The following is a 144,179-nucleotide window of genomic DNA, read 5'->3' as shown; positions in this document are numbered from 1 at the left end:
ATTGCTTGTTTTCTTTTAAGGAAGTGTTTAATCATACTCTGCTACCACCCTTTGTCTGCAGAGGTACAATCTGAGGGGAAAAAATGCTTCCATTTGAATTTGCTGAATGTGTAAATTGCCTTAATGTCTCCCTGAATGAACAGGCCTTGCAACAGCAGTCAGGTTTCATCACTGGATTTCAATTAAATTCCTTGGTTCCTTATTCCTCCCCCAGCCTGAGATGGTAAATTGAGATCCTTTCTCTCAGATCATAATGTTTTCTGTTGCATAAACCCTTAAGCTATTACACTGCATCTTGTCTCCATTTTACACACCATTAAATACCATGATTTCTTTCTTCCTTCCTTCCTTTCTTTTTTTACAACAGTATTGGTAACCCTATAATTGATAGCTCCCAATGAAAAGCCCCATATCAAATTTCCTTATTGCTTTACAATCAACCACATCAAAATAACCTTTTCAATTTGCCAAAGGTGCATCTGTTTGGCCAAGGCATATTGTTTTGAATGAAATCTCAGCTGATCGTTTGATCCCCTGTAAATCTCGGTCTTTCAAGTTCAGTGCAGAAGCATGCCCTATTGTTTAACTTTTCTGTGTATTTAAAGCTTTTGTTTCATTTGCACAGGCAGGCATTCATCCTCTTGGCCATTAATTTTTCTACCCATTTAATCTATCGTCTTTGCTAAATTGTTGTCTATGTTTTTAGTCAAATGTGACTTCCCTCCCCCCAAAAGACCTCAAGAAACAGTAACTGCTTAAGAAATTCATAGTAATCTTACATGCCTTTAGTCTAAATTATACTTAAGTTGAATCTGCAGTTAATATTGCTTCTAATGATGCCCGTTTCCTAAATTCTTGTGAAGACCCTTCTCTATGCTTCAACAGTGAAAGAGGACAGAGTATGAGTCAGGCCAAACTTAAAGCCTAGAGCTCCCTGATTTAACATGCTAGGCTGGTACCTTTTTTACTGGACTTTTGTGGATTTAAAGGCACTTCCAGAAATTTCTGGAATTTCTTTTGTAAGTTATTTTCTTGCTTTTCTGGTTACCTTCTTTTAGGAATTGTTTTTGTCTTGTTTTTGTTTTTCTTTTAAATTATTTTAATTTTATAGTAATAGTAATAATAATAATATACTAGTTTAGGCTTTCATGGCTGGCATCACTGAAGCAGTGATGAGTTTTCGGGCTGAATGGCTATGGTCTAGTTGCTGCTGAGCGGTGCACCACAAAGCAAATGCCAGCCACGGCTGCTGGTTAAATCAGAACAAAACAAAATTAGAGCACGGCCAATCAGCCCAAAAACTCATCACTGTTTCAATAATAATAGTAATAATATTAATAAGAATAGGTGAATAAGAATGCCGAATCCAGTCTAAACATCTGGTTGACTGTGTGATCAACCATCGTCATCATCATCATCATCATCATACTGATATGCCACACTTCTTAAAGTGTACCCCCCACCGCCATATACACACATTATAGGTTTATCTGGTGAAGGCCCAGTGGGGACTAGAAAGGCAATATGGTTTGTAACCAATGAGTCTTTTCTGACCTCAGGTAACCCTGTTCCTGTCTTCTCCTATTGACGCTTTTGAGCTGTGTTCATTTTGGGAGCTTGCTGGGCTTATTACGGTTAAAGACTTAATCAGTGGGTCAACACATTTCCATTCTTACTGAACATTGTTATATGACCCTTGCCAAGCAGTCCAGGATGTTTAACATGTTTAACTTTTGAATCACTGGTTCACTTGTTTACACATCCTAAGATAACATCTTCATGGTTCAGAAAACCTGAAAAATAGAATGAAGAAAAGTAAAAGACCTAGATTTCCTGGATATAGATTTTTTTAATGTAACAATACCAAAATTAAACAAAATACATATGCAAATATCAGTATACGTGTGAAAAGGCACCCAGTGTGTCAGTTCCACAACTCTTGAATATATTTGTGTGCTTGTTTAAATGTGTGTTCTTCAAGTTAATATCTGGATACCCAACTATGATTGAACATATGTCAATGTAAAATATTTGATATGATGAAATATCCGTGAAATTTAAGTTACACTTCCCTCTGAAGGGATAACCAGCTTACATTATCTTTATCTGAAGAATTATGGGATCCAAAGAATTCCTGAAGGTTGATTTAGGTGCCACCTGATTCCAGAATGACTCTGGGCAGCAATTAATTAAATTAAATTAAATTAAATTACTTCCCCTCCTTCCTTTCTGTTTATTTCTTGCCCTCCTTTTCCATTTCTTCTTTCTCTGGAGATGACAAGACATCCACTTTTTCTCCATGGTCCATCCTTCCCCCTTCTGACTCAAACTGGAGGGAAGGGAGATGTTTGTCTCCCTCCCCCTCTCCTTCTATCTACATTTCTTCCTTGTCTGATAATGCAGCACTGTATCTCCCTCCTGCCTTATGTAATCCTCTCCCACCCGCAAGCCAGTACTGCAGAAACATTATTATGCATCCAGTCCACCTTGGGTTGATGAGGGTACCTCAAATGGAACTTTTTTCCAGTTAAGAATCTTTATTGTGAACAAGAATGAAGCCAAACAGAACAATCGGTGACCACTGCTTGACTGAGCCTCTAAGTGCTCCATATACCGACAGTGTTTCAAATATTTAGCTTTTTTTCTTGCCCTTCCCACAATTTAATGGACTCATTGCATAGTGCTTGGTGACTTTGAAGCTGAGCAGTTGCTAAAGTTGACGTAACTGCCCCTTGGCCCAAGAACTTCTCACAGAGGCTCCTATTCACTTTGATTCCTACAGTTCCAGACCAATGTCCAGAGCATTATCTCATATGATTTTTATGGGGTGGGGGGGGGGAAGTAATTCAGTCTCTGTACCAGATAAAGTTGCATGCCCTCTATATTCTTTTTCATGGCAAATTAAAATTACTATCATTAAATATATTATTACACAGGTATCTTGTAATACTATTATTTTAATACTGTAAATTCCATTTCCATGTATTTATTTTCATAAATTGGTGGTGCTTCCTGAGGTTTTTGCAAATGTTATTGCCTTCACATGGACTGCACTAACAGTCAAGGCAGTAAAGGTGCAGTAATGAAATCTGTAGAATAAACTAAAGAAATATAATCAGAAGAAGAAAGTTTACTCAGTTATATATCCCAGCATAGATTTCTGACACAGGACCATGCACTTGGATAGCCATCTAATCCACTTCATGCACAGCTGCTTCCCTATGGTCAGTTCACACAATCCAGACAAGTGTGTGTCAGAACCTGGGAGGTCATTCCTTAATAACTGCAGCAAATTGCATCCGAAGGTTCAAGTAAGGCAGCAAGAATTGCCGAGGGCCCTTAATCAATCTGATCAGAGAAAACTGGTATGCAAAATAGCTATCCCTTTAACAATAGGAATGATAAATGACAAAGCTTCTATTTTTTTCCACTGTGCATCTGCGGTCCATTGTCGAGCAAGGGGGACACTACATGAACACTGCAACTCGTACAGAAATAACTGCATCAATTTCACTTGTGTTTTTGTCATTTGTAATACTTCTCTCCAGATACTTTTCAGTAAGATGCTGTTTGAAGCCTTTTCCAAAGATGTTTCTCCTGGTTATATGTTTTCCTGCTGAAAATTCCTATAGTGACATAAAATATTGTTAATTTTAGTTTAATAGATTTTACTTGAAGCCAGACTCTTATCAGACTATAGACATTTTATTGAGTCATTGGTGTTATAGCTGATTCACAACAGATTAATAACTTGGGGGAAAAGCTAAGAGGTACAAATAATTCTGTTATGGAAATAATCTGTTTCTTTCTATAAAGTGAGCTCAAGAATTTCTGATAAGCAACCAAGAAAAGCAATGGGGGCTGCTCCTTAGCTTTGACCTACATAGCTATTGATAACTAGGGAACGAATATATCTAAAACAAGATAAGCTATTTAAACTTTAATTGAGTCCCATCTTCTTACACCAACCACTCTCTTGTTCTCTCTCATGCACATACAAACATTCCCTCCTCTTCTTCCACTAGAAACATCAAAGAGATGAAAAGAAAAGAAAAAAGAGGGAGATGAAATTAGAGGAGGGAGGAGCTGAATTGAATCTTCAGGCTAACTACCAAAGACATCACACTTTTCAGCAGCTATTATCATGCCCTAACAGAAACCAGGAAAGCTAGATTCTCACAAAGTCTCATTAGCTAGGTGCTTTACAAGGAAAAAAAATGGGTTGAATTACAGAATGTTGGAAACTGGATAGACGTATACTTTAGCCTCCCTTTTATCAGCAAGTGTGTTCAGACAGGTCCTCCTTGATGTCTGTGATCCAGTTTCTATCTCTTCATTGATTGAAAGGGGAGCTGGCTGTCCATTTATGAGATATAAAAGTAATTTCCATCTGTTCTTGTTTTGCAAACATCCATTTTCATTCCCAGGCTCAGAGAATCCCATTACAACTATGTCTGAAGCTATTTGCATCTCTTGTCATTCTTTTGTTTTCAACAGTTTCTTCTATTCTTATCTGAAAATGTAAGATAGCCAATCCCCAATTTACAGGTAATTTGGGGGGAAAATACCCTAATGCATTGTGTGGGTGTGCATTTTAAAATAGATAAATTTAGGGAAAACATAATTTTCTCACAGTTCAAAATAAATCTCCCTAGCATGTGACTTGCCATGCTTAAGCTGCCTGATGCTTACATAGATATGCCTACATACTATATCAGTGTATGCACATGTGTATGTGTAGTAGAAACATGGTGTATATAATAGTCTATTTGAAAATTTATCCTAGAAATAATCTGGAACAGTTAATTTCTGAAAAATGACATTTTTAGTTGATACTAAAAGGATAATTTAGTTGATACTAAAAATTCAAGATTTGAAAAAGATATCCTTGTGCTTGCATGAATACATTTATAATACAATTTTATCAAGTTACTGTAGAGTTTTGCATATTGAAAATTGTCTTTCAAAATTCTCCAGTTTTATGGGCAGAGAAATTTGGTAGATTATTATGTGTATAATTTTTCAGCACCAGTGAATGGAAAGGAATTACAGGGTTAGACTTTGTCTAGTCTTACCATCTTTTTATGGCACTATAGTCAAAAAGACAGTCATTGAAAGCCCACCAGTCAGCATCCAAAAGACATGATCATCCTCTATTCTCTGTTCCCAGCATCTGGTGCAGAGAAAGTTCTATTTTAATATCTCAAGGGTGAATTTTCAGATTGCAAAACTGGATGATTCTAAAATTAACTGGATTCCCATCCTAAAGTTCATTCATGTACTAAACATTCATTCAGTAACAAAGCCACACTGCTGACCCCTACCTTACACATAGCACAGCTAGGTTAGCTTTGCCTCCAAAGTCTGCATGTTGAGCAAGAACAATTGAGGGAGATCCTAACCACATGGAATCTCAGTCCTAACCCTTTTGCAGGATCGCTTCACCCACTATGCCTCTTTTGACATCTGCTCTCAACATGTGAGAAGTTGGGAGAGGAGGAGTGTCTGGGGTGGAGTCATTATTGCAGTTCTGCTTTTCTACATGTAAGTGCACTATATGTGTAACATGTGAATAGCACTTTAGAAATCTCAGTTTATGCTATTGTAACTGTTTGGCCCATTAAGATTATTACTATGATTGTGCATTTACTACCCTCATATATTAAGCATTAATAACTAATTAATGAATTCTGACTGAATATGCTTTTATCACAGAAAGAAGGTACAGGACAATGTCTAGTTTCAGTAAATTAACATGATTTATGCTTCATTTCAAAGCTGATCAAAGTCTAGTAGAATGTCAACAGGACCTCACATGAGCAAGTTTTGCTTTTGGGTGAAACTCAGACTACCTTTTATTTTTTCTAATGTTTGCTTATCCTAACTTTTGTTTATATGAAAACATACAACTGCTATTCTATTAGCCTAACTGGAAATGACTGTATCACAGACCACAGGAACAAATATTCCTTATACACAGGGATAGTTCTATCACTGATTTCCAAAACCCTTGCAATTAACAAAACCAAAACTTGCTTTTTGTTTCCCCATTAAAACATGCATTTGGACCATGACTTAAAATCCACCTAGTCTAACTATTTCCTCAGTTCAGGCAGTCCAGAATTACAGCAACATTTATGGCTATCCAATTGTTGCTTGAAGACTATACACAAGAGGCAGCCCACCTCTTTGAGCCAGGATCCGCAGTAGCATGGGGCCAGCATTATGGTCCATACTCCTGGAGAGCCTGACACAACTAAACCAGACTTCCCATCATCTATCATCTATCATCTATCATCTATCATCTATCATCTATCATCTATCATCTATCATCTATCATCTATCATCTATCATCTATCATCTATCATCTATCATCTATCATCTATCATCTATCATGAAAGCACAAATTTAGACAGATGTATCCACTGCTGTCAACAACTTTATTTGGAATATTTTGGGCTTCCACATGTGATTGATGCACTGAGTGACAATGAAGAGATGACACAACAGCCTTCCTTAACATGTGTGGACCTTTTTTCCTGTTAACTATTCCATCCATACCATAATTATTCCATGTAGTTGCCACCTGGATGATGGACTTGGTTTGGTCTATCACTGTGTTCCCATATATTTGAAATATTCACCTCAATAAAATGGAAGTTAGTTAACAGCATTCTCGTATTAAGTGCCTTCTGGACTTGGAAAAGAAGAAAAGAAAGAAAACAGGTAAAGTAGTGATACCTGGTTGATCCTAATTATGTGGACAACTACCACCCAGTTTCCAATTTTCTATTTCAAAGGAAGTTTGTTGAGAAAAGCAAGAACTGCAAAGGATTCTGGAGTCCTTTCGGTCAGGGTTCAGACATGATTCTGGGATAGAAACTACACCGATTGCCCTCATTGGTTCCCTTCTGGACTGCCTGAAAGGGCTGAGAGAAGGAGGCACCATCTTATGGTGGTTCTGTTTCTACCACAGTCAGCAGTTCCAGTCTCTGTGTATGGGAGTTGCAGTTGAGCCCTAGGGCACATTGATACAGGGTGCTACAGAGCTGAACCCTTTCCCCTATTCTATTTAACACCTACGTGATGCAGTGGTTTGTAGTACAGTATGTTGATGATACACAGTTATACATCTCCATGTGAAACCACTCAGGAGTCTTGATCTGGTGTCTGAAGGTTGTAAGGGTCTGGACGTAGAAAAACAGGCTAAGACTTAACCCTAGCAGGATGGAGTATTTGTTGGTTCTGTAGTTCCTCATGAGGTTATGCTGTTGCAGAATGAGCTGCTCTGCAACTTGGGGGTCCTCCTGGATGCTCTGCTCTTTCTGCAGCAGAAGATGGAAGCTATGACCAGGAAGGCTTTAGCCAGCTTCATCTAATAAACTAATTGTGACCATTTTTGGAGCAGAAAACTAACAACAGCCACTTATACCCTTGCCACCTCACAGTTGGACTACTTTAATGTACTCTACATGGGACTGCCTTTGAAGGCCCCCTGGAAGCTCTAATTTATTTATTTATTTATTTATTTATTTATTTATTTATTTATTTATTTATTTATTTATTTATAGTAAATTTATATCACTGCCCATCTCCCCCAATGGGGGACTCTGGGCAGTTTACAATAAATAGCATTAAAAACATAGCCACATAAAAATTACATTAAAATATACATAAAAACAAATGTAAAATCCAAGTGGAGATGGAACACAATCACTAAGAGGTGCTATGGCTCCAGCCATCCCCAGGTGCAGCTATCACTTTCCTGCTCCCAAGCAAGGTGGGAGAACCAGATCTTAAGTTTCTTCCAGAAGTCCAAGAGCGAGGAAACCTGTCTCAACTCCAGGGGCAAGATGTTCCAAAGGGCGGGCACCACTGCAGAGAAGGCTCGCCTCCTGGACCCCGCTAGATGAAATTCCTTTGTTGATGGGGTCCATAGCATGCCATCCCTGCCTGACCGGGTGGGACAGGTCGATGTTATGGGGACAAGATGGTCCCTCAGGTACCCTGGTCCCATGCCATGTAGGGCTTTAAAGGTGATAACCAACACCTTGAATTGGACCTGGAAGCAAACTGGTACCCAATGCAGCTTGCATAACAGTGGTGTCACATGGGCTGATTTTACAGCCCCAATAACTGTCCATGCAGCTGCGTTCTGGATCAGCTGAAGCTTCCGAATACTTTTCAAGGGTAGCCCCATGTAGAGCGCATTGCAGTAGTCTGTACAGGAGATGACAAGGGCATGAGTGACTGTTCAGAGGGCATCTCGATCCAGGAATGGGCGTAGCTGGTGCACCACCCGAAGATGTGCAAAGGCCCTCCTGGCCGTGACTGCCACCTGCTCTTCAAGCAGGAGTCGCGAGTCCAGGAGGACCCCCAGGTTCCGCACTGGTTCCGAATGGGGCAGTGCCACCCCATCCAGAACCAAAGATGACAACTTCCTGGAACCCAAGGGGCCATCAATCCACAGCCACTCTGTCTTACCAGGGTTCAGTTGAAGCCTGTTGTTCCCCATCCAGGCCCCCACAACCCCCAGGCACCTGGAAAGGGTGGAGACCACATCACTTACTTCACCCGGGATGGAGATATATAACTGGGTATCATCAGCATATTGATGATACCTCATTCCATGGTGACGGATGATCTCACCCAGTGGTTTCATGTAGATGTTAAATAGGAGAGGAGAGAGTACCAAACCCTGTGGCACCCCACAATGGAGGGGTCGAGGGCCAGATCTCTCCTCTCCTATCACCACCAGTTGGGAATGGCCCTGGAGGAAGGAGGTGAACCAGTGCAAAACTACACTGCCCACCCCTAACCCCCTGAGCCACCCCAGAAGGATACCATGGTCGATGGTACCAAAAGCCGCTGAGAGGTCCAAGAGAGCCAGGATGGATGCACTCCCTCCATCCCGCTCCCGCCAGAGATCATCCATAAGTGCGACCAATGCAGTCTCCGTCCCATATCCTGGCCTGAAACCTGAATTGGTGCTAAATGCAGCGACCTGCATGCTAAATGGAACCACCTTGTATGGCTATATAACACAAGTACAGTAGGAGTTGCATTGGCTGCCAGTCTGCTTCTGGGTGTACTTCAAGGTGCTAGTCATGACCTTTAAAGCCCTCCATGCCTTGGGGCCTGGTTACTTGAGGAACTACTTAATCTAAATAGAACCCACCTGCCAAAGATATCCCTGCAAATAATTTTTGCTGAGAATGTTCATGTATGTAGTAAGAGAGAACTCAGAGATGGGCATTTTCTGTGGAGTCTGCTCTTGTAGAACAGGGTATAAGAACTGATATTTAGGGAAATGTTAAAAATCTGGATCTTCCAAAGAATTTTGGACTGTGGAGTAAGGACTGGTTATATCTGAGGTGAGTGCTGACACTCTTAATAAGATATACAGTTATGGATATGTAACAAAGAAGTAGAATTTGTGTTACTGAGATTGATTTTTCCATGATAATTTATAGTTGTATTTAACATAAATTTATATTTTGTACTGTTGATGTTCTTGATGTTTTGCTATAAAACATTCATACTGGCTGAAGTGGCATAAATGCACTTTAACTAATTAACTATGCTAAGTTATAAAAATACTTACATAGTCTTGAAGCATCACTCTAGTTTGGAATTGGAGTTTGTTAGAAAAAAAATCCACATTTTATTTAAAAAGTATAAAAAAAAATAAACCTGGGAGAAAATATCAGAAACAGCAATATAGAAAGTTCTGAATAGTCATCAAGTGAATATTTCTTCAGGTTAACCATTAAATTGGTGATATTTTAGCTAATATCTGCACACGAAGGCAAAAGGATATTATATCCTATTATAATCTTGTTTGATTATGAGAATATTCAAGTAAAGCAAAGAAATGTTCTGGGGTAACGTTAGCACTGATGCCAAGATTTCCTAGATATACTGTATGAATGCTCCTCAGCCAAAGAAAACAGATTAAGTATTAGAGGATATATTGTACACTAGGATCCATTAGTGCCAGGGGAATCTTGGCCTAGCCAGAGGGCACTGTCCAGAATGCAGAGAATGGAAGTGTGTAACTGTCTTCAACAGAGAAGACTTAAGATAAGAGCTATCATTGACTGACTGACTGACTGACTGACTGACTGACTGACTGACTGACTGACTCATTCATTCATTCATTCATTCATTCATTCATTCATTCATTCATTCATTCATTGCTAGAAGGCAGCAGAAGAAAAGAAGTATGCAGGATTTGAAGTAGGACTGTGTATAAATACTGTACCATTTCCGCTGCCTGTTCAGAGGCCGTCAACTGTCTGTTGTAGCTGCCATTACAGTATTACAATAGTGATGTAGTTCCAAGCCATGTTTCTCCAAATTTCTGAGAAATTACAGTCTAGTTTGTGCCTGTATCAGGGAAGCTTGATACCAAATCCTAGATTCAAGCCAGCCATCACTTTGTCCCTTTCTCCATAAACGTTCTGTTTCCTGTTCCTAGAACTTTTTAGGACTTAACTTTTTCCATCCCTTGTTTCAGTCCCTATAACAACATGCAAACATGCTACTGGGAGAATGTAATGAATGCCTATTCTAAAACACTCCCAGACTCATGAGCAGGAATGCAAAGATATCTGATTTATTAAAGAATAGTATGAAGGATCACAGAGAAAGCTGAGAATGATAAAAGCACGCCAAATGCAAACTAAAAACCCTTGGTAGAAATGAGATCCCTCCCCCCATAGAATCTTCCCAGGCTCACAATCCCAGGTGCTCCTAACGGCTCCTGATGGTCCGTGGGAAAAGTCCTTGAGCAGAGCACATAACCCAAACACATTCCATTGAAATGAACATAGATACAGAGCTTGGTACAAGGTTTCACAGCAGCTCCCTCCCAAACAGAAACGCGCATCAGCGCCATGGCATGTGAAATGTTATGATGTACAGTGCACATTGAAACAGTGAACATGACAGAGAAGCACCTAGTTGGGATATGCCAACATGCTATCATTTCACTTTAATAGCAGGGTGTTTTAAATGTAACAAAGAAATGTTGGTTTAGGTGGTCAGGAAGCCTCTGTAAGATTCAATACTTCTTTAAAACACTTTTTATGATCAATCTTCCTTCCCATTATTTCCCATTGTACAGCCAACTTAAAAAACAAACAAACAAACAAACAAACAAACAGGGACACATGTACTAAAAACATGGATTGGTGGGGCACCTAGCAATTTAATTCTATTTCTTTCTGAATTGAGTGAAAGGGGGAGGTGATGTTGTCCTTCCAGAAGGGAGGATCACTGACTGAATCCTGTTCTTTGCACTCTGTTGGTCGGCTGGGAAAACAGGGATCAGCTCACGGTGCTCCTTGCATGTTTTGATATTAACAGCTATGTGGACAGTTCCAGGTCCATGTCAGACTGGTTTGTAAGGAATTGGGGAATGGAGATTCTAGCAATGTGGAAGTACTTTTAACATGTGACTTTTGAAGCTATCAAGTATCAAGAAGATCAAAACCACATTCTGGCTATACCAACTTTCTTCTTGCATGTGAGAAATGTTTTTCAGATCTAGAGGTTATAAAGCTATTTCACAGATCTAATTATACTACATTTGTTACATTGATCATAAATGATTATTTTGAATGCTAATGTAAGGTGGGATCAACTACATCAAAGAGGGAGGGAGGGAGGGAGGGAGGAAGGGACTTTTTATTGAATAAATTAAAATATAATAAATATGCCACCTCCGGTTGATAATTTTCCTCTTTTCCTGACTTCTGTTCTCATCACTCACAAACAGATCTGGGTTGAAAAAATCCAGATAATGATGAAATGGCAGCAATGAAATGATCCAAGAAACATATTTTGCAGCCCAGATCTGGTAGTGCACTAGCAAAGCCTCTTTTACTGGCCAGAGCAAGGAGGGCTCATCTGCATCCTAGCAAATATTGTCATAATTTTTCAACACAAATATCCTGTTGAAAAATTTTCCAGCCTTATGCTTTCCAACTTTCCCCCTGCAATGTACCATTAGGCAGAATTACTGTTTTAAGGTTTCAGTAGGAGATGAGCAAGGAGATGGAAGAAGACTCAAAACAAGCTTCAAAGTTTTATGCAACAACATACTGTATGTACAATATTTTTTGGGGAAAAAAAGCATTGCATTTTATCATTGTTCTAGTCATGTTTTCCAGTAACTTACTTCTGTGTTTCCTTGTGGTCTGAAACCCTGTCATCCATTTCCCTAGAGGCCTGGAGGAAGGTCTAGAAAAATATTTACTTTACAAAATAATAATTAAGGCTCAAATATTGAATAGTGAACAACGTCTTCTTGCTGTTCAGCAGCTGCCAGTGAATAAAGGACAGTAGGATGGTTCCTTCTGTCAAACATGTGTTAGGATTCCAAATTGCTGGTTAGGGTGACAGCTGGCATGCTATGTGTACCTTCAATAATTTTTTCTAATTTTGTATGCTATTCTACAGCTTGAAAAACTCATCCAGGCAGAATAAGACCTAATTGTGCTTAGAATGAAGCTGAAAGAAAATATATTGCCCACAGATCTCATTGCTAAGCAAATAAAGAACCCGATAAATTTGGAGAAGAAAATCAACGATGTAATAATATCCTAAGAATATTTACTTTGTAGTAGCACCCATTGTACCCACTGGAACTTACTTTTATATAAATAGGATTTCAGTCTTAATGTTACTATGTTGAACTAATAGTGGGGACAATGTGAACATTGATTTTATAAATGGTACCTCTTATTTCTTGGAAGTTGCTATTGGGGTACTGACGTAACCTGAGAATGTGTTGTTTATCCATGCTAAGCTATTACTCAACACTCCCACTTAGACTGAAAGATGCAGAGATAATGAACCATGGATTTTCTTAAGCTAGACTTACCTTATTGGTATCATCATAAAGTGTGGACTTTACGCAAAATTTCCTGAGAGGCCCAAATATTGTTTTCCATTTGTAATTCTTCTGTGCTTTGCTGCTGGATTTTCCTTCTTTCTTTTCACAGAGCATACTTAAGGAAGGAAAGACTGACAACTTTTACCATCCTATATTGCATAAAATCTTTTGAAGTATGCCAGAAATAGTCCATTTGGAAGCACCCAAAGATTGTACTGGATTCATCCTGAAATATTTTAATACTACTATTTTACAGAAAAAGCCAGTGAGGCATTCCTGAAAATGATAGATTTGGTCCTCATGACAACTGCCTTAGGAATATCTATCTGTATTACTACAATTGCTATCTGTGTGAGGCTGCCTTCAAAGAGTGTATGGAAATATGAATTTGTCTGAAACACTACACTGAGAGTATTGATCAGGCGGGTTATGAGGAACAAGTGGGTGCCATTTTACAACAGTTTAATTGGCTGTTTTATGATTATATTCCTGTTTTTCTCAAAACTGATTCATATATTTACAACCTTTCATTTTCTTGAATAATCTTGGGCATTGTTTGTAGGGCAGGTGGAATACAAATACAAATACAATTTCTGTATACAAATACAACAGAGGCCTAAAGTAGGCCTGCACATTGCTAACTTTTAGGGCCACTCCAGCCTTTGTCTAGCAGGCTGGAAGCCACGGTTCTAAAATGGACATAGCAGGGACCTGTTTTGGGGTGGGTGGGTCAGGGGGTTTAAGGGAGAAAATAGGCATCTTAAGACTCTGCACAGTTTAAGACACTCCTGATGTCTCATCAGCTCCCCTCAAATTTCTCAAAATGCAAATGGGAGGATACAAGTCTCAAGAGGCTGCATAAGGGGCTCCAGCTAACACTATCCTTTCCCTGAAATATTAATATTTCATCTTCAGTGACAACTAACTAAACTGTACATTTCCTGACAAAAGTGGTAAAGTGAAATTAGTTGACCCCTTGGTTTTACATACATGTATCACTACAACTCTACAGAGTGATTTGTGGGTCCTGTACCCTGTAATTTCTGTGTCTTATTCTAATGTATGTTTGCTGATGTATTTTAAATTATCTTTAATTTGTTTAATGACCCTAAATGTAGAGGATGTGCTCCATTTTACTTCTCACTATTAGGTGCAGATGGCCTGTTAGGTGCTTAAATATTCCCTTTTGGGAATATATTTGTGCATGTTCTAAAACTGAGCACAATAAGAAAAACAGTCTCTACTACTACATTGGAAAATAAGCACTATCAGTCCACAGCGTGTGGTCCTTTTTTAGAAACGCCAGGAAACTCAAGAGTATAGAGATGGAGTGACCTTGCTGTGGAACAGCCTAGACTGAACCCTTGAATCATTGTTCAGCTACTTCAAATGAAGGATGAAAAAGAACCATCAATACTTGCTTCACTGTGACACTGTCTCCAAGAAATGGTGAACATTCTCTTGGAACACTTTTGCTCAAATAAATAAAAGTGAATAAAATCCAGAACAATAAGAATCAAAACAAGTTTTGCTGTGAATGGGATGGCTTGGATCCTGTGCAGAATGCTACCTAGATTCATTACTCCCACTCCTCTTCAGGAAGTCAAAACTCTAGGACATCCCCATACATCATGTCATAATCTTTTAATCTGACACTTGTATTTTAAGAAGGAAGTGCTGTGGCTTCTTGCTGACGCACTCAGCCTTGTTAACTTGGCACTGTGAGTGCATCTCTGTCAAGCTGCAGAAAGGAATGACCACTCCTCAAATATATGAGGTGAATATGAGGATCCTGTTCAAACTAGAATGTACAAGGTTTGCCAGTTTGTGTGTATGTGTGTGTGTGTGCAAAATCTGCTAGGTCAGGAATGAAGAGTAGCTGGGAGTTTCTCTTGACTTCTAGATCACACAAGGAATGGTAAAATTTCCTTCCTAGTTTTCACTGAACACATGAGGATTTTCATGTAAGAAAATGCTATGAATGTGGTTGAATCTTAATCTGTCCTAACTGCTTTTGATTACAGTTTCTCAAGATTTAGGTTGCTTCAGTACTGAGGAATGCATTCATGTTCTCCTTTCTTAGACCATGATTTCTTTTATTATTTCATAGAGATCAGACATTTTAGGAAACTAGCCATGAAGGGGCTGAATGTTACACTGAATTAGTTATGTTTAATCTACATTTAATCTACATGCCTTTCTACCTGAATAGCAAGCTACCAAGAGCTTCATTACTTTATTCAATATAAACCACTGTTTGTGGCAGAAGAAAATAGTGTCACTGACTATAGGACTTCAGTATCATCTAGAATAAAAGCTCTTTTTAATATGGTGGTGCTGCTGGTGTGTAGTAAACTCCTGGTATTGGTTTGTAGCCAAGGCAGGTAATTTTGACAGCACTTTAAGAGAAAATAAAAACAAAAATTAGAAGCAGCAGAAATGGAACTGTGCATCTGGAATTATATGTGTCTTTGTTGTTTTGATTTGATTTTGCTTAAGAAATAGCTAGCACTTCGAGAATGTAAGGAGGGACTTCGGGATGAACACATTAGATCTTAATTGGGTTATCCTTAGAAAAGGCTTCTCAGATTTAAATTTAGATTAATCAGTTTAGGCTCCAACAGCTTAATCAATTGTTAGTGATCCAGGTTAAATGACCTGGATTACCTTGTAGGCTGTCAGTTTCATAGCTCACTACTGTTCCATTGAAAGTTCACAGACAATAGCATTTTCTTCTATTGTTTATTACTGAAAGATCTAGTATTCCTAAACCAATGTCTTGTCATAATCAAAGATTGACCAAGGACAATGAACCAGATTGTGGGACAAAGAACATTTCAATTTCATGTGAAATTTGACCAGGCTGTATGATGGATCCATCACCTTTTCTGCCAATACCTACCTTTCCCTAAGAGGTGTAGTCCAGGAGAAAACTGGAGTGTATGTGTGGTGCTGGGCTCAGCTGTCCTCACAGAGGTCACAGATATTATAGATGCTATTTCAAGAGCTACCTCTCAGGCATGATGCAACATAGAGGAGGAAAAAAAAATTAAACTGCAGTTGATCTAACCTGAGTGGAGAAAAAAACAGAACCCAAGACTGTTAATTATAAATTGCCACTGTTCCTGTGATTTAACCATGGGATCTTCTGTAATTTGTTAGGATTACTTCATGAGTCATTTTATTGCTAAACAAACTTCTTAGATTTTCTTATGCATCCTCATAGCTCAGTACTATACTATGCTATCCCACAGTACAGAGAGGAAATGAGGTTCCTCAATCCTATTTTTGTGCTTCCCTGAATTCATTCATCCATAACTGAAAATTGGTGGCATAGTTTCTTCCACTTTGATGCAGGAAACATGTAAGACTACAATATAAGCCTTAATATGGGTTTTGCTCACAGGAGACTGGAATGTAAGGTGGGCAGTCAAATGACACCTGGAATTACAGGTAAGCATGGCCTGGGAGAACAAAACAAAGCAGGACACAGGCTGATAGAATTTTGCCAAGACAACTCAATGTGCATAACAAACACTCTCTTCCGCAACCTAAGAGACGGCTTTATACATGGACGTCACCAGATGGACAACACCGAAATCAGATTGACTACATCCTTTGCAGCCAAAGGTGGCGGACATCTATACAGTCAGTAAAAACAAGACCTGGAGCTGACTGTAGTTCAGATCACGAACTTCTTCTTGCACAATTTAGGATCAGACTAAAGAGATTAGGGAAGACCCACAGATCAGCTAGATATGAGCTCACTAATATTCCTAAGGAATATGCAGTGGAGGTGAAGAATAGATTTAAGGGACTGGACTTAGTAGATAGGGTCCCAGAAGAACTATGGACAGAAGTTTGCAACATTGTTCAGCAGGCAGCAACAAAATACATCCCAAAGAAAGAGAAAACCAAGAAGGCAAAATGGCTGTCTGCTGAGACACTAGAAGTAGCCCAAGAAAGAAGGAAAGCAAAAGGCAACAGTGATAGGGGGAGATATGCTCAATTAAATGCAAAATTCCAGAGGTTAGCCAGAAGAGAGAAGGAATTATTTTTAAACAAGCAATGCGCGCAAGTGGAAGAAGACAATAGAATAGGAAGGACAAGAGACCTCTTCCAGAAAATTAGAAACATTGGAGGTAAATTCCAGGCAAAAATGGGTATGATCAAAAACAAAGATGGCAAGGACCTAACAGAAGAAGAAGAGATCAAGAAAAGGTGGCAAGAATATACGGAAGACCTGTATAGGAAGGATAACAATATCGGGGATAGCTTTGACGGTGTGGTCAGTGAGCTAGAGCCAGACATCCTGAAGAGTGAAGTTGAGTGGGCCTTAAGAAGTATTGCTAATAACAAGGCAGCAGGAGACGATGGCATCCCAGCTGAACTGTTCAAAATCTTGCAAGATGATGCTGTCAAGGTAATGCATGCTATATGCCAGCAAATTTGGAAAACACAAGAATGGCCATCAGACTGCAAAAAATCAACTTATATCCCCATACCAAAAAAGGGAAACACCAAAGAATGTTCAAACTATCGAACAGTGGCACTCATTTCACATGCCAGTAAGGTAATGCTCAAGATCCTGCAAGGTAGACTTCAGCAATTCATGGAGCGAGAATTGCCAGATGTACAAGCTGGCTTTAGAAAAGGCAGAGGAACTAGGACCAAATTGCCAATATCTGCTGGATAATGGAAAAAGCCAGGGGGTTTCAGAAAAAGATCTATTTCTGTTTTATTGACTATTCTAAAGCCTTTGACTATGTGGACCATAACAAATTGTGGCAAGTTCTTAGTGGTATGGGGATACCAAGTCATCTTGTATGCCTCCTGAAGAATCTGTATAACGACCAAGTAGCAACAGTAAGAACAGACCACGGAACAACGGACTGGTTTAAGATTGGGAAAGGAACACGTCAGGGCTGTATCCTCTCACCCTACCTATTCAACTTGTATGCAGAACACACCATGCAACATGCTGGGCTTGAGGAATCCAAGGCTGGAGTTAAAATCGCTGGAAGAAACATTAACCATCTCAGATATGCAGATGATACCACTTTGATGGCTGAAAGCGAAGAGGAACTGAGGAGCCTTATGATGAAGGTGAAAGAAGAAAGTGCAAAAGCTGGCTTGCAGCTAAACCTCAAACAAACCAAGATTATGGCAACCAGCTTGATTGATAACTGGCAAATAGAGGGAGAAAACGTAGAAGCAGTGAAAGACTTTGTATTTCTAGGTGCGAAGATTACTGCAGATGCTGACTGCAGTCAGGAAATCAGAAGACGCTTAATCCTTGGGAGAAGAGCAATGACCAATCTCGATAAAATAGTTAAGAGCAGAGACATCACACTGACAACAAAGGTCCGCATAGTTAAAGCAATGGTGTTCCCTGTAGTAACATATGGCTGCGAGAGCTGGACCATAAGGAAGGCTGAGAGAAGGAAGATCGATGCTTTTGAACTATGGTGTTGGAGGAAAATTCTGAGAGTGCCTTGGACTGCAAGAAGATCAAACCAGTCCATCCTCCAGGAAATAAAGCCAGACTGCTCACTTGAGGGAATGATATTAAAGGCAAACTGAAATCCTTTGGCCACATAATGAGAAGACAAGACACCCTGGAGAAGATGCTGATGCTAGGGAGAGTGGAAGGCAAAAGAAATTGGGGCCGACCAAGGGCAAGGTGGATGGATGATATTCTAGAGGTGATGGACTCGTCCCTGGGGGAGCTGGGGGTGTTGACAACCGACAGGAAGCTCTGGCGTGGGCTGGTCCATGAAGTCACGAAGAGTCGGAAGCGACTAAACGAATAAACAACAACAATGGGTTTAGCATTCTGAAACACCCACCCACCCACAGCTTCCCTCTCTGCAAAGCAAGGGAAAACCAGAAAACCTGATTGTGCTCACTTACTTGATATAACTGTGTGCATGATATAACTCATCGCTCCATCCAGGTGATGCTTTCCCTCCCAAAAGATGTCAATTCCCATCCCATGAAATGTGGGATGTTGTAGAGAGTGTTTCTTAGAATCTCAATGATTTCATATGGAGATAATGTGTTCTCTGTAATTGAGATCTTGGATTGGGAAATACATAGTCATTCAAAATGGAATTATTTCTCCTATTAATATGTTGGGATGCGAATGCTGATTTTTACTTTGCTGATCTTCCTGCTATCGAATGGCTTTTCAGTACCAAGACTCACAGTGGAAATTCATACAATCTGAAGCATCATCTTCTATCAAACTTGGATGGATTGCATTTAAAATATGATTGCATCATAAAAGTGTTTCACTTTCAGGCAATATCTTCTTGTAATATGCCTCTGTTGGAGGTCAGGTTATTAACTATGGTTGCATTGCCCTCTAGTGTCAGTTCAGCATGAGATGAAAACATTAAGGAAAAAGCTATTTAGTATTTCACCTCTCATGCCTTGTGATGCAGGAATGGCACTGGCCAGGTGCTTTATCAATTCAATGAACTGTCCATATTCAGGTTTAAGTATTATTTCTCCAAATCGTATTTCAATTTATTCTGCTTTATATTTGTTTGCAAGTTTAAAAACTCAGAAACAGAGATTTTGTACTTCTTTCAAGAAATGAAATACCTTTTATTTTTTTTAACTAGACACATAACATATTCTAGAGGTGATGGACTCATCCCTGAGGGAGCTGGGGGTGTTGACGACCGACAGGAAGCTCTGGCGTGGGCTGGTCCATGAAGTCACGAAGAGTCGGAAGCGACTAAATGAATAAACAACAAAGACACATAACTTGTTTGTGGGTTTTACAGGGTTTGTTTGCTTGTTTTTTGGCTTGGGCTGTTTTTTCAATTCCTGTGATAAGGGTTTGTGCTAGAATACTCTATGTTTACAATATAAAAGTTGTACAATGTATGAATTAATCTTCTTAATAGTAAAAGAGATATGCAAGTTCAATGCAGAAATACTCAACTAGTAAAAAATAATCCTTCATATTCTTTTTCCTGCCCAAACTTAACTTGTTACCAGTGTAACACAGAAAATTGTCTTGTGCTGAGTCAAACCATTAGTCCATCCAGCTTACTGTTAGAAAAGACACAGATGGAATATTTTCCAGCCCTATCTATTAAAGAAAATTAAATATAAAGAAGATCAAACTAATGACAATAGGTAGAACAACCAACCTTAGAACTGACAATGAAGATATTGAAATGGTGGATAACTTCTGCCTTTTAGGATTAACCATCAATGGTAAAGGAACAGGCAGTCAAGAAATGCACCGCAGACTTGCACTTAGTAGAGCAGCCAGGAAGGCCTTGGAAAAGATATCCAAATGCCGTGATGTGTCTTTACCTACAAAGTTCAGAATCATGCAACCCATGGTATTCCCTGTGGCACTCTATGGAAGTGAAAGTTGGACTTTAAAGAAGCAGGATAGTAAGAGCATTGATGCCTTTGAACTTTGGTGTTGGAGAAGACTCCTGAGAATACCATGGACAGACAAACTGATGGATCATCAAACAAACAAACTATTGCAATGGGCTCTACATGGGGCTACCCTAGAAGAGTATCCGGAAGCTACAAATGGTTCAAAATGCAGCTGCACAAGCACTTTTGGGTGCCCCTAGGGTGACATATATAACACCTTTGCTGTGGGAGCTGCATTGGGTGCCAGTTTGCTTCTGGATCCAATTCAAGGTGTTAGTTCTTACCTTTAATAACCTGAGGGACTGCCTCATCCCAATTATGTTGACTTGTCTCACCTGGTCAGGCAGAGAGGGCATGTTACGGGTCCTGCCACTGAAAGAATGTCATCTGGTGGAAGAAGGCCTTCCCTACTGTTGTCCCCACCCTATGGAATACTCTTCCCCTAGAGGTGAGGCAAGACCCCACTCTCCTGGCCTTCTGGAAAGTAGTAAAGACCTGGCTCTGCCATCTTGCATGGGGAGTGGTTGACACCCTAAAGATGCTCCCCAGAAATTAAATCAAGAACTTTTTACCAGCCATCTTTTGGAACATATTATTTATTAAGAAGACAGTTTTTACTGTACTGTTTTACTGTTTTATTGTATTTTAATTAATGTTTTATTCCTATTTTATGTAAACCACTCAGAGTCGCGCTCTGAATGAGATGGGTGGGGAAATATATGTATGTATGTATGTATGTATGTATGTATGTATGTATGTATATAATTTATTCCTCGCCCATCTCACTCAGAGTTCTCACTCAAGACACAAATGACCAGGGCTCAAATTATCCTACTTCAGACACATTATGCCAAGACTTAGCTCTCTGGAAAAGGCTCTAATGCTGGAATAGGTGGAAGAAAAGAGAAGAAAAGTTTGCTTTCTTCTCTTTCCTCATTTTTACCAGGCTCCTTCCACATTCATCCTTAACAAGCTTTTTAAGTTCATTCCATAATTCCTCTGGTTCTCTATTAATGAAGTCCAGGATTTCAAAGTGATTCCTAATGTTCTCCTTGAAAATGGGTATAAGTTCAAGATCATATCATGGAAACTGACTGGGTTTCTTCTTCCTCTTTAGCTTAACTTGGGGCTAGCACATTAGCAGTTCGTGATCTGTTCCAGAGTCAGCGCTTGGCCATGTCCTTGATGCTATAATTGAGCTCCTCTACCTCCTTTTAACAATAATATAGTCAATTTGATTTCTATATACTCCATCAGGTGATGTCCATGTATAGAGGTGTCATTTTGGTTGTTTGAAGACAGTATTAGCTATGAAGAAATCATTGGAGTGGCAGAAATTGATAAGCTGGTCTCTTGTTTCATTTTGGTTTCCTAAGCTATACAATCCAACTACATTTCCCTCTTTTATGTTTCCAACTTTGGCATTTCAGTCTCCAATCACAAGCAGCACATCTTGCTTGCATGTTCTGTTGATTTCAAATTGAACTTGATCATAGAAGTAATCAACTTCCTCTTCTTTTGCATCGGTGGCTGAAGCATAAACTTGAATGATCGTTTAAAGGTTGTCCATGAACTCTAATTGATATTATTTCATCACTGATTGCATTGTAGCCAAGTGCTGTTCTTGCTATACCCTTCCTAATAATAAAAGTAACACCATTTCTTGTTTTCCATGTCCTGAGTAATAAGCGGTGTGATCTTCTGACTGAATGTGTCCCATTCCAGTCCATCTCAATTCGCTGATGTCTAGTATGTCTATTTGTAGTTGTTTCATTTCATCTTTCACTGTATTGAGCTTTCCTGTGTTCATGCTTTTTACATTCCATGTCCCTACTGTAATTCTATCTTTGCAGCTTCGGATTAGCTTTTCCTGCATGTCTAGATGTCTCAAAGGCTTTAATCCAGCCACATCATGAACACCATTAGTACTCTGAAAGATCCTCAGCTCTCCCTTAATAGCATGTTGAGTGCCAGTGACCTGAGGGGCCCATCATCTGGACTATATCGTCAATCATTTTATATTTTCTATCCGTGTGGTTTTCTTGGTAAAAATACAGGAGTGATTTGCCTTTGCCTTCTCCCACAGTATGAATTGATGCCTTTGCCATTGACACTGAAGTGATCATCTGCCTCTGGCATATTCCTGTATTGCTGCTGCCCAATATAGATGCCTGCTTGCTTTAGCTGGGCAGCTAGGATGACCTTCACGCCTTGGGTGACCCTGCTGGGAATATATACCTTTGGAATACACTCCCCATGTTTGCTCATCCCTCCCAGGAACACCCTCCCCACTGCCATAATGAGGCAGCACAGCAGGATTTCTGGGGGCATGATTTCTGCATTAAGCAATGCAAAATAGAATTATTAGTGGAATTACATTGTCTTGTGTAGAGCTATGCTAGTTTAAGTTTTACAAACCCTATAATCGCTGGAGAAAACTGATGTGAAGAAATGTGCTATTTGGCTATTTAAAGTGTGTTGATAAGTGACACACTTTAAATAGCCAAATGGCACATTTCTTTATATTAAATGAGATACTGATTTGGTACAAGATATAAGCCACACATACAAGAAGCACAACCCCTGCAAAATGCTATAATTTTTTTAATCGTTTAGTTGTTATTAAGAAACAAATAAAAAGTATAAAAGGTGAAATTTTCCCTCAACCTGGCATTAGTTGACAGACAGTACAGCACTTATTCAGAAGAAAATATCCCTGAAAACCTATTTTCCAGAAACAAATAAATAGTAATTGTATGTTCAAAAATAATTCACTATTTTAGAACAGAAATTCTAAGTTATATTACTGTTATTTATTACTTTGGCTTACAAAAATTCTTCATATACCTTTTGATCTGTATATACATATATAAGTCCATTCATTCTGTAAACAGTTACAAAAATAATCCAGATCCTTATACAATTACTCTGCTGATGGTATCATGTAAACAGTCTTCTTCAGCAGCAGCCACACTTCGCAAGTCCTCTCTTTCCTTGCTGCAATAGTAATAAATCTACAAAGAATCTCACCTCATTATAGCCTCTCTTCCCTACTCATATTTGGAAGGAGTAGAAAGAATGAAGTTTATAGAAGAAGGAATTTGGAAGCAGAGCAAGAAAAAAGTATGTCAGGGAGCTGAGAGCTATGCTTGCCATTTTAGCAAATACCAACCGATATTCTTGTCAAATGCAGCAGAGATTAACTGGATCAGAATCCTACTCAAAGCTTCTAGTTCTCCTCTGGCTTCTGCCAACCAGTGGTAAAAACTCCACCAGTTTTAATTAAAATGGTACTACCTGTCACTTAATGCGGGGATTGTCCCTCCTCAAGAGAAGATCCCAAGCCAAACCAATCCATCCTTTTGATTTTTTCACCCCAACTCCAATTATTGACACCAAGCCCTCTCCCTCTCCATCCCCAAATCTTTTTCAACTCAATCATATAGTCTCAGTCAAGCCCACACTCAAGAAAAAGTCAGGACATTTCAAAATGCTTGGCATGCAAAAGAGAAAATCTTTTCTTGAAGAGTAGATAGAGGAAATATTGGGTTGCATGTTGCTTGAGCATAAGATTTTCATTTATTCAATTCTGGGTCACGTTATGAAAATGTCTAGGCTGGTCCTGATTGTCCCTTTCATTGCTGCTGCTGCTGCTGTTCTTGCTGCTGCTGCTGCTCTGGGGCGAAGGTGGACACCTCTTGCTGTTGTTCCTGCTGAGCTGGTGTGGGAGTGGTCAGAGTGCTGCAATGACTGTCGACACACTCACACTCATCAACATGGATGTAAGAATAATCCATGGTTGAGCCATCGGAGCAAATCAGGGTCACTTGCTTCTTCCTGACCTTTCGCTCTTGACAACACTTGCATGTATGATCCATTTTATTTGCTTTATACGAATACCTGGATGGTAAAAGCAAATTGAAGCTGAGATAAGCTGCTACAGGATTAAGTCTACCCCTCGCCAAGCATTACTTGGTTCTAGCAGAACTTCATCTTTTCAACGCCATCTTCATGGCTTTGGGCAGTCAAAACATTATAACCTATCTCTAGCAATATAATGCAGTGTTTCTCAACCTTGGCAACTTTAAGATGTGTGGGCTTCAACCCCATGGCTGGCTAGGGAATTCTGGGAGTTGAAGTCCACACATCTTAAAGTTGCCAAGGTTGAGAAACACTGATATAATACCTTCAGGGCTGGAACCAGTTTCGGGGTCCATCAGGCATTCTAGTGTTGATGGGCCAGCACAGCTTTTTCCTTCTCTTCCCTCCTTGTTCGTTGTGGCTACTCTCTCCTCTCACCCACCTGCTTCCCTGCTTGCTTGCCTGCTTGCTTCTACCTTCTCCTCCTCTTTTGACGTCTGCCAGACATCTCTTCTCCTGCTTCTTGATCATTTGCCAAATTGTTCCTCAAGGAACGGGAGCTAGGCCTGCACACTGATCCATCTAAAATGACCTTAAATAGGATTTCATCTTCATCTGGAATAATTTCAGATGGTAGGCAATGGGCCAACAATGGAACTGAGTCTTAGCTCAACTTCCATTTAAAAAGTTGGTAGATGAAAATAAAATGGCATCTGGACTACTTAGCAGACATCCTAAGAATCTGACCTTGGATAAATTCTTTGTATTCATATCTCATGGCATTTGAAGGCTTTCTAAATTTTGTGCATAGAGTTGTTTCACATTGAGCTACCAAGATGCAATAATCTTCCTGGTTACTTACTTTGAAATACTGCCACAGCTGCCTTCACAGTATGTTGAATTGATAGGCGAAGAAGCTTCACAGCCATTGTGTTTTATTGTTTTGGTGAAAACTTTTGGTGCACAGGGTACTGTTACTGGGAGTGGAAGAAAAGAGAAACAGTAAAAAAAAAATAAATCAGGACTCCGTTATCACAAACATTGTAAAACAAAAAAGAAAGTGTACAAGTGTAACGTGTGCATGTAAGATGGTATCTAGTGTATGCTTTGGATGTGATGAATGGATAAAGACCACGTCCATTATTTCTGTACAGAATTGTGGGGCTACAAATCCAGCAACTTTCCCATCAGCTATGCTGTTTGGGCTTGAATGGAATTGGAGTCCAATACTGTCGGAAAGGCTACGAATTCCTCTCTCTTCCCATGTTAGATTATCCTCTGATGCAGCTGATATTTCAAGCATGTTCAGGAAGCCAGATGGATATTTGGCTTCTATTTTCAAGCCTTGCCTTACCAAACTTTAGGAAATCTGTGCTAAACATGTAATGAACATGAACACGTAAAAAGGCAAAAATTGGCTTTATGGCCAGTGAGAATCTGAATTTTTTGACTTATGCTAATATAGTTGGCATGTCTCACCATCCAGTTTGCACATCCTGCAACAGCCATCCTCAGTTAATATCACATCCTCCTATAAAAAGAAAATAGTTCAGAAATTAATTTATGACACTAAAACAATCACTTTCTCCCTGTATGAGTATCATTTGTTTATCCTGCTGAAAGATCCACACTAGGATTAGAACTTCCCAGAAGAATACAAAAAAAAAAAAAAAAAACCAAAACAACAATATTTAGATCTTTAGTACAGCCAACTTGGGCCATAAACCTATATGCCAGGAGTGGGAAACTAAATCTATCTCTCTTTTATTTAGTCTGTTTTTTTTTGTTTTTCGTTTTAGTCCTTAGACACTGCTGACTACTATTTCACAAAATTCAAAGTGTGCCATCTCATCAATGTTGAGGCTGGAAAAAATTGCAGTGGGAGTATAAATCCCAAACAGGGTTGACTTAGTCTAAAAAAATTAACTGTGCAAATTCTTCCCAGCAAAAACCAGTGAGAGAAAATCTCAATCCCAGTCAAGTGTGAGAAACAACCTTAGTCAATGTACATTGTTTTCCCAACCACAGAATCCCCTGCTATTCACTTTTACAAGGAAATGTGTATCACTGAGCTCAGTAGGATTTAGTTTGGAATAGACAAAGACAGGATTGCACAGTTCAATTGTAAACCTTCCATAATAAAGTCAGTTCCAATTTATTATACTTTTGATAAGCTGCACTTTCACTGCATAGCATCAAATACTGTATACTGAAACAAAGACAGTTGGGTCAATGAAACTTACAGGTTGGCATTTAGCTGGATCAAATGGAGGGCAGGATTTCTTGATAGTGACAGTAATATATTGGTTCTCAATAAGATCACATTCATAGGAAGTACAGTTGTTTCCTGGTGGGTACCAGCTTTCTCCTGGCTGAAAATAGCCACAGTTGTAGTCATTTATTCATTTTAGAAGATAAGATAAAATAGTTCAGGAGCATAAACTTCTCAATTTCCCAGAGAACAGAGCTGGGGAGTGGGGCGGGAGGTGCCCTGCAGTTAAGTTAGAGGTGTCCTTAAAGCACAAAACAATAGAAGTGAAAATTTTGGAGAGTTGGGGGATACAGCAACTGGATAAATCCTAGCATTCCTCAACTATGCCGGATGTGGTTTGTTAGATTGGTGCTTATGGAAGTTTGATGGTGCCAGTTGGCTTGGCATGCCCACCAACAATGGGAGCTTGGCCTGGCGTCGAGATACGGCTGCTCCTCCAGGGAATCTTGGAAAAAGGATGTCCCCTGTCATGAACTCAGTATGAATGAAGGTGAAAAAGCGGAATTTCAGATTTCCTAATTTGATAGATTAGGAATCTATCCTAATAGGAATAGATCTATCCTAACTGCCCAGGGTCCCTCCTTGTGGGGGAGATGGGCAGTGATATAAATGTGACAAATAAATACTTAAATAAAATAGGAAGAAAATATTTTCTTCCCTGAAACTGTTTAGTTTCACAGTTTTAATACACTTGTTTGCCTCCATTCATACCGAAGTATATTCATCAATCTATAATAGAATATATTTTTTACTTTTGCCATCAGCAGCATACCATCTAACACAGAAATTGTATGAATTTGGTACTGAAAACTGTATCCTTTTTGCTGATTCCTGGTCTCCAGGTAGCTCCAATGTAGAATACTTCCACGCTCTCACACAAATGCACTTTCATTCTCCATTCAATCGATTAAGTCTCTTGACAATTATTTTATTTATTTATTAGATTTATGTCCCACCTTTTAAAATTGAAACTTGATCCCTGGGTCGGATGGACTGAGAGAACGTGACTGACCCTGGCTATTGTTGTTGTTATTACTAGCAGCATTTGTGGGGCACTTTAATGGCAATTCAACTGTCACTGCTTCCATGAGTACAGAATGATGGGTTTTAGTAAGAGGTAGAGGGTTTATGGTATGGCATCTCCAAGCAGAACTAAATTTTTATGGGGCATCTATATAATATCTAACAACTTTTTTTCTGCAATGGAACGGACCACAGCACATATTTTGTCTGCAGAAGTTCCAAGTTAAATTCCTGGCATCTCTCAAGTGCTGCAGGATAGAGAAGGACCATCATCTGAAGCCTCAAAGAACTTCTATTATCTACAGATTATTGTGGACAACTTGATCAGTGAGTCTGCCAGAGAGCCAGTGTGGTCTAGTGGTTAAGGTTCTGGGCTAGAAACTAGGAGTCTGTGAGTTCTAGTCCCTCCTTAGGCATGAAAGCTGGCTGGGTGACAATCCTTGACAGCAAATAGTATGTGGCCTATCCTCATACTGTTTTCCTGAATGAGATTACTATTTCTTCTAATGTATCATATAGTTAATTAGATCTTGATATATACCCTTAATCTTGTAACAAATAAGCTAAGAACTTATTCTTTTTTATAACTCAGTAGTTTTTCTTCATCAAGTTGGATAACACGGTATTTTCTCCTGCATTGCACTATTTACTTTTCTTAGATTGAAAAACTATACTTTTTTGGCAAAGAGTTTTGAAGTTGTTTCTGCTCATTATTAAGGCTGAGAGCCAGTTTGGTCTAGTGGTTAAGGTTCTGGGCTAGAACCCAGGAGACTGTGAGTTCTAGTCCCACCTTAGGCATGGAAGCTGGCTGGGTGACTTTGGGCCAGTCACCTTCTCTCAGCCCAACTTGGTGCAATGTAGACTAGCCTCCTCGTGGTGCACCCTGGGCAATGTGACTTGTCACAGCTAAATAGTCTACACATCTCTCTGCTGGACCTCACAAGGATTTCCCAGCAAGAAAAAGCAGCATGAACACCAAACTGCTATGCCATACAATTAAAAAAAAAAAAAGTGAGTCTGCCAAGGCATTTTTCTCCATTCTCTATTTTAATTTATACATCACCATGATTTTCTTAAACAGACAAATAAACTAGTGGTCAGTCTCAGAGGGCAATAATAAAAATACATGGGATGCAGTTGAGATCAGGTTAGCTAAAATGGATCGTGATCATTCAAGCAGAATTATTATTTACTGTTTAAATTAAAATCCCTGCCTTCTTTTTACCAGTTGAGATACATGAGTAGGATTGAACATGAATTTGATGTACAATGGAGTTAGCAAAATGTTAAGTTACCTTGATCACTTGGTTAGGATAGGAGTCCACTGTCAGAACACAAGCTACTGGAGTGCAATGACCACAACATTGTCCATGTATTTCCTTGTACTCTTGACCCTGTAGTTCAGAAAATATGGGAAGAAATTCATAAACCAAAGATCCTTTTTTATAAGGTGGTGAGTGGATAGATAGATTCAGAGAGATTCAAAGCCATGATTTTTTTTTAAAAAAGAACAATGTGACTTACCATTGGGCATCTTTTGTCACATGCTTGAGACACACACTCCACCTTGTTTTCTGGATCTTCTGTTTCAGAGCATCTGCATGATTCACATAATCCTCCTGGCATGACCGCCCCAGGCTGAAGAAAGACAAAAGAGTAACAGTAATAAATCACTCTAACCTGATTTAATACCTTGGAAATACTGTACATGCTTTGATAGTGGAAGAGATGTTTACATTAGAGCGGAAATCCAAATTACAGTAACCAAACACACCATGAAGGGAGTTGTCTTGACCGTAAGAAAAAAATCAGTACCTTTATTTGTACCAGGCAACCTATTTGTGATATGCTCTTCAGAAAGAACCATGCTTGATACCTGTGTTTTGGTCTTTAAGATGCCAGGTGAAGATTTTTTCATTGGTCTGGCATTAAGAAAAAGTCAACTCACTATCTGGCTTCTATTTTAATTGTGGTCTTGTGATTTTGTGTGCTCTGTGTATAAGTGCTTTTATTCTCACTCTTGGCACTGCTGATGATTTCATTTTGGTTTATGTTGTAGTTTATTGATCACCGTTGATTGCATGATGTTTTAAATTCCATGGTATTCCTACAAGGAAACTACATGTGTTGAACGGGATAGAATAAATGGAGTAAATAAAGATAAGGTTGAGAATGGATACAAATAACAGCAGGATTTTATATTTTTAAAAGGGAGGATTTCATCATTGTCATTCCTGGAAGTCTTTACTGAGCTAGAGAGGCAGGGATGACCTGCTGTAGGAAATGAACTATTAACATTGGTCTTGTATTAGTTGTTTCAGTGGTGCTATTCTTCATTTTAGACTTTGTATTTCTAGGTGCGAAGATTACTGCAGATGCTGACTGCAGTCAGGAAATCAGAAGACGCTTAATCCTTGGGAGAAGAGCAATGACCAATCTCGATAAAATAGTTAAGAGCAGAGACATCACACTGACAACAAAGGTCTGCATAGTTAAAGCAATGGTGTTCCCCATAGTAACATATGGCTGCGAGAGCTGGACCATAAGGAAGGCTGAGAGAAGGAAGACAGATGCTTTTGAACTGTGGTGTTGGAGGAAAATTCTGAGAGTGCCTTGGACTGCAAGAAGATCAAACCAGTCCATCCTCCAGGAAATCAAGCCAGAGTTTTCACTTGAGGGAATGATATTAAAGGCCAAACTGAAATACTTTGGCCACATAATGAGAAGACAGGACACCCTGGAGAAGATGCTGATGCTAGGAAGAGTGGAGGGCAAAAGGAAGAGGGGCCGACCAAGGGCAAGATGGATGGATGATATTCTAGAGGTGACGGACTCGTCCCTGGGGGAGCTGGGGGTGTTGACGACCAACAGGAAGCTCTGGCGTGGGCTGGTCCATGAAGTCACGAAGAGTCGGAAGTGACTAAATGAATAAACAACAAATTCTTCATTTTAATGAAAACTACTTACATTGTAGAAGCTCCCATTGACAACACAGCCTGGTAGTTTCACTGTGGGACACAAAGATATATTATAATTAATCTTCATATTTGCTCTCAACAGATCAAATCAACTGAGAAGGAAAATGACAATGAAAATGGAAGGAATTTGCTCTTTAAAAGTTGTTTTTAAGGTTTTAAGGGTGTGTAGTGTAACAGAAACTGTGTATTTAGCACACAGTACTGTATAGGATGCTTGGGGAATTTAGTCTTTGTGTATTCTAAAACATTTGGGTCTGACCCAATGTATACCTCAAACACTAGTCTTTCCTGGTGAGCAACATATACGTTGGACTACAACATTGAGTATTTCCAGCAAGTATGGCTTAAACAATTTTACACAGTCTTTTTCAGGCCACTGCCTGGGATTGGAACCTACCTATGTGCATCTTTCCTACTGTTACATAACAATATGCAGCAGGACCAAAAGACAATGAAAATGAATGTTTCATTTAGAAGTACACATTTTAAGAACAGCTATGTCTATGATGTAAATTTTAATACTTTGAATTACAAATATTCATGTTGATAAAATGTTTAAAAATTGAGATTAAGGCAGATATGGGATAGAACAGATTTACAGATTGGATTTACTTTCATCCATACATGTTCCATACAAATAGCATCCTTGCAGAAACATTCAGTAACTTTGCTAGGATCACCTCCAGTAAGGTCAATCAACTTACCTGGGCCTTCTAACAGTCCTCACATTATTTAAGCATGGAAGAAAAAACCAGTCCCTTTAAAACTGTATGTTGTTAATTGGCTAGCAGCAGAAATGACATATATAAGGAATTAAGGATGCAAGTGTAGCACAAGTATCACTTTACATCAGGAAGTACATAAAGCCTACCTCCAGCTGAAGAGATCTCCTCTGAAATGGCTTTCCATGAGAGAGGATGAATATGCTTTCTGAGTATTTGTAGGCATTGGAATGTGAGATAGGGGAGGATTTTACAACAATGCAGTTTTTAACAATGACTCAGTTCTTACCACAAGTGATGTTAATGCAGCAGCCTCCTGGCAGGTTTTCCTTCTTTAATTCATATCCTAGTGGACAGGTTTCAATAGACTTGGGACAGTGAGAGGTGTTGCACACTACAGAATGAAAAATAAAAAAGGGGTAAGAGCAATGAGTGAATTAAATTCAATATATTTTAATATTTATTAGCATACTTTATCTTTCTGTTATTTTTATCACAGAGCAACTCAAAGAGTAGATTAAACTAAGTTATAGTGAATCCAGTAAATTGCATATTTAAGTATAAATTTGACCACTGGTCTTTATAATCCCGGGTCCTATGGTTTAACTTCATTTTCACCAAAACAGAGTTGGCAGGGAGTTTCTCAACAGTCCAGTTATATCCTATAAGTGTAAGCTTTTGATCTCGTAGAGAGCAGGAGGTACATCTACATTTGTACAATGGGCAGATTAACTTCTATCCTAGATGATTTACAACACTGAGCCTTGGCTAAACTGAAGCATCCACTGTATCCCAAAATGAAAACTGGAATGTTAACTTAGGCCATTTACAATACAGTATTTGTGAGAATTACACCTACCACAATGTTTCTGAGGACAGCACTTTTCTTCAGGGGTGAATATTGTGATGGGTTCAAACCCTTCAAAAGAACATTCCAGAGGAGTAGGTTCTGTAGGACATGGTTCTTTTGTACATTGTACTACAAGAGAGTGTTCCTCACAAGTACATTTCTGGCAATTGCTAATCCACGTTTCTCCAGGCTGCAAAAAGAGATATTTAAAAAAATTATATACACTATAGATTTCTTTTACATAAAAAGCTATGCCTAAGCAATTCCACTGCACTATAGCAGCTGCCATGCATTGTTGATTGGGAGAAGTCGATTTGGTCCACACATGGGGGAAGAAAGTTGTGCAAACAAAGGTGTGCACACTTAGTACAGTGGGTTTTCCTGCTGCTGGCTGACACTGAGACAATGGATGTAACTTTTTCTGTTGTCTCATTAAAACCCTCCAAATGATGAAAAAGTCTTAAAAAATGTTTAATTTCCATGAAGCTCCTATTACCCTCAGAAGTTCACCCATCTATAGTTTATGAAACAATAAAAGCTTTAATACTTGCCGCTTTGGGTAACCCATCTGGTCCAGTACAACCTGGAAAAAATGTATATATACAAATGGATATTTTGCACCAAAGAACATCGGTGTTCTTTATTTGATTTATAATATTTTACTATATTTTACAATAGTGACTGTGGGCAGCTTACAACATTTAAAAACAACACAAAACATTATATAAAACCCAGCAATACATGCGGCAGCTGCAGAACTAAACCAGTCTAGGTGAAACAATAAGCACATCACGGCTTCTCACTAACACTCCAACCTCCATGCCTGGGAACATATCCATGTCTTAAGGGCCTTCCAAAAGGCCAGCAGGGTCAGGTCCACTCTGATCTTTGGGGAATAGTGTTCCATGTGGCAGGAGCAGCAACTGAAAAGGCCCACTTCCTGGGTCCCACAAGCTGACATTCTCTAACTGGCGGGACCTACAGCATGCCTCTCCTGCTAGATTTAATGGGAGGGATTTTACTTATTTTACTTATTTAGAAAGCAAGAAGCTGCTGACTGCAGAGGCCTATGGAATCTAGCGTAATTTCTTCTGTCTCCTGGATCAAAAATTAACAGGAAGATGCTAGGAATGTTAGGCAACCTGAACTTCAGATATTACAAGGAAAGTTGTGGCTGTACTTTGTAGATTTCATGGATAAATAATAATAGAAGTTCTTCATTCTACAAGGATGCTAATCTATTGCCAATTGACACTTGTAGAGGGATTATCATACAAAGAAAACTTTTTAGAATGCATTTGTGGAGGAAAAGATTCTCTGTTGAACAAAACCTTATCTGTGTGAAAGAACACCCTATTTTAATACATCTCGTATATTAATACAAGTGACCTTAATTATCCAGGATCTTGTTATTCAATTTGGTGTACTGCAGTTGGTAGATATAGACCAGATCTCCTTATCTATGGTAAAGTGTTTCACATATCCATATTTTTGGGTGCATGGTTTTGATCCATCCATCCATTTATTATTTAAGTGATAATCTCCTTTTAATGAATAATTTCTGATCTTCCTTCCTGGAAACTACTGAAATCGTACCTAGCTGACCTGTCTCTCTAGCAGTCCCTTTGCATTGTGGTAGCCACCCCTTATCTTAAATAAGAATACTTACCACAATCAGAGACACAGATATCCTTGTAGGTATTGAAGAGTTTGGTTCCATTTTTACAGAAGCAACCTTCTGTTATTCCAGTCTCCTGAGGGGCACTTCAATGAAAAAAGAAGCACAAATTAGAGTAATAGTTGTACCCCTGAACATCCATGCTGTGTGCGCAACCTAATAAGGACTAAGGGAGGAATCAGATGTATAATGTCAATGTCTCTTGAGAAATCTAATAAAAAAGTCAAGCACCAAATTACTTGCATTATGATGAATCCCATCATAATATTCTGAATTACTTGATTAATCCTTGTGGTGATTTAGTTCTCTGATTCTATTTATGGTGATGTTTTAGGTTCATATGTTTGTGAAACCAGTGAGTGTCCAATGGGAATGCAGTGGGACATAAATGTAATAAACAAACAAACAAACAAATAAATCCCCTTATTTCTTATTTGGTTGCCGCATCAACATATCCATCTTTCCTTGAAATGGCTCAAGTGGATGTAAGTGTTACTAGTGATCAAGTTTTATCCTCCTTGTGTGAGAGAACTAGGCATAATGAAAGAGGAGGTCCAAGTCCATGAGGTCCAAGTCCATGGCCACAGAGTAATTTTTAACACAGGATAGATTTATGAAACCATGATTGAAATAAATCCATAGCCCTATTCTTGCATCCACAGAAGAATAAGTTTTTCCTGACGAAGTGGAAAGGAGAATTCTTATTCTCTGCACATACTCTCAGACTTTAGTCCAGAGGGTACCCCAACTCTTTGGAACAGATTTTGGGGGCAAATATGATTATGCAGATGGAGGAAAGGAATATAACTTATTATAATAGCATTAAGCATCATAAATCATGAAGTGAGAAGGGGCTATTCAAGCCCCAAAATCAAACTCTGAAGGGGAAGATCCAAGTATGGAGAAAATTATTTCTTGCGAGCTGGAAAATTTGTTTCTATTAATGCAGCCTAAAATTCTATTGCTTTTTAAAAGTCACATCATACAGACAGTCTTCACTTAATTACTATAATAGGGACAGGAAAATTGGTTGTTAAGTGGTGTGGTCATTAAGTGATACACCACGTGACTGGACCTGATTTTACTACCATTTTTAAGACAGTTCTTAAGTGAATCCAGCTTCCCCAAAGGACATTTTTTGCCAGAAACCAGCAAAAATGGTTGCAAATTGTGATCACATGACTACAGGATGCTGCAACTGGTCATAAATGCAAACCGGCTGCCAAGCGCCCAAACTGCGATCACGTGATTGTAGAGGTGGTGCTATGGTTAGTAACAGTCGTAAGTGTGAGTATAGGTCATAAAGCCCTTTTTCTGAGGCTGTTGTAACTTCAGACTGTCATTAAATGAACGGTTGTTAAGCAAGGACTGCCTCTTACTGCTAAGTCATAGTCACTTTGTGATCAATTACAATTCCCTTTTCATCCATGCGTTTCCAAGCTGGATAACCCTTTTATATTTCTGGGCATATGCTTTTTTCTTCCTAGGTGATGAATTTTGCATTTGTCCCTATACAATTCCATTCTTTTATTTTTACCCACTTCTCTAATCTCTTGATATTATTTTGAATTTTGCCAGTTTTGTGTCATTTGAAAATCTGATAACAATTTCTTCTGTCTCTTCAGCTAAGTCATTAATGGAAACATTGAAAGGTACTGGCATCCTGCCTGATACTTTCTACTTTGATGAGGAACTACTGATGAGCTCAAAGTGCACTGAAAGAGAGCTAACTGTGGATCCACCTAATGACATGACATCTTGCCCATATTTAACTAGCTGGCTAATCAGAATGTCATATGTTGCTTTGTCAAACGATATACTGAAATAAAGATTCCCACAGTGAACAACGGAAGTTACCTAATTTTAAAAAATGGATTAGTCTGGCAAGACTTATTCTCAACCAAATCCATGCTAACTTCTAGTAATGATTGCTTTGTTTTCAAGGTGTTTGGCCATGCTCTAGAATTTTCCAATATCATTGTCAGATGGAGTAATCTGTAGTTTTCCTGCTCCCCTTCTGAGAATAAGGACATTTGCCCCACTCTAGTAACCTGGTACTTCATATGGTCTTCAGGATTTCTCATGGATAATTAGAAGTTCAGACCATTGGGGTTTTTTTTTATTAAATCATATGGCATAGCAGTTCAGTGTTCATGCTGCTTTTTCTTGCTGGGAAATCCTTGTGAGGTCCAGCAGCCAGATGTGTAGACTATTTAACCGTGACAAGTCACGTTGCCCAGGGTGCACCACGAGGATGCTAGTTTACATTGTACTGAGCTGGGCTGAGAGAGAGTGACTGGCCCAAGGTCACCCAGCCAGCTTTCATGCCTAAGGTGGGACTAGAATTCACAGACTCCTGGTTTCTAGCCTAGAACCTTAACCACTAGACCAAACTGGCTCTCAGGCCATTGGTAATTTCTAGCATTTAATAATCCTATTATGAAATTTGAATGTGTACAATATCAGGAGGATATTTCGTTTCTATTAAGTTTGATCTGAAATCTAGTTCATTCAAGCAGCTCCTTACAATTGCCTAAATCTAAGCCCAAATACTTCGTCCACCACCACTTTTCTTTCTATTACCCTTTTCTGCTTTTGGTTATTCTTTTGCGATTTTCACTGATGAGCTGCTTCTTTTCTCTTCCTTTTCTTTTGAATATAATAAAACTTTGTTCCACTTATGTATTTTAAATGCAAATTCAGCATGTTATTCATTTCATCATGACAATTGTAATCGTTCAAGGCTCTTTTGATTTTTACTTACCTGTTATCACATGTGGGAGGACTGATGGGGCCACATGGATCATATACTTTATCTGTAGGACAGCTAAATGCTATAAATGAGAAGAAAAATAAGCTCATCATTATATAGAAATGTATTTTCCATACATTTGGCATTTGGAAAAAGTTTCAGTACAATTTTTTTCTCATGATTTTTCCATCCCATTATCTAATTTACACACATCGAAAAAAGAAGAAAAAAAAAACCACCACAGCAACTACAACAACAACTACATGAATAGAAATAAGCAATGATTCCAGCCACATGCATGGAATATTTAATTGGTAAATGAATCAGAAGTCCTCTCTCTCTGGGTATCACTTTTTTGAGTGCCACACAAAGCTCTCATTGACGGTATACTTGAAAAGCTAGAAATAAGGAAGTGAGGAAGGAATTATCATATCACTGGTAAACACAATAGGACTGATTGACATTCCAGGACTTACGGCATGCATCATTGGTCTTCTCTCGCCAATCAATACAAACACCTTTAGAGGCACAGAGAGAAGCATATATCTCTAATCCTGAACATTGCGTGGAGATATTTTTCATATGGCAAGCATCAAAAAGACAGCCTCGGAAGTAGGGATCTGGGGGTATGATCTTATGGCACTCAGAGAAGATTCTGCAAAAATACAAGAGGTGCTTAGTGTAGAATAGATATTTCTGAATAAGTACACATTGCTTTACTCATTTAGTTGGAGCTTCCTTTAGAACATGGGACTATTTTAAATGGAAAATGAAAGGGAATGATTAAAAAAAAAGGCAGAACCTGGAATTTCTGGTCCAAAGAACCTCCCACAAGTGATAATACTGGCTGTGAATTAGAAGTTTTCCAGGTATAAAATCTTTCCAATATCTATTATAAAAGGACAGTTTTCTGGAGGAAAGACCTGTGAACTTTCAGTGATTGTACAAATGTACATTAAACCAACAGAATGGAAAGCATTTAAAGGAAATTAACTATAATGTGGTTATAACTTATATTACATTTTTGAGACACACTTTTTAGTAACCACAGAAATGTTATAATGTGGGAGATACAGTTTGAGAAAGATTGCCTTATTACATCTTATTTACCACTAGAAGCATTAAATGTAAAGCTAGGCAGCAAGGAACTTCCCTCTAGTTCTCTTTGTGGCTGGTCTGATTTCCCTGATTGAAAGAGGGATACTCTTAGAACTGCCCCTTCAGCCCACTTCCTGCTGTTCCCAGTTATAACTTCCTGCTCCTTCTTCTTCGCCCTCCCCCACAAGAGGACAGGAAACTAAAATGTGCTGGCTTTCCTTCTTAGGATAATATTGTCATATAAAGTTTACATGTCCTTTTGGATTTTGAACATCTTTTTCTAGATCCTCGACATGGGCTTGGTTCCACTAACATTTGCATCCGAAGTGGGAACTTGGTGGACTTGAAGGATTCTAACCAGGGTAACCTCAAAAAATTTTCTACAATAACATTAGAAAATAGATTTTTCTGATAGATATAAGACTGGGTTATCCTCCCTTCTAGTTTTCTACTTCTGGGTTTCATATGTGGATCTAAACTGGCCTAGCTGGAGAGATATGCCTGCATTTCCATGCCAGGCTTGCTAAGTGAAATGTGAGAATGTTTAGAATACAACCCAAACTGCCTATTATAGAACTGTTCACTATACAGTTTGTATAGACCAGTTTCTCAAACTTGGCAACTTCAAGCTGTGTGGACTTCAACATGGCTGATTGGGGAATTCTGGGAGCTGAAGTCCACACAGCTTGAAGTTGCCAAGGTTCGGAAACACTGGTATAAACTAACAGCCTTAGATTCTATTGCAGCCTTTCTCAACCTTTTTACCCTGGAAGAGTCCTTGAAATAATTTTCAGGTCTCAGGGCCCCGCTGCATAAACATTATAGCTACAGCTAGCTATTTTTTGGCACATGAGTATATGCATATGCATATGTATTCACAATCTCTCACAGAATTTCTCTCATGGAATCTTAGTTGAAAAAGGCTGCTCTGTTGTGAGGCCCATCAAACAAGACTTATTACTGCAGAAAACTAAACTTTGGCACAATTTTCTATTATACCTCATACTAAAGTCTCTAGATTAAGGTAATGCATTTAGTTGAGAGAGAGAGGGAGGGAGGGGGAGAGAGAGAGAGAGAGAGAGAATTTTCTGTTCATCAGAGGATACTGGTCAGAATCCATAAATGGGATTCTTTGAGTCAAAACAATTTTTCTTAGGATCGGGATTTGTCCCTGCCACTGGAGCTTCTAGCAAGCCTTCAAAATCTACAGGAAGATTCCTCAACACTTTGTAGCAGATTTGAAGATGTGCAAAAGACTGCATAGGTAAGAGGGATAATGGGATTCCTGTTGCTTGAGCAAAAAATCTTATTTAATCCACCATTATGATTACATTCACTGGGTAGCAAAAATGAAATATAAAATAGTTTCTATCTTACTCATTCAAAATAAGGGAACAGAGAGGAGCTGGGCTACATGTTCCAGGTGGAGAAGTTGTAGTTACTGTTGGTGCAGATGGTGTTGGTCCAAAGCAATAATCTTTTTTAGGATCAGGCACTTTCCAATGGGGAGCCATGTGGGAGCAATCCGTTACTTCACCATTTGGTAAGCGACATTCATCTGTTCTATTGTTAGTGCAAGTACCTGAGGAAAATAACATGAAATCATATAAAACACAAATGATTTTTGACCCAAGGCCAACCAAAGAGAACAGATTGCTAGTACCAAACACCCTCCAAAGGTGAACCACCAGGTTGGCAAAGGCTAATGCAGGCATTGGCACTGATTTCATTTCATACACAGAAATTTCTCTTGAGTCTGAGGTCCTGCAATGGTGGCAATATAACAAAACTCTACTGCTGCTCAGGTGGGCATAGCAAACAGTACACTGTAATACTCACTGTGTTTACAGCCACATGTTTTAGTGATCATAGAACTGTAGCTGTTGTTGCTATAGTTGCTGCAATGTGAGTTTGTTTTCAGTCCAATTTGTTTGCAAACATGGGCAACTTCAAACTGTCCTTTGCTCCTATACATCTTTCTTGTTAAATATATAGTAATTTCCTTCTCACCCCTATGGATGGCATGTGACTTTCTCAACCTCAGGTCCTCTACCAGAGACCTGGGAATTTGAGGGTTCTACGCAGTATCTTAGCTGTTCCTGGCACTGCACTCTCCTGGACAGAGAGCTCTGATGTTGTTCCTGGGATCTGTTGGAGCCACTCTCCCAGCTTAGGAGTCACAGCCCCAAGTGCTCCTTCCACCAGTGGGACCACTTTGGCCTTCACTTTCCATGTCCTCTCTAGTTCTTCCTTCAGGCCCTGGTACTTCTCCAGTTTCTCATACTCCTTCTTCCTGACGTTGCTGTCACTTGGCACCGCTACATCTTTCACCACCGCTGTCTTCTGTCCTTGTCTACTACAGCAGCTCATCTTTGGATGGCATCTTACAGATGTAATCCTGGATGCTCTAGGTTTTGGCCAGGACAGTGGCTTTGACACTCACCAAACACTGCCTGTCCTCTTTCTGGCTGGTGTACAGTCTCTGGGTGTTGGACTTGGGGTAGAAACCTCCATACATTGCAAGGAGCTTCCAGGTCTTCACGTTGGCAGCCTCCATGTCCTCCTTTGGCCAGCTCACTATACCGGTAGGGTATCTGATGACTGGCAGGGAGTATGAGTTGATGGCATGGATCTTGTTCTTCCCACTGAGCTGGCTCTTCAGGACCTGTCTTATCTTTTGGTGGTACTTGGATATTGCTGTCTTCCTTGCCTCCTCACTGTGGTTCCCATGTGACTGTGGGATACCAAGGTACTTGTAGCTGGTCTGTATGTCTGCTATGTGGCCTGCTGGTAGTTCCACCCCATCAGTCTTAACTACCTTCCCTCTCTTTACTACCATCTGGCCACACTTTTCCAGTCCAAATGACATCCCAATGTCCTCACTGTAGATCCGTGTCAGGTGGATCAGCGAGTCAATTTCTTGTTCACTCTTAGCATACAGCTTGAAGTCATTCATGTAGAGGAGGTGGCTGATGGTAGTTCCACTCTTGAACTTGTATCTGTATACAGTCCTTGTGATTATCTGGCTGAGGGGGTTCAAGCCTATGCAGAACAGCAGTGGGGACAGTGCATCACCTTAGTATATGCTGCACTTGATGGCTACTTGTGTGAGCTGTCTTGAGTTGACTTCCAGTGCTGTCTTCCACAGTCCCACTGAGTTCTTGAGGAAGATCCTTAGTGTTCTGTTGACTTTGTATCCACTAGGCATTCACAGATCCATGTGTATGGCATGAAGTTGTAGACTTTCCTGTAGTCAATCCAGGCTGTGCTCAGATTGGTCTGTCTAGACCTTGGGTCTCATGCGATCGCTCTATCTATGAACAACTGTTGTTTTGAGCCTCTGGTGTTATTCCCAATGCCCTTCTGAGTTGTGCTCATGAACTGGCCCATATGGTCCTTCAGCATGGAGACTATTATGCCTGATAGGACTTTCCATGTTGTGGGGAGGCAGGTTATATAGTTGGATGGTGCTGTTCCCTTGTGTGCATCTTTCATGATCAGCACTGTCCTTCCTTGTATTAGCCAGTCTGAGGGGGAGCCTGCTGCTAGGAGCTGGTTCATCTGTACTACTAGGCATTCATGCACTGCTGTTAGTTTCTTTAGCCAGCAGGTGTGGATCATGTGATGATGACTAGTTCCTGTTCTGTGAGATCGTTGTGGTCTGCTCTCAGGTCCTACAGCCATTTTGCACTGGTGTTATGTGTCTTGTCTTTCTCTCATATGTTCTTCCAGTACTGTTCAGTTTCTGCTGTTGGTGGCTCTGTTGTTACTGTCTTATTGCACTGCAATTGAGCGTACATGTTGGATGGTTCTTTGGAGACAGGGCATTTATCTTCTTGGCCTCTGCTTCTCTAGTTCATCTCCTTAGCCTGGTAGCCAGTTCTGTGAGCCTTTGTTTAGCAGTCTCTAGGGCTTCAGATGGAGTCGGGCCCTTGTATTTTTTCAGTAGCCAAGTCTTATCCTTAATCTCCACATCCTTCTGTAGTTCCACCAGCTGGCTAACTTTTCTCTGAGTTGCCTTGATCTTAGCCTCCAACCTCATTTTGCGGGGGCGGGGGGGTGTACTGCTGTTATTCTTGACCGTGTAGCCAAGCATCTCCAGGATTACGGTGGTTGTAGCGTATACTAATTAATTGGTTTGAATTATGGTGGCAGTAGGGATTGTTGTGAGGGCTCTATTGGAATATTCTAGCATACTATCTGATGGTACTTCTCCACTGAGCCCTGGTAATCAGTTTCAAGGGTTGACTGTAGCTAGTTTATCCATGATCTGATGCCTCATATCAGCTGCTGTGCTCTGTAATGGAGGCGGTGGCAGTGAAGTTCCAGCTTCAGGTGTTGGCTGGACCTCCAGTTGTTCTTCCAGATCTTCCTGAGTCCGGGATGCGATGTGTAGTTGGTCTATCTCAAATTGTGAGAGTAGTTTCCTTTTCACTATGTTGAAGCATTCGGTAACTAGCTATTTCACAATTCATGTGGATGTAGGTCTTTTGTCCATCCATAGTTCCCTCATACATTCTATATCCCCTCTCATTAGGTCTACTGTTGTAGTAGCATTCCATCAATTCCAGGTTCTCTTGTCTCATCCATGTATGGTTTGTTCCAGTATTCCACTTATTGTCAGATTGTCCTGGTTCCCCAACTTCTGGTGCAGACCTTGTTAATCTGGGCAACATCCAAGCTGGCATGACTCTTTTAGTTCATGTTACTCTCATATCTGAGGTAGGCAGGTGAAGCATTGGGGGGCTTTGTCCAAGGACTCCTACTGGTAAGGTAGGTACCAGTCAGGATTCGAACCCTGGTCTCCTGTATTAAATGGCAGTGCTCTAACCACTATGCTATCCATAGCTATAACCAGTTTGGTCTAGTGATTAAGGCAACGAACTAGCAACCAGGAGTCTGTGAGTTCCAGTCCCGCCTTTGGCATGAAAGCTGGCTGGGTGACCTTGGGCCAGTCACTTTCTCTCAGCCCAACTCTCTCAAACTCCCAGGCCTCTGGTAGAGGACCTGAGGTTGAGGAAGACACATACCACCCATAGGGGTGAGAAAATCCTTTTTTATATATATAGAGTAAGATGTTTAGGAACAAAGGATAGCTTGAAGTTGCCCATGTTTGCAGACAAACTGGACTGAAAACAAACTCACATTGTGTATATATACAGTATTCCACCAATATATTCTATCTATCATCTATCTATCTATCTATCTATCTATCTATCTATCTATCTATCTATCTATCTAGTCCACCAATCCCTTAAGAAAAGCAGATATCAAGAATCCAATGTTTTATAGCTCCTTACTCAGTTTCATAATGCTATTGGAACACTCTCCATCTTCAATAAATAGCATGCACTTCCTTCTGCCAACAGACCACAAGTCAAAAAGTGATGGTACCAAAACTTTGAAACACACTATACTTAGCAGCAAGTAGAAGCTGTTCTGCAGTTGTTTGCAAAAGCTGACATAAAAGCAGTTGGGGAAAAACAGAGTTTTTACAGAAAATAGTATCAGGAAGACAGCTCGCTGTTTGCATCGTGTGTTAGTGAGGCAGCTATTGCCTAGTTATGCTATGACGCCTTGTAGATCTGCTTTCAGAGCCCCTAGACTATATTACTGAATATTCCTGGAAAAAAATATCACTTATTTTGAGATAAATGCTGTAGCTTTCCATTTTTATTTGCATCAGTAATTAGGAGATCTAATATCCAGGCTGAATGAAAGATAAGTGACATTTTGGGAAGACAGTCAAGTGTATATGAGAGAAGCAGGTATTTTTCTAACAGAAAATATAAAAAGTACTGTTTCAGCTCAGCTTTAAATGCATAAGTGGTTGCAGATGTGTCATGGGACAACAGGAGCTTTGATGGGATTAAAACAGTTTTCTTACCACATTGTCCTTCGGTATTGTTGCTAAACTTGCTGTATGGAATCTTTACTGAGAGCATTAAACCACTGAAGGTGATAATAGCTCCAATGTCAGGAATTTCAACCACCATATTAATGCCAATTGTGTAGATATAAATACCGTCTTTCTGGAAACCTGCCTTGACAACTTTCCCGTTGAAATAGATCTGCATAGAAGAAAGATTTTGCACCAGAGAGCAGTTTTGTATCAGAGTCAGTTTTGATCACACGTACTTTTAAAAAAGTAATGTATCTGCGTGTTTAAAATAATTATCTACATATTTTGCATAGATTTGCATAATCTATTTAATATGTGTCTTATTCATTTCTCAGCAAATTAAAATTACATGATCTGAATATGCATGAAACCTTGCAGAATCCTATGGAGGATGTTCCCCTCTTCTGAGGTGGCTTTCCAAGGGTTGCAAGATACACATTTGCTAGGAAAAGCCACATGGATCTAGTCATGCTTGTGACATATACTGAGAGGTGCTTCAGGGTATTCACTAAAGCAGACTCCCTTTTTTCAGGGGTCACTGTGAACCTGAACAAATGGTACAGCTGCTTTAAGAGTCTGATTAACCTTACTTAATCATTTATTTAAAGTAGCTACATCTTTTTTCAGGCTCACACAGAGGGGCTGCTTTAATGAATAGCAGAAAGGGTCTGTGCTTGTATGAGGTCCAGAGTATCTTTTCTGAATCATTTTCAAAGCATACATAGCACCAATAACTAAAGCTTAAGTTTTTCATCACACACTGATTGTCTTTTATCTGCATCTTTGTACCGCTAAGCAAATCAAACCAAGTGAGTAGTACATAATTCTTAGATTTTTATAATATGCCATAGTTATTTTGTACAAGAATGCTTTGTGCTCTTTTATGCAAAACTAACTTCACATGGCTATCTTTTTAAAATAAAACTAGTAGTTAGGCATTCAATTTAAGAAATATTGATACTTTTACCTTCTTGCTATGTTTTTTGACATTATTATATAGACTTAAGATGAACCCATCTATGCATGTTTACAATTTGGTGTCTCAGCCATTATGTAAATTCTGAAATGCTGGGATGTGTCTCCTCCTCCTTCCCCCTCCCCCTCTTCCTCCTCCTTGGCAGAGGTCTTGCATCATGTTTCCTTTTATTTTTTAAAGTAACCGTATTAGGTTCTTCAGTGTTCTATAAATTGGTTTCAGTCTAAACTCCATTGCAGATTAAGGCTGGCTTTTCTACCCTTCCTTTCTCTGCCAGATCCCAGTCATCTCCCTAGATGGTCCCTTGAAAGTAGGAAGTAGGAAGATTCTGCTAAGTGATGTGGCCTGTGACCTGAGTTGCACCATAATGACATGACACATGTCTTGTCATCACTTGTCCTCTCCATAATCACCCAAGACTGTCTCTACCCAATTTTCTGAAAATTTAGGTTCTGTCCATCTCCATTCAGATCTCCAGATACAACATACTGTATATTTAACTTCTTTAATTTATGGCTAATGGCCTAAACAAATCTCACTATTTTCTACATATTAATATATGAGAATATGATAGCTCCTTATTCAGAATAAATCCTTTTGAACTCAAAGGGCTTATTTCTGATAAACAAGCCTAGGACTGCATGATAAGAGAGGTACTTGAAATATTTTACATTGGGCTATTTATGGCATTATGTGGGAATATTTCCATTTGCACAGGAGAAGTTCTCATTCCTCTGTAACATCTCACACATGTCCCAGATTTGTTCTAGAGAATTAAAGAATTTTGAGATATGAATGGAGGTTACATACAAGGAAGGGGGAGTGTTCTGCTGGTGAATGGCACTGGATCTCACTTTCAAATTTTACCTTGTTAGCTTCTATTCCATTAAAGCGTTGGTGAGTTAACACTATGTCTGAAGAATTGTAGTGTATAATAATAGACTGGGGACAGGAAAGTTGATCTTCTGAATCACAGTAGTAATTATCAATAAGGACTTTAAAGTTATCATATTTCGGTATAATTTGTTGCACCAGTACGTAAGTGCAATTGTCCAAGAAAGTGTAGTAGATTCCATCAAATGTGATAAAGTGAAGGTCACCCCAGAGACTACAAATACCTGATAAATTAGGAAAAAAAAGGTGACAGTTAGGACTATAAAAAAACACTGAACCCAGAGATTAATAATATCAGTGAAATAACTCATATACTATGAAAAGTTGACCAAACTACATTATTAACACAAAACCATTCAGAAATACAATTTAACTTACATTCACATTCATAATGATAACAACAACCATCCTCTGAGAAGACTTTTATCGGTGGATAGCCGTTTTCACACACAATGTTCTGTACTGGTGGACACTGCACTTTACTTATCACAATGTTGTTGTTTCCTAAACAAGTTGCTTTGGTGCAGTTTGCTATCCATGTCTCACCCTCCTGTGGGGGGGAAAAAAACTTGTTTACAGTTTGACCCAACAAAGCTCTGTGTGTATATGCATATAGTCCATCCATTAAATTACGTTTCATGAATAATAAGGTGGAAAGAGACAATTTCTGCCCTACCTAACTGAGATTTGACTTTTTGGTCTCTACATTTTGTAATTTAATTCATAAATATCTTGATATCAAGATCCTTCCTTTCCTTTCTTTAAACAAAGTTGTCTGAAGGAGACACTACTTAGAAAAGTATTTACCCCAGCTGATGAAACTGTCTTTAAGTAACTAGCAGGTATAGACAATTTGACAATGATGTACAAAGTTTATTTATAATATCTTTCTCTCCATACTACTTCCCATTAAACTTCAGTTCTGCATCAGTTCAAAGCATTATTTGCAGCTCTCTTGAGTTGCATAACCTTTCTGTTCTTAAATGGAATGTCTGGAATTTGACATTTGTTTATGAAGTTTTACCTCAGCATCCAAAATTCAGATCTTTTAAAACATTCCTATCTCCTGAACAGGTTGATAACCATGAAATAAGAACCAAGTTCACAGGTCAATATAAACCCCAAAGGAGGACAAACCTGATTTTAAGATGATCCCATCCCAAAAGGAAGGGTAGACAAGAAGAAAAAAGAAACATAGATAAAAATCCTACACGATGCTCATCTTCCCTACTTTGTCAATTTTGGGTTGCCAATTCTAGCCTGGAGATAGAATTGCCAAGTAGGCATATATGTGTATGAATGCATATATGTGTGCATATATGCCTGTCAAACTCCCCCCTTCCCAAAAGGGGGAGATAGTGCCAGGATTTTTTTTTAAAAAAATGAAGTAATAAATATAATTTAAAAGTTATTGCCTGTAAAATAAGATATTGTGTATGTGTGCCTTCAAGTCAGTCTTGACTCTTCGTGACTGCCTAGGCCACTCCCTGCAGTTTTCTTGGCAAGATTTTCAGAAGTAGTTTGCCATTTCCTCCTTCCTAGGGCTGAGAGAGAGTGACTGGCCCAAGGTCACCCAGCTGGGTTTGTGTCAACAGGAACAGTTTGATCCTGTTGGGCCCGAGGAAGTGGACAGGATCCTCTGGACTGTAAACACCACCACTTGCCAATTAGATCCATGCCCCTCCTGGCTGGTGAAAGCAGCTCGGGAGGGGACATGTGGTTGGGTCCAGGCGATGGTAAATGCATCCTTGAGAGAGAGGGTATTTCTGGTAGCCTTCAAGGAGGCGGTGCACCCCCTCCTCAAGAAACCATCTCTGGACCCCAGCATACTGGACAATTTTTGCCCAGTCTCCCACCTCCCCTTTTTGGGGAAAGTAGTTGAGAAAGTGGTGGCGTTGCAGCTCCAGAGGATCCTGGATGAAACAGATTATCTAGACCCCTTTCAGTCAGGTTTCAGACCTGGTTATGGGATGGAAATGGAATTGGTCGCACTTATGGATGATCTCTGGCAGGAGCGGGATGGAGGCAGTGCATCCATCCTGGCTCTTCTTGACCTCTCAGCAGCTTTCAATACCATCGACCATGGTATCCTTTTGGGTCGGCTCAGGGAGTTGGGGGTGGGCGGCATAGTCCTGCACTGGTTCGCCTCCTTCCTCCAGGGCCAGTCCCAGTCAGTGTTGATAGGAGAGGAGAGGTCGGCCCCACAGCCACTTCTTTGTGGGGTGCCGCAGGGATCAGTACTCTCCCCTCTCCTTTTTAACATCTACATGAAACCGCTGGGCGAGATCATTTGTCACCATGGGATGAGGTATCATCAGTATGCCGATGATACTCAATTGTATATCTCCATCCCGGGCAAAGTAAGTGACACCGTGACCACCCTTTCCGAGTGTCTGGGGACTGCGGGGGCCTGGATGGAGAACAACAGCATTGACTGAACCCTAGTAAGACAGAGTGGCTGTGGATTAATGGCACCTCGTGTGCCAGGAACTTGTCATCTTTAGTGCTGGATGGGGTCGCACTGCCCCAGACAGATCCAGTGTGTAACTTGGGGGTCCTCTTGGACTCACAACTCCTGCTCAAAGAGCAGGTGGCAGTTGTGGCCAGGAGGGCCTTTGCACAACTTTGTGTTGTGCGCCAGTTACACCCTTTCCTGGACCGAGAGGCCCTCCGAACAGTCACTCATGCCCTGGTCATCCCCCATATAGATTACTGTAATGCGCTCTACATGGGGCTACCCTTGAAGAATATCTGGAAGCTACAGCTGGTCCAGAATGCGGCCGCGCAGACAATCTTGGGTGCTCCAAGATTTGCACACATAACACTTTTGTTGTATGAGCTCCACTGGGTCCCAGTTTGCTTCCGGGTCCAATTCAAGGTGTTGGTTATCACCTTTAAAGCCCTACATGGCATGGGACCAGGATATCTGAGGGACCGTCTCATCCCTATTACATCGACCCGCCCCACCCAGTCATGCAGGGCGGGCATGTTATGGACCCCATCTATAAAAGAATTCAATCTAGCAGGGTCTCGGAAGCGTGCCTTCTCTGCTGTAGCTCCCGCCCTTTGGAACATCCTTCCCCCAGAGGTGAGACAAGCCCCCTCACTCCTGGACTTCCAAAAAAGATTAAAGACCTGGTTTTGTAGGCAGGCTTGGAATGGGAGGGCAAATAATTACACCTGGGGATGGCTAGCACCATGAAGTGATTCGGAGGGACCTACCACACTGAAGGACTGATTAAGATCTCTTCGCCATGTAGATTTTATTATATTTATATTTTTATTGTATTTTGTAATCGTAATGGTTTTATATTTTAATTTTGTTTTATTGTAAGCCGCCCAGAGTCCCCCCGTAGGGGAGAGATGGGCGGTGAATAAATTTATAAAATAAATAAATAACTGAACAGGTTGTTCTGTGGATGGGGGAAAAAGCAGAATGGGAGAGGAAATGGGAAAAGAGAAATGCTAAGTACGTTTTGAGTCAGTGTCCTATTTCTTCAGCTTTACATTTCCTTCATCCCATTTCACCTTTTTCCCCCTACTTATATACGTGTAAGTGTGCACTTTACCCTAACATTCCCGTTTCTGCATGTAATTTTCATGAAACACATATTATGCAAGCAACTGTACTATGCATTTTGCTGTACAAGATTTTCTAATATCAGCAAACTGGTATACTCTTCTCTTTAATATCCACTTTTTTTTAGTTGGGATATCACTTGGATTCTGTTCAGAGATTGCAATTTGAATCAGTTCATGTTTGTTTCATGTTCCTGATACTTCCTTGCCTTTATAGCATTGTAGGACTCAGACTTAGGGCTGATCCCTGAAGAAAAAGGGTGATTCGCCAAGAAGCTCAGGTTAGTGCCATGTGTCACATAAATCTCAGTAATCACATTTGGAATGGAGAAAGGTTAAGATCTCCTTCCCTGACTAAAAGAACCCAAAATATATTGGAAAATACATCATACTGAAAACATTATTATCGCCAGGAAAAAAAAATCGTACCTTCCGGGGCGGTATAGCATCAGGACAGCCTGGCAGTGGAGTAGTACCAGTTGTAGTGGTAGTAGGAATGGTGGTGAATACTGTGGGAGTTGAGGTGGGTTGCGGTGTTGTTGATCTGCATGGCCCTTTGTATCTTTCAATGGAGCATGTTCTACCACAAATGGCAAAATAAAGGCAACCGTCACCGTCTGTTTCCCTATAAATAATTTCACCTACCAAAAAACCCATATAAACAGGATTAAAGAAAGATATCAAATAAGTGCATACATAGCAGAAAACAATGTTAGAAATAATCCGCCAAACAAACCCAACAAAGAGATAGAAATAAGGAAATTTCAAAAATTATCAGTCGAAAGAAACCCAACAAAAAAACATTAAAAACAAAAATACATACGTAACAAGCCAATGTATTTAAAAATTAAATCATAATAATATAAAATAACACAATGAACAAATTACAGAAAAAAATATAATAAACACCTACCAGGTTTATATATATTCTCTCCAATCTGGCAGAAACAATGACTTGTGCTGCTTCCGAAGGAAGTTGGAGTTGGAACTTCTGTAGTTATCACAACAGGGGTACTTTTTTTGGTGGTGCCACTCGTAGTGGCTGTGGTTACCACAGGAGTAGTAGGGGTGGTAATTGTTGTGATGGGTGTGGTTACGCATTCTGGGTTTTCTTCGCAGCATAGAACCCTAATCCTATAATTATAACACATCTTAATTTTCCCAATTTGGTCCTTATTCCGGCAAACCAGTCCGAGAGTGACGTCACACTGAAGGACTTGACCAACCTGCTCAATGCTTAGGTCTGGGTGGTTTTCAGCCTGACATTGTATGTTCTCAGGCTTTGGACAGAATTTGCCTCCTGCGGCTCGAATATTGCTGTATGTTTCAAGGTCCCCTCCTTCGGGTCCAGAAGTGGGAAAGTCAACATCAAACCAACGTGACCAGTGGCAGGTGACCGGTGCACAGGTGGTCCCTGGTGGGGTGGTCGTAGTGAGGGTTGTCGTTGGAGTGGGCAAGTGTGTAGTGGTGGGCAAAGCAGCTGTGGTTGTTACGGGAGTGGTGGGGGTGATGACCGTCGTCGTGCTTGCGGGTGTTGTTTCTTTGGTGGTGGTCCTTGTGGTTGTTGAGGTTATCCCTGTTGATGTGGGTTGGGGAACGGTCGTGGTTAGCACTTCGGCTGGCTTGCTAACAAAGGGCGTTGTGGTTGAAACCGGCAAAGTTGATCGAGTGGTGGTAGTTGGCATGGGTGTGGTTACGCATTCTGGGTTTTCTTCGCAGCATAGAACCCTAATCCTATAATTATAACACATCTTAATTTTCCCAGTTTGGTCCTTATTCCGGCAAACCAGTCCGAGAGTGACGTCACACTGAAGGACTTGACCAACCTGCTCAATGCTTAGGTCTGGGTGGTTTTCAGCCTGACATTGTATGTTCTCAGGCTTTGGACAGAATTTGCCTCCTGCGGCTCGAATATTGCTGTATGTTTCAAGGTCCCCTCCTTCGGGTCCAGAAGTGGGAAAGTCAACATCAAACCAACGTGACCAGTGGCAGGTGACCGGTGCACAGGTGGTCCCTGGTGGGGTGGTCATAGTGAGGGTTGTCATTGGAGTGGGCAAGTGTGTAGTGGTGGGCAAAGCAGCTGTGGTTGTTACGGGAGTGGTGGGGGTGATGACCGTCGTCGTGCTTGCGGGTGTTGTTTCTTTGGTGGTGGTCCTTGTGGTTGTTGAGGTTATCCCTGTTGATGTGGGTTGGGGAACGGTCGTGGTTAGCACTTCGGCTGGCTTGCTAACAAAGGGCGTTGTGGTTGAAACCGGCAAAGTTGATCGAGTGGTGGTAGTTGGCATGGGTGTGGTTACGCATTCTGGGTTTTCTTCGCAGCATAGAACCCTAATCCTATAATTATAACACATCTTAATTTTCCCAGTTTGGTCCTTATTCCGGCAAACCAGTCCGAGAGTGACGTCACACTGAAGGACTTGACCAACCTGCTCAATGCTTAGGTCTGGGTGGTTTTCAGCCTGACATTGTATGTTCTCAGGCTTTGGACAGAATTTGCCTCCTGCGGCTCGAATATTGCTGTATGTTTCAAGGTCCCCTCCTTCGGGTCCAGAAGTGGGAAAGTCAACATCAAACCAACGTGACCAGTGGCAGGTGACCGGTGCACAGGTGGTCCCTGGTGGGGTGGTCGTAGTGAGGGTTGTCGTTGGAGTGGGCAAGTGTGTAGTGGTGGGCAAAGCAGCTGTGGTTGTTACGGGAGTGGTGGGGGTGATGACCGTCGTCGTGCTTGCGGGTGTTGTTTCTTTGGTGGTGGTCCTTGTGGTTGTTGAGGTTATCCCTGTTGATGTGGGTTGGGGAACGGTCGTGGTTAGCACTTCGGCTGGCTTGCTAACAAAGGGCGTTGTGGTTGAAACCGGCAAAGTTGATCGAGTGGTGGTAGTTGGCATGGGTGTGGTTACGCATTCTGGGTTTTCTTCGCAGCATAGAACCCTAATCCTATAATTATAACACATCTTAATTTTCCCAGTTTGGTCCTTATTCCGGCAAACCAGTCCGAGAGTGACGTCACACTGAAGGACTTGACCAACCTGCTCAATGCTTAGGTCTGGGTGGTTTTCAGCCTGACATTGTATGTTCTCAGGCTTTGGACAGAATTTGCCTCCTGTGGCTCGAATATTGCTGTATGTTTCAAAGTCCCCTCCTTCGGGTCCAGAAGTGGGAAAGTCAACATCAAACCAACGTGACCAGTGGCAGGTGACCGGTGCACAGGTGGTCCCTGGTGGGGTGGTCATAGTGAGGGTTGTCATTGGAGTGGGCAAGTGTGTAGTGGTGGGCAAAGCAGCTGTGGTTGTTACGGGAGTGGTGGGGGTGATGACCGTCGTCGTGCTTGCGGGTGTTGTTTCTTTGGTGGTGGTCCTTGTGGTTGTTGAGGTTATCCCTGTTGATGTGGGTTGGAGAACGGTCGTGGTTAGCACTTCAGCTGGCTTGCTAACAAAGGGCGTTGTGGTTGAAACCGGCAAAGTTGATCGAGTGGTGGTAGTTGGCATGGGTGTGGTTACGCATTCTGGGTTTTCTTCGCAGCATAGAACCCTAATCCTATAATTATAACACATCTTAATTTTCCCAGTTTGGTCCTTATTCCGGCAAACGAGTCCGAGAGTGACGTCACACTGAAGGACTTGACCAACCTGCTCAATGCTTAGGTCTGGGTGGTTTTCAGCCTGACATTGTATGTTCTCAGGCTTTGGACAGAATTTGCCTCCTGCGGCTCGAATATTGCTGTATGTTTCAAGGTCCCCTCCTTCGGGTCCAGAAGTGGGAAAGTCAACATCAAACCAACGTGACCAGTGGCAGGTGACCGGTGCACAGGTGGTCCCTGGTGGGGTGGTCGTAGTGAGGGTTGTCGTTGGAGTGGGCAAGTGTGTAGTGGTGGGCAAAGCAGCTGTGGTTGTTACGGGAGTGGTGGGGGTGATGACCGTCGTCGTGCTTGCGGGTGTTGTTTCTTTGGTGGTGGTCCTTGTGGTTGTTGAGGTTATCCCTGTTGATGTGGGTTGGGGAACGGTCGTGGTTAGCACTTCGGCTGGCTTGCTAACAAAGGGCGTTGTGGTTGAAACCGGCAAAGTTGATCGAGTGGTGGTAGTTGGCATGGGTGTGGTTACGCATTCTGGGTTTTCTTCGCAGCATAGAACCCTAATCCTATAATTATAACACATCTTAATTTTCCCAGTTTGGTCCTTATTCCGGCAAACCAGTCCGAGAGTGACGTCACACTGAAGGACTTGACCAACCTGCTCAATGCTTAGGTCTGGGTGGTTTTCAGCCTGACATTGTATGTTCTCAGGCTTTGGACAGAATTTGCCTCCTGCGGCTCGAATATTGCTGTATGTTTCAAGGTCCCCTCCTTCGGGTCCAGAAGTGGGAAAGTCAACATCAAACCAACGTGACCAGTGGCAGGTGACCGGTGCACAGGTGGTCCCTGGTGGGGTGGTCGTAGTGAGGGTTGTCGTTGGAGTGGGCAAGTGTGTAGTGGTGGGCAAAGCAGCTGTGGTTGTTACGGGAGTGGTGGGGGTGATGACCGTCGTCGTGCTTGCGGGTGTTGTTTCTTTGGTGGTGGTCCTTGTGGTTGTTGAGGTTATCCCTGTTGATGTGGGTTGGGGAACGGTCGTGGTTAGCACTTCGGCTGGCTTGCTAACAAAGGGCGTTGTGGTTGAAACCGGCAAAGTTGATCGAGTGGTGGTAGTTGGCATGGGTGTGGTTACGCATTCTGGGTTTTCTTCGCAGCATAGAACCCTAATCCTATAATTATAACACATCTTAATTTTCCCAGTTTGGTCCTTATTCCGGCAAACGAGTCCGAGAGTGACGTCACACTGAAGGACTTGACCAACCTGCTCAATGCTTAGGTCTGGGTGGTTTTCAGCCTGACATTGTATGTTCTCAGGCTTTGGACAGAATTTGCCTCCTGCGGCTCGAATATTGCTGTATGTTTCAAGGTCCCCTCCTTCGGGTCCAGAAGTGGGAAAGTCAACATCAAACCAACGTGACCAGTGGCAGGTGACCGGTGCACAGGTGGTCCCTGGTGGGGTGGTCGTAGTGAGGGTTGTCGTTGGAGTGGGCAAGTGTGTAGTGGTGGGCAAAGCAGCTGTGGTTGTTACGGGAGTGGTGGGGGTGATGACCGTCGTCGTGCTTGCGGGTGTTGTTTCTTTGGTGGTGGTCCTTGTGGTTGTTGAGGTTATCCCTGTTGATGTGGGTTGGGGAACGGTCGTGGTTAGCACTTCGGCTGGCTTGCTAACAAAGGGCGTTGTGGTTGAAACCGGCAAAGTTGATCGAGTGGTGGTAGTTGGCATGGGTGTGGTTACGCATTCTGGGTTTTCTTCGCAGCATAGAACCCTAATCCTATAATTATAACACATCTTAATTTTCCCAGTTTGGTCCTTATTCCGGCAAACCAGTCCGAGAGTGACGTCACACTGAAGGACTTGACCAACCTGCTCAATGCTTAGGTCTGGGTGGTTTTCAGCCTGACATTGTATGTTCTCAGGCTTTGGACAGAATTTGCCTCCTGCGGCTCGAATATTGCTGTATGTTTCAAGGTCCCCTCCTTCGGGTCCAGAAGTGGGAAAGTCAACATCAAACCAACGTGACCAGTGGCAGGTGACCGGTGCACAGGTGGTCCCTGGTGGGGTGGTCGTAGTGAGGGTTGTCGTTGGAGTGGGCAAGTGTGTAGTGGTGGGCAAAGCAGCTGTGGTTGTTACGGGAGTGGTGGGGGTGATGACCGTCGTCGTGCTTGCGGGTGTTGTTTCTTTGGTGGTGGTCCTTGTGGTTGTTGAGGTTATCCCTGTTGATGTGGGTTGGGGAACGGTCGTGGTTAGCACTTCGGCTGGCTTGCTAACAAAGGGCGTTGTGGTTGAAACCGGCAAAGTTGATCGAGTGGTGGTAGTTGGTATGGGTGTGGTTACGCATTCTGGGTTTTCTTCGCAGCATAGAACCCTAATCCTATAATTATAACACATCTTAATTTTCCCAGTTTGGTCCTTATTCCGGCAAACCAGTCCGAGAGTGACGTCACACTGAAGGACTTGACCAACCTGCTCAATGCTTAGGTCTGGGTGGTTTTCAGCCTGACATTGTATGTTCTCAGGCTTTGGACAGAATTTGCCTCCTGCGGCTCGAATATTGCTGTATGTTTCAAGGTCCCCTCCTTCGGGTCCAGAAGTGGGAAAGTCAACATCAAACCAACGTGACCAGTGGCAGGTGACCGGTGCACAGGTGGTCCCTGGTGGGGTGGTCGTAGTGAGGGTTGTCGTTGGAGTGGGCAAGTGTGTAGTGGTGGGCAAAGCAGCTGTGGTTGTTACGGGAGTGGTGGGGGTGATGACCGTCGTCGTGCTTGCGGGTGTTGTTTCTTTGGTGGTGGTCCTTGTGGTTGTTGAGGTTATCCCTGTTGATGTGGGTTGGGGAACGGTCGTGGTTAGCACTTCGGCTGGCTTGCTAACAAAGGGCGTTGTGGTTGAAACCGGCAAAGTTGATCGAGTGGTGGTAGTTGGCATGGGTGTGGTTACGCATTCTGGGTTTTCTTCGCAGCATAGAACCCTAATCCTATAATTATAACACATCTTAATTTTCCCAGTTTGGTCCTTATTCCGGCAAACCAGTCCGAGAGTGACGTCACACTGAAGGACTTGACCAACCTGCTCAATGCTTAGGTCTGGGTGGTTTTCAGCCTGACATTGTATGTTCTCAGGCTTTGGACAGAATTTGCCTCCTGCGGCTCGAATATTGCTGTATGTTTCAAGGTCCCCTCCTTCGGGTCCAGAAGTGGGAAAGTCAACATCAAACCAACGTGACCAGTGGCAGGTGACCGGTGCACAGGTGGTCCCTGGTGGGGTGGTCGTAGTGAGGGTTGTCGTTGGAGTGGGCAAGTGTGTAGTGGTGGGCAAAGCAGCTGTGGTTGTTACGGGAGTGGTGGGGGTGATGACCGTCGTCGTGCTTGCGGGTGTTGTTTCTTTGGTGGTGGTCCTTGTGGTTGTTGAGGTTATCCCTGTTGATGTGGGTTGGGGAACGGTCGTGGTTAGCACTTCGGCTGGCTTGCTAACAAAGGGCGTTGTGGTTGAAACCGGCAAAGTTGATCGAGTGGTGGTAGTTGGCATGGGTGTGGTTACGCATTCTGGGTTTTCTTCGCAGCATAGAACCCTAATCCTATAATTATAACACATCTTAATTTTCCCAGTTTGGTCCTTATTCCGGCAAACCAGTCCGAGAGTGACGTCACACTGAAGGGCTTGACCAACCTGCTCAATGCTTAGGTCTGGGTGGTTTTCAGCCTGACATTGTATGTTCTCAGGCTTTGGACAGAATTTGCCTCCTGCGGCTCGAATATTGCTGTATGTTTCAAGGTCCCCTCCTTCGGGTCCAGAAGTGGGAAAGTCAACATCAAACCAACGTGACCAGTGGCAGGTGACCGGTGCACAGGTGGTCCCTGGTGGGGTGGTCGTAGTGAGGGTTGTCGTTGGAGTGGGCAAGTGTGTAGTGGTGGGCAAAGCAGCTGTGGTTGTTACGGGAGTGGTGGGGGTGATGACCGTCGTCGTGCTTGCGGGTGTTGTTTCTTTGGTGGTGGTCCTTGTGGCTGTTGAGGTTATCCCTGTTGATGTGGGTTGGGGAACGGTCGTGGTTAGCACTTCGGCTGGCTTGCTAACAAAGGGCGTTGTGGTTGAAACCGGCAAAGTTGATCGAGTGGTGGTAGTTGGCATGGGTGTGGTTACGCATTCTGGGTTTTCTTCGCAGCATAGAACCCTAATCCTATAATTATAACACATCTTAATTTTCCCAGTTTGGTCCTTATTCCGGCAAACCAGTCCGAGAGTGACGTCACACTGAAGGACTTGACCAACCTGCTCAATGCTTAGGTCTGGGTGGTTTTCAGCCTGACATTGTATGTTCTCAGGCTTTGGACAGAATTTGCCTCCTGCGGCTCGAATATTGCTGTATGTTTCAAGGTCCCCTCCTTCGGGTCCAGAAGTGGGAAAGTCAACATCAAACCAACGTGACCAGTGGCAGGTGACCGGTGCACAGGTGGTCCCTGGTGGGGTGGTCGTAGTGAGGGTTGTCGTTGGAGTGGGCAAGTGTGTAGTGGTGGGCAAAGCAGCTGTGGTTGTTACGGGAGTGGTGGGGGTGATGACCGTCGTCGTGCTTGCGGGTGTTGTTTCTTTGGTGGTGGTCCTTGTGGTTGTTGAGGTTATCCCTGTTGATGTGGGTTGGGGAACGGTCGTGGTTAGCACTTCGGCTGGCTTGCTAACAAAGGGCGTTGTGGTTGAAACCGGCAAAGTTGATCGAGTGGTGGTAGTTGGCATGGGTGTGGTTACGCATTCTGGGTTTTCTTCGCAGCATAGAACCCTAATCCTATAATTATAACACATCTTAATTTTCCCAGTTTGGTCCTTATTCCGGCAAACCAGTCCGAGAGTGACATCACACTGAAGGGCTTGACCAACCTGCTCAATGCTTAGGTCTGGGTGGTTTTCAGCCTGACATTGTATGTTCTCAGGCTTTGGACAGAATTTGCCTCCTGCGGCTCGAATATTGCTGTATGTTTCAAAGTCCCCTCCTTCGGGTCCAGAAGTGGGAAAGTCAACATCAAACCAACGTGACCAGTGGCAGGTGACCGGTGCACAGGTGGTCCCTGGTGGGGTGGTCGTAGTGAGGGTTGTCGTTGGAGTGGGCAAGTGTGTAGTGGTGGGCAAAGCAGCTGTGGTTGTTACGGGAGTGGTGGGGGTGATGACCGTCGTCGTGCTTGCGGGTGTTGTTTCTTTGGTGGTGGTCCTTGTGGTTGTTGAGGTTATCCCTGTTGATGTGGGTTGGGGTACAGTCGTGGTTAGCACTTCGGCTGGCTTGCTAACAAAGGGCGTTGTGGTTGAAACCGGCAAAGTTGATCGAGTGGTGGTAGTTGGCATGGGTGTGGTTACGCATTCTGGGTTTTCTTCGCAGCATAGAACCCTAATCCTATAATTATAACACATCTTAATTTTCCCAGTTTGGTCCTTATTCCGGCAAACCAGTCCGAGAGTGACGTCACACTGAAGGGCTTGACCAACCTGCTCAATGCTTAGGTCTGGGTGGTTTTCAGCCTGACATTGTATGTTCTCAGGCTTTGGACAGAATTTGCCTCCTGCGGCTCGAATATTGCTGTATGTTTCAAAGTCCCCTCCTTCGGGTCCAGAAGTGGGAAAGTCAACATCAAACCAACGTGACCAGTGGCAGGTGACCGGTGCACAGGTGGTCCCTGGTGGGGTGGTCGTAGTGAGGGTTGTCGTTGGAGTGGGCAAGTGTGTAGTGGTGGGCAAAGCAGCTGTGGTTGTTACGGGAGTGGTGGGGGTGATGACCGTCGTCGTGCTTGCGGGTGTTGTTTCTTTGGTGGTGGTCCTTGTGGTTGTTGAGGTTATCCCTGTTGATGTGGGTTGGGGTACGGTCGTGGTTACCCCTTTTGGTGTCATTGAAATGACAGTTGTTGAAACTGGAATTGTTGATTTTCCCTTGGTAGCAGTGGTTCTTATTTCCAGTGTTGTGGTTTGTGCTAATGTTGTGATAAATGGTGTTGTTTTCTCTGTAAGCGGCAGTTTTTTTGTAGTAGGTATTGTTTCAACTATCTGTGGTACTGTAGATGGCTTTCTTGTTGTTTGATATTCTGTTACAATAGGTTTTTTTTGTGTGGTACTTACTTGTGTTGTTGTCGTTATTTCTGGTGTAGGAAATTTTGTTGTCTCGGGTGGCGGAGTAGTTATTTTTGGGGTTGGGGTTGTTGGGCATGGTATAAATACTGTTTTGCAGCATTCAATTCTGATCTTGTAATTGTCACAGATTTGTGGTATTTGATCTTTGTTATAACATATGAGCCCTATTGTTGTATTACATGTAAGTTTTTGTTTCAATTGCTCAAGTGAGATATTAGAATATTTTTCTGCTTGACATTCAACATTCTTTGGTGATTTACAAACTTCATTTCCTTCGGCTCTTATGTTTTTAAATGTTTCAAAATCGCCATCATCAGGTCCATTTCCTGGGTAACTTACATCATACCACTGGGACCATTCACATGTTTCCTCAGTGCAAGATATAACTGTTGTTGGAATTGTTGTAGGTTTTTGTGTCTGTGTTGTATTTGGAAAAGGTATTATGGTTGGTAGTGTGATTGGTTCAGATATGGTTGACTCTGTCCCTTCTGTCGGAAGAAATGTGGTGGTTAAAGGAGCTGCAGTGGAAATTGTTGGCATAGTAGTTGACACTGGAGATGTTGTAGTAGAAATTATAGGAGGTGTGGTTGTAAATTTCCTGGTAGAAGGACGTATTGTAATTGTAGTTGTCTCTGGAACTGAGGTGGTTGTAATTTGTGGTGTTGTGATACTTGGTTTTGTTGTTCCTGAAGTTGTAGTTATGAGTGTAGAAATTGTTTCAGTTGTTGTTGTGACCCTTGTTGACGGTGCTGGAGGAGTGGTCAAGCATTCATTGTTGCAGCAGTAGACTTTAATTTGGTAGTTAAAGCATATTTGCAGCATTCCTGACTGATCTTCATTTCTGCAAACAAATCCAAAGGATACATTGCATTGGACAATTTGGCCAATTTCATCAATAGTTTTATCAGGGAATTTTTCAGCTCTGCATTCTATATGTTCTGGGTTTTCACAGATATCTTTTCCTGTAGCTCTAATAACGTCATATGTTTCAAAATCTCCTTCATTATCCAGTGTAGGAAAATGCACGTCATACCATTCTGTCCATCTGCAGATAGGTTTGCAAGTTGTTTCTGTCATTGTTTGTGTTGTTGGAGATCCAGTTCCCATGGTAGGTTGGACAGTAGTGTTGGTAGGTAAAGAAGTGGTTTCTGGGGTTGGAGTTAAGATGCTAGTGGTTCGCTTAACTGTACTTGTGAATGCAGTGGTGACTGTCAAAATGGTAGTTGGTACTGTAGTTGTGTGAAGTGGAGAGACTGTGGTAGGTTCAGGTGTGGAAGCTGTAGTATAATTGCCACACGGTACAAAACTACAGCATAAAATTTTGATTTGATAATTGTGGCAGATATTTGGATGCTGATTCGAATTTTGACAGATTAATCCCACAGTTCTGTTGCATTCTACCCTTTGGTCTAGTTTACTTAATGGAGTATTGGGGAATTTCTCTGCTCTGCATTCAACAGCTTTTGGAATTTTGCAGACTTGATAACCTTTGGCTCTTAGATCGTCAAAAGTTTCAGAATCTCCATCATTTGCTCCAGAACCAGGTTGACTCCCATCATACCACGCAGACCAATGACAGACTTCCTGGACACAGACGGATGTAGTGATGGGCACTACAGGGCAGAGATATTAGGAGGATAAATTATTATTATTATTATTATTATTATTATTATTATTATTATTATTATTTTAATCTTTATCCCGCCTTTATTATTTTTATAAATAACTCAAGGTGGTGAACATACCTAAAACTCCTTCCTCCTCCTATTTTCCATAATTAACATAATTAGTATGTTTAATCTGGTTCCTATGAATATTTTCTGATAAATGTGAGCATGTAAACGATACCCTGAAACAACTGTGTCTCAGAACAGTTTTTTGAGGTCTGAGACCATGTCTGGTACTAGGGTCAGTGGTTACACACATAGTTTTGTCCTTTTTCCTCCCAGTGACATTGCAAAAAATCCCTGTTTTATGCTCTCACAAGGCATGAGGAAACAGTGATCGTCAGCAGAGTTGCTGTGATGGTGAACAATTACCGGAAGCCTGATCTGCTCCCCTACCAGGACATCCTACTCAAGATTGTTGGCTTTCTGCTGCTAATGGCAGTGAGAAGCAATAATTTTCAGTATGGTAACTGAGAAGAAAGAAGTGGGGAGTGCAGTATTTTTTTCCAAGTAATTTTTTGGTTTTGTGATAATTTTTAATTGATTTTTAAAATTGCACGTTACCCTGAGCTTCTGCTAAGTAGAAGCACTTTTATACACTTAAGAGAATAATATGCATGGAGTGCAATTAAATCATTTGGGATTACACTGCTTCAGCAGCAGCAGAATAAGCCATCTCAGCTTAGCCCCTGAGGAAATGGTAATTCTTTCTTTATTATATTAACTTGTTCAGAAGATCTTATAGTTAAAAAGTTTCATATGATACCATGCCAGTAGGCCAAATGGTTTCTTCTCCATGATGTCCTTCCATGTTACTGTAATGTGGGGATGTGGGGTAGCAAATTAACCCCCCACCTCTCCATAGAGCAGTTTTTCCTAGTAGCGAAACTGTTTTGTTCTTTACAGAGTCTCCCCCTGCTCATATCTGTAGCATGCTGAAAAAGCCCTTTTACAAGCTTAAGGGTATTTTAAGTATTTTTATTCAAAACTTCAGGGGTTAATATTTTATAAAGATTTATTTCCTATGTCTCCACTTAAATCTCTAACAGGAATTTCTTAAGGAATTCTCGGCATTCTCATCAAACTACAGTTCCCAAGATTATTTTGGAGCTGCTATAATAACAAAAGAGGATTCAATGAATAGATTTTTTTTAAAAGTGAAAGTATCTCCTTTTTCTCAATCTTTTGTTCACAGAGTTTGCACATTATGGACGTTAGAAGATCAAACACAGCTTAAAAAATATATTAACATTTCTATTCTAATATGGCCGACATCCTAGTTGGAGACTCATTTCATTTACTAAGGAAAAATGTAAGTCCGCAGAGTTGTTAGAATTTGTACCTGAAGTAGTAGTTGCTGGTGAAGAAGTAGTAGTTGCAGGTGAAGTGGTGTTAGTAAATACAAAGACAGTAGAGGTGGGTATACTGGTAGAGCTCACGGGACATGGAAAGATATTCCTCTCAATTGTGCCATTTTGACTGCAAATTGCAGTGATGCATCCTCCAATGCCATCGGTTGTGTTGTAGATGAGATCGCCAGGTTTGAATATCTTTCCTTCATAGACACAGTAGCATTCTGCCATTCAAAAAAATATGTTGGTCATTAAGGTTGTTTCAATCCTCACAACAGCTGATCGACATACAACCCACATCAAATCACACAATCTGCTTACCACTTTCATCGTATCTGCAGTCCTCTTTGCTGTCGATTGAACAGTAACTGTAAGGAAACAAATGAGCACATGTTAGAAGACTGCTCACAGTTTTAAAAAGCACAGCAGGCTGAAACAAATGTACTTACGTACAACTGGAATATAATCATGTCAAAATTAACACACTATTACAGCAGATCGAGCTCATGGTATAGGCATTTCTGGAAAAAAAATAGCTTCCTGGCAAATTCAGAATTTATAAACAGACTTGCCCTTTCCTTTGTGGAAGTTCTTCAGGTTACTATTATTTTCCCTTTGTTTACGTTTTGTTAATTCATTTTCAGAAAATATCTCTCCTCACAAGATTGGGGGTAGGGAATGGAGACAGAAGATCCTGTGCCCTAACTGGAACAAAGTAGCTGAGTGTCAAAAAGAGTAAGTGTCATTATTTATTGAAATGATTTGAGCAAACTCTTAGCCCAAACTGGGGTGAGGTGAATGGAGGGTAGAGTGCATCTAATATGACATTTTTCAAGAAATTAATCCTCAGAAGAGCATTTCAGAATGTTGTCTGCTAATTCTTGCTGCTACCTAATGAAACACAGTGCTGTCCTATGTAATGCCTCTGCCAGAACTTTAACTTCACAATCCTGGCACTTTAAAGACAAATCTTACCATGATTGACAACTCTTTTCCGAAGGCATTTTTTCTCCTGGTTTATAATAGTTTTCTTTGTCATCAAAGCAGCCACACTTTTCAAGGGAGACACAGTCCATCTCATCTTCATTAAAATAGGGTTTATTGGGTGGACATTTTGGATAGCACCCTATAGTAAGAAAGAGAACTTAGTGTAAGCTTTTCACCAGACAAGATGACCAAAGCAGGGGAAGAGAATAGAGATATGTGAGGCATTTTCACCAAATCTAATCTTCAAATCTTGATGGAAAGAAGAGCAGAAAGTTCCAAACATTTTTCAGAATTATGCTTACAAAATAAATGTTATGCAGATCAGGTAAGAGTGGTTCTTTTTAGAAATAACAGCTTCTTTTTCAGTTCAAACTAAGTATTTTCTATTTGTTAGCATGTGCAAAGTTGTATGCACCCAGAGTACTAAACTCGAATAATTGAGAATTGAACAAATCAATTTTCCATAAATTTAACACACTGTATAAACAATTCTTGGAAAAATTATATCCTCACTTCTTAAGCAAGCCTTGAGTTTGTTTGTTTGTTTGTTTGTCATATTTTTATTACTGCCCATCTCCCCCACTTGGGGGACCCTGGGCGGTTTACAATAAAACAGTATAAAATTCAATAAAATCAGAATAATATCCATAAATATAAATATAAAATATATGCAGTTCCTACCATAGAAATTAGAACAAGTAATATAGAATAATGCAATTTTCAGCTTTCTATGATTGTTGCAGATCAAAGGTAAGATGCATAAATGTTGTACCTTCCAAGCCATATAACTCAAGTGAACAATTGTTTGGATGCCTACAGGTCTTCATGCAAGAAGAACCACAAGGTTGATAATGCCATTCACACTCTCCCTTTTTATTGTAGTAATCACAGAATAAAGCTGGAAGGAAAGGAAATAGGGGAGAAATGAAACGTTCAACTTAAATGCATTTGTTTTACAAGAGTTTTCTATCATTTTTAATGTTCTTTGATATGATGAATGTTATTACATTTTCTTACTTGATAGCATCATCAAACCAAGACTGTGGTCCAATACCTGTTTATCCTGGAATAAGAGCCCTTGAATCTAATAAGACTGTGAGAGGATATCTGCTGTTGTTTCATATGGACTTATTTTGGAGGAAGGCCAAATAAAATTAGTGGCAGTTACTTCTGAGAGACAAGTGTTCAGCCATATGGTGCTAAATGGCATCCACAGAATCTAATATTGATACACACACAAGCACAATTTATAGCTTAAATATGGCTAAAATCTTGTGGGATCCCTAAATCTCATGGAATGCCAGGGTTCTCACTGAACTCATTGTCCCATGGATAGCAAAAAGGGCCATGGATTGAAAATTATTTGAGTCTAATGGTGGGGGCACTGGGAACTCAACTCAAGTATACACTGGAACAATTACAACTTGTTCCAAGAATTATTATTCTGTTTCCAAATTTTCCCTTGCATTTCCTTGTACACATATCATCTTATTCATATGACAAAGGTGTATCCTCCCTAGCACTAAAGCAAGACTTCCTTAGTTACAGGACACCTGTCTGATCATACCCAAGCTAGCCACCTAGTAGCACATGGTTAAATGACTCTTAACTTTAACTTAAGGTAGTTCTACATATTTAGGGATTTAGATATTCATTCCACAAAGTCACATGAGCAAGTAAAACCTGAGTATGAATGCATTGCTAGTGATCTTCATAGACATCTGTCATTTATATCTTTCTGGATTGGACTGAGATGGAGACATGAGAATGCAGTGATCATGTGAAATACTGAATGTAAACATCAGCCCTAAAAGAAGATTTTCAGCTTTTGCAGCATTTGGGTACATTCAGAGCGCTCATCGTAGGTCCAGTGTTGATGGTTTTATACTATTAAAATCACTTTTGGTATGGTCCTAAGAGCTGAACAAATTATAAATGTTTTCTACTCTGTATTCCCACCTTCCCCATTCCTGGGAAGAGTACTCACGACAGATGGATGGAGTTCTCCAAGGGATGCATACGCCGGCCTCCTGACATGCCTGTGCATACGCAGCTACAGCTGTACAGAAACATTCACAGTCTCCCCCAGTGTCACAAGCACAGGCATCAGATACACAGGCTTCATAATATTTGGTTGGTTCAACCTTTTAGGAAAACAATGAGCCTAATTCAATGTGTGCCTTAGTTTGGGTAGATTAGTTTGATAAGGGATGGGGGGGCGAGATTTCCTTCCAGTTGCCATTCTTATATCTCCAACTAATTCATCCTGGAGAACCGACAGTATTGGTCAGTGTTCTTTCTTTCATTTATACCATTTGTTGTAGTACAACTGCATGCAAAAAGGAATTTGCTGTAGTCATGAAAGCAATTGTTTTGAGATGTATCTGGTAGATGTGAAACAGTTATGAATCATCTCTCATTAGTAATGGATCAGGATGCAATTTGCCAATTAAACAAAACGGTATTCTACAAATCCATTAAGAAAAAAGTTCACATTCTACAATTATTGGATGTGTAGAAAGCCTAAGCATAGTGGCACCTGCTTTTGATTTTCTTTTGTAGAAATAATTGACTTAAATGGATGCAGTGATCCAGAAATCTGCAATGCAATGTATACATTGTAAAAGTAGAAACAATATTCTTAGTAGCCCACAGGTAATGCAATGTTACTTAGACATAAAAGGATTAAAGGTTAGGTTATGAAAAAAAATATTAAGGGGATTTAGCCTAAGTTTAGAGCAAGATTATGTATTGATTAGATCCATCATTAATGCTACATATCACAGAGTGTCCAGAAATGTGTGTTTCAGTTATTAATATTCCCAAATACTTTGTGCTGATGTCTCTTAGGACTAATTAAAAAGGAATGTAGACAATCAGAACACTGTGGATAGCTTAAGCACTGCTAAAAGGTTCTGAAAGCAAGATACGCAATATCCACTTTATATTGTACCACCGAAATCTACTGGCAACTGTACCTAATGCCCCCTCCTACTACCATGTCAGGTTTGACAAAGGTTATAAGCAGTATCTGAAAGTGCAGAGTTGGTAGTAAAAGGACTCCAGTTACAAAAGGAATCCTTGTCTGAGAATTACAGAATGCTGGAACAAGGTTTTATTTATGTTTGTAATCCTTGGAATGCCAGAATGATTGCATCTCCTTACAGTTGCTCGGGTTGTGGCTGTTGTATCTTAACCTAAGCATTCACATGTATACATATTGTTACCATATTGGTTAAGGTCTGCTCAAATGTCTTATATAGTCTTCTGAAATGGATCTGTCCATACCTGAGGATGGCAGAGAGCAAATGTCTTGCTGTTGATGATGCTACACTGCTTCTGCGCCCAGGAACTCCTATATGGGTTTGCAGAACAAGGATCCCTCATGCTTGGGACATCTGGACAAGTGGGAGAAACTTTCCAGCTGTTACCAAACTCCAGGACATCTCCTACAACAGACTGGCTCCTGGTGGTGAAATCATTGATGTCATTGCCATCATAGTTTCCACAAAGGCCACAAACCTGACCCTGCACAGAGAAAAATGCAAACAAACTGAAAGCTGGAGAGATACATTTCTAGGTTTAGAGATCTAACCATTTTAATGCTAAAGAATATGTGACCACAAAAGACCACCAGGGACTTTTAAGTGCATTTTTGTGAAGGAGGAAGATCGGTGTGCCATTTTTCCCACACGTCATTTTGAAATGAATGGAGAGCCTCATATGCTCAAAACTGTATACATCAAAGGCAAACACAAGTCTATGAATGCCTAATGTGGATTCAAAAAGCAACTTTTAAAAGAATTGTTATGTGTCTATGAAATCAATTTATCTGTATTTACACCGAAAGAGCACTATTTTTCATAGCAATGGAATAGGTATGCCTATCGCTCTCCCACCCCCCCCTCCCCCAATTTATTCCATAAGTAGTTAGCTTTAAGACTTGGTTGATTTTTTTTTCCTTGAAAGCATAACATGGCTCTCCCTCTGGGAATGTATTTCCGCAACAGCTGTTCGAGTTCCTCAAATCATTAAAACAATCTATTGATAGGTATTTTACTCTGTGAAAAATATTCTATGGAATATACAGTTCTTTTCAGTGGAATCAGACATTGCTTGACATAAAAAGAAAACAAATCCAAAAACATGAAATGATATTTTCTACAACATTATGTGTACATATACTTGTGTACCATAAATTGAACAGCCCAGCATTGGAAAGTCACCCTCGAATGGAGCACAAGTATCCTTAACAGAACTGAAAAGGTTTTGTTTCACAGAGTGAGCAGATGGGTCTTTCCTCATGCAGAAATTTTGGTTATATTGGGCTTGCCCTGAGATTGGACACAGAACTATGATCAACAATAATTAGGGTTAATTGGTACAAGCCAACTTCAGCAACCAGGGTTTAGAATATTTGTTTTCAAACACTGTCTTTAAGCAGATGTCTCCAGCTATTGGCCATGCTGGCTGGGAGATTTTGGGAGTTGTCATCCCAATCTTTCTAGAAGGGATGTTCTATAAGGCTAGTTTAAAATTAACCAGTTAGTAATGTGTAGCTTGTCTACTAATGTGATGTTGTGAAGTGCTGGACTAGAACTAAGGAAACTCAGGTTCATTCCTACACTCAGGCACGGATGCTCACTGAGTGGTGATTTTACTTTCTGCTCAGACAATCTCAGGACTGTCACTGGGGAAAAAGCAAGGAGGGAGTGCTCTGTTTTCTCCCTTGATCTTCTGGAAACAGAAATGAAAGCTTTTGCACTCCTTTCAACTATATGGAACTCTGTTTCCCAACCTTGGCAATTTCCAGGTGTGTAGATCCCAGAATTCCATAGCCAGTATGGCCACTGAATGAGAATTCTGGGAGTTGAAGTTCACACACCTGGAAGTTGCCAAGGTTGGGAAACAATGGCAAGACAATTAAAGAAGGGAGTATGTGAGCTTACAGGTCTAAGCTTGTTCATATTTCATGGAACCATAGTTCAGTGTGATAGCCAAATATTGCTTCTACTGTATGTTGACAATCAGTTCAAGGGGCATGTCATCATAGACTTAGATTTTTCAACAAATTGCAAAAATGCATATATGTATATGCCTCTTCTGTTATTCACAAAATTCATCTGGAATGATAATGATTTTCATATAAATGCCATTGTTCAACTAAATGTGGTAGTTCCACTAGAATAAAAATATTTGCAATATTTTTGCAGAGCAAATATTTATACTGTAGCCAATTGTCTGTGCTCTTATAATGCTAAAAGGAAAACTAGTTATTTAATAGTAATGTTAGCTATAACAAGGCCAACAGAGAATTGTCATTCATAATGACTGTGTTTATTGTTCTGCATAATACAGTGTCAGAGCATTGTCTTGCTCTTTGCTTTTTACATGACAATTTTTCATTGGTATCAATGGTTCTATCAACAAAAAACCCACTAAACTGACACTGAAGTAGAAATGTAATAGGATCCACTTAATAAGCCAACTAAATATGTAAATATTCACATTTAACTCTTAAACATTGTTCTTCAGTGAATGTAGGAGAATATTATAAATGTATCATTCATTCTCTAACAAAAAAATTTGATGTGATTCTTCAGAAATGAATAGAACTGTTTAGTTTCTACTTTGCATTCACATCTCACCTTAAGTTCTGCTCTGAGTTTGATGAACAGACTGGTTTTCCTGTCCCATATTAGGATCACTCCTACATCAGTATCAATCACCATGTAGTTGCCCATATATCGGATCTTGAATGGCACTTTACCTCCACCAGGAAGTCTCTGTATCACCTCAAATTTTCCATCTGTAAGTAGTAACTCATAGTTCTAAAAGATAAAATACAACCAGCATAAATATTTGTACCTATATCTATCAGTGATGACTGGGGAAGGCAATGGCAAACCACCCCGCTATAGTCTGCCAAGAAAACATCATGAAAGCGGCGTCCCCCAAAGGGTCAGACATGATTCGGTGCTTGCACAGGGGACCTTTCACTTCACATATCTATCAATGGAGAGCCAGTTTGGTCTAGTAGTTAAGGCACCAGGCTAGAAACCACAAGACTGTGAATTCTAGTCTCGCCTTATGCACAAAACCAGCTGGGTGACTTGGGCCAGTCTCTCTCTCAGCCCTAGGAAGGAGGCAATGGCAAACCACTTCTGAAATCTTGCCAGAAAAACTGCAGAGACTTTTCGAGGCAATCACCAGAAGTCAACACTGACTTGAAGGCACAAAACAAACAAACAAAAACACTATCAATTACTTATAGTATCTTCAGCTGGAGATTTCCATTATCGATAAGTTCTGGGCTGGATGGTTGATTTTGAAAATATAATGCCATATGGTTACCATATACTATTTCAAGATTTCCCCTTACTGTATAAAGATTTCATAGTACGTGTTTTTGTTGAGGTCCACAAGTCATATTGTGTTTGTACCTTCCACTAAGTTACTTACCCCACAGAACACTTTAATAGCTTTTGAGCAGGTAGTCCCAGTAGAACCACAGGGGATATTCTCTGTGATCACCCGTAAAGTTTCTACATTTGTACTGTTTTTACCACAGTGATTCTGCAGAGAAGAATGTGGCATTAATTTTTCATGAACACAAATATCAAGACTCAAGGCTATAGGATGGTAGGAACTTGGAAAAAGGTTTAATACCTGGACCAACGTGTATTCACAGTCTCCATTGAAAGTGTATCGTTTGCCGTCAAAGGTGATATAATGACCATCTCCATAAACTGAGCAAGTTTCCAGACAAGGTTCATTAGAGCATTTCCACTTTCGGTTCTTGCATGTACTACATAGCCAAAAACACACTTGAAGTTAATAGATGTGCATGAATGCTATATAGGTTGGATATTTTATTTCCACTTTATATCAGGCATCAATTCATACATACCAAGTATTACATTTATCCTTGATAGTTTCTCCTGGTTTGTATGTGGCTTCATTGTGAATGCACGGGCATTCTTCAGCGGGTATACATTTGCCTGTGCCATCAGACACTAGCTGATGAGGACATACACAACCAGAGACACACTGTGTGTTATACTGCAATAGTAGAGGAATAACAGAAAGTGTTATCTGACAAAATCATAGGATGAGAAGCAACATTTCTAAGATATTGTGCAAATGAAAGGTGATTTCAAATTAGCATCAGTTCCTCCTACTATTTTTAATGTGTACACTGTTGTTTCAAGGTCCCCCCCCCCCCCCCGAATTTTGATATGAAGAAGGCTCCCTGAATTTTTACTGAGAATGTGCCAATGTAACTCTGGACAGTGACTCACCATAATCTTGATAACCTTAATAGACTCAAATATAAAAGTATGCAGAATCATGACTAAGACACGCTTGTTAAACAGATTTACTGTATCAAAACAGTTTGTTCTTGTCCTCTCTCCCAAAAAGATCTGAGAAGTTCTTTAGGTACTTCATTAACCATCTCTTCTGACCTATCAGACTGGTTTCTATTTGGCAATATCTCCCTAAAGTGATAGGAAGACAGTGGGCCAAGTTGTGCTGGCAGTTTCAGAGATAGAAAGACAATTTTCATTATAGTCAATTACCTGTTGGCTGGCAGCTTCATACATTCAGCTCAACAGATTATAATTGCAGTCATTAAATGTTAATTTATTTATTAAATTTCCGTCCTGCATTTTCACCAAGAAAACAATCCCATGTAAGCTGAAAAAGCTATTAAAGTAAGACCCACTTATAACTAGCCATACTTACACAACCCATGTCAAGTGTCTGGCAGCTCTTCTGACACTCAGTTCCATGGGTGTCAGCTGTGGCATTGGCACAATCAAAGTAGATCATAGGAGCATCACAATCTTGTAGAAAGAAAAACTAGTTCAGTCTGAGATCATATCTTAGTAATTACACAACTTACATTATGCCAAATATTAGATTTTACAGATACAACTAACATGGACCCCATTCTCTGTTCTAACAAAATTTCAATCTTGTTTTGTTCAGATTTCACAAATTAAATCCAAATGAATATTCATGCTTCAGTTTTAGAAACAGTGCTTGGATTGTGGGGCTTCACTGAATGCTCTCCTTCCCTTGCAATCTCCTTTGTGCCCCAAATTCTTCTCTGGAGGGTTGAGGACACTGTAGAACTGAATTCTGCATGTTGCAGAGGAAATAGAAACCAGCAAAAATCAGTTGCACATCTCTTGGCTGGCAGAATATCTTGAGCCAACAACTTTGCTCAAGGAATTCTCCTGCTTGTGGGAGATATGTTGTTTCTTTCTAGATTAGCCAATCAGGTGTTCAGTTTCTACATATACCGCCATTTAATGGGCTCATTGCCCATTATGAGTGCTACATGACAAATTAAATAGCAAACATGTTCATAAAGTACTGCACTAAAATACTGTGCTGGCTTTAGGCATAGATTTCCCTTGTTGGGTCTGAGCAAGGCTGAAAACCATCATAACAAGATGGAATAAAATAGTGGTTGTACCTGTTTGTGGTTTAACTTCCCCAATGCACTGAAGCTTGCCTTGTACACAGGTACTGTAAGAGAATAAGACAGTTTATTACATTGTAATAAGTGTAATAAACTTACAGTTCTGGTTTATTACACTTTAAACCAGGACTAGCTTCTTTGCCTAATTAAAGGGAGGAGGAGGAGGAGGAAGAGGAGGGGGAGGAGGAGGAAATAACAACAACAACCTTTTGGAATATACTGAAATGGATTTGGTTTTGGTGACAAGTCATTAGAAGTTAGAAGACCTTTTAGAGGTCTATTATTTTATTTAAGGGTCTTTTCCTATGGATTCTTGAAGCATTTTTAACAGAAATGGGTGGACCATAAACTCACACAGTTCAACTGTGCGATTGCCAGCTTCCCCCACCATAACCAGACACAATCCTCAAAATCTGCTGTGTACAAAGACTTTTATTCCTTTTCCCTCAGCTGTGGCCCAAGTTCTAACTTTTAGCACTCTATTTTTTGACCTAGGTAAAACTAATGAACAAACAAATTCATTCCCCATCTGATTTAATTCAGTTCTTTTTCAGTTTTCCTGAATTTTCAAAAATAACAACAAATAAATTTTCATTCTTCTGTCTCCCAAAACTCTTGAGTTCTCAGATCAGACAGATTTGGTCATTTAGAAGTATCTTTTGATGCCCAAAATATTTACAGATGGAAATGTGACAAAATGGAAATACTACAAGATACTACAAAATTGGTCAATAGGTACTTCCATTCCATTTTTTAAAATTCACCCAGTGTAAGAAGTGAAAATAGCAGCACCATACCAGGTATGAAGCTTTATCTGCTCTAGTTGTTGAAGAGCCTTTCTGAAGGCAGATATGGCTTGAACTGCCAGCTCACAAGCAAGGCTGAATGAGCGTGTTTTTCCCTATGATTATGTTTCATTTTGATTCACATATTTCTGTTATTTCTCTCATTCCACCACTATGCTTATTTCAAGTCTCTCACCATATGATGCCATTGTCATGAACCATGTTTCCAGATGGTACAGCAGTTCCTTTGTGGTAACAGGAGCAATCAGCAGCAGGCACACATTTGCCATGGTCATCCAGGTATGTCCCTTCTTTACAGGTGCATCCATCCATGGGAGAGAACTTTATGTTGCAGGTGACATCAGGCTCACTTAGAGCTCGGCAGGTGGCTTGACAGGTATCAATGTTATAACGATAAGTCCAGGTTTCAGGACAAATTTGGTATTTGGCTTGAGAAGAGGAAAAGGAAAAATAATTGCTTTATTGCCAGGATTCATGTAGGGATTATGGCTAGAAAGTACTAGATATGGCAGGTTGCAATGGCTGTCACTCTCACACACACACAGAAACACACACACACACCCCTCTCCAAAGCTCTGCATGCACATTAAAACATGTTCTGTTTTGTAACAGTGGCAACCCAAGTAAAATATAGTTCATAAAAGAGAAGTCCCTGACCTGTGTGGTTAGCCACTGCCACGTAATACCATTGTTGAAAGAACTGCACTGGCTTCTGTTTGCCACTGGCCCACTTTAAATATTGGGTATCAACCTATAAGAGCTAAAGATCCTGACGGCATGTGAATCACCAGATGCCTTGGAAGGGGAGAGAAAATTTCAGCTGTTGGAAAGCAACAGCGAGTCCAGAAAAAGTTGGACAATCAGAATAAAAGGTGGCTAAAATAAAAGTAACCCTCCCCTGAGGATACGAGGCATGAGAGGCTGCACATAAATATTTTAAAATAAATAGAATAAAAGTGTTTTATTGGCCTTTGAAGCAATTCCAGGCTAATTTTGGATTTGATTTTTTAAAGCTACTAATTTTCTAGCATATGTATTTTTCCTCTCCTCTGAAAAATATAAGAGCCTCCAATGGTTTGGGAGCCTAGAACAGCATTTCCAGAGCCAGAGTTGGACCAAATAGGAACAGGGGGGTTTTCTTGTTTTTTTGTTTGTTTTTTGTTTGTTTCTACTTCTTATTTTATGAATATTTATTTATTTTTATTTAATCATTTTAATTGTAATCGTGCCTTTTATGTAATAATGAAATATTATTACATACAAATATTATTTGGGGGTGATTTTTTTTTTCAAGCAAAATTAAATTAGACCAAAGAAGGCATGGGTATTCTTTTTCCCTGAGCAATATCAAGCACCGTGGCACAGAAACTCTCTTGGAAAGCATTTTCTGTTGAAGAAATGATTCACTACTTTTGCTTCTTGCAGAAAGAGGGGAAGGGCGTCACTCTGGGGAAAGAGTGGCTCAGAATGTTCATGACTCCTCCATTATAAGTCCCCTCCTTCCTCCCTCACAGTCACACAACAGAGACTGGAGCTATTAAATAATGGGAAAGGATTCCAGGAGCCATGCTCTGTATACCTTTGTTATGTTGTTTTGGTTAGTAGTTAGGACAATGACAGTAGACAAGAAAGCTATGAAACACTATCAGTATCACAGTGTTCCTAAAGGGAAAAAAATGCTGTTCCTGGGTTTTTTTCCTTTTTTAACAGATGGAGAAGCTGCAACCGTGGAGCAGGTGACTGTGCATGGGGAAGGCAGCATAGAGAGGCTGGGGGGATGATTGGGACAGAGGTTAGGGTTACCAGAAAACATTCCTCTGGTGCTATCCAGTGGTTGTCTAGATTTCTGCAGCCAAAATCCAATAGCCCCAGAGGAGGTAAATGCAGGATGGGGAGGCTGGAGGTGAATGAATAGGTTGAGAAGAATTAGATGGGGATTATGGAAAGACAGAGAGCCAGTTTGGTGCAGTGGTTAAGGCTCTGGGCTAGAAACCAGGAGACTGTGAGTTCTAGTCCCGCCTTAGGCACGGAGAGATCTGGGTGACCTTGGGCCAGTCCCTTTCTCTCAGCCCTAGGAAGAAGGAAATAGCAAACCACTTCTGAAAAACCTTGCCAAAAAAACCTTGCCAGGGATTTGTCCAGGCAGTCTCTGAGAATCAAACACAATTGGATTAAAAAAAACCCGGAAAGACAACATTTACAGTGGCCAAAAGCTAGAATTGCCAAATGGAGAGAGAGAAAGATCTAAGAAGGCATAGGAGGTGTCGAGTGCATAGAAAAAGAAAGCAGAGGGAAGACAAAGGCAAATATAATGTTTGAGGCAAAAATCATTTTGGAGAGCAGGCGAGAAAATTAGTGGTGGGTGAGTACAGGGTGGAGAAAAGACTGGGGAATGTAAGGAGATGAGAAGATGTTACTGGATGTCCTAACCTCCAACCAAGAATCACATGACCCTAGGTGGCACTTTTTGCATGCTAACCTTACATAATGCTGTCAAGGTCACTTTGGGTAGCAGGAAAGAGAATTTTTATATATATAGTGCAAAAGTGCAAAAGCTGGCTTGCAGCTAAACCTCAAAAAAACCAAGATTATGGCAACCCGCTTGATTGATAACTGGCAAATAGAGGGAGAAAATGTAGAAGCAGTGAAAGACTTTGTATTCCTAGGTGCGAAGATTACTGCAGATGCTGACTGCAGTCAGGAAATCAGAAGACGCTTAATCCTTGGGAGAAGAGCAATGACCAATCTCGATAAAATAGTTAAGAGCAGAGACATCACACTGACAACAAAGGTCCACATAGTTAAAACAATGGCGTTCCCCGTAGTAACATATGGCTGCGAGAGCTGGACCATAAGGAAGGCTGAGCGAAGGAAGATCGATGCTTTGGAACTGTGGTGTTGGAGGAAAATTCTGAGAGTGCCTTGGACTGCCAGAAGATCAAACCAGTCCATCCTCCAGGAAATAAAGCCAGACTGCTCACTTGAGGGAATGATATTAAAGGCCAAACTGAAATACATTGGCCACATAATGAGAAGACAGGACACCCTGGAGAAGATGCTGATGCTAGGGAGAGTGGAGGGCAAAAGGAAGAGGGGCCGACCAAGGGCAAGGTGGATGGATGATATTCTAGAGGTGACGGACTTGTCCCTGGGGGAGCTGGGGGTGTTGACGACCGACAGAAAGCTCTGGCGTGGGCTGGTCCATGAAGTCGCGAAGAGTCGGAAGCGACTAAACGAATAAACAACAAGTGCTGTGATTATTTTGTTGGAGTTTTATGCCCAATGGCTGGATAAAACTTTTCTGCCTTTTCTGGAGTTCCTGCACATCTCATCTGAAAAGATTCATCCCCTCATTTAATAGGCATCTACAGGGGGCCAAGGGGTGAATGTGTAAATGATGAAATATGCACACAACTTCATGAGATAAACCTTGGGACTTACATATTTGCATCCTATATTGGGATGCAAGTATGAAAGGAAGGGTTTACCTCAGGATGTCACTTCGCAGATTGTCAAATGCAGGTAGTCCTTGCTTAACGACCACAATTGGGACCAGAATTTTGGTTGCTAAGTAAAGTGGTCATTAAGCAAATCTGACCTGATTATATGACCTTTTTTGCAGCAGTTGTTAAGCAAACTGCCACAGGCGTTAAGTGAACAATGTGGTCCTTAAATGAATTAAGCGAATCACATGGTTCCTTATTGATTTTGCTTGCCAGAAGCCGTCCGGGAAGGTAAAAAATGGCGATCATGTGACCACGGGTTGCCAAGTGCACAAATCGTGATCACATGACCGCAGGGCTGCTGCAACGATCATGAGTGTGAGGACTGGTCACAAGTCAGTTTTTCTAGCACTGTCGTAAGTCCAAACTGTCACTAAACAAATTGTTGTTAAGCGAGGACAACTGCGAGCTCTTATTCATGGCTTGTAGTGGAGATCTATGCCTCACCCAGTGAGTCTGTAGAGAAATTGTTGGCACTGTAGTCAAACTTTGAGAAAAACAGGGGAGATCATCTCTCCTCCAGAAACGCCTCAAATTCCTCCCCCCAAAATCTTGTCCACCAGAACTTAGAAACTAATCTCAGAAACATTCTGAGCAATTGTTTTTGGGTCACAAAATCCTTCAGGTTCTTTTAAAACTTACTGCAGACACTTGTCCTCCATCCGCTCAGCAACACGCCTTTAGCAGCGCAGGCTCTGACATAGGAAGAGAGGGCAGCACACATGCAGTCCTCACTCTTTTCACAGTTACAGGTGTCAAACATGCAGTTCTGGAAAAACAGAGGGCCTTCTTATTAATCAAACTTCACCTTCCTTTAGAGACATTTCCCTTTATACACAGGGTGCAATCCTTGGGTCCTTCAGATCTTGCTGAATGATATCAGCCAGCATCTCTTGCTGTGGGACTGCTGGAAGATGTAGTCAGCAATATCTGAAGAGTCACCACTTCTGTAGCTCTGCTTTAGCCTAGCCTTGCAAAAATCATGAGCAGCTTTGGAAAGATTGCACTGTTTTGCTTTGATCTAAATTTTCTGTCATATTCTACTTGGCTGGATTCTTTCAGTGTACAAATATAGAACAGCTTATTAGCTTTCAGGAAGCAAGATATTTCCATGAATTATGGCATCCTGAAGAGTGAATAAACAAACCCTACGTGTGCTATAAATCAGTAAAGTTAACTTGGAGTTTACACTGGAAATGTACAGCTCCATCTAAATCCAGCTCATTGGAGTTTCCTTCCTTCTGCATTATTCTGCATTTTTTCTTAAACACTGCAAGAAAACTTACATTTATTGTTTTACACAACTTGCCTTAACATATGCATTTTGTGTATACCTTCACCTAGCACGTGCATTTTCCTAATGTATACATTTTTAATGGAGTTTTCCTAACATACACAGCTTGTATGCAACTTTCCCCAATCTCTACATGTGCTTATGCAAATTTAAACCACAAATTATATTGCAAGATTTGAAGTATATAGCCTGAAGGATAATAAAGTTTTGATTCGCTGAGTAGTCCAGGAAATGCAAAACACTCAGAACAGCCTAAAAATTATTTGACACCCCCAATTAAGACCTCACATCATACCAGAATGGAAATGCTAAACATATTTCACACTGACATTTGAATTTAACCATTGACAAGTTACAGGGTCCACTGTGTGTAAGAGAATGAAATGCTTTTGTAGAGAGTGAGAAATATATAGGTTGGATTACAAAATATAGGGAGTGAAAAAAAAAACACAATACATAGAAAGCTCAGCAGAAGGCCAATTAAAATCTTAAGTGGCTTCTCTAAATTTGGCATTGTACAGTATTTCTTCCCCATAAATTATCTTCAGGTTCATTTCAGTAGAAGAGAAGTAACTACTCACTGTATGGTAAACAGCTGGGTTTACTACCGAGTGGCACTTCTGAAAGGGCCCGTTGCTGTTGGTCAGCAATCCGCACCAGTGTGAAGCATATTTTTCTGTGAAACAGATAAATGTGGTGTCATTTCAGAACCTTTTTTGGCTATAGATCCTCTAAGGCACATGTTGCAGTCATTCCTTGATTACAAGAAACCATAATCATTGTGTTAATCCCAAGAATCAACAGAAGCCAGAAGAGAAGCAAGAGGAGCATTCAACATAACATTCACACAAGGCAAAACATGCTTTAACATACATGCAAATTCCAAGGAATAAGTTTAAAAGTATTCCCTATCTGTGTGTGAGAGAGTGGAATTATAGAACTAGCCCCTTTAGTTATATATATTCATACTTTGTACAGATACTTGAATTCATATGTACATATATTACTTTCTTCTTTGTGACTCATGAGGATGAACTGGATGACATGCAGGGGCATCCACAGGGGAGTCAAAATTCAAGATTGCAGCCATAACCATGTGCTGAAGTCCCATCCCTTTTCATGTGCATCATATGGGTGGCACATATAAAAGGAAGCAGGTCTTTGATTGCATACTGTAGTTATAGCTGCTGTCTCAACTTTTTAAATTCTCCACACCCCTTCCATGGATGCGCCTCATGACATGGTGCAATCTGTAAGGATTGATGTATTTATATAAGGTCTCACCTCTAGTTGGGAGTTGGTATGTTTGGATTAGAACTGGAATATTGGACCAGGATAGAGAAAAGTCAAACTCAGATCGTCTCTTAGCAGTGAAGCTCACTAGAAGCCACATTCAGTACAGTGTCCTAGAACTTCCACTATTGGCTTCAACCTAATCTGATCTTGAGCTCACAGGCAACTGCAACGATGATCAGCCACATCAAAATGGCAATCAAAGCCCCATCCCTTTTTAACAAGTCTCTCACCCTCTGTATGCACATTAATAGGGGTGGGGCTTTGATTGCCTGGCCACACCTGCCATTTTGTCATCGCTGATCTTGCTGCAGAAACCCCTGCTTGAGTAAGTCACAGACTTTCAGCCTAATCTGCCTTACATGACTATTTGGTGAACAAAATGAGGGGAAATAACCATGAATGTCGTCCTAATCTTCTTGGAGGAAAGGCACGATATAAATGTGGAATAATAATGATGATCATCATCATTATCATCGTCCACTGTTAAGATGAACTGTATGTCCTGATAACTCCAGACTCAAGCAACTTCAACCATACAAAAGTTGAATATTTCAGAGTTCTTCTGGGTATCTATTTTTTTAACCCAATGCTAGAGGTGTTTCTATATGTTTTTTCTTTAAAGGGTCTCTTTTTAAAGATGTTTCTAGAACAGCCATGCTTGCTGTGAATTCTGGAAAGCACAGTGTCAACAGGACAGAGAGAAATAGGTCAGGGCAGAGTGCCTAGGAGAAGAGCAGCAAACAAATGTGCATACCATTTTCTATGCTGAGAGTGCAGGGGTTCTCAAATATGTTTTTGATATTGGGGCAATCTGCCTGTGTTTTCCAGGTATTAGCAAAGGCAGCAGAGGTTCCTTCTATCACCCCACTGATAGCTTTAAAGTCATCTGTTTGGACACCGTTGAAATTTCCACAGAGACCTGAAACAAAAGTGAAAGATATTAATCCTTTGTACATTATCATCATAACATCCCCCTTCTGTGTAGTGAGAATGACTCATTGATTTGCTTACCACATGTTTGCCCTTTGTGGCTTGGGTCCATGTACACAAACAGCTGCATGATAGGGATAAACTGTATCATCAGTTGGATGCCAAATTTTGTGTGTACAACAGTGAAGAATGAGGAAGGGTTGAGGATGGTGACATTGGCTGTAAAAACAAGACCATATAACAAGGCAGTTTTCAGATGCAAGCAAATATTTTATTTGCCACCAAGGGGTGAGTCTTATGGCTGTGGTTGTTGCTGCAGGGCATGCAGATACACGCTTGGACTTTGCATCTCAGTAAGTGATACTGATACATGCTTAGACTTTGCATCTCAATCAATAACTGATACTAATATTAACTAATAACTCTCAGGATTAACACTTCTTATTAACATGCATTAACAATTACTTGTGGTCAATAAATTAACACCTACTTCAAAGGAAAGCTCTAAGCTTACATTTAAAATCCCAAGAAAAGTCTTTGTTGGTAATATACTAGATAGCCATCTTTTCCAGTTTCTTGTTCCCTTAGCAGCCAACCCAGTACTTCTAGGCAGCCCAGAAGCAAACATGAAGGCAATCACCTCTCTTTCTGCTGTTTCCCAATATTCTATACTTGTTCTATGAACAGTATTTTAAAGCCCAATTATGGAAAGCTGGCACCCTTACCCCTGAAATCTGATTCCATTACAAAAAGAACAGTAAGGGTAGGTGACTCTATTGTCTGTGTAAACACAGTGTTATTGGTGCTAGGTATTAGGAATATGCTTCACAATTAAATAATATGTAGGGCAACTCACTGGAGCCCCATCTTCATTAACAAAGAAAAAGCTGAATTGATTTTTGTGGCTCTTTTTAATGATAGTGTGATTCCTGTGCTATAATGGACTTGCAACAATATTCAGTTCTTTATTCCATCACTGTTGAGTGATGAGGTATTATTTTACTCATACAGCTAGACACTGTACAGAATTTCAAATAAATTCCTGGAACAAAAAGTCAATTCTTACATTGGGTAAAATAGTAGAATACAAATAGTGAAGACTTGAAAGAACTTACCTGCTGAGATAGGCAGTTGAGTGAGAATCATATTCACATACACAGCCCCAGAAGACTTGACGAGAATCATCTGGGAAGTAGGAAATGCAAGGTTAGATATGGCATGCACAGTTATAAAGAATGTCTTTACTGTAGTATTTCCTTCAATCACACCAATTTTCATTATTTCTTCTAGGAAATATACACTTCTTCTTCTTGTTGTTCTTTTGCCTAACTGCTTTTTTTTTTTAACACAAGATACTTGCACATGAGGGCCACTTTGGTGTAGCAGTTAAGGCACCGGGCTAGAAACCAGGAGACTGTGAGTTCTAGTACCACCTTAGGCATGAAGCCAGCTGGGTGACCTTGGGCCAGTCACTCCCTCTCAGCCCTAGGAAGCAGGCAAGGGCAAGTCACTTCCAAAAAACCTTGCCAAGAAAACTGCAGGGACTAGTCCAGGCAGTCTCCAAGAATCGGACACAACTGAATGGATAAAAAGAAAAAGAAACCCTGTACGTAGAATCTATACTGCATTCCATTTGTTGGAATGAAGTTTCTGGCAGTAACTGGTTGAATTAGGTTTGTGTATGAAAATAAAGCCGATGAAATATTTGGAACTGGTTTTAAGTGGGACAGGGCAACTTTTTTTCCTGGGATTTTTCAGACTCAGGTCCAGAGGAGTCCTGTACCATGGGGGAATTTTCTGAATTTTGTGAGGCAGATTTGAAGACAGATAGAAAAGGAGATAAAGAAAGTAAGGGCCAGGAGCCAGGCCCCAGGAGGTAGCTCAAAATAGAGAGTAAGAACTAAGATGTGAGGAAGGGAACTATCACAGGAGAGGAGAGTAGAAGAAAGGAAAAGAGGAAAAGGAAAGTGAGGAAAGGAGGGGATAATATACAAGGCAAGAAATTTGAAGGAAATAAAACTATGGAGCCAGGACAGATAGAGAAAACTGATACTGAAATACTGACAGAAAAAAAGAAATATTCCAGAAGCTGGATCCTTTCACAAAGAAACAATGGACGGAAGTCATGAAAACCACAGAACATTGGGCAAAGAATGAACTTCACATGCTGTTTGTAACTGGGTAGTCAAGACTTTTGTTGCAAATTTCTGGTATAATGTTAGCATCAGGAGCTCAACTGAGAACTAATTTTTGCATGCCACTGAACACGCTTCACCCTGTGGTGAAAAAAGTACTCCTAAAATTACTGAGTGAGCAAGCTTCTCACTCTTGTTTCTCATACTTACTGTCTGTCCTCCATCAATGCTTATAGCTAATCCTTTCAGGCATGTCTCAGAATCTGTCAGGCCACACTTTCGAATTTCTCCCAGAACAGTGAAGACATTGCTGTCACAGAGCTGGAAAAAAAAGAGCACTAGTAGCTTGCATTGCTTGAACCTAGAGCATCCCTTCTAAACTAATGAGACTTTTTAAAGAATAAGAATACCTGACTCTTTTTTGTGGGTCAGGGTTTCCTACCCCCAATTAAAAGAACACAAAGCACTTAAAAAGTTGCAATTTATGCTTTTCCTCTTATTTGAACAAAACAATCCAATTTAACAAACAAAAAACCAGAGTGCAGCCCTCAGATACGTATCCTTGCGTCCCCCAAATCCCAGAAAACAGATCTGTAGTTGATGATTTCATAATGTCTAACCCTAACATTGGAAAAATAATCATCCTTTTTGTAAACGTTTGATGGGGAAAGGGTTCAATTATCCTGAGCACAGATTTCAAGTGTAATCAAGAAGGAGGGAGTCTTATTTCAATGGGTATGAATAAAAATATAAGACATGATGATAATTTACAGATTGGTAGAAAGGATGCACCACTCCCAGCTACAGCAATGCATGGGACCTTGTTTTCGGTGTGACAGTCCCACCTACTGCAGTTGGAGGCTGTGTTGTCACAGCTCAATCACGTGGGCAGGGCCTGTGGCACAGGTCTCTTCTATAGAATTGGTACATTCCTTTAACAGGAACTTTAAACCACAGTGCTGATGTTGAAGAATAGGAAGTCGAGGCCCACCCATCTAGTCAGGGGTGGATTACTTGGGTGGATTACTCCATGCTGATTACCTTAGTTAAGATATAGCTACAGTCCCCAAAGACAGAATAGCGTTTCTCATCAAAAGTGGAGATGTGGGAGCCACCTTCAATAGAACATACTCCAGGGCATGAAAGGCTGATGCAAGTCCACTGTCCTCCAGTGCATGTACTGAAGTAAAAAGGAGAAGAGAAAGTAATTACCCACAAATTAATAAAAGTAGCATAATAAATAAGGATTTATTTATTTTGGGGGGAGATGGGTGGTAATTAAATTTGAATAATAATAAAAATAAAATAAAATAGGCTGTTGTATTATCCTTATTCTCACATTTTCAGTGAAGCAGTAGCCTATGACCTTTGTTGAAGAATAATTTTTTACTGGTGTAAAAAACATTCCAAAGTATTGGAATGTTAATTAAGGATTTTATTGCCATGCTATTTAATGTTTTAAATGACATACAGTATTAATTGGACATCACAGCCTAATCCCTATAATCCTGAAGGAAGTATTTGTACTCAAAATAGGCTACTTTAAAAATCCTGTTTTATTTGGTAAAGAAATGAATTTATTTGGGGATTTTGATTAAAGCTCCTTTACAGAAGCATATGAGTCATGCAAGTTATGCTTGTGTTCTTAGAACACATCTGTTTTCCCCAATCTTTATCCAAATTCTACATCATGGATTTGGATGGCAAATATGCTCCAGTTCTAAATTCTAGAACATTCTCTGGATGCTTGCTATATTTTATATAAGCTGATTATCAATTTTTGACAGCTGATAATAATAGTCTTCCAGTATGTGATAAATGGCACACAGTGGCATTTAGCATCTGAAAGCAAGATCGTTGAATTGCAATGGTAGATCACAGTGATTTTTAAACTTTCTGTTTTCAGAGAAGACTACACCCACACATTTTGTACCTCTGCCATAGTGTGACAGCATTTTGCAGAGCGTTGAAGGCTACATTCTAGGTGAAACACTCAGAACTATAGCCAATGTCATATAATCAGAATTTAATGCAATTGGATTTCCCCTCCTGCTCTTCCTCCTCTTGGTTCTCCTCTTCAAAGCATCTTTGGAGGACCTCCAATTTGGCAAAGCAGATTTGGGGAAAACTGGCGCAGGAATGGAAGAGAAATGAAAAATCCATTCAACTGCGATATGCTGTTCTTTCAGCAGATGAACTTCTTCAGAAATGGTCCTCAGGTCATATAAAGTAATGCTAGGCCTTATTGTCACTAACTGTTAATGGAATCAGTGATGTGCATACCAGATGAGCAGCAGCCAAAGAGATCAGCACAGTTGATTTTCAGCTATTTGCCTACTTACACAATATATGAAGAGCTTCTTAAGGAATTCAGGGTCCAGTAGTCTATCATATTCAGTGGTATTTGCTTGCTGACATGCAAGTCAATTAGAATTATAACATTTCTAACAACATATCTGGTTGTTCTCCCAGGCTTTTGGTTAAGATGGAGGGGGTCCCTTGTTGGGTGTGTTCTTATTAATTGTGTTTCTGGCTGTATATAGTGACCAGATCCCATCTTGTTTTGGTACGTATTAGATTGGTATGGTAATATATTGTGAGACAACCAGAGCCAGTTGGAGTCAGGTGGTGCCTAAATTAATTAAATAAGTACATTTCATAATGACCCATCTCACAGTCAAAAATGTTAAGCAATACCAATAATTTCTAAAGCTTTTAATTTTGGAAGAAAAACGAATCACGTTGTGTTTTTAAATATTTGTATATCTTTCTTTCAACTCTGTGTTCTTTTGTAAATAAGAGCTTTGTGTGTGTGTGTGTGTGTGTGTGTCCGCATGGCAAGAATTTGTAGGAGGGTTCAGAAGCAGCAGCAGCATGCAAAAGCAGCAAGGAATTCATGCTCAGAAAAGAATTCCCATTATGTGTGTAGTTAAACATTATTGCACAGTCTTATTTTATTTTGACAATGACATTCTTAGTATGACTAAATATGCCCAGTATATTCTTAACAAGTCAGCCTCCCAAATAACATATCTGTTCACTTATTCCCCCCCTCCATCACTAATAAAACATTAAATCACAGGTGGGCTTCTCACCATGAAATGCACTGGGAGAAAAAAGAAGTATCAGGAGCGTAAGAATTCCCATTGTAAGTACAGTAACAATCCTTCATGGGGATGCAGCCAGAATTGTTAATGTCATCATACACAGTGCCTAAAACAAGAAATTGCCAATATATGTTATTCATGCCCATCTCACTGTTTTTAAGAAGTGTGGTGTACTTGATATCATTCCCAGTGATAAAGTCTCAGTGACACTTGTCAGCAATATACTGTGTTACATTTTCCTCAAATGCAGGAAAGCACATGTACTATTTCAACATCTGGAGCAGGGCTCCAGATCCCTCTGAAGCATGTTGTGATTTCCCCAGTTACATCTACCTGGCCCACCAAAGCGGGAAGACAGGTTGCTTTACAGATCCCTTCTATGAAGGAAGTTCATCTACTGGGACCATGAAAAAGGGTCTTCTCTGTGGTGGCTCCCTCCCTGTGGAACATCATTCCCCCAGAGATTAGATTGGCCCCCATCTTGATATTTTTCCACCTTGATACTTTCTGTCAGTGGGCCTGGGGACCCCCAGTTGAGACAGAGCTGATCAAGTGGCTGATCTGATTGTGTTTGTAGCTGTCACAGGGGGTGGGGTCGATGTTTTTTATATATATATATATGTTGTGGATTTTAATTTTGTAAGCTGCCCAGAGTCACTGTATGTGAGTTGGGCAGCCATATAAATTTAATAAATAAATAAATTTGTTTTAACATTACTGCATCCACGAACCCACCAATTTTCCTTGTGAGCCATGGTGTGTGGAAAAGGAAGCCATGATCACAAAAAAAAATTCATTCTTTATAAAACTTTCAATTGGACCCCTTCCTATAAAGCAATATTAAACAGTCAGATTTACAGATGTTATAGTTCTGGTGAAAATACCCCCTACCTACCTACCTACTAACAGTACGACATGGAATTTTGCCCATAACTGCTGTGAATGTGGTTTCATGGAAAAGCGAGCCAAAATAAATAAATAAATAAATAAATAAAAAGCCCTGTTAAAGAAAGACCTCTCCACCATGTTCATGAACCCAGTATCAGGAAGAAGAGACATTTTGAATGATGTCAACAAAATTGGGGTGTAACTGTTCTTACAATTTCTCCCATTTTAAAAAAAAAACAACCTTCCCAAGCAAATATAATACCATTCCAGCACTCAACCCATCTTCTTGATTTTTTAAATCAAATAAATCTATTTTATTTTTATTTGTAAATCTCAGTACAATTCTAGACCAAGAAACAGACTTAAAATACAAAACATCCAGCATAAAAGTTTGTTTTCTCTTCAGATATATAAATAAATCAATAACTGTTTAAAATTCAAACAATTTAAAGTCCTTCCTTTCCTTCCCGCAAATAATGTCTTTTCTGTACATCATCTTTATAATGCCTCAACAGAATGTTTAAACAAATCCAATCAAATTAATATCAACTATTCCCAGGAAAGACAAAATATGTGCTTATTTTTATCCTTTATATGGTCTTTTCTGCAAGAGTACTAAAGTGTAATTTTTCTTTCACATGTCACAGAAGAGCAAAGGCCCTACTGTGACCCTGTTTTCCTTTCCATGCTCCCTGTTATGAAATTCCACGCAGCCACTTCTATAACAAGGAAGATACTTGTTTTTCTTAATACCCAAAGACACTTCGGCCAGACAACTGCAAGTGTATAAACAAGCGAGCACGGATACGGACTTACCGGGGGGACAGAAACAGCCATCTATGCAATGATCATCGCACAGCTGGGAACGTTCAGAATTGGTACAAGTGTCAAAACAGGGGGATCCGCATTCTTGGTGCTGCATGTTGAAAGGACACGACTTGGCTGAAAGTGGAAATGAACAATGAGACATTAGAAACTTCATATGTACTTTTTTTCCTCTGGAGGTGAAAATGTCTTAAACAGAATGAAGGCAATACATTTTAGTCCTCAGTGAGAAACAGCTTCTGGGAGGCAATTATTAAGAAGCTGAGTTTATAATCAGCCTGGAAAAAAGAAGCCACCATGTGAAGACAGACAAGGGGAAACACATGACACCACTTTTCAGATGCATAAAACTGGGCAGACTTTTTTTTTTTTTACAAACCTTGAGGGCTGAACTAAATCTAATGGGTTATAAGAAGAGGTAAATTTCAGGCAAACATTAGTGCCAGCTTCTTAATGGTAAGAACAGTTCAAAACTAAGCTAAATGCTGGATAGGGGTATGCAGAGTTCTTGACAAGCTTGATACCTGTGGCCTTCACATGTTGCTGAACTAAACTCCCAGCATCACATCCATTAGCCTAATTGGCTGAAGTTGCTTCAGCAATATTTGAATTTTGTAGGGTGCCTCCCTTTAGTTTGGATCTGGATTTCCCTCCGTGGGCAGATAATTGATCTTGATGGCCTATCATGCCCTCTCTGTTTTATTTAGGATCCTATACACTGATTCCAAGGAGTTCTCCAGAGAAATGCAATTTTCTTTTGGAAGTAATACTTACGGCACAAATCTTGTGTTCGCCATTCAAGTGGCTGTCCACCAGCATGCGCACATTGCTTGGAGTACTCAGCAAAGGTGTTACAGGTGCAGACTTCAGTCACAGACTTATCACAGTTGCATAAGTCTTGTATGCAAGCATTAATGTAATCCTGCACTTCAACTAATGCATTGCAAGCTGCAAATGCTTTACCAGTCAGTATACTTTGGCACACAGTAGTCTAGAAAGAAGAAATTAATGCTGCTAAGACAATGAACTTAACACCATGAAGTGTATAAACACAGTAACCTACTATAACACTATTGATTTGCATTGCTAATATTTGCAAGCTCATATTTATTTTCAAGATTTTACTGTTTTAATTGTCTTCTATGTACCCTTGAGAAAGACGGAAGGAAAAAGGAGAGGAAAAAAGCAGCAGAATTCCCTAAAAAAGGATGAAGTGAAAGAAAAATCCTTACAAGCTCTTGGCTGCATTGGCCTCCGGGTAAAGGGATAGAGTCTTGGCATTGTTCTGTGGGTCCGTCCATCTTCTGCATGTTTCCAAACTGAAGAGGAGTCAGCTTGACATCTGCAATACGCAAAGTTTCAAAAAGCCATTCTAGAGTTACTCACAAAGTAGGATTAGAAGATGGGAAAGACCTGTCTGGACATAGGCTGCAACTTTATTATATTCCCTTTACGTGAAATAAATCTGGAAAAGAGGGCCAAGAAAGAACATGAATCTTCATGAGATGAAACCAAACTGATACCTGGCAAGATGGTGAGGTTAATTATGCCAATCTTGCCTTCCCTATCATGAAGAGGTAAAGTCCTCTCCTTAGTTTCAGATGTCATGTGCCACTGAGCAGGGGTGTTTCAGGGGACTAAAAGCCAAGATGGTAGCAGTAACCGCAAGTTCAAAGCCCTACCCTTTTGAATGCCATCTTAACTTTTTTTCACAAGCCCCTCCTAGATACCCCTACCAACGAGGCCTCTTGAATTTATTTCTATGAAGCTTCAATCTTCATCTCGTGCCTATGCATTAATTGTCTTCCAAGTTATCATTACAGGTAGTCCTCGTTTAGCAACTCACAATTGGGACCACAACTGTGGTTACGATCTTGCTTCAGCTTTCCTTTGCTTGACAGACCTGTGCAAGTCATAAATGCAAGGACCAAAGCAAAGTTACTTTTTCATCACTGTCTTAACTGCGAATGGTCACAAAATGAGGCAGTCGCTAAACAAGGACTATCTGTAATATAAGGGCCAGAGCAACCGTATAATTTTTATGTCACCACTGTGGCACTTGGAGTTCCAATGTGCCTGTGGAAACTTTCCTTGATGCCTTTTATATTTCCTGCCCCAAATGACTTTATTTAAAATAGAAGCTGGCATCCTGAAAAACAAAGCAGTAGCCTCCATCGTCTTCTTAATTTTTAAGGATATTATTGACTTAATTAGGAGTCCTGTACTGAATATAATAAAGCCTACTGCTTTATTTCAGGATGTGCCTATCTGCCCTTAAAAAGGCCAAAGATAACCCGGTGGTATGGAATAGGTCTGGGCTACAAATCCCAGACAATCACTAGTAGGCAGCAATAAGTTAGTGTTTTCTGTATCTTGTTGCTGCCATCTCATGGTTGTCTTAAGCCCAGATCTGGTAGCTCTAAATAGATAGCTTCCTGCAAGGTAGGAACTGGAGGGTATGGATGCAGCATTCTGCTAAGGCATGGCTTTGTAAATGGTTAAGGCCTTTCTGGCAGCCATTTTATAAATAGCTAGCCCTTCCCCCTCAGCAAAACATTTCATGAGAACACCTAAAGCATGTTCTCAAAACTGCCATCCCAAATAGGATCCCTGTTAATTTTGGAAAATCTGCTACCTCTTAAAATAACCCTAGGAAATCTACTAGACTGAGTATCAAGGTTAGAAGGTTGTTGACTTGGGGGATTGACACAAGTACATGTTTTATTTAGTCTTTGAATATTCCCACCAATTCCCACCTTTCCCAAGAGGAAAGGAAGGGTGAAGGCAGGAGAGGGGAAGAGACGGCAAACACAGGAGTAGGGGCAGATAGCACCTAATTCAATGTGGTGCTAAACTTGGTTGGCCTTTCTGGTTGTGGTGTCTTGGACTTTGCTCAGTAGCAAACTTCAAGAGGCACTACTGATCTGTGAGCAAGAGAAAAACAGCCAGCTCCATATTAGCTGATTGCTCAGGTACGAAAGTGACTAAATTACTCAGCTTAGCAAAAAAGCCTTCTGGGTCCCATCAGTTATTAAACCACTGAGATCCGTAATGATTCCCTGATGGATGGGACAGGTAGGAGAGAAAGGCAGGAATATATCAAAATTAGAGCGTCAGGCCTGCCATCCTTGAAACTTCTATGGACTGGGTATACTACAGACACCCTTATATAGGCCCACTCTACCTGTGTCTCAAACTATGAGCCAGATTTTGTGTGTGTGTGGGGGGGGAGGAGGTAGAGAACAGGTTCTAGCTTAATCTGAGCTGTAGCTCCTTGCAAGAGACAGCCACTATTCTCCATTCCTGGCACATCTCCAGTCCCTATTAAACTTGGCAGCCATCTTTCCAGGCTACAAATAAAAAACAGAAAACAAGGTTTTAGAGATGCAGGGACTTTCTAACAAGTTATGAAAAAGAAATAATAACAAAACAAACCTATGATCCTTTCATATTTGGAAGTGGTTATTCCAAGAAACAATCTTGATCCTTGTAAAACATTATACAGTTACAGGACTTTAAGGCTGTTGAATCAACTATCTTTCAGCAGCATTTGCCAAAATAAATCCTGTTCTACAAAGGAGCTGGTGAGTGACTCATACCCCAAAGCAATAAAAACAGAAGTCTGTCATTTTTGCCACTTACTGTTGGAAATGAATTCATTGTAGATTGCGATTTTATTGAAATCCCCACAAAGACCGCAAGTTTGATTAGTATATTTTTCATTTAGTTCCAGCTAAAACAAGACAAGAAATGTAACTGTAGGAAAGATCTAGAGTTTTAAGAATGAAACTTAAGAGTTGACATCAGGTTATGTATAACAGGTGTAGAGATGAACCAATATTTACAAACAAGTTCAGTTGGATTAATCTTTAAGGTCTGATAGTAGAATTTTGGTGCCTTTCTTATTTTTGAATTCTCATTAAATCCAATTAAATCTCATTAAATTCTCATTAAATCCAAATCCAGTCTTTGGCTGTCATGTTAAATCTTAGTGTAGCACAATCTAAACAGACCATTCCTCCCTTTTTCCTATGGTGCAATCAAAACTGAACATAGTAAGCTTTTGTTTCTGATGTCCCTTAATCACAGATTATCATGGTATTTGAGCAGTAAGCAGTAGCTAATATTAACTATGATTTACTTTAGCAAGCCTACTCATAAGCCATTATCACTCTGGTTAACATTAAGCTTCTTCAATTTAAAGTACAAATGAAGCTTTCCAAACTCTTCCTTGCAGTCAACCCAGAATAGAAAAAAAATGACAACCCCCAATTTTGCTGTAACTCATTCTTTGGGGTATAAACTAAGGTTTAGCATAGTGTCTGAATATTGTCAGATACCAAACTAATTGAGACAAGTACCAAAGTTCCAATAAGAAAAGAGATAAGACATAAATGAAATGAGACTAAAAACAGAATGTTCGTGATGACTGGGGACTAGGATTGTCAGTCAAAGCATGGTAACATGGGACACCTCCTCCCAGTTTATATCCTAGAGGGAGGAAGAAACTACAGAGAGAGGGATCTGGAAGGTATGAATTGAAGGACAGGCCTGGGGAATGCTTAGAGTCCTCAGCCCTAGAAAAACCTTCAGCTGTCAGAGTGACAGATTGATAAGTATATAATGGCCATATAGTGCCGTGGAAGGCAATGAGTGACAGCCTATAGATACATTCTTCTATTAAGGGAACTTATTTACTGTTGGCATACAAATCTGATGGCATTAACTCTTCAGTTCCCCTTGACCTACTGACCACAAGGGGGAGTAGGTGTAGATGGAGAGTTAGGTATTTATTCTCTGACTCCTCTTGTGGATCACTCTTTCTCATCTTTATCCAGGAGATTGCTAGGTCACTTCCTTCTGCCTTTCTTCCTGGGCACACATGCCTGGGACATGTGTTCTTGAACTCTCCTCTTGGTAGGCTATAGCTTTGACTCTTCCCAATACATATTTTTAACCCTCCTTTCTGTTATAAAACTTGCTTTGCTAGTCCTTGTTCAGGTTAGATTCCCTGCTGTTGGGAACACTTGCATGATGCACACACAGAATGCTTCAACCTTCAATATTTACAGTCCACTTTAAGATATGGAATAAAAGTTAATTTGATTCATTGTTTAAACATTATTGAAGTTACTGAGTTCTTCTATATCTTCTCCAGATTCCATTTTAGTCATATTACCTCAGTGCACATGCACACATTAAAAAAAAGATAGAGAAGAAAAACAGTATAATTTCCAAATTAGGAAAAATTTGGCGGTGACAGCAAAACCAATAAATTGGTTACAGTCCCCTAAATTAATGGGATTATGCTTTAATTCTGAAAGAAATAAAAAGTGAGGACTCTCAGAACAAAGAGTATATGCAACACTGCCATAATAATTGGTATTCTCCTTGCACTTCATATTAAAAGACAGCTTTAATTTAAATGCTGCATAATTAAGGCTACTACTTCTGGGATGCAAAATCTGACTGATCACTAGATGACAGCAGTGAGATGTGGAAAACTCTTAAGTCTTTGCTTCCATCTAGTGATCATCCAGATTTTTGCAACTTGGATCTGATAGTCCTTGCATAGCTGTTGTACTTCCATTTTCTAATTGTGCAAGCAATGATATTTCCAAGGACACACAGTTAAGAATACAGATTAAATGAGGAAGCCATCCATATTTATAGATCACTTACATTGGGCTAAATCTAGATTCACTCAAATCAAAGAGTATCAAAGCCAATTGCAAAGATCACCACTTGATGAGAAAGAATTAGGAAGATGCAACTGTTTGTGGGGGCAAATCTGGACTAGACAAGCCCTTGAAATGGTCTATCATTCTTCTGTTCTTCATAGTTAACTCACAGTCACTTTAATTGGAGAGAGTCTTTTAAATATTTTATTTATTTCTATAAACCATAATGTATATGGTTATATACCATAATTCTGGGTGGCCCACAGCAACCACAATAAAAAGATGTATGAAGCAATTTAAAACAAAATTGAAAAAAACAGGCTGGCACCCTAATGCCACACTCCCCAACCACCACCACCGGGCTCCAGCCTAACTTCACCCCATCCCAATGCTTGGGGGAAGAACCAGCTTTTTAAGGCCTTCCAGAAGGTTAAAGGTGGAGTATGATTAAACTGAGATCCAATCCATTTCCCCTTCTCTTTATTAGGATTAATACCAGCATGACATTCAAGTATGAGCTTTTCCATGCCAGAACAGCCTTAAAGTCACTGGGAGTTTGTTATCTATCATGTCAAGTATTTTTGAATTACAGTTAAATACACACAGGTGTTCTTGTTGTTGTATATAATTTCCCATAACATATCATACTTAGAAATATGTTTACACACACATAGACACACACCCACATACAGCATATACTGTATTTATGGTATTTATGGTGTATGTATATGTATATGTATATATCTCCTTGCATCATCTAGAATGGATTCTTACCAAAAGGCCATCCTCTTGATTCCACCACAGCATCAGTCCTAACTTCCCTTGGACCTTAATATAATCTGAGCTTCTCTCCATCAGGATTCCTAAGTGGCTGTAAGGCAGCTGAACACTGGAAATAAAGCAAATTGCAACTGAAAGTGACTGAAATTGACTCACAGGAAACATCCCATTTACAAATACTAAACTGAAATAAGAACAACATATGAAATTGCATTCTTCCTCCTTGCCCTGGTGTGACTGGAATTTGTAGCAGTGAAATAAGAAAAATTATATTGCTTTACTGTTTATTGAAACTTACGGTTCTTCATTGACAGTAATGGACTTTGAGTCCAGTTCAATGGCCACTCCGTCAAGTTTCACAGACACGTGGCTTATAATGGTAACGTTCGCAACCACCGAGCGTCTTATTTGCACATTGAAATCTTCATAGGAGGACTTGCAGTGGGATGCAAAGACATAATTGCAGATCCCAGGGAAATGATAGATGTCTCCATCAAAGGTCTTGAAGTGGAAGTTGCCCCAAGTGCTACACACTCTATCATTATGAGCTGAGTTCCCAGCTGTGGATTCAAAGTAATATGTAAAACTTTCTATTCAAGCCTACCCTCTTCATCCACCTATTCAGTCATACCCACCCCATCATCTGCCCATTCATTTTCCCATCCATTCCTCTAAGATACATAGCCTCAATTTTTTTAATATGAAATATTGATTTATTTATCAAATTTGTCACCACCCATCTCCTCTCACCAGAGGGACTCTGGGTGGTTTACAACAAGAATAATCAACTAAAATATATATATAAAATACAATACAATATATAAAAATATAAACACCATTAATAAATAACTATGAAAATAGGAGTAAAAATAAAGGCCAAGTGGCAGGACATAACACAGTCCATGTAGGTGAGGAGCGCTCTAGGGTGCCAACCATCCCCAAGCAGAGCTACTCCCTTCTCCACCCCAAGCAAGATGGCAGAACCAAGTTCACACTGAAATGGCAACATTTCAGTGTGATTATTCATTGGTGTCTACTACTGACTTCCCTTTCCTTCCATCCTTCTTTCCAACCTCCCTGTTCCTAACTGGTATGCTAAATTCCTCTATTTTCACTTTGAGATCACACCACTGATGTGAATAGAACTAAACTCAACCGTTGATATGGAACAAGTAATCTGAAATATTCAATATTATCTTTAACCAACTTACCCTTGACAGCCATTGTTGTTCTCAATCCAGGGATCACACTCACAGGACCTGGGGGAGCTAATGTGGTAAAAACTGAAGGAAGAGAATACTATTATAAAACAAATATTTGCACAATGCCACAAAATATTTCTAGACCTCACTAATGATTACCTTTCTAACTCTGTGATACAACATACAATGATATTGTTTCTTTCTAATATTTATTTCAGTAGATTTGTCATTCTCTGATCAACTGAGCAATTGGAAAATTCTGAACTGGAATTCCAAAGGCTATAATGTAATTCTTAGAGTACAGGTTGAAGGAATAATTATAATTTATCAGATTGGCAATTCAAAGCTTTTTGTATTTACTTGGTAATAATTTAAGTTCCTCTGAATTTAGTGGCATCTGTTCCTGAATAAATATGCACGTAACTAGTATGAAAACTCTTTTAACAAAGTTTTCAAATAAAAAATGGAGATAACATTAATACATCACACAAGTAAGAGATCAGAATTCTACTATGTTAGATAAGGGCTCTAACTGCAACTTTATCTATATGAAATTATCAGTGCTAAAATTATGGGAATTTTTCTTCATATAATTAAGCTTAATCCTGAAACTACTTGCCCATATACTGTAAAAGCAGCCATGTTAGCAAACATTTTTTTTCCCCATTGTGCAATCCATATCAAACTAAGAGAATTAATTCCTTTTTCTGTGCTTGGATTTCTTTATAAATGGGTAGTGGAACAATATAGTAGGATTTCAGTTGTTGGCAAAATGTAATTATCTTTAAAGAATATTTCTTTGCAAAGATGGCAATTACTCGATAGAAAGAAGGGCGGAAGTCAAAATTCTATGTTTTCTTTCTTTTTTTAAACTTCTTTTCTTTTTTCTTTTTTCTTTTCCCTATTTTTCTTTTCCTTTTTTATACTTCTATTGTATTGTAAAATTCTTATGAAACTTTTTTAAAAAAAAAAATAGAATCTCTTTGCTGATAAGCTTGAACCAGGAACCTAAATCAACTTATCTTGCCAAGGGCAAAACTTACAATAGCATGGTATTTTCAGTGTTGCCCCATTGAAATAACGACTCATCAAATTTTGTGTGAGGAAAGAAGTCCTGATCCCTCAAACCCAGGTCTGGTCAACCAAAGGACCTTAGTCTATATACAGCCATGATTTTTTTTGTAGTTCTAGTCCTTTCTGGCCTCAAATGGTTTCCAGCCATTTTGAGAGAGGAAATTCACAAAAAGTATGTTAAACCTAACATTGTCAGCATATTTTTCACAAGAAATAAACAAAATTTTCCCCCACAAACCCAGGAAAAAAAGCAACTGAAAATCCTGGCCAAGCCCATGAGCATAAACACAGCTCCAAGCATTATTTTTCCATTCACTATAGTCTTGGTCCACCCAGAAGCTGTTAAGTGTGGCTGCTTGCCAGTAAGTAGTAGCCATCCAGCTGTAGTAGCACACCATCCCAAATTTTCCTTTCATCACAACCTATTATGTTTAGCACAAGAATCATTGCAAGATTTCTCCACCCTTCTGTTTGCAGAGCGACTCATATTTGCAACTTATCCATATCAATTGAAGCGAATATTTGTAGCTCAGGGTTGAACTGTGGAGTCCTTGGTGCTCTTTGAGCCTTGTGGTTTTCTCAAAACAATAAGGCTCAGAGAGCACCAAGGACTCCACTTATCTATATGATTGAAGAACCAGTGCTTACCATTTGGCACCATGTAACTGTGGCAGTATAGCTTTAAATGGTTGAAATGTTTAATGATTTAATGGAGGATTCAAGTTGAGTTTATTTCAACATTTTATATAAAGTGAACTGTATGAAATGCATGCCAAGACCTATTTTAAGGCCCATCTTGATGATCCTTTGCATAATACATGTCAAAGAAATTGACTGGAGATTTAGATTTAGATTGGTAGATAATATTGATTAAAATCTAGAGGGTGTTATATTAAGAATTAAACCAAGAATGAATCATCCATTTCCCAGGGTAAATCATCCTGGCTCTTAAATTGGCCTGAATGTTGGACTTTGGCAGGAATATGTCCCATTCTTATCTTAATTTCTTTAACTCCGTTGTTTCCATATCAGTTCTGTCCAAACCATTTATTATTATAGCTAAAGAGACATGAACTTGAAGCTAAATTGTCCTTTTCTAAATTGGAAAGGATGGAATAAGATAAAAGGGATACATTAATATTAAATTACCTAATATCATGGGTGTATGGCTTGCATATCCATGCATACAGAGTATATTTGTTCAGTAACATTATTCAAATAAAATTCTAGATTAGATACTGTAACTGCACAGTGAGTAAGTGTACTCCTTAACTGATGAAAATGAACAATACTTCAGTGTAAAGATAATTTTATCTTTAAAGCACCATCTGAAAAGACATGGTTATTGCCCTGTGTGTTTTCTTAGTTGGCCAACCTGTCATTTGTTCTTTAAATAGAAAGAACAGCAGCAGGATGTGCAATTATTTCCATGAACTTTGAAAATGAACAGTTTAGTTTTGCTTTTAGTACGCTGCACAGCTGCCATTCACAAAAAGAATTAAAAGGATGGGTTGAGGGAAGCAAGAATATTGGATTGGTTGACTGGCTTTGCAAGTATATTCCCAAATATTTGTGGGCCAACAGCGAGAAAGCCTGTTCTAAGCTTTTTCTCAGTGATAGTTTGGAGGGATGACGGAAGAAGCTATTGCCTGCTTCTTTCAACTGACCTTTGCTAAACCTCTTGCCACTTGTTCCTTCTTTCTGTAATTTCACTTTACAGAGGTTGAAGCCTTACTATGAGGAGAAAGCAGCTAGTTACCATGTCCCTGGGTTTATGATTCTTCTGCCCAGCTGAGCTCAAACAATGCCCAGCTCTGACAGATTCTGCAAGTTGTTGCCTTCTTATATCTTGGGATGATGCCCACATTCCTGTTCCACTCCACTCCCCATTCGCCCGAGGGACAGATGATTAACAGGCGATATGATCGCCATCTTCATATCTGAAGGGCTATTATGCATAGGTGATGAAGCAAATGTATTTCTTGTTGCTTGGGAGGGTAGGGCCCAAATCAAAGAGTTCAAATTACAGAAAGAGAAAAGGAGAGAGGGAGGGATTGTGAATGTCATGTGTTAGGAAATATTAAATTTAAAAAAAAATTCCTGGTGGCACAAGTGCTAATGACAGAGTTTGGATGACTGTATGTGTAATGATGGATGTCCTGCTTTGGCAGGGGGTTGGGTCTTACTGGCTCTACTAGTTCCTTATCTCTGACACACTTTGTGAAAGGCTCCCAGAGATCCTCTGTGTAAAGGGAAGAGTGGTAAGAGATGGCATGCCTCTCTGCTTGCCTGACAGCTCTTCTGTCTCTGCCTCTGTGCTGCCGCCCATAAGAGAGGGACCGATGATTTCTCTGCCTGCATCTTGCTGCTTAATCAGAGAAATCAACCTGCAAAATCTACTCCTCTTCCTGAAAGACCAATAGAAACTTGTGGCAATGCAGTCTTATTTTTCACCTTTCAGCCCTGCCCTCATTCAAATAATGTTATGGATACCTACAGTCATATGTCTGCTGCACTAACTGCTCATCAGGATACAGGTGCTGTTGATCATAGAGCTGGTCCTCATATTGGGACTGCTGATCTTGATACTGGGACTGCTGATCCTCATACTGGGACTGCTGATCCTCATACTGGGCTTGTACTGTAGCAATAATTAGAAAAGCAAAGGGTTAAGAATGATCATGGCCTTCATGAAAATATTCACCTGTAACAATTTTGCAAAATACTGTTATCCCTCCAGTGTTTTATTTATTCACTGAAATACTTTATTTTGTCTATTCATCAATCAGTAGTTAAAGTAGCTAAAATTAAAAAAAGTATTCAATGAAATATAGAATTCAAGGCAGAAAAACAACTACCTGGAGTCATACTAATTCTGTTCTCCTTTAAAAGCACAGCTAAAAAATGGCCCTTTGACTTGCTGTCTAAAAGCAAGAAAGGAAGGGATTCCAGAGAAATGTTCTGTGAAGTTTATTCCAATATTTTGGCCTCATTATTTTAAGAGCCCTAGTCCTCTCACTAGGCATACTAAATTCAATGGGCATCCTAGCATACAGGCAGAAGGCAGACCGATTTGATCCTATGTTTTACAAGTACGAGAATTTGTAATTCCCCCTATTCAAAGTAAATGTCACTGGACTTCTAGTTATATATATGAGGTTTTTGCGAACTACAAGTCTGTCTGCACAGCTCTCGTATACGTTGCAGATGTGCATACAGTTCAATATACATGTGGCAGCTTCTTTAAAATCAGTGAAATTTCTGTCAGTCGAGACTCATTAAAATCCTACTGATTTCAGTGTTTTTACTCTACGTATAAAGAAGAGAACAATGCATACACATGAGAACAACACCCCCACCAACACAAGCAGGGTAAGCCCGTGGATGTAAACAGAGAGCAAACCCCACTCCTCGCACTCCTAGTCTGGCAATGAAACATCTGCAAGAGAACAGCAAGGCTCAGAGAGCACCAAGGATGCCACATATAAATAAGTCTGGAAACAATCTGTCAAGTGTCTTGTTACATATTTTTGCAATCCCTTTTGGCATTATTGGTGCTAAATAAAATATATTTCAAAGTAAGTGATTTCTTTCTCCTCTTGCCCCATGTGCATAGTCATGGTAATTATAGTCTCTGGAATAACTTGCTAATATTTAGGAGACCGAAAAGAAATTATTATAAAAGCAAGTTTTGAGAGGTGAAGCCTGCTTGTCTCCATCTAGAATTCAATGGTGTTAAAACATGAACCGTTCCAGATAAAACTAAAAGACCATCTTAGTCCAGCATCCACCTTTCCAGTTATGATCAGCAAGATGCTTCCAGAAAGACTCTAAGTAGCACATCTAGATAATGGAACTTTCTCCTCTGTTCTCACCCTGCAAACAGATATTCAGTTTTTGCTGCCTCTGAACATGGAAGTTTACAGCTATTTTAAGGCAGTGACCATTCTTTTGGCTTGTGACATCATATTCCATAATTGTGTGCCATGCCGAGCAATACTTTCCTTAGTCTCTCTTTAGTTGCCATCTGCATATTTCATTGAGTATTCCTATTCTGCTATAAGAGAAAGGAGGAACATTCTCTTGATCTTCTTTCTTCAGGGCATTTAGAATTTTACTAGTCAGATTCAGCTTCGAGTCAACCATTCTCCTACACTTAAAAATTTTCAACTGATTTAGCCTTTACTCCTATGGCAGAGCACTAAGCTGCTGAATATTTTTGCTCTGTCCCTTTCTGGCTCTTATAATGAGGTAGCCAGAATTGTGGAATATTCCAAATGCATTATATACGTGCATTATATGTATTATATGTATGCATTATATGTACGTATATGCATGCACACACACACAAATTGAGCCATGCACATATACATTAGCAGTTTGTTTTAAGTCTATTGTTAATACAAAATAACTTACAATTTAAGTTATTTTATATATTTGATTAATAGACTATGACCCATATGCATGTATGCCTATAATGTGCTATTTGTCTATATAGTATGGTATAATATTTCTGTGTTTTCTGGTTGAAATACTACAACAGAAATGATGATGATGATGATGATGATGATGATGATGATGAGAGGAGGAGGGCCTAAAACAGATTTTACCTTCTTACTGCTTTTGAGCCTTACATTTATATTCTCACCAACCTATCAGTAACCATCCTAAGTGAATAATATTAGATTTTGTTAGAATCTGGCCTCTTCATTCCATCTAAGTCCAACAAATCAAACTTCTAAAACCAAACAAACAAACAAACAAAACTTACCACAATGAATCCTGAATGTTATGTTTCAACCAGAACCTTATTAAAATATGAACTTCTGGCATCTTCTTCTTTTATACCTCTTGGAGAACTTTCCAACATCTTCTTACAAGTACATTGAGAAGAAATTGTGCAAGTTTGCTTTGCAATAACTGCACTGACCTCTATGCTACTTCTCTAGTATTTGTGGACAAAAGTAGGAGATGGAATCTTAATTCAGGCAGATCTGCTAAGGTATAGTAGCCTACATAAGCAGCCCTGTCTGTTGTGAGATACTATTAATCATATTTATCAATAAACCAAAGCCCCTGCAGTTTCAAAAGACAGCTACACTTATTTCAAGCATGAAGGGTATGGGGGAATGGAAGAAAAATGATAGTATTTTCCCAAGAAGATGATCTATAGAGGCAGTGCTGAAAATAAATAACTTTGGTTATGGTTCCAGATAGTTTTTTGGTGTTGTCTTTTGAACTGTTTCAACCCTCATAATTTCCATCCAATTTCTCTGGGAAATGAATTTAAATGCTTAGGAAAAAATCCAGAACAAGAGGACTGCAAAAAAAAAAAGTGTGCGTGTGTGCACATGTATGGTTGTCATTGCTGCTTCATCATTCGAAATAATCTTTTCAGAGTATCTTATCTCTGTAGATCACATTAAATAAACGTCTGTTCCTTATTTCAAAAATTCTTGATTGTACTGAAATTTATAGGACAGTACGTGATCTCAGTAAGCCATAAAGTACACATTCCTTGTATGGCTGATGATCCTAAATTCAATTAATTCCACACTGGATTTCTAGTTCATCAAAGTAGCATAAACTTCGCAATGGACTTAAAGAGCTTAATAATCTTGATATTACAAGACCAATGCAGTGTTCTTGTTTGCCCCATTAACCTCTCAGGTTTGTAACTTTCCACATTCTCATTTGACAAACTGTATATATTCTCTCAGAAAAAGGAATTGGAACATAAAAGATAGAATTAATTTTCTATGCTTTATATTGCATTGGCTCCATTGACCACTGATTTTTCTTTTCTTTTTCATCTATCAAAATACTGGGCAGCGTGTCAATAAAAGCCAGAGTATTGGTGATATGAAAACTCAGGCAAGTGTTTTTCAAGTCCTGATAAGATTTAATGAGGCAAAACAAAGCAAACAGTGTAAAGTCTTCAGACCTTCAAGAAGCCAGGCATTTGCTGTATGCCTTGCATAACTTAGGAAGTGAACTTCTCTTAAAGCTTCCTACCTTTCTGAAGCATTAAGATGATCAGTAGTACAGGTATCCATAGAAGTATTTGTGTCCTCCTGCCTATCCCCATCCTGGCTGGGGATTTCGGCAGCATGTACCATATGACGGGCTTCTGAGAAGCCACTTGTCTTTTGATGCCTCTTATATAGCAGGCGTGTGGACTCTGGCTGAGTTCCCAGACAGTTTCACAAGCTCCCAGAGAGGTGGGGTTTCAGAATCTTTAGCAGGTGTACAGGTTATCAGATGATGCTGTTTTACTTTATTCAGAGTGGCTATGCCCACTGAAGAAACTCAAATGAAACAAGGAACAGAGATCATCTCATCTTTTGTCAAATTTTCCTCCATTTTATAGGGTTATAGAGAAGATGCAGTTCAAGGATCTTACCTTTCCTGAGAGTCAGTGTGGAGTAATGGTTAAGGGATTGGACTAGGAATGAGGAGACCCAAGTTCATGTTCTCCTTCAGCCACAGGAGCTCACTAGATGACCTTGGGTCACTCACCCTCTCATAGCTCAACCTCCTTCCCAAGGATGTTCTGAGGAAAAATGGGAAGAGTGAGTGCTACATATGTTGCCTTGAGCTCCTAAATGGAGGGTACAATATAAATCTAACAATAAGTAGAGACTTGGCGGGGGGGGGGGGTGTTGATCTATCCTGAATACACAGGTCCCATATAACCTTTTAAATAAAAATTCATGCTGAAAGTGATGGTCAAGTGTTTTCACAGAACAAAAACAGAAAGGCACTGAAGATTAAAGCTGTTCCTTAAACTACCTAGATAATTTCTTTAAAAACTGTTTAGAGTAAGGGTGAAAACCATATATGAAAGGCACTTTTTATAATGCCATTCAGGTATTATGAAGTCTTAAATACTCACAAGCACTTGCAGGGGTGGGGCTTGTCTAGGGGGCTCATATTCTGAACACTCCAGGTTTCATAGTTCCTGAACAGGGTTCCAGTATATGCAGAAATGTAAAGGTTTTTACTCTAGGCTGTGTATAAAGAGCTATCACTCTTTTCCTCACATCACCTGATAAAATTAGTTCTGCACCTTTGCAAGAATTCATTTTAGAAAGATGAATTGTATTAACAATACCAGTGGTCCACATTGAGCATGTTGGTTTGTAGGTAAGTGTTTTTATTTGAAGAATAGTAACTGGTTATTCTTTGACACATTATAATTCCTGCTGCAGAAAAGGATTCACATTTCACAGATCCAGCCCTGCTCATGATTACAGGAGATGTTTAATTTTGTTTCACCCTGCTACATGGCAGCACCAGCCAAATGTGGCTGATCCCAGAAAAGGTAAGCTGGTTCAGGTCTATTAAGTACTGGGATAGGAAATCACCAGGGAATCCCAGGGCTTCAGTGTAGACTAGGAGGTTCCAAAAAAAAAATCCAGAAGAAAATGGCAAACCAGCTCTGTATTCGTGCAGAGAAAATTCTGTGGACCTGTCCATGAAGTCCGCAAAAACGGAGCTCAACTCAAAGACAATTTACATACCTTGTCATGCTTGTTTGATTTGTTTAAACTAGAAAAGTTTAATGAGAATTACACCACACCCATCTTTCTCTTTCCAAAGTGACAGAGAAAGTAATGTTTCTCGCACACAACCATCAGTAGTATAAAAAATTATGTACTGTAGGCATCATTACTCACAAGGTTGAGAAAACCTATTGGCTGGTTTAGAATTAAGCAAAGCTGAAGAATGAAGTTCAAACAAATGGGAACTTTGTAACAAATGGCTTTGTAAATTACATTGTTAAGAATGCTTCAAATTACTCAAAAGTTGTGAATTATGGCATAGTTGATAGACTTGTTATCCTAAATAAAACAAAAGAATCCAGTCCAATATTTACATATGACCAAGGCTACTTGTTTTCAATCAGTCACTCAGCTTAAAATAAGCAAAAATAAGTATTGATGTGCCAGTTATGGGCACACCTACAGGGCTGGGTTACACATATTGTATACCACATAAGTTCATTAAGGAATGCTCAGTTTGCTCAGAATCAAGTGGCAAATCTTTTCTGGACTGAAACACTTTTATTGGTGGTGGAAACTAGCTACAGAGGTTGTTAATAGATTAGCATAAAATAATTTGTAAATTGCCTTCACTCTATGTAGAACAAGGAGGGCAACTTCCAGCCTTAAATTCAACTACAATCCACAGTTTAACTTTATGTAGTCCTTGGTCTAATTTGAAAAGGAAGATTGAGAGAAGTTGGGCAGTTCCCACTACTTGTGGCCTCATCCAACTATTACATGTGACTGCCCCAGCAGAATTTCTTCAAGGAATGCTGCCCTTGGGGAAGAAAAGGTTGCTTGCTTTTGATTTGGAAAAAGTAAAGTTAAGGTAAAAGCCAAGTGATATTTTTCCTCTGACATGTTAGCCATCTTACTATGATGTATTGTTATGAGCTTGGGAGTTGGACAAGTTGGACGTAATGGGTAAACCTGCTGATCAGGCACAACAAGATGCATCCTTTGCTAGATAAACTACAGGTAATGTAGTATAAAGAGAACTTTGTAGTTAACCAACTGCTCTCTCTGAGATCATGATGTGGGGAATGTACTAAAATGAGAAAAAAATAATTAAAGAAAGAAGCATACTTTTCTGCTTTTACTCCCAGCTCTGGAGGTTGGAAACAATAGACTTAGGTTATGTTTTGGAATACTTATACCTCCAGTTTGTTGATCCTGTCTATTTATAAATAAACTGAAAACATTATAAAATGCTAATGAATGTCATTGACGCCCTTCCATAGGAAACCAAACCTACCCCAAGTTCCATGTTCTGGAAGTTCTCAGTTCTTTGAAAACTGGCATATCTCTAACAATATAGTAGAAAAAGGGATCTTGCCTTCTTTCCTTACAATAGGCAAGATAAAATAATTAATATTGCTGTTTTAAGAATAATAGATCTGTTGTTGTGACAAAAAATAAATCTGTCTACAATTCTCTTCAGCCCAGGAAATGTTGACAGTGATTTTCAATAGTCGTTTTCCATGATGATCAAGTTACTTAATCGTTTGTCATATAACTTCTTAGTAACACAGCACTCTGCTGGTGATTCTTCTGACACAAAAAGCTTATCTCTATGGGCATAAGTCTTGTTGAATGCTGGAAAATTTTGTAAGAAGCTGTGTAACTTCCAATGATTGCTTCTTTGACCTTTAAAAACATATATATTTAGAACATTCAGACTTTGGAGATTAAGCTAAATCTCTCAAACTGCTTTGTAGTCTAGGTTTCTTTTCCTGTTGCAGATCATGTGGCAGATCATACTGGTGTGAAATGTCAGTATCAGGGCAGCAGATATTGGCATAAAAGATGACCCTGCACCTCTTTCTCATGAGATCTCATCACTGCAGTTGCTGGCCAGGAATGAAAGGTTGACCTTGACCATATATTTGTGTGATGGCTGTTTACCTAATTTTGAAAAAGGCAAGCCCCACAGAGCTTTCCATGTTTTTTCATTTTTTTATTTGCTTAAAAGACAGCAAAAAGCAACTTCAGTCAAGTTTTATCTGGACAGTCAAGCAGTTTAACTTTCAAGTGTCTAATAGTTTTGCATTCTTTTCCTAACAGTTTTTCCTCCCAACTAATAACTTGACACCTGGGGATATCAAAATAGGAAATGAGCATTTGTTTTTCTGTTCTCTAACTTTCAGCCTGAGGACATCTCTAAGCAAGCATATGTTAGCGAGTTATGATGTGAGGTTACATATGTTTGCACCTAGCATCTACACACCCTTCTATGTTCCTAAATACTAGAACTACTCTGAAATACTAAAACTTTCCATTTTTCTCAGATTAATTAGCAGCTGGTCTGGATGTTGGTGATAACCCCCTGACAAGTAAATCTTTTATTTTCTTTCTTCTGTCTTCTGACTCAGCTCCTATGTTGTTTGAAATGATATGTTAGGTCCCATGGTTTTGTTTTGTTTTTCTTCAGCAAAGGATCGTTACCTTGCCATGGTGCTGGAGCTTGAGCACCTCAATGATGCCATGAGCTAAACTATGAAGGGCCACCCAAGACGGGAAGGTCATGACAGAGAGGTCAGACTAAATGCGATCCCTGGGGAAGGTAATGGCAACCCACCCCAGTATTCTTGCCGTGAAAACTAAATGGATCAGTACAACCAGAGATATGTCGGTATACCATCGGAAGATGAGACCCCCAGGTCGGAAGACAGTCAAAATGCTACTGGGGAGGAACAGAGGATGAGTTCAACTAGCCCCAGACGTGATGACGCAGCTAGCTCAAAGCCGAAAGGACAGCTAGCGGCTGACGGTGCTGGTGGTGAACGGCGAATCCGATGTTCTAAGGATCAACACACCATTGGAACCTGGAATGTAAGATCTATGAGCCCGGGCAAATTGGATGTGGTTATTGGTGAGATGTCAAGATTAAAGATAGACATTTTGGGCGTCAGTGAACTGAAATGGACTGGAATGGACCACTTCACATCAAATGACCACCAGATCTACTACTGTGGACAAGAGGACCACAGAAGAAATGGAGTAGCCTTCATAATTAATAGCAAAGTGGCTAAAGCAGTGCTTGGATACAATCCAAAAAACAATAGAATGATCTCAATTCGAATTCAGGGCAAGCCATCTAACATCACAGTGATCCAAATATATGCCCCAACCACAGATGATGAAGAAGCTGAAGTAGAGCAGTTCTATGAGGATCTGCAGCACCTACTGGACAACACGCCTAAAAGAGATGTTATTTTCATCACGGGAGACTGGAATGCTAAGGTGGGCAGTCAAATGACACCTGGAATTACAGGTAAGCATGGCCTGGGAGAACAAAACGAAGCAGGACATAGGCTGATAGAATTTTGCCAAGACAACTCACTCTGCATAACAAACACTCTCTTCCAACAACCTAAGAGACGGCTTTATACATGGACGTCACCAGATGGACAACACCGAAATCAGATTGACTACATCCTTTGCAGCCAAAGGTGGCGGACATCTATACAGTCGGTAAAAACAAGACCTGGAGCTGACTGTAGTTCAGATCACGAACTTCTTCTTGCACAATTTAGGATCAGACTAAAGAGATTAGGGAAGACCCACAGATCAGCTAGATATGAGCTCACTAATATTCCTAAGGCATATGCAGTGGAGGTGAAGAACAGATTTAAGGGACTGGACTTAGTAGATAGGGTCCCAGAAGAACTATGGACAGAAGTCTGCAACATTGTTCAGGAGGCGGCAACAAAATACATCCCAAAGAACGAGAAAACCAAGAAGGCAAAATGGCTGTCTGCTGAGACACTAGAAGTAGCCCAAGAAAGAAGGAAAGCAAAAGGCAACAGCGATAGGGGGAGATATGCCCAATTAAATGCAAAATTCCAGAGGTTAGCCAGAAGAGATAAGGAATTATTTTTAAACAAGCAATGCAAGGAAGTGGAAGAAGACAATAGAATAGGAAGGACAAGAGACCTCTTCCAGAAAATTAGAAACATCGGAGGTAAATTCCAGGCCAAAATGGGTATGATCAAAAACAAAGATGGCAAGGACCTAACAGAAGAAGAAGAGATCAAGAAAAGGTGGCAAGAATATACAGAAGACCTGTATAGGAAGGATAACAATATCGGGGATAGCTTTGACTGTGTGGTCAGTGAGCTAGAGCCAGACATCCTGAAGAGTGAGGTTGAATGGGCCTTGAGAAGCATTGCTAATAACAAGGCAGTAGGAGATGACAGCATCCCAGCTGAACTGTTCAAAATCTTGCAAGATGATGCTGTCAAGGTAATGCATGCTATATGGCAGCAAATTTGGAAAACACAAGAATGGCCATCAGATTGGAAAAAATCAACTTATATCCCCATACCAAAAAAGGGAAACACTAAAGAATGTTCAAACTATCGAACAGTGGCACTCATTTCACATGCCAGTAAGGTAATGCTCAAGATCCTGCAAGGTAGACTTCAGCAGTTCATGGAGCGAGAATTGCCAGATGTACAAGCTGGCTTTAGAAAAGGCAGAGGAACTAGAGACCAAATTGCCAATATCCGCTGGATAATGGAAAATGCCAGGGAATTTCAGAAAAACATCTATTTCTGTTTTATTGACTATTCTAAAGCCTTTGACTGTGTGGACCATAACAAATTGCGGCAAGTTCTTAGTGGTATGGGGATACCAAGTCATCTTGTATGCCTCCTGAAGAATCTGTATAACGACCAAGTAGCAACAGTAAGAACAGACCACAGAACCACAGACTGGTTTAAGATTGGGAAAGGAGTACGGCAGGGCTGTATACTCTCACCCTACCTATTCAGCTTGTACGCAGAACACATCATGCAACATGCTGGGCTTGAGGAATCCAAGGCTGGAGTTAAAATCTCTGGAAGAAATATTAACCATCTCAGATATGCAGATGATACCACTTTGATGGCTGAAAGCAAAGAGGAACTGAGGAGCCTTATGATGAAGGTGAAAGAAGAAAGTGCAAAAGCTGGCTTGCAGCTAAACCTCAAAAAAACCAAGATTATGGCAACCAGCTTGATTGATAACTGGCAAATAGAGGGAGAAAATGTAGAGGCAGTGAAAGACTTTGTATTCCTAGGTGCGAAGATTACTGCAGATGCTGACTGCAGTCAGGAAATCAGAAGACGCTTAATCCTTGGGACAAGAGCAATGACAAATCTCAATAAAATAGTTAAGAGCAGAGACATCACACTGACAACAAAGGTCCTCTTAGTTAAAACAATGGTGTTCCCCATAGTAACATATGGCTGCGAGAGCTGGAGCATAAGGAAGGCTGAGAGAAGGAAGATCGATGCTTTTGAACTGTGGTGTTGGAGGAAAATTCTGAGAGTGCCTTGGACTGCCAGAAGATCAAACCAGTCCATCCTCCAGGAAATAAAGCCAGACTGCTCACTTGAGGGAATGATATTAAAGGCAAACTGAAATACTTTGGCCACATAATGAGAAGACAGGACACCCTGGAGAAGATGCTGATGCTAGGGAGAGTGGAGGGCAAAAAGAAGAGGGGCCGACCAAGGGCAAGGTGGATGGATGATATTCTAGAGGTGACGGACTCATCCCTGGGGGAGCTGGGGGTGTTGACGACTGACAGGAAGCTCTGGCGTGGGCTGGTCCATGAAGTCACGAAGAGTCGGAAGCGACTAAACGAATAAACAACAAATGGGTTTTTTTGCCATTTGGGAGTCCTCTTTCAGGTCTTTTCCTCTAATACTTTGTGGAAGTCACCCCACTCAGGAACTGGGAATTCTTAAGCAAAACCAATAACTGCCCAATCTTCTAATATAAGATTATCAGACCATGTTTCACAGCCATTAGAATTAACTTCATGCTAGTCATTGTACTACCTTTAGCTGCCTGTCATCACCTCTATGGCCAAGTTGTTTATGTTTTCTTGGGCCTTCTATTTTTTATAAAAAAAAATTTAGATTGGAATTTATGGACAGATATGCATGAAGTTTATATTTAAAGAAGTCAAAAATCATTTGAAATTGGTAGCATTTATTCTTGAAAACAGTGCAGAGAAAAAGCAAGCAGAAAAAATATGCATGCTATTTGCAAATCAGTGGAAAAATAACAATATCCTCATCTTTTGCTTTCCTCCTTTTCTACTACAAATTAATTCTTTTTTGATATCTGCCATGAGATAACCCACTGATGGTTAAAATGCATCCAAAGAATTGTTCAAGGCATCTGTTTTTACTTCTGTAGTGAAGAAAATACATACATGTCAAAGCTAGTGAAGGGACATATGCTACAAGATAGACGTAATTCATAAAAAAAATTAAGATTTTGGCACTGTGACTCATAGCAATCACGATCAAGCCTATAATTATTACTCTTAGTAACCGATGTAGTGGTATTAGTAGTAGTATTGGTTATATGTTGTTTAAAAGAAATAGAAGAAGCAAAACAGATAAAATTTTTAAAATCTGTTTGTTTTAGAAAGCCAAATTTTAATTCATCAACGAACCATTTTGGCAAGCCAAATTTTTAATTCATAAACTGAACACTATGATCCATTCAAAATTGAAATAACTAGTGGTATAAAAATGATTGAAGACAAAGTTTTTCAGTAAGACCTATGCTGATTTGTGAAATGCTGTACTGAAAATGTTGTTTAAAAATAATGAATGTATCAATTAATGAATCCCATTTGCTTTATCCATCTGATACATGCATCTATGTATCATTGTTTTTCCAATTGTTAAATGTGTTGCAAACAGCACCCAACCCAGAATAATGATGGTCTTCTAAATTCAAAGGATTGGATCCTATGATCCCTGGGTGGATACCCCAGAGGCCCTAGGGACGTTGAGATGAAAGAGAGAGCTCTTTGCTTGAGAGAAAGTAATCTTATTTCAGATCCCCCATTGGGGAACATGGCAGAAAGGTGTGCAGCCCTTTTGTCATGAGTAAGGATGGCGAGCAGGGGGCTCCCATCCAGGCTGTAAAGCGCATGCTTAGCACTGAGGAATTAGGTAGCCATTCCAAGAGACACAGATCGGGCCCGCCTTAGTCTTTGGGGTTTATATGTCTGGGTTTTCCCACGCTTCTTCAGTTTGTTAGGATTTTCCTGTTATGTAGCAGCAATAAAACACTAGAGACCTGTTCCTTGTCTCAGCGTGGTTCCTGGCTGTTAGGACACCTTTGCTCCTTAATGTTGGGATTCCCTTGTTGGGAGAAGTAAAAGGAGAAAATCAGGGGTGTAGCAGTGACAGTTCAAGGAGGCTTTAGATCCACAGCCTAAGCCTGGCAGGCCTTTGGACATACTGGAAAGAAAATCCATGATGAAAACACTCAAAGCAGGTCAGATTGGCCTTCCAGATCTCTATCAGCATTTTATGGAAGAACGATTTAGGAATCAGAAACAAACTTTAACATATAACTTTAATGATTTCAGCATAGAGTTGAACCTCAAACATCTTACCACATATGGTAATAGGAACCAATACTTGCAACAACCTCTCAAGTTTAATGCTACTCAATATGCTTTGCAATTAAAATTTCAGACCTGATCCCACAAGAGGGGGTCATGGGAGGATTAAAATATTTCAGCTCAAAAGTGGGAATGTTTTTATAATGTGAGATTTCATTTCAGCATGGAGTGCACTTAGGCACACTTGAGAAGAAAGTAAGAGTAGAAACCTGCAATAATCTTATGTTGTAAAAAGAGTTTCCATTCCCTTATCATTAAGAATGAATAACGTCAAATCCTTCTTAACAGTCTGGAAAAGAAAAAGCAAATGGAACCAAAGTGATTGAATTTAAAAAAGAAGAACATGCAATGTTGATCTAACAGTGAGTAAATAGTGTTTTTCTATTAGGTACTCTGTGGCTTTGCACCCAATCATATTTGGCCTGGCAATTTTGACCAAATCTTGACTAGGATACAGCCTAGATTACATCAAGGATCTCCTGCTTATTGGAGGAACTTCTCTTATTCATCTTAGTATAGCTCTGTATGTGCAAATCTCAAGATTTACACTCTTTTCTACAACCTGAGAAGGAGTGTTAGGGAGTTAATTTGGAATAATAGTTACTATAGGCAATCTCAAGAATGAAATCCTGGGTACAAATCATTACTTTGGATTGAATGATGCAAGTAGAAAGCTATAATTACCCTCTTTTAATGCATACTTCTGAAACATCACAATATATGTCTTCAAAGAATGATTCTGATAAAATCATTTCAGCATTTGCCTAAAGGGCAAAATGCTGACAGAAATTCAAGCATGGATTTCCTGCTTAAGTTCACTATGATACCATATGCTGTCACTATAATACTTCATGTGTATGTATAGAACAGGGAGTTTGATTTAGGCTGTACAAAGTGTCTGTAGTCTACCTTGATGCAATTTGCTTTGTCAAGATGTAGAAGGTTCAAAATATACCTCTTCAAGGTGCTTAATGTCACTTTTCTGGCAATGCCAGTAAATCCCTGGAAGGCTGGATAAGTCTTTTCCATCTACCAAAGAGGTGGAAGAAACCATTGACATGACACAGTGCTATGCAGCAGCTTCACTTTGCTCTTTACGTCCACATTGCGCTAATGAAGCGGCTTTGAAGGATGGTCTGCTTGAAGCATAACTGGAGCCAAGTAGTTTTTCATAGATCTGCTGCGCTCTAGACTTATTATCAGTGATCTGTAGACTGAGTGGCTGTTGATATGTGGAGATTGGCATCTTCATGTTAGAGAGAATCTGAGAAATGAATAAGGAGAGGAAAAACAGAGAGTTCAATGGCTTGAAACTTATTTTATGATGCAATGAAATAATATAGCTAATAACATTGGAATAACTTGCGACAGAATAATTTTCATGTCTGGAGGCTGTTTCTCTCTCCACCTAAGAATGTAAACTGGGGCACACAAGGTACAGAGATCAGCTACATTTTTTCTTTCCACTCCCTGCTTCTGTCTGTGAAAATGCCTCTTTTTCATTAGTCATCCATTTATTGTAAAAAAGGATGTGTCTCCATTGCTATGAATGACCACAGCATGAAAGTATAGATTATATGTAGTTAGATTTTCCAAAATGCATGTTACAAACTCCATAATAGAGTTGAAAAGTGGCCAAATTTTAACTCTTTGATTTCATGGGAAAGTCGAATATGTGCTCAGCTTCCTTAATGTTGGGATTAACTCTGGCTGGATCATGTTCATTATTTGGAAAAGGTGTGTGATTGTTTCCTTCCCCAGAGTACTTCAGCATATATTTCTTTCACTTAACACTGTTCCCTGTTTTATCCCCAAGAGCTTTCCAATTGCTCATGTAAGTCAGCAGGAAATGTAATCTTAAATAAAGCAATTGATAAAACATGGGAGTAATGCAATATTGTAATATTTTAATTACATTATTTGACAAGTGTTTGTATTACAGGTGTTTTTGCAATGTTAAAGGAGATCCCCATAGACCTTCTTATCAATTTCTTTTGATAGTAGCATTTATTATTAAAAAACTGGAAAACTCTGACCTATTTCTTGAGTAAGAGTTAATGCTCCCCTTATATACAATGAACCATTCAGTTCCCACTGTCTAAGGGTGATTGAAAGAAGGATTTTATCACACAAGATGGTCTGCATTTAGTGAAAGGAATATCTATGCACTCATCTTGCTTGCCAGCCAAAAATTGGCTCCCAAATGATTCACAACATTTAAAATACTATGTAGAATTGTTATCAACTGAGTCTAGGACCATCCTAGCCTCAAGAAGCTAGGTTTATTCACAGCAGATGGATCTAGACTGGATGGATGGATGGATGGATGGATGGATGCTCAGCATTCCCCACACATTGCATTAGCCTGTTTTAACAGGTGATCGACTTTGGGACCATTTAAATCCTTTGAAAAATACATTTGTTGAGAAGCATGTTCACTGAAATCTCAAAGGATCTTTATCTTGTCATAATTTGAATGGATAAATAATTAGGGAGATTTGTTATCATCTCATTTGGTATCTAGAAATGTTCCTCTAATATCTATTTTAAAAGACATTTCTGATGGGATGAAATAAGAGTTCACTTTTATTTTCATTTTCCTACTGCCTTTTTTGTTGTTAGATAAGAATCATTATGTCAGAAGTGCCATATTGAGCATATGGAACAGACATAAACCCAGACTGTGCCCCAAAAAGGCCTTTAAGGGTCTCAGCACAAGAAGCATTTTACAGGAAAGAAACAGTAGGGAAAGAAAAATTGTTAACCTATTGAGAGTTGTTAGAACAGGAATATGGAGAATATAAGATGAAATCAAGAGAGCAATTGGCTGCAGAGAGATTTAGTTTTCAATGGTTTTTGTATGCACAGTTAAGAGAAAGATTTAAGGTAGATAGTAGCCCACTCAGGTCGACTCAGCCTTCCATCCTTCTGAGGTCAGTTAAATGAGTACCCAGCTTGCTGGGGAAGGCCACGACTGGGGAAGGCAATGGCAAACCACCCCACTATAGTCTGCCAAGAAAACGTTGTGAAAGGGGCGTCCCCCCAAAGGGTCAGACATGACTCGGTGCTTTCATAGGGGACCTTTCACACACATACACAATAGAACATTTGGAACTGAGCAGCAGAATACAGAAGTTGAAGTTGAACTATGTACAATTGATGAACATGCAATTGCTAAAATGTGTGAACTGTTACTGAAATTTGAAACAGAAGAACAAGTGAAAATCTGTATGATAAAATGGGCTAAGAACTTTGGACACAGCATACTGATGGAACAGTGAGAAAATATGTGGTTAAGAGGATTGAAACGTACATTATGTTATGAAACTTAAAAGATAATTTTTATAAAATTATGTACCATTGGTATATGACTCCAGAAAAGTTGTCTAGAATGTATAAAGGTACTTCAAATTTATGTTGGAAGTGTGGACAACATGAAAGGTCATTTTATCATACCTGGTGGACTTGTAAAACAGCCAGACATTTCTGGGCTCAATACATATAATGATACAAAGAATTTTAAAGATCAACATGCAACTGAAACCAGAATTTTTCTTGCTGAGATTAATATCCTCTTTGGGGGGAGATGGGCAGTAATAGAAATTTGAATAATAAATACATAAATAAATAATGGACAGTCAATTAGAAAAGAGCCATGGAAGATTATTTTTATATATGATTACTGCTGCAAGACTATTATATGCGCAAAAATGGAAAGACTCTGAAATACCCACAATGGAGGAATGGTTGGTGAAGATGACAGAACTAGCAGAGATGGCAAAATTAACCTGTTTGATTAGAGAAAAATCAACAACTACATTTATTAGTGACTGGAAGCCCTTATGGACTTTTTGCTGAAAAAAGAGAAAAATGAGCTTGTGCTTTATAGGTTAGCTTATGGAAAGAAGGAAATTATGATGTAATCTTAGAGAGAGAGAGAGAGGGCAAAATAAAAATGTATCTATAACTGCTGTCAAGAAGGTAGGAAGCCGCCTCTCTATAATCTTCCTTCCTTCCTTCCTTCCTTCCTTCCTTCCTTCCTTCCTTCCTTCCTTCCTTCCTTCCTTCCTTCCTTCCTTCCTTCCTTCCTTCCTTCCTTCCTTCCTCTATTCTTCTTTGTTATCTTTATTTTCTCTTATGGTATTTACTTTGTTAAAAATTCTTTAATAACAATTATTAAAAACTGCAGTATGAAGTTAATACATTTTGATACTTTTCAGCAGAAGTTTATACAATATTATTTCTTATTAGATTAGATTTAATTAGATTTTTAACGATCTAATGTAGGATTGTGAAACAAACAAGCATGTTATACAGTTCAAAAGATATTAAGGCACGCAGTCATTTTTGGAGATAGGATCTAATGTTTTAAGCCCCAGTCTTATGGTCAGGTGTCTGTTTTTAGAACGGAGAGAAACAGTAATTCAGAGTCACGCTTAGCTCTACCTACACTGACCTACCCTAGATTTGTGTCTCCTGATTATGCTGGAATATGACAAAATCTTGGAGCAGTGACACAGAATTTTGGGTGTTGGTTAATGATTGTAGGGCAGTTAAAATGTCTCAGTCCAGATTACTTCATTGCATTGCTGTTTAGTGGAAAATTGGAGAAGGGAAAGCTATATCTAGTATCTTAAAAGGAAAGGCAACATAAAGTTAAAAAAGACTAAGCTAAAATTAAATTAAATTAGCTGACAAGAAATGTGCTCAAATGAAAAATGCCGTTTTTTTTCTCCACATCTGCAGAGGTTCTGTTTGCAAGTTGGCTGGTCTACATAACAGTTTCAGTAAAGGGTGACCGTGTTTCTTTGTAATCATCCATACACAATGTACATCTGTAAGCAAAACATTCATAAATTGCAGATAACATCAGATCTTCTGTTCACTGAATAATTGAGGCCAAAAATTAATCTTTCCATTGCTGAAGGACTAGTTTGTTGGCAAAAAGAAGGGTGAGGAGTATCCATTTATGTTGTCCAGCCATCAGTTTTGATGTAATAATTATGTAGTCCAAAAGAATATGAACATCCAAAAATATCAAATCCTGTCTCAAAGCTAAATTAATATGTGAGAGAAGGTAGTTTTCTTGACTACCAACAAAGTACACAGTGTGCCAAAAGCCTTTCAGTTTATCTCATATTAATATTGACCCAAAGGGTTGGTTTAAGATATTAACTTTATCTAACTGACAACTTTATTGATAAAACCCCAAAATAACTGTAGGCATTTCATTTTCCACTGCAGAAATATCATAGGCACAATACTTTACAGAGCTGAGGAATGAAAGAAAATGCAGACATTTTATGTGAATGTCTTAGTAGGACTTTGGATTAATGGTGGGTTTGAGATAAATGTGGGTAGCTCTTTCTTCTCATCTAGGATGCCTGGGAGTGAATAGGAAAAAGTAAATTTGCTTTTATGGTGTGGATCTAGATGGCTTGGAACACCTTTGTGTGCTCAGGAATTTGTTCTGAATCATTAAATCAAATGGGTGGGAAAGTCTTTCAGTACTAGCAAATGTTTGGTTTCACTTCAGTTTGTCTGACAAGCTGACTGTTGTAGAATGATATAAGTCTAGAAGATTTCCACTGAATTCCACTAACATCAAGGGCACCACAAGCAACATTTGTTGCTCCTTATCATTACATTTTTTTTTCTGTTTCTGGGTCTCAAACCTATCTTTCTTCAGATGTCTTAGAGTAGACTTGAGATAATCTGCTTTGAAGTACATACGGAGACTACTGTGACAAAGTATTCAATGTCACATCCAGTATAGTCCATGCTTCTCCTTCATTTCTGGATAAACTCCAATATCCTAACTAAAGCATGTTTTTTGAACATGTGCACAAACTAAATTGCAGGAACTAGCCAATCCATTACATAATCCAGTAATCAGAAATTCAAATAAACAAAACTATTCAGGCTGCCTTCTGGTTTTGCATATAGTTACAATATTATAGTTCTTAAGCAAAATACTTTTTTTGTTATTGTTATTGGGTGATACATAGATGTGTGATGGCAGGGTCATCTTAGAACAGGACTTCTTTGCTGAGTAAGAAAGAAGGAAAATCTCTCGTAAAAGAGAGCGGTTGTAATTAAGTGGGGCTCCTTTGCAATTAATTAAAAACTTTTAGTTGATTAATTTGACCAATAGGTTGATTAAAAATTGTGGCCTTGCTATTTAAAATGTGTATGTTGGCATGAGGACTATTGGGTATTTATGCACTCTCTTTGAAAGCCGGATAGATATAAGTCACTGGAATATGCACTGTAAGACTGCATTAGTTGATGCATGGGAGGATTTAATTTTTTGTTGCTGCACAGCCCTCAGCTGGGTTCCCTGCCTCCTCCTCCCCTCAACCTTTACCATTTGCATTAGGAGAAAGGCTTTTATCAGTATCACTGGGAGGGAAGCTGAATTAATGTTGCTAATCCATATCAGAACCATGGTTAACAAAAAGGATGAAAGCACTCCATGCTATAGCTCCAATCTGGACTGAGGTGCACCCAGACAGTTCTTGACTGCATAAATAATATGTCTTCATAAATAATATCAGGCTGGCTTTAGATCTGTTCATTTTAGAGTTCATTTTAGTGCATGACCTAACACTAGGCAATAATCAGATATCAGTACTTTATATGCCAGAGCCTGAATTATTCCTGTAGTCTAAAGGGCTTGTTGGTTGGAAAATACAGGCTGTATTTCTATGCTTATTTAGAAAGACTTGTATTACAATTCTAGCCTGCTGTATGGGAAAAAATATCCCATTCTCTGTGGTAAGACTAGCTTCCAGATTCCCCTGGTTCTAGTCCTCCCTTTGGCAGGGAAACCAGTTGGGGGATCTTGGACCAGTCATTCCCTTTCAGCCCAAGTCATCATCAGACTCCGTGTCATGTTCCCCGTTTCAATGTTCTGGGTACATCGCAACGTTTCGCATGTCATTTTCCCGATACGTGTTTGGTCTCAGCTGGGAGGAGGATTTCATTGTACGGAGGTGTAATCTCTTGGCTGCTAGTGGAGAATGTGTTTGGGTTATCTCGTGTGTTCAAGGTTGCTTTCCCAGGACAATAGCTAACGGTTCCCAACACCTGGGAGGGGGTGGTTGCTATGGCCGGGTGAGGGGCGGGATCGTGTTTCAGGCCGAAGGGTTTTAGTTTGTATTTGGCGCGCTTTTGTTCATTCTCAGCTTCCTCTGTATTTGCATACTATTCCTTCAATAAATCAGATTTCCTTAAGTACCTGCTTGTGAGTCTGAGTATACTAGGATAGGCAATCATTACACTCCGTGACAAGCTGGCTGAAAAACAAAACAAAAAATCTTGTTGCATCCTTCATTGTAAGAAATAGATTAGCACAATCTAAATAAATTACAACTAAGCCAGACCAATCCTAACAACAACTTCCTAGTAAGACTGCAGGGATGGGTTTACTACACCTCTTGACAAACCTCTGTCAGTGATAGGCCAAGAGTGATGTTTATCTAGATAATATGGATTGTACATTTCATTCAAGGAAGGAAGAACGTAGTTTTCAAAAACCTAATGTGAGGATTTATAGCTTGCATGGCCTTTTGTAACTATCACACACCATCCCATGCATTAAGACTTTATATACTACCAGTTTTTGGTATTTCTTTCTATGACATGTTCCTTCTCCTCTAGCAGCATGCATTGGCAAAAAAGTATTGAGAGAAGAGTTGAGCAGAAGATGGCATTGTGCTAGATAATGTAGCCAATATAGAAATAATGGCCTATATATGATTAGCCTTGAGCAGAGGTGAAGAGGCAGTATTGGCAAAACAGTGGCAGGAATTTACCGTCATGATGGTAAATTGTAAGGTAAAGGTAAAGGTTTCCCTTGACGTAAAGTCCAGTTGTGTCCGACTCTAGGGGGCGGTGCTCATCTCCGTTTCTAAGCCTTAGAGCCGGCGTTGTCCGTAGACATTTCCGGGTCATGTGGCCAGCATGATGACACGGAACGCCGTTACCTTCCCGCCAAAGCGGTACCTATTGATCTACTCACATTTGCATGTTTTTGAACTGCTAGGTGAGCAGGAGCTGGGACTAGCAACGGGAGCTCACCCCGCCACGTGGATTCAAACCGCCGACCTTCCGATCGGCAGCTCAGCGGTTTAACCCGCACCGCCACCGCATCCCTAACTGGTAAATTGTACTCAATGACTTTTTTTCACAAACTCCTTGCATTACTCTTTGGTAATGCCTTGTAATGTGACCATGCCTTTCTATTAAAAATTTTACTTCTGTGTTTTTACAGACTTAGTATCACTTTGATTAACATAAGAATGAGCCATTCTTACATCCTGGTCTTTTTATTTTATGATTTAGAGCCTATAAGTCATTTAGTGCTCTTTTGAAATGGTAGAAAGAAGTTCCAAGTATATAGTCAGAAATTTTCACCATGAACAATAGTAAAAAAAGATTGGAATACTGAAATATCAAGAAACAAATGGGAATAAATCAGTTGGATGCAAAGGATTATTCTTTGTTTTATTACTTCTGAAACTGGTTGATGGGATTCCCATCGCTTATAAGCACAGTGTCTTTCATGGAGGATATCTTTTTATCCTTCTTGCCATTGCTATTTCTTTAGCTTAAATTATGTTGAAAGTTATTATTACTGAAGTCCTATTAAACAAGGTGTTAGCGGAAACTCTCCCTACCATTTTTTTCAGTTTAATGCTAGCATGGAAAAGTCCTCCAGACTCCCTTTTTTCTTCAGTATTAGGTCCCTGCAATTGGCAACACTGTTTAGTACTTTGGAAATATGTTTTATAAAGGCTATGATTCCCATTTAGGTAAACTGGCACCAATTCTCCAGAAACCTGGTGAAAGCCCACCTACTACAAAGGACTCAGCAAATAAATGGGTTGAGTAATCAGCAATTACCAATTCAGACTGTGAAGCATGAACACAGGAACTGAGCAAGAGCAAGTCTTAACCAAGTGTTGAACACACAATCAACTTGAGGGAATGTTCAGAACAGCTCTCAAGATCGAAGCAGTCTATGACTTAATAATAATAATGGCTGTAGGCTGAATTTCAATAGAGGTTGAGACCTTGCACCAAGATGATTATTTTCACAGCTGCCTCTTTGAGCAACTTTTTGTTCTTGCTCTATCCTCAGAACAGGGCACTGAAGCTGTTCACTGTGTTCCATAGTATGAAAGCAGTTCCTAATGAAATATTGGGTATTTGAGATAATGTCCCTATTAGTTGGCATCAGCCTGTACTTTGTACTTGTGCAACCTGTGAAAGAAACTTCTATGTACTAAAATAGATCAAGATTATGATATCCTTGTGGGATGTGTTCCCCAGCTGCCCTGTATTTTCATTCCTGTAACTGTAAAGTACAAAAACCTTTATTTCATGCAAGCGCTGTTTGAAAATGAGCCTACACTGGAATGCAGAGGAAACTTTACTAAATGGGAATGAGTCAGGCAAATCAGGAGAGTCCGACCCAGCCATACAGGGATTAATTTAATCCATGAAATTGGGATGTTTCTGCAGCTACTTAATTATGTAATTTAACTGGTGGATGGACCAGTTAATCTAAAATTTGGCTGCCACCATCTCCACTTCCTACGGGAAGGCTTTGTGACTCACCTAAACAGGAAGAGAAGGAAGATTTGATGCAGTCCATCAAATACAATTTGACCTACAGTAAGACTGCCTGTTTTTCTTGGGCTGCAATACTGTTTGTCCTGTTCTAAAAGATACAGTGAACAGCATCCGTAGCTCTAACACACATTATAGTTTATTATTATTAATAATAGTAAAAGGAAAAAGAAAGACGACAGTAGTTATACAGTGAGGAAAAAACCCTACATATATCGATTGTGCTTAAAAAAAAGGAAAAAAGAATTAATTAGAGAAGAAAACATTCATCTAATATTCATTTAGTATCAAAATTGAATTAATTCAGTTCTTACTTATTAAATCTATGGAAATATATTGCTTCATCTTCTTATTTTTTAGAACATAAAGACTTTTTACAAATAGATTGCAGTCTCATAGCCTGAATCCATTCTTTGGTATCAGGAATTAAGCTTCTCTCCATTTATGTAAGGTTACCCGCTCTTCTGAGCTTTGGGCTCAGGAGAGACAAAGCTCTTCATAAAATGACAAATTCCATAATTTATGAATCTGGTTGAACATCACATTTACATCTTTATTATATTTCTTTCCACAATTGTATTAACATATGCTCTGATTTCAAAGCAAAACAAAGCTATGTCTGGAGAAGACCAATTCATATGAGTTAAAGAACCCTCACATTTTTTACAGTGCCAACACTCTTGGCAGAGTGCTGGAAAGCATTTGGCCCAGAGAGATCAGAAAAATCACACACCAGGTATTTCTATAAAAATAAATTTATTTACAGAAAGCACAAAAACATATTTATAGGCTTGTGCATTCACACACACTCTCAGAGAGGAGCTGCTTACTCAGCTGCAAGGCTAAAAAACTAAACAAAAGTCCTGCAAGCTGCCTTCCCTCAGGCAATGCAACTATTAACACCTAACCTGTGGACAATTAAATTCGACCTCTTTACCCGGCCAATGCTTAAGGAAATACTTAATTACCATGGTAGCCAAGAGCAGAAAAAAAATGCCAACGCTCCCCCTTTTTTTATGCTAACAAGTAAGACACAAACCAATTTTCTTTGTCAACTCTGTATGTCTTGGTAGAGCAAGAGGTTTGGTTAAAATATCAGCAATCATGTCTTTTGATTCACAATATTTTAACATTATTTCTCCTTTGGCTATCATGTCTTTGATATAGTGATATCTAATATCTACATGTGTTGTCCTATTCTTGCAGGCTTCAGATTTTGCCATAGTAATGCAAGCTTGATTATCCTCACAAACAGTTATAGGCTGGTTCACTTCCATGCCTATGTCTTTTAACAACTGTTTAAACCATATAACCTCATTACAGGTTTGTGCTAGAGAATAAAACTCTGCTTCTGCAGTGGAAAGAGCAATGAGTGTTTGCTTTCTAGAATGTCAGCCTAAGCTTGACCCAGCAAATTGAATTAAAATCCCTGAAGTGGATTTCCTGTCACTGACATCTGCTCCCCAGTCAGAATCAGCAAAAGCCTGCAATTTCTCTGTTCCACAGGCATTTAGCTTCAGGCAATAATTCTTTGTTCCTTGCAAATACCTTATTAACCTCTTCAATGCTGCTTTTCCAGTAGATGTAGGCTTCTCTACCTGTCTACTTAAAATGGCCACAGAATTTGAGATATCTGGGCGAGAATGATTTGCAATGTATAGTAAACTTCCAATTGCAGATCTATATATCTCTGCCTCAGTTAATTGAGTTTCTCCTATTTCTTTTTGAAAATCTAGTATCATGGGAGTAGAGACTGGTTTACAGTCTTGCATATTAAAATCCTCTAGGAGCTTTTGAATTTTACTACGTTGGCTTAAGAGAAAGCTACCATCCTTCTCCCTCTGTATTTCCAAGCCTAGGTAATTTGTTACTGTTCCAAGGCTTTTTAATGTGAAATGGCTTTTCATGCAGGCTTCAAAATCAAGCCTTTGTTTTTCTGTTGATGTGAACAGCAGCAAATCATCAACATAAATGCACAGATACATAGTCTTGTTTGTCTTTCTTCATATATACACATGGATCTGCTTTTCCTTTTTCAAAACCAAAATTCTGCAGTTTTTCATCGGATTTTTGGTTCCAGGATCTAGCAGCCTGTTTTAACCCATAGATTGACTTCTGCAGTTCACAGACTAGATTCTCCCCTTTTTCATAGCCAGGGGGTTGCTGCATGTATAATTTGTGGTCTAAATCACCATAGAGAAATGCAGTTTGAATGCCATAGTGATGAACTGACATTCCTTTGAGTGCAGCAATTTTTAACAGTAATCTAATTGATTCACCTTTAGGAACTGGTGCAAAAGTCTTGTCAAAGTCTAAATCTTTCCTTTGAGTGAACCCTTTTGCAACTAACCTTGCTTTATATTTTTGGATTTTGCCATCAGCATCCCTTTTCAGTTTGAAAAACCTACCTGCAACCTAGACAGCATTCATTGGGAGGTAGATTTACCAGTTTCCATGTTTTATTTTCTTTCAAGGATGCTAACTCCTGTTGCATGGTAGAATGCCAATTTTGTGCAATCTCAGGTGGTAAAGCATTCACTTGTTCTAAAGACTCAGGTTCTGTGAATATGTGAAAAGCCTTTACTGTTTCAGCCTGAAAACGTGATGGAGGAATGCCTTTATTACTCCTCTGAGATCTGCGAGGTAATACAGGGCTTAAATTTTGACTCCTATCACTTTCCTGAGAAGCATCTGCCTCATCAGACAGATCTTCAGTTTGCTTTTCTGGTTTAATGTCCTCATCAGGCAAAAGATCACCATCAGCAAGTCCTTGCTGTTCTCTTGTGGTGGTCAGATCAACTGGAGAGCTAGAATTTAATCTCCCCCAGTTTTGTTCAGCAAAAGAAGCCCTTTTGCTAATTATTAATTTCTCTCCCATTATGAACCTGTAGCTCCTTTGGCTTTGTTCATAGCCAACAAAGATGGCTTTCTTTGTTGCAGGGCCTCCTTTCCTTCTCTGTTGTTTTGGAATATGAACCCAAGCGGTGCTACCAAACACTCTCAGATGGTTTACCTTTGGTTTCACATCATAAAACAAATGGAATGGAGTGTCCTGAATCACAGAGTTATACAATCTGTTTTGTACATAACAGGCAGTGGACATTGCCCCTCCCTAATACTTAAAAGATAAATGTGAATCTTTAAGCATACATTCCATCGCATTTTGCAAGGTTCTGCCCTTTCTTTCAGCAACACCATTTTGCTGAGGGGTGTAAGGGTTAGAAAGAATTTGTTCTATCCCTTTTTCCACTAGGAACCTTTTGAATTTGTGAGAAAGGTACTCTCCTCCTCTGTCACATTGGAGTGCAGATACAGGCCTAGGGAATTTTCTATTTGCCCATGTCACAAAACCTTTAAATTTCTCAAATGCCTCATCTTTGTGTTTTAAGATGTAGATAAATGTGTATCTTGAGAAATTATCAATGATGGTCATTGCATACCTTGCTTGTCCAAGACTTGGAGCAAAAGGACCAATAATGTCAGAGTGTACAATTTCCAAAGGTCTAGTTGTAACTCTGTCACTGTGCTTACTCACAGGAGCTTTTAGTGTTTTGCATTCTTTGCAAACTACACAATCTAAGTATTTATCACAGGGTTTTATCTTTAGGTCAGCACACAGTTGTGGCATTTGTGCTATATACTTGAAATCAGCATGACCAAATCTCCTGTGCATCAGGTGTACACATTGGTCATGATATGGAGTGTTGCCAACTGCAGCCTTGCAGCTTGGCTTCCTTGCATTTTGCACAATGTACAAGGAGTCTTTTAACATACCAGTGGCACACAATTTACCATTTTTACGTATCTCACAACCCTTTTTCTTAAATGTTATGATATACCCTGTTGCAGCTGATTGTGCCACAGATAAAAGGTTTGATTGCAAATTTGGCACATACAACACACCTTTTACAGTTTCTCCCAAGTAGGATAAATACATGTCACCTTGTCCCATAATTTTGGTCACAGACCCATCAGCCAAAGATACACTTTGTCTGTTTGTTTTAGACAGTGACACAAAAGAGCTTTTACAATTACATAAATGACAATTGGCCCCAGAATCTAACACCCATACATCAGAATTACCCTTCTCAGCAACCTGTGCAATTTGGCTTGTCTGAAGAGCCTTCTTCTGTGTTGCCCTTGTGTTCTTCTTCTCTGTCTTCCTACTCTTGGGTAGCAAGGCACAGTCTTTCTGCAAATGTCCAGCTGAACCACTATTGAAACATCACTGGCTGGCTAGTGCTGTGGCCTCAGCTTCTTTTCCCTTTGCTTTCTGGTGCTGCAGCTTTCCAGAAGAGATGTGCGTTTTTTTTTTCCTCTCTCTTCTCCCATTCAGTGAGTAAGCGCTGTGTTACATACGTTGGGGTGAGTCCTGCTTCAGGCATAGCCTCCAGGGTACAAATCAGCATGTCCCATGTTTCATTCAATGAGATCTACAGCTCTAGACTAACATGCACAAAAGATAGGAATATTAAGCTGAAGATCAAGAAATTCCACATCTGGCTTCTTTATCGCATGCAGTGCTCATCTGCATACTCTAAGCTACCAGAGCTTATTTGTGCACTGATATTGGAGGATTTGGGAACAATTTCCTTTGTCTGGAGGGTGTTAACATGTCATTGGATCATATGAATAGAAGGGAATGATACATCATTTAAGTAATCATTTTGAATGTGTAATTGTTCAATATTTAGGGGAGTTTGGAAAATAAATGCCATCTGAATGCTACTGTTGAACATTAATGACATTACATCAGTAATGAAAAAAAACCAAACTAACTAACTAAAAATATCATGCTTGTATTAAGATCAAGTTTTTAATACAAGAGAGTACAAGAGAAATCTGCATACTGTATCTCCTTCCTAACTTTGAGACCACATTCATCTTACTAAGGGGACATGAATGAAACAGGAAACACTAATCATTTTCTACTTCTATTTCATTTGTATCATTAGTATCGTGACTGTGTATACTAATACCTTTTAAACAAATGTCTTAACTTTTCCTTCATTTCTCATAGGACATTCTGTCAGCCCTGTATCAACAATTACAGCCACTTTTTTTCCCCTTCAGCTATTTCTTTTGTTGTCTTATGCTAACTTAATTCAATATCTGTGGTTACATCTGAAGCTCAGAATGTATCACTCCACTGCATCAGATCTTACAGAGTACAGTATGGTTAAATTCATGACCGATGATATAGAGAAAAATTCTCATGAAAATGCTAATATTCTGCCCGGTGCCCCTTTCAGTTCATTTGACCATATACACTTTTCTTCCAGGAAACAGTGTAATAACATTTTATCTGATTTTTTTATCACTTATCAGATATCTATAGAAGCATCCAAAACTACAGACCTAATTATAGTTGAACGCAACTAGTAACACAGTTTTGGTAAGGAAAGAACGTATCTGACAGTATGATAGAGCATTAACAAGGCATGTATTTTTCTATTCAATATATATATGTCACTATGATCTTCAGTCAGATGCAGTAGACTAATATGTTCTGACCTGCAGATGCAAACACAAAAATTATTCTTCAGTGGCTTTCACAAAGCAACTCCCTTCCACAATATACAGCTGTGGGAAAAAGAAAGTACACCCTTTTTGAGTTCTATGGTTTTACATATCAGGACATAATAAAAATCATCTGGTCCTTAGCAGGTCTTAAAATTAGGCAAATACAACCTCAGATGAACAATAACACATGACATATTACACCATGTCATTATTTATTTTACAAAAATAAAGCCAAAATGGAGAAGCCATCTGTGACAAAGTGAGTACACCCTTACTGCTTCCATAGGTATTAAGAGGTTAAGTAGCAGCCAGGTGCTGCTAATCAAATGCCCTTGATTAATTGATCATCAGCAAGTTTGCCCACTTCTATAAAAGCCAAAGTTTTAGGAGTTTGCTGGTCTTGAGCATTCAGGTGTGTGTTAACACAATGCCAAAGAGTAAACATATCAGCAATGATCTTAAAGAAGCAATTGTTGCTGCCCATCAATCTGGGAAGGGTTATAAGCCCATTTCCAAACAATGTAAAGTCCATCATTCTACAGTGAGGACACTTATTCACAAGTGGAAAACACTCAAGACAGTTGCCAATCTTCCCAGGAGTGGACGTCCCAGCAAATTCACCCCAAGGTCAGACTGTGCAATGCTCAGATAAATAGCAAAAAATCCAGGAGTTACATCTCAGACTCTGAAGGCCTCAGTTAGCATGTTAAATGTTAAAGTTCATGACAGTTCATACAATTAGAAAGAGACTGTACAAGTATGGTTTGTTTGGAAGGGTTGCCAGGAGAAAGCCTCTTCTCTCTAAAAAGAACATGGCAGCATGGCTTAGGTTTGCATCTGAACAAATCACAAGACTTCTGGAACAATGTCCTTTGGACAGACAAGACTGAAGTGGAGATGTTTGCCATAATGCACAGCACCACGTTTGGCAAAAACCAAACACAGCATATCAGCACAAACCTCTCATACCAACTGTCAAGCACAGTGGTGGAGGGGTGATGATTTGGGCTTGTTTTGCAGCCACAGGACCTGGGCACCTTGCACTCATTGAGTCATCCATGAACTCCTCTGTATACCAAAGTATTCTAGAGTCAAATGTGAGGCCATCTGTCCAACAGCTAAAGCTTGGATGAAATTGGGTCATGCAACAGGACAATGGTCCCAAGCACACCAGCAAATCTACAATGGAATGGCTGAAAAAGAAAATAATCAAGGTGTTGCAATGGCCCAGTCAAAGTCCAGACCTCAACCTGATTGAAATGCTGTGGTGGGACCCTAAGAGAGCTGTGCATAAACAAATGCCCACAAACCTCAATGAACTGAAGCAATGTTGTCAAGAAGAGTGGGCCAAAATTCTTCCACAAGGATGTGAGAGACTGATAAAGTCATCAGAAAACACTTACTTCAGGTTATTGCTGCTAAAGGTGGTTCTACAAGCTATTGAATCATAGGGTATGCTTACTTTTTCACAGATGGCTTCTCCATTTTGGCTTTATTTTTGTAAAATAAATAATGACACAGTGTAATATATCATGTGTTATTGTTCATCTGAGGTTGTATTTGCTTAATTTTAAGACCTGCTAAGGACCAGATGATTTTTACATAAAACCATAGAACTCAAAGAGGATGTACTTACTTTTTCCCAAGACTGTATAAAAAAGAACAAATTATTTGTAATCCTTAGATTAGGACTGCACTGCAGATTTGGAAAAGGTTTTTTTTTTTTCCTTTCCATTACTTGCTCCACTTGAATATGGACTGACTGCTGTTGTTCAGAAAGAAGAAAAATCTCCAGGAGGATTTTTGGACAGCAGAAGGTGGATCCTAGTGTAGTGCTGATGACTGGATTATATGGGCAGGATGAATTTTGGGCAGGGGTCCAAAAAGGATAAAAAAGAATAAGTATGGCTGAGGAAAAAAGAAGAACAGGCAAGGTCAGTGAGAATCCAGTTCCCCCTATCCCAGCAGTATTGTCAAATGGGTAAAGCATGGGTATTTTGTGCATAGCACCTAAGATATCAAATATGAATGACAAAATCACATGTTTTCTCCAGGTACTATTTTTGAGCTGCTCTCAGGGTTGTCTGCAGGGTATGATCAAAAAGGTCAAGATGGAGACTCTGATGGGACAATCCGAGTCATGCTTGGTTTTTATCTATGTCATGCATAAAAACAGGCAGAGCTTCAACTGTGCTGTTGGGGCTGCCATCTTGACTGTTTTTTCACCATACTCTGTTCTGCCAAGCAGTGATCAGGTGCCCAGACAATTGGTTCTTTTGGATCCAGAGACAATAAGCATGCCAGTGAATAAAGGAACTTTAAGCTTTATTATTAACTCAAGCAAACAGATTTAAGCAGAAACATAGTTTAGGCAGATTAAAGAGAAGCATAAATAGCATAACATAAAGAAAGGAAGATCACAACATACCAAGCAAGTTGATGCCCAATCTCCCATAGGCTGTCAGGAGCCGCTAAATAAAGACAGCAGAACTACCCCAAGGTGGCCCAATTTCTACAGCACCCAGCGCTCAGGTCTGTGCAGAAGCTCCCAACTCAAGAGGCAATCCTAAGGTTTTTATCAAAGTCAGGCCCTAAAACCTTGTGACCCTGTTTTCATGGTACAGAGACTGCAGGATCTGACCTTGACTGGATATTTCCCAGGGTATGGAGCACCTGTTTATGACATAATTCAAGAGCCTGGGAAGTTATGCAGATAAGCTAGTGCTTAACAAAAACAAGCTTGGGCTTTTCTCTTCTCCCTTTTCAAACAAGAGTGAAAAACAAGCAGGTTAAACATAGCTCAGAATATACTCGAAACTTCTATAGTTTTCTTAATATGAATAAGAAATAAAAAATGTCACTTAAACTCCTCAAAATACAATGGTCTTCCACATTGCTACTACATACTCTGCAGACACCCATGGGTGCTCTGATTGGCTCCTGTGGATTGCATTCATAACCAAATCATCGGAGGAGACTTCATCAGAAGAAAGAACCATTTTGCATGTCTAATTAATGTGCAATTGAACCATTTCTCCCATGGTTTACAATTTATATATACCAACATAACTATTTAAATACATACTGGAGAAAGAAAATCATATTTTTAAAATATCTTTTTTAAAAAACTGAACATACATTTCAAGCTGTTTTTTAAAAAGACAGATTAACGCAGGTGTGAAATAAAGTGGAACTGTGAGTAGAAAAATGTGGAATTGACCTGGACATGAAATAGGCAGACCTGATCATTCTTTAGATACGTCTGGATTTCCTTCTTCACTTCCTTCCCTCCCACACATACAATATAAGGTGTTATTGATAAATACTGCCAACAGCAAATTCAGATATTTTCAGCGATTTGAGGTAAACCAGACTAGGAAACCAAAGTCATGCATGCTAATAGTACTTTTATTAGAAGGTTATAGTAACAGAATCTTGCAAGTCTGCATGTGCCTCCCCACTCCCTCCCTTTATCTTCAAAAGAACTAGAAAGGGTCACACCTGAGACACTTTCTCAAATTACATTTCTGCCTCAGACTCAGCCTTCTTTTGTCTGACTATTGTCTTGGTTAAGGCTCTTCCTCCTGTTCCTCAAGGTTACTCTTACAGCCCATTACAGATATCCACATGAAATGTAGTCATAATTCTAGCACAGATCAGGGCTGGAAATATATTTTAACCCAAAGGGTTAACTGGTTTGGGGCAAATGCATCCAGGGAATCAAACTGGGAAGAGCCATCCCACTGTTGGCGCATAGGCATAACAGGCTCGCCCACCACCATATCAAAACCCATAGATCTTATGCATGATATTGAATGCATCGGTGATCAAGAGGCACCTAGTGGGAACTGAAAGTTAGGGACTGCTGGTGAGTGTTGGAGTGGGGGTCAGAGATGGAAGTGGGCACATAGAGTTTGATTGCCTGGTCCCATTTGTGCCTTGAAATCACCTCCAATTAAAATATAAGCTGTGGGGTGGATATCAATGGATCTGCGTTTGCTACTTTATCCCAAGTTTGTTTAACCTGCTTTTGAGAGTGGAGCTAAATAAATATTAAAGAATTTGGATTTGACTGAATTGCAGAAGGGATGCTGTCATCCAGTGGGAAAAGAAGGAAAGGGGGTTAATATTCACTTATAATGTGTAGAGATTAATATGGCCAAGCCTCCATTCACTCTACCTTCGCTTTCACTTGGAGCCGTATTGGTACAGTGTTTATAGAATCCACCAATATCAGTTTGGCAGGCAATCCAAATTTCTTGTATGAATTTGAGGAAATACTTAGCAACTGAAGGATCTGGGTGTTTGATAATTCTACCAGTTATATTCCATATACCCAGAGAGAGAACATGTGGCTGCAATGATTGTCCAATGGCTGGAGTAGGCTGGGAATTCAGTGAATCATAGCCTTTAGCCAAATTTGGCAGATTCTAAAAGATAGACTTTTGAATAACTGCTATGTCTGGCAATGGAAAGGTATGAACAATCTGGGGTATCCTCCTGAAAGTTAAGCACTGATTTATGGTGGAGAGTTCTCCATGGGAGGCCAATTCATCCTGAAGAGTTTTGGCAACATTCATTGTGATATTGGGCCCTTAGGTGCCACTTCCAGATGATAATGGCTACATAGTTTGGCTAGCTTTGTATAATATGTCAAAACTAAACAATTGGGAAGTAGAACAGAGAGCTTGGCATTTTGATCTTTCAATCCAAATTGGAAATCTATAACAGCTCTCTGGGTATTATGGGCCTCTGCAGAGAGGACAAGTTGGACCATCTGGGGCTCTTTCTCATCTGTACTGATAACTAGATTTATCAGAGACAGGACACAATCTCATGCCTATAGTAGCAAGCTGTAAGATTAAACATTTTAAATCAAATTTTTGCAATTTGGAGGTCTTCCTAGACTCTCAGCTTCTGTTTGAAGAGTAGATGGGAGCTGTAGCCAGGAACACATTTGCACAAATTCATCTTGAGTTCATTGCATCTGTTTCTCAACTGGGAAACCCTTCTCACAGTCACTCATGCCTTGATAACCCCATGTATAGATTACTGCAATGTACTCTTTTTGGGATTTGCCCTGAAGACCACTTGGAATCTTTAGCTGAACTAGAATCTGGTGGCATGAGCAGTTCTGGGCATGTGACAATATGTCTGTGTAACATCTCTGCTTCACAAATTGCACATTATTGGTAGGCTTTCAGGTGCAATTCAATTTGTTGGCTATTACCTACAAAACACTATATGGCATACAGCCTAGTTATTTGAGGGACTAACTCTCTCCCATTATTTATGCCCATCTGATAAGATCAGACAGAATTGTCATACTCCAGGTCCCATACATTGAACAAAGTCATCTGATGGGACTCAGGAAATGTACCTTCTCTGCTGTAGTGCATGGCCTTTGAAGCAGCATCCCCCCAGAAATATGAATCATCCCAACCTTTCTGTCATTAAACAAGGCTTGAATACTTGGCTCTTTCCCAGGATTTGGGCTAGGACAGGTTGTGGGAACCCTTAGTGAGGGTTTCTAATGTTTGTTCCACTGGGATGACTGTCCTTTTCTCTTGTCTGTTGTGCTATTTCTTGGTTTTCCATCTGTACTCCATTCAGAGTCTTTGAGAAATTGGGTGGCTTTAGAAATCAATTAATGAATTAATGAGTCAATCATGATTAATCAAGAGTGAAAACCAAAGCCCATTAAAGATGGGCAGTACTATCATAAAATATCTTACATTTTGCTTGGATTTAATTATTGTATCGTTTCAAACAGTTAAGGTAACATAAGTATAGTGATGCTATTTGGCAGAAGTAGATGGCAACATAAATGAATTAATTAACTGCACTGGCACTAGAAATGCTGTCTTCTGCCTGTCTCTACCTACCTACCTACCTACCTACCTACATACATACCTACCACTATACAGATATGCTCAATATAACAACACTGAAATATTCTTACCCTCTGAACATGTGAGAGGTTTATTCTGTATGGAATTATGCATGTTACTTATCCAGTCATCTTTTCTGATGATGTGTCTCTATAATTGCTTTAGGAAATTCCTTTAGGATGAAACCTTCTGTCTACCAGATCAATGAATCAAACAAAACTTATAAATCTGTCTTGCACAACCATTTTTCTTCTTCAGGCCAAATAAATGAAAAATCAAGTCCACTGAGATTTTGATGGCTGATTCTAATGGCTGATTTTGATGGCTTGTACATTTTAACTGATGTAACAGTATGGAAAACAGATTATGTTAGACTGCCATGAATAACAGTGGAAATATTAGAAACCTATCGTATTTATGGGCCTGACAACTGACGGTATCACTAGCTGAATTTTGCATTTCATGCTCCATTACAGGACTATCGATCTTATTACTTGACTATCCTGAAACCCAAGGAAGATGGTGTTGTATCATATGAAGGTGAGATGTATCCTTTTTGGGTGTTACATATCTTGTAACTTGTAGCTAATGCTATCCACTTTGGCTTACGCTGACTGTTACCTAGTAATCAATCACATTTATCTGCTAGTTGTTAAAATAATCATGAGATTTTGTCTTTCCTTTCCTTCTTTGCCTAAAAGGAACAGTGATTTCAAATTAATGCTATATAATATTTGAATAACTGCTAGAAATTATAGCTATTCTGTGTCTTTTCCCCAGCTGTCCTGTATTTTTCTTTATTATTTAACAGAGCTCATCTAATGAGCCTGCTTGATTTTTATGGTGGTTTCAATTTACAGGTGTGTGGTTTAGATTTATGTGAATTTTCAAATCTCCTCTTCTGCGTTTTGCTACCTGGTAAAGAATGATGGAGAACTCAAAACTTTGGCATTGAGCTTTGATAAAGATTCTGGTTTAGTGTGGATTTTGAGTTCATAGACCAAAACGTCTATGACTGCTTCTTACGAACTAATTGTGCCAGCATGATCCAATTTGGTGCCCTCAGAATATGCTGGGACTGTAGCTTACACACTTCTCAATCATTATTATCCATGCTGTTTGGGAATTCTGGAGTTACAATTCCAACAAACATCTGAAAGGCAACAAGCTGAAGAAGGCTTCTCTATGTTGATACGGACACCCTCTTATTTTTCTTGCTACAGGCTGGGAAAAAAAATCTAGACTCAACTTCTTTGTCTTCTGAATCCTAACTTTTGGATCCTGACTTCTGGATGGATTTAGCTGCTTGCTAAATAAATCTGTTATTGAAATCTGATTGCTGTTCAGACGTTTGAAATATTTGCTGAACTAATCAAGCATGCTAAATGTGTGTTCAACAAAGTAGCTAAATTAAATATATCTCTGTGATTCATATATGAAGCATTTGCTCCCATTTTTGGGTCTATATTGGTTAACAACTGGTATATTACAGACATCACAATATTTGTGCTGTTCATTTTTTCTCCTTGTCCTGTTTCATAAACAGTACTGTCACTATAATACACACTTACATGCACACCAGCATCCTCCTTTCTGGTCCTCTCTGCACTCACATGCACCCTGTGCCTTCTTTCCCCTGCCTTCCTGTGCTCCCATACACAAACACATACACGCACCCACCCGTGTCTTCCTTCCCAGGCCTCCCTGTGCTCACACATAACCCACACCCTCTTCCCCCACATGCACCATAGTACCCCCCTCCGCCAACTCATGCACAGCCTCCCTGACCCCTTGCAGCACCCCTGCACTCCTTACCTGGGACTTCCTCCGCTCCCCCCGCCCGGCAGCACCCCTGCAGCAGAGGTATCTGCACATCACGCCAAGCCAAACTCAAGGGCAGGATACAAATATGATTTACAACACAAGTGAGTGTGTGCATCAGAGAGAAAGGGAATGGCATTTAAGGGCATATACCGTACTACATATTCATAACCATGATTAAGATAACCAAAATATTAAAACTGGAACCTTAATGTTTTAGCTTTCATGTTTTTCAATTGCTGTACTGTAAACAACTGTTTTTTTCAGTCAGAAGAGCTGAAAAAGGCAGAAATCAAAGCATTTTTCTTTAAAAGGGGTGTGTGGATTAAGCCATTCCAGGAATTCTGTAAAAATTAGCATGAATGATAAAATGTTTTAAATAATCAAGATTTCAATTCAGCAGTGGATTTCACTGAATTTGATGGAATTTATGGAAAAGTGGTTACAGGTTTATTAGATCATACAGACAGCATTTGTAGGAACCGTTTGTATGAATTCTAGCAGTTTATTTCTGCTATTCATGATTTAAACTTAATGAACATAGTCTTCAAATATGTCACTAATACTGTTCCCCAAATCCTACATTCCAATCTGCAAATTTAATATATTTTTTGTTCATTGAACTGGTTATTATATATGCTTCTAATATTTTATAAGCCCCTTAACAACTTCCTCTTTTGGAGGAATAAAGCAGGATCTGTTTTTTTTTAAAAAGTACTTCCAATTCTACAATAGAATTTAATTAGACAAATTACTGCCTTTAGCTTTCTGTTTTTTTTTAAATGTACACATTTAATTTTAATGCAAATGAATAAAACAACATTTTAAAAGCAATTTAACATTCATACAGTATATCTGTCTGTCTGTGGGTCCCCACTTGCTATCTCAAGTCTCTTCCTCTCAGTTTAGTATTATATTTTGCCTGAGTTTTGCCTGATCAAATATTCTGAGGCCCTGATGAATTCAGATCATATACCCATACCACTTTATACTTCTGTATGTACAGTAGAAGAAAAAATCAGATGTGCAGAAAAGACAAGTCAAAAGCTGGATGTGAAATATTTTGGATATACTGTAATCCAAGAAAGCAGGAGAAGGCATAGTTATAATCAATCAATCAATACTACATCAAGTTTAAAATTGAATTGTCATTTAATTTACAAAGGTCAAATCCATTTTTTCCATTTAAAAAAATCCAAAGTACAAAAAAAGTACTAATAACTTAAGCATAACCTTTATAATGATAAATGAGTAACTAAAAGCAGTAATGGTGGCGCTGGTGGGTTAAACCGGGACGCGGTGGCGCTGCGGGTTAAACCGCTGAGCTGCCGATCGGAAGGTCGGCGGTTCGAAACCGCGCGGCGGGGTGAGCTCCCGTTGCTCGTCCCAGCTCCTGCTCACCTAGCAGTTCAAAAACATGCAAATGTGAGTAGATCAATAGGTACTGCTTCGGCAGGAAGGTAACGGCGTTCCAAGTCGTCATGCTGGCCACATGACCCAGAAGTGTCTACAGACAATGCCGGCTCCAAGGCTTAGAAACGGAGATGAGCACCGCCCCCTAGAGTCAGACACGACTGGACTTTACGTCAAGGGAAACCTTTACCTTTACCTTAAAAGCAGTAAGGGTCCTAATTTTCATGATAACTCTGTTTAGGTAAGGAAATATCTCTGAAATGATGACCCAGTGGGCTGCTACAGTCAGCCACAGTTACATGATGCCATTTTCAACACCCCCTGCCAGCTTCCCACAAGGAAAGTCGATGAGGAAGCCATCAGGAAGTTGGAAGTTGCTCCCGCTCCTTTTTTGCCCACCGGTGGTCATTCTTTTTTTCTGTTTAGGTAAGGAAATATCTCTGAAAGGATGACCAAACAGGTCACAGATTGTCTACTTATTTAGCTAAAAACACTGAAATAATAAGAAAAGTATCATGAAACCAAGGTTTTTGGAAGGAACATGGAAACTTTATTTATTTGTTTGTTTGTTTGTTTTTCAAATTTAGTCACTGCCCATCTCTCTTAAAGAGCGACCCTGGGTGGTTTACAATAAAATAAAGTTAAATGGCATGTTTTGCCAAAATAATACGTGTTGCAATGTGAAAGGTAAGGTAATTCATAGAATCAATAAGCATCAGCTTAATCATTACTTTTTAAAATGATATATTAGGAAAAGTTAATACAAACAAGGTTATATTAAGGAAAGACGTAGACAAAATGCATACAGTACATTAGGGAAAGTTACATATGACAACTGTAAAAATGTTTTTACAGATTTGATCGAATTGACTGATACTTGTTTGCATACTATCCTGAGACAGATTTAGACTGATTTATGCATTTCTAGAGATAAGCTGGTGCACAGAAGAACTCAAGTATATCTTTCTGTCTTGACATTGTGGTGGTAGATCAGAAGAATAATGGAATAATGATCTGTGAAAATTTTTGGAATGAAAATTTGCTAACACACCTCACAATCCAATCTGAGAAGAATAATCATATTTCTAAGATTGTCTGAAGGATTTATTTTTACATTTCAATTTTTATATTAGTAGAAGAGGTTATATGCTCAGTTTTATGGACATCTTCTGCATCCCTAGTGAATTGTAAATATACTATAGATGGAATGAACCATGAAGGAGGAAGAGCAGGAGGGGAGAAGAGAATTGGCAGGAACAGAATGTTTAGAATCCATATAAGCAATCAGTTTAGTTTCATGGCAATGGCAGGCTTTGAAAGGTGCTGCATGCAATAAAGCAGGCATACCCACAATGCGCACAAAGCTTTTTCCTTAAAGAAATCAGACAGCCCACTGCCCCGCTCAAAAACTCAGACTTCTCTTCAAAAAACCTCCTATACGTAAGAACCCCTTCTTTTCCAAGGCAGTCCATCAGAAGATTAATTTCACTTATGACTTGTAACTTGATCTCTCCCTTTAATTTCTTCAACTCAACCATCCAATCTTCCTTCAAAATCTCAGCAGAAGTCAAAGAGACATTCCTGACTCTGTTAAATTCCTCAGTTTCATCCACAAAATTCCCAACCAGATGAGACATTTTAAAATTCATATTTTCCATAATAGCCTGAATGCCTTGCATAAAAACTTGGTAAGAGAAAACATCTGCTTGAAGTCTCGTTGGAAATCTGAGAAAGTCTTTTGAGGTCCTCCATGTCTCATGCAGTAGATTATGGCACTCCTGAGAAAGTCAAAGATATGAAAGAATGTGTTTACTTAAGTGAGAGTGAGATTAGCAGGCAATTCCCCAGGGAAACTAGAAGCAGAGAAGTGAAAGTTCAAAACAGCCAATTCAACGTGTAGGAAACGCTAATTTCTTCAACTTTAGTACAAAAATAATAACAGGGAGACAATTATTTACTCTTGATCTTCCTTAATATTTGGATGAAAAACAAGCCAAAACAAACAAAAAAAATTAATTAATCACAAAAATAATGATAAACACCAAGAAAGGCCACTTCTCTTTGCTGTAGAAAGCCTCTCTTAGGGTACATATATAATAGATAGATAGATAGATAGATAGATAGATAGATAGATAGATAGATAGATAGATAGATAGATAGATAGATTTAGAAATGGTGTGGCCAGACTTAATGTCCCTTTAAGGCTACAGCACGGCTTGAAAAATGGTGATGTCCAGGCTCCCGGCAGCTCTTACCAGTCAAACACGAATGCTGTTTGCTATCTTCTGGCTGCAAGCCGCCATCCTGGAAGATTAATGGGGTGATTCTGAACATTTTCCTTTCCTGGTAAAATGCTCCTGGGCTTCAGGAAAAACCTGCCTGAGCCCCCAAAAAACTGCCACATTGTCAGCTCTGCCCATGGAGCCTGAAAGCACAGCTGTTCAGTCCTCCATGTCCCCAGCCGGAGAGGAGTTCATATTTCTCAGATCTGAAGCCACACAGAATCAAAGGCCAGAGAATATTTGTTACCTCTATGTCAGCCCTGCTACATGGACTGACCAGGAATGCAACTCCAAAGGAAGGCTAGAACTAATTTTGTTGAGATTGGCTATAATAATAGAATTGTGCAAGTCTGGTTGTGCTGTACCTCCTCCTCCTCCTTATATTCTGGTGAATTAGGGAGGTGTCTGTCAGACCCACTTCCAAATGTTACCTTGTTCTGGACATTAAAAATGTTTTGGCCCCTTTTGCCTAGGCAATGGCTGCTCGCTCTCTTTTTCTGTGCCCTGTTCATTTTATTTTTATGAATGCATGAATCTACTGTGGGATATACATATTCCTAAACCATCTTACTTATTCAACTTGAAGTGCAGACCTTGACCTTAAAGCCCATCACAGCTTGGAGTCAGGGCACACTATCTGCACAATTACAGTACAATTAGAACAGAGTTCAGAAAAACAAGAGAATCAAACCCAATCAGACCTTCTCTAATATCTCTCAATTTCCATGTTTGTGGTACAAATGGACAAATCTACAGGACGGGACATGTCAGAATTGAATGGTTTCGGGTCCTACTGATTTTAATTATGGAATTAAGTAGATGTGCAATCCTAGGATGGGAGGAAGTGGGGTCCAAAAACGAAACAAAACAAAACAAAACCCCAATGCAAAACATATTATATCCCTTCTGTAAAATGTGCCCATCTCAAAAACATTTCAGCTTTGCATTTATTAATTGATAACAATCTCAGAATATTTTTAACCAAATGCTAATGAAACACATAATTATTCCATATAATTTATATTAAACGTCATCATCACTATGGCCATAGGTGCCAAGGTGAACATCGTCCCCAAACTGTGTTGCAGCCCTCCCTCCTCCTCTGCAATTAAAATAAAATAATGTTGAAAATAAAGGCTGTAAATGGCTTCGACTGCCTGAGTTTGTCAAATATTATTAATTGCTGGTGCTCTTGAATGAAACCCCACAAGATCTTGGAGTATAAAGTCTCTGAAGACTTCTGAGGATTTGGGGATGGGAGAAGCTGATCCTCCAAAAAGTAGCTGACTGTTGGCCTTGCGGGGTAAAACAGATAGGAATCACAACCAGATGAGCTAATTCTACTTCATTGTAAAGCTATATTGACAGAATAAATTTATTTATTTTATTTTATTTATTTTTTATCCCGCCTTTATTATTTTTACAAGTAACTCAAGGCAGCGAACATACCTAATACTCCTTCCTCCTCCTCTTTTCCCCACAACAACCACCCTGTGAGGTGAGTTGGGCTGAGAGAGCCCAAGGGCACCCAGCCAGCTTTCACTCCTAAGCGGGACTAGAACTCTCCGTCTCTTGGTTTCTAGCCCAGTGCCTTAAAAATCCCCCCCACATTGTCTCCTTTACAGCGCGAGAAATTAGGGCTGTAATTCTGAGCCTCTTGCTACTATCCAGCTGTGGGTTATGCGCTCTCTTATCTGACCATTCCCTAGGCAGCGTCTCTTTGCCCAGTCTCCCAAGGTCTTTCCACATACCATTACACTGATTCATGACTTCCATCATCCTTTAAATGAGTGAAATGACTTAATTTTACTTAATGCTATGCCCTCACAATAGCTCCATGAGATCCCCATTATTCACTTCCATTACTATTAGACTTTTTCAGATAGTCATAGGACATGAAATAGTGATCACAACAGACATGGTTTTTCTGGAAAGTCTCCTAGAGACTTTTTTCGTCAATCAGATCAGCAGAAATACTCTATCTACTCTATGGAATTAACAGTATATTTCACCCAAGCTTCTAACCAGCCTTTCTCAACCTTTTTGGCCCTGGAGGAAACCTAGAAATATTTTTCAGGGCTTGGGGAATCGCTGCACATTCCAGCTCAAATATAGGCCAGAGGTTACAAAATTATTATATTTGTTTCATGAGTAGGCCTGTATATATGCATTAATAGTGTTCTTAAACTAAAAATAATGACACTTACCTCTTTAATGTGAAGTTGCCTGAATTTGAAATAATTTTTTAAATAAACCATGATCTCCCAGGGAACCTGTAGTGACCTCTTGCGGAACCCTAGGCTTCCATGGAACCCTGGTTGAGAAACCCTGTTCCAAACTTTTAAATGTGTCCACTATAAGTTTCTATTGTTCTTAAAACTCTGTTTCACTTATTCTAGTAGTCCAGATTAAATTGACTTTTACCTCGTCTGTATGTTTATTGGATTTTTTTTGCTCTGTCATAAAGAAGAATATATTTATCATTGCTTAGCAAATATTTATAAGAGCTCTTTGCTCTCAGAGCATACAGGCAATTTCAGAGCAAACATTGATAATCAGCCACCTTTGCAAATGGAACCCTCATTAACTTGCCTCTGCTGGAATCAATAGCTAGAATTTAAAGAGCAATTTAAGTTAAAGTGCAAAAGGCATAATGAAATTAGTTTAATATAATGCCACTTGGTTATAGTAATTTATCCTCCACAACTAAATCCAGTATTAGAAATTACAACTTCACATATCTGGAATTATGGATGTGCAGTATCCTTACCTTACCTAAGTGAATATTGAAAAGAAAGCTTTAAAAGATCACAACTGTGATGTTATAGTCTTAAAAGCTTTTGATAAACCAATAATTGATGACACTAGCAATTGTTTATATGCTTTGCAAAGCAACAGGGAACCAATGTATTATTTTTTTTTCTTTTTCTTTTTTAAATGATACTAAAATTTTAATTATGTTTGTGGGAAAAAATAGAAATCAAGACAAAGGGAGCCCAATGTTTAAACCTTATCTTTCATTGTAACTTCAAGACATTGTTTTCCTTCTATATGTAGATGTGCATTGAAAGGAAGATAAAGGGCTTCTATTGTACTTTGTGAAACTGGATACTGGAAAGGAAATCTCTGTGCTGTCCCATCTGATTGCTAAACCAAGATTTATTTTCTAAACATATTTATTTATCAGATTTTTTATTTATCAGATTTTTATCACCGCCCATTTCCCCCACATAGTCACTCTGATGGGTATTGCATGGAAGGATTAAGGGTTGGAGCAGAATGTACTTTAAACAAGAAAACTCTTATCAAGAAAAGGTTAGTGTAAGGTTACCCATTTCTCCCAGTGCAAAGAAATAGAAGTCTTGAGTAGCTCCATTTCTTAATAGCGGGGCTGCAACTAGGGTCCATGTCACCCAGGGCAAACATGGATTCTACGCCCATTTTGGTGCCCCCCCAGCACAGTGCCTGGGGCACATGGCCCGCTTGCCCGCCCCCCCTTAGTTGCAGCCCTGCTTAATAGTTGTTGTTTTTTTCAACCCCTGGATTCATGGTGGGGTGAAATGGATATTGAAAATGATCATGGTAAGGCAAGCCAATTCTGGTGACTCCAGGACTGGGTCATAACAAATTTTTATTTTTATTTTTTCATCAATAGTTCAAAAGGAAAATGACAGACTTACGAGTGGCTGGGATAGCATCCAAGATGGCTGCTCTCAATATAATTGGGATAGATTTGAAATCTATTGATCATCTGCTGCTGGATTACCAGTCAATTATACATCTAGGTGGTACAAGCAGGCTGAATAAAGTGTGTTGTGTGAAGAAGCCTTTCAGTGATGAAAAAAAAATAAGAATCCATTTTGAGTTTTATCACTGGGGCCTTCCTTAGCTCAGGAAAGTACAGGAAATCTTCTGAAGTATAACACCCTTTATTTGACATCCTCAACTAGGTTGCAGCAACTGGCCAACTTTGGTTGATCTGAAAAACCTAATGAGGGTCAGAGATGGTTAGCAGTTGAATGGGAAACTGTCAGGAAATCCCAAAAGGAAGTCCAAAAAGATACCAGAAGAAGAAAATGGCAAATCATTTCCATACTGTGCCAGGAAAACTTTATGGACATGTCCAGGAAACCATTAAGCATTGAGTTCAACAGAAAAGAAATGTTGCTTTTTAAAATTTCCCGTAGCTCTTTATAATCATTTATCTTCCTCGTACAATCAAGCTTTCATTCTCCTTCCAGAAAGCAAGGGACAAAGCCCAAAATAATTTGGAGCTTAATTATCACATTAGTACAGTATACGAAGTTGTGAAATTATGACTAATGGCCATGAGATTTGATTTTTATTATTTCACTACATTCTTACGAACATTCAGCAGCACATTCATAAACAGGTTCTTTGAGTGTATTATATCTAATGCACAACTCAAGGCAAAGGAAATTCCAACCTTAAAGTGACTCATCTAGGTATTATTTCAATGTTTGCAGATCATCTTAGAATTTATCAGATTGGATTTCAAACGTATGAGACTAGCAGGAGCATTCTTGTCACTTACGACTTATGTGACATATTAGATTGCTTCCTGGTATTTTAAAATTGGTCAATGGCTAGAACCATTTAAGAAAGTTCATATCCTTTCTTTTTTTCACTGACTATAATAGAAAAAGAAATTCCTTGATGTCAGAAGTAAAAATAAAGTAGATTTACTCAACCGTGTCTGTGTGAAACAATGAATTAAAATAACAACAGCAGTATGTGGCCCACAACATAGCATAGGTTGTCTTAGAATTCTGATGCTTGATACAAACTTTTTTCATTCATTCCTTTGTTCATTTTCATTCATCTCTTGTTTCTTTTAGAAGATAAGCACTAAAACGTTGATTAGACTTCTTAGCAAAAGTAGCAGGCCAGTTAATTAAAAATAAAATAGTGGCAAGAATATCCTGGTTAATATATTTTGCAATTTCTATATTATCATCCTGCATTGGGGCATATGAAGGTGGATGTGGGCTTGTACTTCAAAAGTACTGATGGTAGGAATCTCCATGCATAGACCCATCCTAGGCCTGTTTGAAAAAAGGCAACTGGAATTTTGTACATTGCCAACAATATATATACTATCCACATAATGGGCTGAGGTTTATGCTACATACTGAACTCAGATACTCCATTAACCCATTTCCTGGCTTTGCACGATATCATAAATCATAAATTAATCAATCAAGCTATGTCTGTGTATGCTAAGCCACAGAAAATTATCAAATTGAAAACTAATCAACCTTACAAAGACAGATACTAGATCTTTAAAGAATGCTGTTCAAACTCAGCCAAGACTTTTGGTCCATATAATTGATATCTCCATGAAATTACTATTATAAGACTCCTAGCACCCTCACTCATTCATGTCTACTAGAGTGCTAAACTACTTTGTGGGTGTGGATTTATTCTCTGTAGCTCCCAAGGGTTGGGCAAGGACCAACAGGTGGAAGTTTTACAGAGGGAGAACCAAACTGGAAATAAAGAGGAATTTCTTTGCTATGGGTGTTTCATCACTGGAGGCTGTCAAGCAAAGGTTGGGTGGCTATTTGGGATTCTTTGAAGATTCTTGCCCTTCATCTTCCAATGAAGATCTAATCTTTTATTCATTCTTCCAGTCCCCATAGAGAATTCTGTGACAGTTTTTCTTTTTCTTCTTCTTCAGTGTCAGCACTCCCAAGTCAATAGAGAGAGGGAGAGGGAGGCATTACCAGGAGAGGCATAACTTGACAAGTTCCACAGCCACTAATTTACACCAGATCAATTCTGGCCTTTAGTTTCAAGAGGAAGAAAAGAACCTTGAGGAAGATGAAACAATCAGAAATGTGATTGATGTAACCCTACTCCCTTCTAGAACTGAAGGTGTTGCCTAGTTGGGCAATGAAACATCTGCAAGCAAACAACCAATCTCAGAGAGCACCAAGGACTCCACAGTTCAACCCTGAGCTACAGATATTCTCTTCTATTAGAAATGTGATTCTTTTGTCTCATTCACCCTGCAAGGCCAATGCCACCAAGGAATCAGATTTGTCAGAGTCTCTAAAGTTGGAGCTATCTGAAACATAATGTAGGAATGTTTTGTTAATCATTACTTAGATAAATATCAACTCAATTCAACCTCATAAGAGTTTCCGTTTAATTCAAATGTGTTTCTTGGGGAACAATATTTTATCCAGTAAGCAAATCTGTGTCCTTTGCATCCTTCAGTAGAATAAGATCTCTTTAATTATATAGCTATAGATAGAAGGGAAGCTGTGGCGCTGCGGGTTAAACCGCTGAGCTTGCTGATCGGAAGGTCGGCAGTTCGAATCCGCATGACGGGGAGAGCTCCCATTGCTAGTCCCAGCTCCTGCCAACCTAGCAGTTCGAAAACATGCAAATGTGAGTAGATTAATAGGTACTGCTTCGGCGGGAAGGTAACGGCGTTCCATGTAGTCATGCCGACCACATGACCACGGAAGTGTCTACGGACAAACGCCGGCTCTTCGGCTTTGAAACGGAGATGAGCACCGCCCCCTAGAGTTGGACACGACTGGACTTAATGTCAAGGGAAACCTTTACCTTTACCTTTATAGATAGATTTGGATTGGGGGTTATTTATCTTTTGTGTATGTAGCACACATGATTATTTTTTAATTAAAACCTTGTTCCTGATATCATATGTCATACTGAAACTTAGGAAATTTGATTTCAAACTCTTTTGTTTTTCTTTTAACAGAATAGTTTGCAGCCACACAGGTTGGTCCATTCACAAGATTAGTCCAGTAATAAACCCAATTAAATAGTCAATTTATATTGTCTTCAAGCAGGAGGAAATGGTTATGGAAATTTACCACAGGAAGGCTGAAACTCTATAACCAGGTCAACTATGGGGCCAGTCAGTTTCAAAAGCAAGAACGTTCTTTTTGCCTGTTATATGGAAAGTGTGGTATTTGTTGGTATTTGAATATACTTTCAGTTTGGACTGGCAGGCCCTTTAATTGATTTGAATGTTTTGAAACTGTGATTTGATCAAACAAGGAGAGAGAAAATGTAAGATTGAAGGATGAATTGCCATATTGTGTTTGGACTATTACAGCTATAGCTACTTCTTGGTTGTGTTCTACTCATTTCAAAATGTTCTTCTCTCTGATATCCCCAGAACTCTATTGTCAAAACTATTCATTTACCTTGTCAGTCAAACCAACCGGCTGCCCTCTAAATATACTACATTAGCATTTTGCTAGGTGAGGAATTGTGGGAATTATGAGAGTTGTATTCAGTGTATTTGTAGGATGCATCGAGTGGAGAATGTCAAGATCTCCACCAGATCTTAAGATCCCAAAATGGCTTCTTTGTCCTTCTTATACCCCCTCCCTCTAAATCCTACCTCTTACTTTCAAAATTCTACCCAAGCTTGCTGGTATCTTACCTTATTTGCTTCAGTAGAAAGGACAGGTATAAATTGAATACTTGAACAATACAATTTTCTGACATATCCTAGTCTATGACCTTTGCTTCTTCAACACTATACAATTTTTGGTTGCCACCTCCTCCTCCAGAGCTACTCCATCCTTAACTGATTCCTTCTGTGCTCTGAAATGGTTCCTTACAGTACATCTGTGCATGTTCCATCTCTCATTCCTTCAACCTAATTGATTCACTACTGTGATGCCAATGATACTATTTCTATAGATGGTCATTACACCCATTTGGTGCAGCTACTTGAGGGTTTTAGCAACATTGTAAAAGGCTGAAGTTATCCATGTATGATATTGTCAGTATTTTGTCTCTTTCCAAGCTATCCTAACCTTTTGACCTATTCACTTTATATTTTAAAAAGTATTAGATCAGGATGTACATATGGATTTTCAGTGTTGTGCATCTTTAAGATGTTAAGCATTATGGTGGAATGGAATGTATGAAATAATAGGTACAGTCTACTACTTAGAGGATGTTTGGGTTTTCAAGTATGAGAGGACTGGATAATGTTGTTCACTGATCTGGAAATCTAGGCAGAGAGCTATCAAAATCAGATATCCCTTTAACTAAGGA

The 144,179-nt window shown here is 39.6% G+C and overlaps 1 protein-coding gene across 1 annotated transcript; it reads right to left on the bottom strand.

Annotated features, from left to right (window-relative positions):
* Positions 1–23,300: 23,300 nt before the first annotated feature.
* On the bottom strand, positions 23,301–98,551 carry LOC134507293 (mucin-5AC-like). Its single transcript, XM_063317825.1, has 49 exons — positions 98,452–98,551; positions 97,074–97,217; positions 93,512–93,583; positions 92,599–92,860; positions 92,295–92,409; positions 89,482–89,572; positions 87,072–87,181; positions 86,614–86,830; positions 85,831–85,956; positions 84,115–84,232; positions 82,061–82,199; positions 81,230–81,340; positions 80,000–80,069; positions 78,966–79,103; positions 78,709–78,873; positions 77,240–77,334; positions 76,007–76,133; positions 72,037–72,289; positions 71,050–71,102; positions 70,311–70,411; positions 69,475–69,626; positions 69,234–69,372; positions 69,027–69,140; positions 68,213–68,395; positions 65,853–66,092; positions 64,552–64,708; positions 63,337–63,462; positions 62,553–62,703; positions 61,899–61,945; positions 61,568–61,801; positions 49,810–60,171; positions 49,326–49,537; positions 45,696–45,867; positions 45,291–45,541; positions 43,433–43,616; positions 38,923–39,127; positions 36,924–37,102; positions 36,460–36,529; positions 33,687–33,781; positions 32,569–32,600; positions 32,027–32,207; positions 31,457–31,561; positions 30,435–30,475; positions 28,992–29,105; positions 28,763–28,861; positions 26,416–26,544; positions 25,652–25,703; positions 25,035–25,149; positions 23,301–24,211 (listed from the first exon to the last, which is right to left on the bottom strand). The coding sequence occupies exons 1-49, from the start codon at positions 98,549–98,551 to the stop codon at positions 23,947–23,949; spliced, it is 17,013 nt and encodes a 5,670-aa protein (XP_063173895.1). The 3' UTR covers positions 23,301–23,946.
* Between the last annotated feature and the right edge of the window lie 45,628 nt (positions 98,552–144,179).

This window comes from Candoia aspera, chromosome 1, assembly GCF_035149785.1.
Source record: "Candoia aspera isolate rCanAsp1 chromosome 1, rCanAsp1.hap2, whole genome shotgun sequence".
Taxonomy (NCBI): domain Eukaryota; kingdom Metazoa; phylum Chordata; class Lepidosauria; order Squamata; family Boidae; genus Candoia; species Candoia aspera.
Note: the sequence above shows the minus strand (reverse complement) of the source record. Positions and strands in the feature narration are given on the sequence as shown.

What these genes read in the sequence shown, in the direction of transcription:
- LOC134507293 (XM_063317825.1), bottom strand. Translation starts at nt 98,551, where the DNA reads ATGGAATATGATGTCACAAGCCAAAAGAATGGTCACTGCCTTAAAATA. An exon ending in GAAAAGAGTTGTCAATCATG is followed by an intron (nt 61,946 to 62,552) that starts GTAAGATTTGTC and finishes GTTTCCTTACAG; the next exon opens with TTACTGTTCAATCGACAGCA. An exon ending in CTGCATTAACATCACTTGTG is followed by an intron (nt 30,476 to 31,456) that starts GTAAGAACTGAG and finishes TGTGTCCCACAG; the next exon opens with TGAAACTACCAGGCTGTGTT.